Raw genomic sequence first — 122,781 nt, forward strand, 5'->3', positions numbered from 1 at the left:
CTCGCGGTCCGTGAGTTCGAGCCCCGCGTCAGGCTCTGGGCTGATGGCTCGGAACCTGGAGCCTGTTTCCGCTTCTGTGCCTCCCTCTCTCTCTGCCCCTCCCCCGTTCATGCTCTGTCTCTCTCTGTCCCAAAAATAAATAAAAAACGTTGAAAAAAAATTTAAAAAAAAAAAGAAGTAAACAGTAAAAACTCTCAACAAACTAGGAATAGAAGAGAACATCCACAACCTTATAAAAGGCATCTATGAAAAAACTACAACTAACCTTATACTTAATGGTGAAAGACTGAATGCTTTCTCTCTAACATCAGGAGCAACGCAAGGCTGTTCCCACTTGCCAATTCTATTCAAAATCGTGCTCGAGGTTATAGCCAGTACAAGGAGTCAAGACAACAACTGGAAGGGAAGAATAAAACTGTCTTTATTCGCAAATAACATATTTTTCTCTGTAAAAAATCCTCTGGAATCACAAAAAAAAGTGCTATCATAAGTGAGTTTAGCAAGTTTCAGGGTAGAAGATCAATATACAAAAAAATAATTGCATTTCTGTATTGTAGCAAAGAAACATTGGAAATTAAAATTATAAAAATAACATTTACAGGGGCACACAAATATAAAATAACTCTGAATGAATCTGACAAAGATGTGTGATACTTGTAGACTGAAAACTACAAAAACACTGCTTAAAAAAATTAAAAATGACCTAAAAGGAGAAATATACCATGGTCATGGCTTGAACGACTCAGTATTGTAAAGATGTCAATTCAAAGCAACCCAATTAAAATCCCAGCATTATTATTTGTAAAACTTAACAAGATGATTCTAAAATTTATATTCAAATGCAAAGAACTTACAATACGCAAAACAACTTTCAAAAACAGGAGGAAAGTTGGAGGACCTTTATTACTTGATTTCAGGACTTGTAAAGTTGCAGTTGGTATTGGCATAGAGATTCTTAAATATATCAACTGATCAGAATAGGGAATCCAGAAGTAGACACATACCTAGATGGTCAATAGATTTTTGACGAAGGGCAATACAAGGCACAGAAAGATGTGCCCTTGCTGTATGCAAGGGCAATACAGCACAGAAAGATGAGTTTATTCAACAAATTGTGCTGGAATAGTTGGATATCCTTATGCAAAAAAAAAAAAAAAAAAAAAGCAAACTTCATTCTATACTTCACATCATATACGAAAAATTAGCTAAAAATGTATCAGAGGCACAAATGCAAAACCTATACTCTAAAACTTCTAGAATAACATGAAAGAAAGTATCTGCAAGATTGGGTTAGGCAATTTCATAGACAGGACGCTGAAACCGCGATACATAAAAGAAATGATAAATTGGACTTCAACTGAATTAAGAACTTCTGCTCTTTAAGAAACACTGTTAAGGAAATATGGGGCATCAGGGTGGTGCAGTCAGTTAAGCGTCTGACTCTTGACCTCGGCTCGGGTCATGATCTCACGGTTTGTGAGTTCAAGCCCTGCATCGGGGTCTGTGCCCATGGTGCGGAGCCTGCCTGAGATTCTCTCTCCTCTCTCTCTCTGCCTCTCCCCTGCTTGGGTGCACTCTCTCTCAAAATAAATAAATAACCTTAAAAAAATGTTTTTAATAAAATATAAATGAATAAAAAACACTGTGAAGGGAATTTAAACAGCCACAGACTGGGAGAAAATATCTGCAAATTACATATCCGATAAATAGCATCCAAATGTATAAAGATCTCTCAAATCTCGGGGCGCCTGGGTGGCTCAGTCGGTTAAGCGGCCGACTTCGGCTCAGGTCATAATCTCGCAGTCCGTGAGTTCGAGCCCCGCGTCGGGCTCTGTGCTGACAGCTCAGAGCCTGGAGCCTGTTTCAGATTCTGTGTCTCCCTCTCTCTGACCCTCCCCCATTCATGCTCTATCTCTCTCTGTCTCAAAAATAAATAAACGTTAAAAAAAATTAAAAAAAAAAAGAAGATCTCTCAGATCTCAATAATATGAAAACAACCCCATTTAAAAGTGGGCAAAAAAATTTACTCCTACTACACACCTATTAGAATGTCTAAAATTCACGTGGCTTGCCATACCAAGTTTTGGTGAGAATGTGGACCAAGTGGGATTCTCACACATTGCTGGTAAAAATGTAAAACAGTGCAATCACCTAAGAAAAGTGTTACCGTTTATCAAATAGTTACACATAGCCCAGCCATATGATTCCTTTATTCCTCTTCTGGCTTTTTGCCCAGTGAAAGAAAAATAAAAGCATATATCCCTACAAAGACTTAAATACACATGTTCATAGCAGCTTTGTAATAATCAAACACTGGAAATATCCCAGATGTCCATCAATGAATGAATTTTAAAAATATTGTGACGTGTCATCCAGTGGATTATTAGTTAACAATAAAAAGGAGGTGGGGGGGGTCGGCCGGCTCCGTCAGTGGAGCACGAGACCCTTGATCTTGGGGTTGTGAGTTTGAGCCCCACGTTGGGTGTGGAGATTACTTAAAAGTAAAATCTGCTTAAAAAGCAATAAAAAGAAACAGACTAGTGGTACCTACAGCAACAAAGATGAATCGCAAAATACTTTTTCTGTATTAAAAAAAAAAACCCAAATGGAAATGAGTACATACTGTGTGATTCCACTTATATAAAACTCTGAAATATGCAAACTAATCAAGAGCAACAAAAAACTACACCTGTGGTTGCCTGGGGAAAGCGGATGAAGAGTGCAGGAGAGGATTGCCAAGGGGCGTGAAGAAGCTTTTGGGAGTGAAACGTTCTTTATCTTGATTGGGGTGATGTGTGTACATCTGTCAAAAGTCATCAAATGTATGCACTTCAAATATGCGAAGTTCACCGTATGTTAATTACAGCTCGGTCATACCGTTTAATAATTATTTTTCCTTCTGCAGTACGCTGGCTTGCTGTGTTCTAAAAGTTGGACGTCTACTGTGGCATTTGGTGCTTTGGCGTCAGTACAAAAGATTGAGAAGTACTGAACAGAGCGAGAAACATGGTCAAAGGGCAGCTGCTTTGTGGGTAAAAAGAATGTAAAAATAACTTCAGCCAACTGAGAGGTTAGTACAGAAAGGGGAAGCAATTTTAGAAATAAATGCTAATTGTTTTTCATTTCATAAACTATTTCTAAATATATGTTGTGCGTAACCTGTCTTATTCCTCAAAGTGAAGGTTTTTTTTAAAAACTTAAAATTTAAAAGAAAAACACGCACCCGTTTCAATGAGGAAGGAGATTGCAATCATTGTGACCAGTTATTATCAGATACTGTCGCATGCTTTGTAGTGTAAATTGGGGCTGAGAGAAGGCAATTTTTTTTTAAGGTAATAAAACAAGGATGTTACTTTCCAATAGTCACGTACGTATTAGAGGGGAAAAATGGATTTCTCTCATATGCATTTTGGTTGTCTCTTATAGACAGAGTTTGGGAAGAGTATTAATTTTTGTGAAAGCAGGATGTATTTGATTTTAAATTCTCTACAAGATCAGCCAGAGCCCCTCACTCTTCATGACCCGAGCTTTCTCAGCAGCGACCACCAGAGCCGGAGATTATCTGCCTCCAAGCAGTGGTAATTTAGAAGGAATAGAAAAAGCATATCGAAATTAGAAGTTCCTGAAACTACAGATCTGCAAAGCTCCAGCCTAGACTGATGGGTACTGTGATTTCATTATTTCCGTTGGGGAATTTAGCACGTACTTAATAGGAGACTACAGTAATCCATATTCAAAAATGGGTAGATCATCTACACAAAATCAGTAACGAAGCAGACTACACTACAGATCAAACGGACCTGACAGACATACATAGAACATTCACCCCAACAGCAGCATAATGCACATCCTTCTTAAGCACGCATGGAACTTCTACAGGATGGATCACGTGCTGGGTCACAAAATCGGTCTTAACAAATTTGAGAAGATTGAAGTATTTCCAAGTATTTTTATGACCACAGTGGAATAAAATTAGAAATCACTAACAAAAGGAAAAATGAGAAAACTCACAAATAGATGGAAATTAAACAACACACACTTGACAACTATTGAGGCCAAGAAGAAATCATAAGAGAAATTAGAAAACAGCACAACACATACACAAACACGAACAAAACATATGAAACCTTATGGGATACAACAGGCACTACTGGATGGGAAATTTAGAGCCTACCTTAAAAAAGAAGATCTCGGGGCGCCTGGGTGGCGCAGTCGGTTAAGCGTCCGACTTCAGCCAGGTCACGATCTCGCGGTCTGTGAGTTCGAGCCCCGCGTCAGGCTCTGTGCTGACGGCTCGGAGCCTGGAGCCTGTTTCCGATTCTGTGTCTCCCTCTCTCTCTGCCCCTCCCCCGTTCATGCTCTGTCTCTCTCTGTCCCAAAAATAAATAAAAAAACGTTGAAAAAAAAAAAAAAAAAAAGAAGATCTCAAATAAACCATCTAACTTTCCACCTCAAGGAACTAGAAAAAAAGTAACAAACTAAGCCCAAAGTTAGTATATGGAAGCAAAGAACAAACATCAGAGCAGAAATAAACAAAAAAGAGGCTAGGAAGACAAAAGAAAAAAATCAGTGAAACTAAGAGCTGATTTTTTTAAAAGGTAAACTCAAGTGACAAACCTTTCGCTCGACTAAAGGAGAAAAAAGGCACAAATAAAATCACAAAGGAAAGAGGCGTTTCAAGTGACAACATGGAAATACTAAGGATCGTAAAAAACCGCTATGAACAATTATATGCCAACACATTTGATAATCTAGAAAAATAGGCTAATTTCCTAGAAACAACCTAGCAAGCCTGAATAATAAAGAAATGGAAAATCTGAGTTTACCAATTACTAGTAAAGGGATTGGATCAATAATCAAGAACCTCCAAACAAAACCCTAGGGCCAGATAGCTTCACGGTTGAATTGTACAAAATACATAAAGAAGAAGTAATCCCAATCTTTCTTAAACTCTTCCAAAAAAGAAAAAAGCAGAGGTCACACTTCCAAACTAATTTTATGAGATCAGCATCATCTGGATACCAAAGCTAGACAAAGACACCACAAGAAAGGAAAGTACAGACCAATTTTTCTGAGGAACATGGATGCAAAAATCCTCAACAAAATATTAACAGACTTAATTCCGGAGCATACTTTATGTTTTTTTAATGTTTATATATTTTTGAGAGAGAGAGCGAGCGAGCAAGGGAGGGACAGAGAGAGAGGCAGACACACGATCTGAAGCAGGCTCCAGGCTCTGAGCTGTCAGCACAGAGCCCATCGCGGGGCTCGAACTCACAAACCACGAGATCATGACCTGAGCCGGTCAGATGCTTAACGCTCTGAGCCATCCAGGCGCCCCTAGGAGCTCATTTTAAAATATCATACACCACGACCAAGTGAAATGCAATGATGGTTCAAGATATGCAAATCAATTAATGTGATAAAGGCCATGTATGAAAAGGTCACAGCTAACGTTATACTCAGTGGTGAAAAATGAAAGCTTTTCCTCTAAAATCCGGAACAAGGCAAAGAAGCGAACTTTTACCGCTTCTATTCAACATAGCCCTGAAAGTCCTAGGCAGAACAATTGGGCAAGTAATAGAAATAAACAGCATTCAAATAGGAAAGGAAGAAGTAAAATCGTTTGTTTGCAGATGACATGATCTTATATGTCGAAAACCCTAAAGACTCCACCAGAAAACTTGTTAGAACCAATAAATAAATTCAATAAAGTTGTCAGATACAAAATCAGCCTACAAACATCACTTGCATTTCTGTACACCAACAAAAAACTATGCAAAAAGAAAATTAAGATAGCAGTCTCGGCACAATACCATCAAAGAGAATAACATACTTAGGGTAAACTTAACCAAGAAGGTGGAAGACGTGTACGCTGAAAACTATGAAACTCTGATCAAAGAAGTTAAAGTAGATACACATAAATGGAGAGACATCCGATGTTCTTGGATTGGAATAATTAATTTTGTTAAACTGGCTATACTACCCAAAGGGTTCTACAGGTTTAGGGCAAAATCCCTCTCAAAATCCCGGTGGCATTTTTTTCCAGAGGCGTTTTTAATAGAAATAGAAAAAATAATCCTAAAACTCATACAGAACCACAAAAGACCCCAAAGGGCCAAAGCAATTTCGAGCAAGAAGAACGAAGCTAAAAACGTCGCACTTCGTGGTTTCAAAATACATTACAAAGCTACATTAATCCAAATAGCATCGTGATACAAAAACAGACATATATAGACAATGGAACAGAACAGAGAGAGCCCAGAAATAAACCCACATACATATGGTCAGCTAATCTTTGACGAGGGTCCCAAGAACACACAATGGGGAAAAGATACCCTCTTCAGTAATTAGCAGTGGGAAAACTGGATATCCACCTACAAAAGAAGGAAATTGGACTCTTATGCCATACACAAAAATTCACTCAAGATCAATTGAAGAATGAAACATAGGACCTGAAATCATAAAAGTCCTAGAAGAAAACATAGGGGAAAAACTTCTTGACATTGGTCTTGGCAATGATATGTTGGATGTGACACCAAAAGCTCAAGCAACAAAAACAACAACAGGCAAACGGTACTACATCAAACTAAAAAACTTCTGTACAACAATGAAAACAATCAACAAAAGGAAAAGGTAACCTTTATGTCATAGATAGATGATAGATTGATAGATAGATACACACACAACGGAATATTACTCAGCCATAAAAAAGAATGAAATCTTGCCGTTTGCCATGACATGGATGGATCTGGAGGATATTATGCTATGTGAAATAAGTCACCCAGGGAAAGACAAATGCCATATGATTTCATTCATATGTGGAATTTAAGAAACAAATGAGCAAAGGGAAAAAAAGAGAGAGAGGCACACCAAGAAACAGACTCTTAACTATAGGTTCCAGAGGGAAGGGGGTGGGGGATGGGTGAATTAGGTGATGGAGATGATTAAGGAGGGCACTTGTGATGAACACCAAGTGATGTACAGAAGTGTTGAATCACTATATTGTACACCTGAAATTAATATTTCACTGCATGTTCACTTTCTGGGATTTATTTTTTTTTAATGTTGATGTATTTATTTATTTTGAGAGAGAGAGCACGGGGGAGGGTCAGAGAGAGAAGGAGGGAGAGATTCCCAAGCAAGCTCCACGCTGTCAGCCCAGAGCCCAACGCGGGGCTCAGTCTCAAGATCCATGAGATCATGACCTGAGCTGAGAGATCGAGAGTCAGACGCTTCACCGACTGAGCCAGCTAGGCGCCCCTACTAACTGGAATTTAAATAAAAACTTTTTAAGAAGGTGGGGTGCCTGGCTGTCTCAGTTGGTATAGCATGTGACTCTTGATCCCAGGTTCGTGAGTTCGAGCCCCATGTTAGGTGTGGAGCCTATTTAAAAATAAAAATAATTAAAAAAGAAAATTAAAACATATTTAAAAACTTTTTTTAAAGAAGGCAAAGAGAACTCTACAGAAGATAAGAATAAATACAGAAGCATTACCACCCCTAGACTCAAAATAGAGTACCCAGACTCAAAAAGACTGAAGGCTCGGGGCTGAAATCCAGATCTTGTTGAGAAGTCAGGGTCATGACTCGCTGGATGACAGAGAGGTCATTGTGGTGTCATGCCAGAAGAAGTTCCTGGGAACCCACCAGTAACTTGCTGGGAAAAACCTATCCTCTAGGATTCCTGGGAAGCTTTCATAGGAAGTGTTTTCTAAGAGGCACTCTGCTATAAAACTGCTCGAGATGCGTGCCAGGAGAAGCTTCTGGACAACAGATGCTGCCAGCTTCTGTGCACTGTGGGACCTGTATACCGAAGAAGCTGCCCTGGTGAAGCCCAGCATCTAAAGAGCCCACTGAGGGGCACCTGGGTAGCTCAGTCAGTTAAGCGTCCGACTTTGGTTCAGGTCATGATCTTGCAGTTCGTGAGTTCAAGCCCCACATCAGGCTCTGCCCTGACAGTGCAGAGCCTGCTTGGGATTCTCGGTTTCCATTTTCTCTGCCCCTGTCCCGCGCCCTCTCTCTCAAAATAAATAAATATCTCCTCCACCACCTTTTACTGACAAAGCTTAACAGTGTGCAGCTAGCAAAGGAGGACAATGTCAAGGGTCCTGACCCGTTTACCCATCGCGCGTGAAAAGGGTAAATTTGGACCTGAGAGTCAAGGAATCAAAACTGGCACAGAGGACAGGAAGCAGGATGGAGGCCTGGGAAATGACCCTATAGCATGCCTCCCACCTGCCCACAAGGTTCTGAGGAACACAGGAGCCCCGTGCTGGTCCTCCTCAGCCCTCTGGCCGTAAGGTTTTGGATCACCTATTAGCTGTCTGCGGATAAAAACAGTTCAGTACTTGCTCTGTGTATAAGGTGGTTTACTAGGGGCCGACAAGCGTTGACCCGAAAGTGATGGTGTGAGCAGACCCACAGTGTACCCTTCTCCAGCGGGCAACCCAGAAGAACAGGAAGGGAAATGGAAGCAACGTTCAAGTGTTCTCGACCGCGTAGGCATTCGTGTATCCGCTACGCATATATGCATATATTTGGTACACATCCATTTTACAGACGAGGCATCTGAGAATTAGTGACTTGTCCAAGTGACAGAGCTGTGACTTCAACTCGTACCTTCTGACTCCAGTTCCAGAGTTCGGTTTGCCAATCTATGTGGAACGCTGGCTCCCCGTAGGTATCGCCAAGACGACTTGCTGAGAGGACGGGGCTGAGTTTATTCTGAACTGCAGTAAAAGAGAGCAACCTTCACAGAATCTTGGGGTGGGGGGGGGGGAAGCCAGGATATTTATGAGATGTCCAAGTCTGGCTTAAGGAAATCCTTTCAGTGAGGAGTCTTGGTTAGGATTAGGTCAGGGTGGTGATGTCATTGAGGATTGGTGACCACAAGGGGAAGATTTTTAAGGCAAGGAATTCGAAGAGTCTGGGGGAGTAAAGTGTCTTGTGAGAAGTTCCCAGAATGAGTGCTGAAGTTACTTGCAACTATTATCTTCTTGGGCAAGAGTAATTAAGGTGGCAATGGCAGTGAAGTAATAAAGTCACATGAATGAGTGTAGACGGTAAGCTCTGTCAGTGTGCATGGTTTGGGTTGTCATCCACCAAGGTTTTTCTTTTCTCCTTCCTGCTGGTCAAATTCCAGCACGATGCACGACAAGTTATTCTGTTAATGGAATGATCATTAACCAATTTCAATAGGAAGATCACTCAGCATAATAACTAACTTCTACGTGGTCCGTTCTGTGTTACCAGCTCATTAAATCATGGTAACTCTGTGAGGGAGGTGCTCTTTTCTTATTTATGTATTTATTTATTTACTTGTTTGTTTTTAATTTACGTCCGGGTTAGCACACAGTACAACAATGATTCCGGGAGTAGATTCCAATGATTCATCCCCTGTGTATAACACCCAGTGCTCATCCCAACAAGTGTCTTCCTTAATTAATGTCCCTTACCCGTTTAGCCCATCCCCCCACCCACCACCCCTCCAGCAACCCTCAGTTTGTTCTCTGTATTTAAGAGCCTCTTATATTTTGTCCCACCCCCTCCTTCTTTTTCTATTATTTTTGCTTCCCTTCCCTTATGTTCATCTGTTTTGTATCTTAAATTCCACATACGAGTGAAGTCATAGGATATTTGTCTTTCTCTGACTGGGGAGGTACTATTTTCAGCCACATTTTATAGCTGGTGAAGTGATGCACAGAGAGGTTAAGTAAGTTTCTTCACGTTACAATGCAGTAGGCAATTGAGCTGGGATATGAACCCAGGCAGCCTGACTCCAGAGTCCTTTTTAGGACCCAATTAGTATACTCATTATCCCCTGTTAGGGTTTTACAGCTACTGTTCCTTCAATTCATATGCAATTCATATAACTCAGACCAGAGAGGCGATTCAGATCAATCCATTGCTCAAGGTCACCCAGGAAATAAGTTATGGCCTTCAAACTAAGTTTTCAGACTTCCTCACCTAATTATTTTCCCCACCCCTGCCCCGTTGGTTTTCTAGAACTACCTCTTGATTTCCAAAGAACATTTAATAACTTCATTAAATATTGTCCAACAAAGACAAAATACAAAAAAAAAAAAAATCTAGTCCTGTGTTAAGTTAGGGGTCTCTGCAAGTTAGAGCATGGACTGAATTCTGATGGTTTCTATAAAATAGGATAAGAACAAGACAGAATTTGCATGTCCTCATAGCTTTGGAGTATCATTACTAAATGGCTTTCATTAAAAGAAGTGACTGAAAGTAATAATCTTTGACTTGGAACAAATATTTAACTTTTATGATAGGAATGTAAACGGAACATTGATTTGTGATTTCTCAGTATTCTTTCTTGCTGGAAGGACATTTAACTAGTTTTGACCTGTAATCAGGATAAACAGAGGGCGACAATAAGGACACACAGACAGAAAAGATAAGCCACAACATAAACCTCACTTGGGTGGTGCCCGGGTGGCTCAATAGGTTAAGCATGTGACTTCAGCTCAGGTCACGATCTCACAGTTTCTGGGTTCGATCCCCACATTGGGCTCTGTGCTGACAGCTCGGAGCCTGGAGCCTGCTTTGGATTCTGTGTCTCTCTCTATCTCTCTCTCTGCCCCTCCCCCGCTCGCACTCGTCTTTCTCTTGAAAATAAATAAACATTAACAAAATTAATAAATCTTATTTGGAAAAGAGAAAATAAAGCAGGGCACCATTAAATTTCTAATGCTAAAGCGTTTTTTGTGTTAATTCAGGAAATAAAGCTTTATAGAAGTCACTAGGGTTGACCTTCTTTTATTCTTTAACAGAATAAAACTCTTCTCTCGTTTAGTTGATGTGCCCCTTCTGGACTCCAAAGCTGATGAACTGGGCGAGTTGATATACAGTCACTCTGGGTGCCAGGCAAACAATAGGTGTGCAATTTACACACAATTGCTAATTAAGATATAACCTTTCTTTGTTATGCGTTTCACAAGCAGATTACATAACCTTTCAGGGATAGGTCATCAGCAACAACGTTTGCTTTTTATTTACGTTTTTATTTTGTTTTATTTTATTTTTTATTTTAAGTAGGCTCCACACCCAACTCATGACCCTGAGATCGAGAGCCTGATGCTCTACCGACTGAGCCAGCCAGGCACCTCTTAAGTTTTTATTTTCATTCCGTTTAGTTAACAAAGAAAAATCTGGAACGCTTTACAGATTTGCGTGTCATCTTGCTCAGGGGCCGAGCTAATCCCTCTGTATTGTACTTCAGTCACACAGGCTAACCACACGGGGATACTTGGCTTTTCACTAAGTGTAGTTTGACGTGAGCTTTGCTGCTTGCCTTCTTTCCGCGTGGTGGATAGAGAGGGAGGAAATGGAAGAGAGAGGCAAGGATGATAGGAAAGTTCCAGTAGGCCTGTTTGGAGAAAGGCAGGCATGGGTTCCCTATTCGTGTCCCCAACCCAACACACACACCCAAATTACACAAAGCCCCCCATGCAGACGAAAGGAGCTCTCCATGTTGCCTTGAAAATGACATAGAATTGTGTCTTTCTCTGTTGCCTTTCCCTGGATTTAAATGCCCAAAGCCACACAAAATTTCCACTCCTTATCCCACCCCAGTCCATCTCCAGCCTGTGCCCTCCCGACATCATTTCCTTGTGAATCAGCCACTGTGGAGCTGTCACCTGGTTTCTGATTCTTTTCACCTTTAAACCCAATTAAAAAGAACATTAGACCAGAGAAAAAAACCCACATCATCAGCAAGTGAATATTTGCTAAGAGACTGTGACGGGTCCACACCTTTACCTGATATCAAGTACATCAAACCGGGAAGTGCCCTCCCAACAGGAGTCTCTAACCTTGTTCTTTGCCCACCAGAGGAACTCTCCTGTTTGGGACAGCCACCCCGACCTTGAGGCTTTGCCCATCCCTCTGAAATGCCAACAGATCAGCTTTCGTCTCCACCTTAAAGGGTAAAACTTCTGGAACTAGGAGTCCAAAGACATGCACTTAAGTTCTGGCTTAGTTCCCTCAAAACCCTTACCACTTCTCTAAGTAGATCACTCTTGTTCGTGATTAATCTCTCCCATCTTGGTTCACATTAGCTCCATTTCAGATGGTGATTTTTTTTTTCTGACCTCGTCAAATTCGGAGTTGAATACTACTAATGCCACAAAATTAGAAGGGATGATTACATTTAGGGGGAAAATTATATATTTGTTCACAAAAATGTACACTTAAGACCTTAGAAAAGAACTGATGTTCCTAAATGGTATGATTTTGTTTAATTATAGAGGTAATTTCTCTTATTATCCTCAAATTAACTTTTATTAATTAACTTAATTATTAACTTAATTACTTAATTTTGCATGGGATTTCTACTTCAAGTCAAATTGTATTGTTCACGTCTTTCCTTAAATCTTCAGAGTAGATCGTGTGTGTGTGTGTGTGTGTGTGTGTGTGTGTGACACATATATATACATCAAAAAAGTGTTGCTAACTCACACCATTTGTCAGTGAAGAGTGATGATAAACGTTTCCACAGACGTTCTGGTGAGTGATAGAACTTTCTCAGGAGGTATGCTGAGGGTGGTGTATTCTGGGTATTTTCACCCTAGGGATGTGGTTGTGTTGGTGGATGAAGGGCTCCACGAAAGAGCAAAAGCCCCGATGCAGACATGGGGCCAGCAAATACATTTTACAGCGTAAAACGGGGGAGGGGAAATAAAGGGGTGAAGCACTTGGGAGTCCTCTTGGCTTCCAGGTTCAACGCAGGGATTAAACTAGCCTAACAGGTTTTCCATCAGGCTACGCTAGACTGAGATACTGTCAGCCTGACATTATAAAGTCACATTCATCCTCTCTAGATAAATGACCAGCAACCCAGCCCCTCTGGCTCACGTTGGGACCATCCTTGTGTCGTCCCAGAAGTCATCATTGTCCCGATATCCTATTACCTGGCAAAGGGGAATTGAGGTTGGGGGTTGAATTAAGATTGTGAGGGGCGCCTGGGTGGCTCAGTCAGTTGAGCGTCTGACTTTGGCTCAGGTCATGATCTCGTGGTTCATGGGTTCGAGGCCCGCGTCGGGCTCTGTGCTGACAGCTCGGAGCCTGGAGCCCGCTTCGGATTCTGTGTCTCCTTTTCTCTCTGCCCCTCCCCTGCTTGCGCTCTGCCTCTCTCTCTCTCCCCCTCAAAATAAATAAACATTAAAAAAAAGATTGCTAATCCCTTGGCATTTTGTTAAGGAACTTTTCCTGGATTATTCAGTAGACCCAGTGTAATCGCAAGAGTCATTAAAAATGGAAAACAGAGGGGCGCTTGGGTGGCTCAGTCCGATCCGTGTCTGACTCTTGATTTTGGCTCAGGTCATGATCTCACAGTTTGTGAGGCTCTGCAATGATCGTGGAGCCTGCTTGGGATTCGGTCTCTGCCCCTCCCCTGCTCACTCATGTGTGCTCTCTCGCTCTGTGTGTGTGTGTGTGTGCGTGTGTGTGTGTGTGTGTGTGTGTGTGTCTCAAAATAAATAAACTTTGTTTAAAAATGGAAAAAAGAGTATCAGATTGATGCAATATGAGAATGATTGGACTCACTTTGAAAATGGCCCAAGTCAAGGAACGCAGGCAGCCTCCGGACGCTAGACAGGGCAAGAGAACATTCTCCCCTGGAGCCCCCAGAAGTACAGCCTGGACAGTGCCTTGATTTAAACTCAGTGGGATCCACTTTGTACTTCTGGCCTCAAAACTGTACGGTAGCAAATGTGTGTTGCCTGAAGCCCCTCAGTTTGTGATAATTTGTTACGGCAGCAGTAGGAAACTAAAGCAGGCCCCATATGGCTAGTTGATGGTATTTTTTCATTTAATGTTTTTACTTTATTGGATTTTTTATTTAGAAAAGAGATTTTCTGTCCTTCCTCACCAGTCCTGCCCATCTAAGGTTATAATGTACCATTTATTCTTCCCCGGCTTTTTTAAATGAAAAATTTCACTTTGCAACTTGTCTGTGTCACTTAAAATTCTCTGGACATTTTTTTAGGTAAGTTCAGCCGTAACTCAATATACAAGTTAAATATTTATTCTTTTTATCAGAGCAATATTAATAAGATATACGGAAAAGTATAAAGCTGAAACAAGAAACAAAGAAAAAAATATTAACCCATGACTCTGTGACCTACGTAAAGTCGGCTGGTAATTTTAAAATATCAGTAGTAGATGTAAATGGGTAGAAAATCCATATTGTACAAATTAGTACAAGATATTAAGTAAAAGCTTTCTTCTTTTCCTTCCTCCATAGTCCTCTCTCCAAAGACAGCTACAATTCAGGGTTTCTCGTGTGTTCTTTTAGAACGTATTTGTATGTGCGCACATCCCAGAGACCATTCGTGATTACGTACCTTGCTTTTTTTCCTCTTAATTAATATTATAAATCTTTCCCACTTTGACATACACAACCTCATTTTTAATGGTCGTACAGGATTCCATCTGAAGGCTATTCCCAGTTTATTTGGCCGGTTTCCGATTCATGAATGCATTCGTGATTTCTTTTTTTCCTATACAATAATGTTGCAACGAACATCCTTTTGAACACACTTCGGGGAACTTTGGCAAGTATACATCTAGGGTACATTCTTAGCAGTGGGATTTCTGGACGAAAAGTGCATTTAAATAACTGCTCTCTAGAAATCACTGCATCAACTGATACTCCCTCGCACACAATATGGCAATGCTCATTTCCCCAAACCCTCACCATCACCAGATACCATAATATATTTTTAACATCTGATTAATCATGTGAGTCATACGTAGCATCTTATTATTTTGATTTTCCTTTTTTAAGTTGCATTTATTTTGAGAGAGAGAGGGATAGAGAATGAGCAGGGGAGGGGCAGAGCTAGAGGGAGAGAGAGAATCCCAAGCAGGCTTCACGCTGTTGGCACAGAGCCTGATGCAGGGCTGGAACCCACAAGCTGTGAGATCATGACCTGGACTGAAACCAAGAGTCGGAGGCTTAACCAAAGGAGCCCCCCCAGGTGCCTCTGTTTTGATTTTTGTTTCTTTAATTATGAGCAAGGTTGAGGTAATAATACTTGGAAGCGTGACAAATCTGTTTATGAGAAAACGAGTAACGTTTGTAAATTATCTAAAAATTCATCTGCAGCTGACGAGCTCTGTGACTTTGAACAGATCGCCCTGGGTCTCAGTGTCCTCACTCTCACAGTTAGGTTGGGCTAGAGAAGCTCTAAGAACATATCTAGTTCCAGATCTACCGATCGAGTGGATAAAAGATAAAAGGATCAGGGGCCCCTGGCTGGCTCAGTCAGTAGAGTGTGTGACTCTTGACCTCAGGGTTGTGAGTTTGAGCCCCATTTTGGGCATAGAGATTACTTTACAAATAGTAATAATGATTTTTTTTTAATTTTAAAAAGGATCAAAGCCGCTCACAATTACAAACAGTAAATGTGTTAGTCCATTTGGGCTGCCTGGGCTGCCTTAATGAAACACCATAGATGAGGTAGTTTATAGAAAACGGAAAGTTATTTCTCACAGTTCTGGAGGCTGAGCAGCCCAAGATCAAAGCACCAGGATTCAGTGTCTGATAAGAGCCCGCTTCCGGGTTTATGTGTCCTTTCACTGAAACCTCACATGGTAAGAGGGACGAGGGAGCTCTCCGGGAACTTTTATAAGGGCTCCAGTCCCACTGATGGGGGCTCTGCTCTCATGAGCTAATCACTTCCCAACGCCATCACATTGGGGATTAGGTTTCAATATACGAATCTGGGGGGACAGAAACATTCAGTCTATAGCGGTAAATAAGCCACTAGGTATAGATGTAAAAAGAAAAAAAAACTAAGGAGAATAACACTGCACAGCCCTGGGGGAGAATCTTATTGAAGCCTGCTTTTTAAGAGAATTTTCACACTTTTAGTTATATAAAGTCAAACCAAAATATTTACATGAAGGAGTAAACCCTCGTTTCAAAATTCTTTCTTATTTTGGGGTGACTGGGTGGCTCAGTCAGTTAAGTGTCCGACTCTTCATCTTGGCTCAGGTCACGATCTCATGGTTCGTCTGCCCCTTCCCCACTTGCTCGCTCACTCTCTCTCTCTCAAAATAAATAAATAAATAAATAAATAAATAAATAAACTTAAAAAATTATTTAGCAACAGGATTCTTTCCAATCCTGTGGCTTATACTGTTTTATGAAGAATTTTATAAGGCTGGCACCAACATTGTCCAATTGTATCCATTGTTTATTTGTTTCACTTTATAGTGTTTTAGGTATTTACTTCCACATATTTATATGGTCCTAGCATTTGTCATTTCTAGTGGGAATATTAATGCATTGCCTAAACGTATCACAGTTTACCTAGCAACTGCCACAGGGTGGTTTTGCACATAGTTTCCAATTTTGACTGGAATTCTATTAGCCAAGTATAAAACATAGCTTTCTTTCCCCCAACTCTGTCCACAAAGACCTATTTAAATTGATTTATTTTTACTAATTAAGTATAGCTAAGATGACACCTCACAGTTGCTCTAATTCACAAAATTTGAAATTCTTCTGGAAGCTTAACTTTTGAATAACATTTGATAGGTTTCTTCTTACATAACCATACATTCGTATTCTTTAACCACGCTTCCAGTAGGAAGTAGCTGTTGCCTTTATTAACCCATATCTCTCTTGCATGCATATTTTTGGGCTGAAATTTCTGTTCATACACGTCAGTTACTAGTATCTTTCTCATCCAGTTGTTTTCATTTTAGCACTCACTGTTGTGGGAAAACATTGCCTTTCTTATTATATCTGTACATTGTAAATTATTAAATCTGTAAGTCAGCTTGTGAAATACGTTCCTTATTATATCGCCTTCCCAAACAAGAGCGTGTGTATTTCTTGTGGTCAGGATTCTCATTTCTGCTCTTAAAGGTATCCAATCCTATTTTATAGGTTACAGATGACCCTCGTCAGATGCGTACCTAAACAGTTAACGTTTTTTATTATCCCCTACATTTCTGAAGCATGGATCATGCAGACTTTGTTTTCACCACACCGTCACTTAACATTTTTGCTGTTTACGCAGCACTTTCCTATCCATTATCTCATTTGAGCCTCACACCAACCCCTGTCGGGCAGGTCAAGTTCCAGACTTGTGACTCCAGAGATGAACACATGGAAGAAGTTAGCCCAAGGTCACTGAGCCAATAACTGCTGAAAATAAGTCTCAAGCTTCAATCTAGACCCGTCTCAACTTCGGTTTTGGATCGCCTGAGAAAACAGTGAAATACTAAGTGTTTTCTTTGTTACTATTACTCCTTCCTGAAAGTTCCTTTTGATCAACAAAAACTCATGAAGGCTCACGTGGTACAGGAAAAAGCGCAAAAATCCTGGTACTGTCATTTGTTACGGCTGTAACTGTACCGTTTGTGCTGATAAGCAAGGCTTCAGCTCTTTGAGCTTTGTTTTCTTATCTGTGAAACCAGAACCACCCCCCCTTCACGTCCACTCTGCAAGGTTTTAAAGATAAAATGGCATCATATATATGAAAATCCCAGTGAAAGGTTACCAGGCAAAATCACGAATTTTCTCTGTATCACAATGTTTAATGCAGACAATGAGCGATCTCCAAGATTTCTTCCAACACAAACATTCCATCGTCCCAGGCTGTTCATTCGGGGAGCAATTTACATGTAATTTAAGTTACAGTATTCTTACTTGCCAATTGCACTTTCCATCTTTTACTGAGGGTGGCAGTGCTTGTCTCTGTAGACACCAGAATTTTTGGAGTTACAACGATCGTGTTAGATTTCACAAAACCCTTATTACGTCTGCTACGTGTTGTATTTGGCATGTGTATATTTTTAAGTGGAAACACAGCGAATATGTTAGAATATAGTAATATCCTCTTTTTCTTTTTTTTTTTTTAAGGTGCGTCATGGGGGTGTCACGTGCCCTGAGGTTAGGATTCCTGTCAGGTGATTTCTGCCACTCCAAGCCAATTCTTTACACTTGAATGTTACGACATCTTTGTTGGCTGTCATCACTTCATCCACGTCAGTTCTTTAAGTAGGTTAGAGGCCATTCTGCACATAGACATCCCTTTTTTGTCGCCCATGTGAATGGCAGCGTGAACCTTTAAAAGTAGAGTCTATGGGAAGGGATTAAGGCGCTGATCTACCCAGTGGACACTGAATCTTGTATGCTTTTGTAAGTAGAGTTAGTCTTGGGCAAAAATTGTGAAGGTTTATGTCATTTACCCTCCAGCTCCTATCTTTTCTCCTAGATCCTCTCCTTGACCTTTTGCCCAGATCTCTCCTACCAGGAGGAGCCAGATCTGAGAAGCAAAATTTAGAGGAAAGAGCACAGCTTTGGCATCAAAAAAAAAACCTCTGTCATCATCCTTACTCTGATACTTTGAGTTTGATTGACCCCAGATTACCTGGTTTCCTCACTTATAAACAGGGATGAATGATAACTTATTGAAGGCTGCCAGAAGATAAAACAAATAGGGAAGTATTTCTGTAATTATACGTTTAGGTTGTTAATAGACCAAGATCTCCACATGAGTATTTTATGTATTGCTCCTTACAGCAGTTTGTGAATCACCCCAGGACCTTTGCACATACTGCTGCCTGTGCCAGAATGACTTCTGCCTTTTACCTTGAGGATTCTGATTCTAGAAGGCTGGTTAAAATAACCCTCTTAGAGGTTCCAATAGCACTTATGCTTACTTCCCTTTAGTCTTTACCACACGTTGCAATTCCCATTTACCTGTCTGCATTTCCCTAGACCAACTAGAGTCTTTTGGGAGCAGAGGCTTTGAGGCCATGCATTTTTATAGGTGCAGATAAAATATAAGACATCCAATAGTTAACTAATACACAGGGAAGAGGAGGGAAAGAATGGATTAAACAAGTATAGGGGAAATGATAATACCAGGCAGACTATGAGATGTACTGTGCGAGGTGAAGTAGGAACAGGTCGTATTTGCTTAAGGAATCCACTTCATGGAAGAAGACAAACTGGAGATGGACTTTGAAGGATGAGAATAATTTGATAGGCAAATATAGAAGAGCCAGCCTCCTAGAGGGTGGGAACAGCACAAAGGCACGGAATAGGGGAAAGAGCAGGATGCGTTTGGGGAACAAAAAGCACGCTCATTGGGAAAAAAAAAAAAAGCACACTCATTGGCAAGGGGTGGGGTGCAGATGCGGAAGTTGCGGGGGTGCAGCTGGAAAGGTAAATAGGAGCTTACTCTGAAGTCAGAGATGAGGAAGTTTAACGAGTTCCCACTGCTGCTTGGCCCTCGTCCATTTCTTCCCCTAAGTGCTCAGAGCAAGCTCCTCCTCCATTTCTCCTACCACTTACAGTCAGGCCACAGCCCCCTCTCCGCCATCAGGAGCGAGCTTGCTTCCGGAGCCTCTTCTGGGGCTCTATCAGAGTAAAGCCCTGCCAATGAGTTCCTCTCATTGCCTCTTCCTCCTACCTTCAGTTTTACACCTGCTGGCTCTTTTGACTCGGTCACCCTGATTTAAACAATCAGGATCTACGCTGTGGACATCAGTCTGCCCTGAATTTTATTTTTTGAAATGGTTACGTGATTTTTACATGAACCATACATGAGAAATAAACACCTAAAGTGAAGCATGATGAATTGCCAACGGAGTTCAGACAAGCGGGATGGTTGTGTTGGCTGCAGAAAGTGGTGGGTTCATTAACAACATAAAAGACGTCGGGTGTTGGCCGGGGACCCTCTTGCCCTGTTGGTGGGAATGCAAACTGGTGCAGCCGCTCTGGAAAACGGTATGGAGTTTCCGCAAAAAAAACCACCTAGAAATAGAACTACCCTACGATTCTGCAGTTGCCCTGTTACGTATTTACCCAAAGGATGCAAAAATACAGATTCAAGGGGGTACATGCATCCCAATGTTTATAGCAGCAGCATCAACAAACTATGAAGAGAGCCCAAATGTCCATGACTGGTGAATGGATGAAGAATTTTTATGGAATATGTTTACAATGGAATCTATATACAATGGAATACACACACACACACACACACATTCATCCATCAAAAAGAATAAAATCTTGCCATTTGCAATGACATGGCTGGAACTAGAAAGTATTATGCTAAGTGAATTAAGTCAGTCAGAGAAAGACAAATACCATATGATTTCACCCATATGTGGAGTTTAAGAAACACAACAGGCGAACATGGGAAAGAGGAGAGAAGGAAACGAACCACAAGAGACTCTTAAGGATAAAGAACAAACTGAGGGTTGGTGGAGGGAGGTGGGGGGATGAGCTGGATGGCTGATGGGGCCTGAAAGAGGGCACCTGTGGTGATGAGCACCGAGTGCTGTATGTAAGTGATGAAGCCCTGAATTCTACTCCTGAAACCAACATTGCGCTGTATGTTGGCTAACTAAAATTAAAAAATAAAATAAAATAAAATAAGTAAAAAGGAAGCAGTGGGTTTACAAGACAAAAAAGCAGTGTGAGCCAACAGGATCGATCCATGGTTTTGTTTTGTGTTGTTTTTCTTGACCTGCCCTGAGGACCTTAAGTAACCTTGCCTCTCTGACCCCTGCCAAGCCTGACCAAAGCAGACCTTCTGGGGCCTAAAGTAGTTTTGTCCAATTAGCCTCAGGCCAGTGCTTACTGTCATGCTAACAAACCTTGCCTCTGAGCCCTTCGACATTGGCCAGACCTACGGCTGTGTATCTCTATTGCTTTCTTTGATGTGCATAGCAGCTCGTTCATTCCAGGGAGTACAGCTCCTCCCCGAACAACCTGGCTGGCCCTCGCCACTATAGGGCCATGTCATAGCCTAGAGATTGCCCCTGTGGCACCAGATTGGGTCTTCTGGAATAACAGTTTTGATCCAGAGCAAGCCAATACCCACCATCTCTCTTTAAACTGCCATTTTGACTGCTGACAATCTTAGAGGCCATTCTTAGAGATAAGTTAGCTCCTCTCGCCCTTGGACTCCTCTCTTCCAGCTCTTCACCATCTGGTGGTGGCACGAGAAGGGAACAGTATACTAGGTTTCATTGCTGGCCCCCGTTTCCACCCCTACGGGCAAGCAGACACTTGTCATCGTCTCATCGTGGGTGGAGTGGATTTCCCTGCCGCTTGACTTTGGGCTCGGCCGTGTAATTTGTTTCGGTGAAATGATATCTGGATGGAAGCGCCACTGGGACCATTTTGAGCCTGGGCCTTAATAGGCCTTGCACGTTTCCATTTGTTCTCTTGCACGTATAACATCGCCACAAGATGAACATGCCTAAGAATGGGCCACACGGACCGAGAAAAAGAAGGACACGCACGGAGCCGAACCACCCTATCCAACACAAAACCTGAAGTGAGAGAAAGGGCCACCCTAAGTGCCCCAGTCTGCAGCAGTGACATCCAGCTGAGCCCGGCCTCAATCAGTAGACCTTCAGCCAAACCGCAGACGCGCAAAGTCTTCTTGCCTCCCCTGTCACTTGTCACCACCGCTGATCAGATCTGGGTGACCACTTGAGGGATTGCACGTGGAAACAAATTGTAATCGGTAAGGGTCGGAGTCAGGAAGATTTGGAAACTGAGGTGCCATTTGGAACCCCATATAACTTGATAAAGCGACAGAGAAAGCCGGTCTTGAGAGCGAAGTAGGAAAACGGAACACATGTTCAAAGAGCTTCAGAGAAGAGTCCCAGGAAGAGAAAATAACAGAAGGGTGATTAGAGTGAGCTCCGTTCCCACAGGCTCTCAGCACCCCTGGACTTGAGGCCTGGTTGGGTTGCAGGTCTTGTGTCTGAGGCATTGTCAATTGCGTCATCAAAACCATCTCTTACTTCCCACTCAGCGTGTGCACTTGTGCACACGCCCAAACACGTATGCACACCGAGAGTTTTATTTTTTTAGCTTAAATGGATTTTGCTCCTTGCAAGTAAAGAACTGGTTATGCCCTCCCATGATAGAAAACCGAACTGACTGCCTGTGGGACTGTGTATCGTGTAGCTTTTGCCGTATAAGAAAGAATCTTGAAGTTTCAGAGTGTAAAACACTCTGAAACTTCAAGGGGCACCTGGGTGGCTCAGTCGGTTGAGTGTCTGACTCTTGATTTCAGCTCAGGTCATGATCCCAGGTCATGGGATCGAGCCTCACATTGGACCCCACGCGGAGCACGGAGCCCACTTAAGATTCTCTCTCCCTCTCCCTCTGCCCCTCTTCCCTGCTCACGCCTGCGTGCGTGCGCTCTCTCTCGCTCTCTCTCTCTCTCTAAAAGAGAAAAAAAAGTGTAGAACAGCAATATTTTGCTCTCAATTTTGTGGATTGTGATGGCTGGGATATCTGGGACATCTGTGATGGTACTTCTGGTCTTATCCGGCTGGGCTGAGGCTGGGTGTTCTAGGATGGTCTCACACGTCTAGAAGAAGCCAAAGAGCAGTAACCCAAATGAGGAAGCTCATTTTAAGTCTCTGCTCATGTCATTGTTACTAGTGGCCCTTAGCCAAAGCAAATCACTTGGTAGAGTGTAGACTCAGGGTGATGGAGACTGAGCAAGGGCTTAGACACAGGGAGGAGTGAACACTTCGGAAGTCTTTATTGCAACAACATAGCAAAAGTACAATGGACAGGGATGCAGAAAGGAATACTGCCAAGAACGGCCTGTGTGCGGGGGCCAAAGGCCAGGAGGGTGGTATTTTCAAGGGAATGAGTCTAAGAAAACCTCCAGTTTGCTATAGCTTGACCTGTGTGCCTTTGGAAGAGTACAAGATTTTATTTATTTTTTTAACGTGTATTTTTGAGAGACAACAAGCGAGCATGAGCAGGGGAGGTGCGGTGAGAGAAGGGGACAGAAGAGCTGAAGCAGGCTCGGAGCTGACAGCAGCAAGCCTGACACAGAGGCTTGAACTCGTGACCGTGAGAGCATGACCTGAGCTGAAGTCAGATGCACAACTGACTGAGCCACCCAGGAGCCCCAAGAGTCCAAGATTTTAACTCAGTGACTTGTTATTCTACCGTCACGGAAACACTCGTCTAAAGAGTTAAAATATACAATAAGCATCTGTAGTATTTCACTCTTGCTGGAATGCCTAACCTTCCTTCCCTCCTTGAGAAAAGAAGCATTTCGGTAGAATTAACAGGGGGCAAATATCAGAAGCTTGAAAATAAAGTGTTTGTCCTGAATATAATTTACATAACAAGCTCCCTTGTACTTGACGGCAAAGAAGGCTCCCAAATAATGAACATGTTTATGCGGGGGGGACTCTTCTGTTGCAAACACTTCCCTGGGGGTACCACCGAAAGCACCAAGCCATTACTTGAAATGGAGCGCGTCCCTCTGAGTATCATAACCACATAGCTGCGAATCATAAGTTAAAAGTGATCATTCTATTCCCTATTCCTGAACACATATGCCAGTCTGGGCTTCCATACCTGTGAGGTTGGCAGACCGGGGACCTGCAAAGGTCAAAGCACTATGTGCTGTCGCCTGTGGAATATGCAGCCATCCCAAAGTGTCTAGCCATAGGGACTAGATCACAGCAAGTTCTCTTGAATAGGCAGAGCTGAAGGGGTTGATATACGCCATCAGGAAGAGGGAGTCATCAAAGGAGAGCCAGAGAAATTTACACTTTCCTCATTATGCAAATGCTAATTTACAAATATAAGATCATTCTCCTTTAACCTTGTTCCTCTTGCCGTGTTGCCTAACTGCAAACCAACAATTGTGACATCACCATCATTTCCAGGCAGAAGACGCAAACTACAAAGAGAAAATTTCCATTTGTAGACTTCAGTGTTATTAACCAACGATCAGGGGAAAAGCTACGAAGGGAGGTGGAGAAGTTAAGGCATCCTGTCTTTGAAAATCTAAGTACAGAGTATATGCAAATTTCCTGAAGAGCAGGAATTCGGGGACCAACTGTTTTTATTTTATCTTTTTAAAGATTTTATTTCTGGGGCGCCTGGGTGGCTCAGTCGGTTGAGCGCCGACTTCGGCTCAGGTCACGATCTCGCGGTCCGTGAGTTCAAGCCCCGCATCGGGCCCCTGTGCTGACAGCTCAGAGCCCGGAGCCTGTTTCAATTCTGTGTCTCCCTCTCTCTGACCCTCCCCCATTCATGCTCTGTCTCTCTCTGTCTCAAAAATAAATAAACGTTAAAAAAAAAAAATTAAAAAAAATAAAAAAATAAAAAAAAAAAGAAGGATTTTATTTCTAAGTAATCTGCACACCCGACGCGGGGCTCATACTCACAGCCCCAGGATCACAAGTCACGTGCTCTACCTACTGAGCCAGCCAGGCAGCCCCTTTCTAAGAAGGAAAAAACCTTCTGGTCTCCATAAGTTAGTCATTTCATGTGTGCCGATATTTCACACAATTTTAAAATACCCTTTTAAAAATCTGTAAGCTTATTTAAATTACAAATACAAAGAACTGTAATGAAGTATATGTTATCAGAAGCAAGGAAATAGGCCAACACAAGCAATGTGGTCAAAAGTAAAGAAGGGCAAGATCGAAATGGCGATGGGAGGGAAGCAGGTGATTTCTCAACCAAGGTAAAGAATGCCCAGCAATGTGGAGTCAGCCAAGGGAGAGGAATAGAGGACAGAACCATTCAAACACGCTGAAACTATCTCTCCAGGCTTTAAAAATAGACTTAATTCTTTAGAGCAGTTTTAGGTTCACAGGAAAGCTGAGCAGAAAGAACAGAGATTTCCTGTATCCCCCCCACCCCCGTCGGCCCCCATATCCACAGCCTCCCCCATTATTAACATCCCCACCGGAGTAGTACATTTGTTACAACAGATGAACCTACATTGACACATCATCACCCCGAGGCCATAGTTCACATTAGGGTTCACTCTTAGTGTTTACATTCTATGGGTTGAGGCGAATGCATAATGACATGTATCCACCATTACAGTATCATACAGAGTAGTTTCATTGCACGAAAAGTCCTCTATTCACCTGTTCATCCCTAACACTCCCCCCGCCCCCTGCACACACCCCCAGCAACCCCTGGCAAGGGCTGATCTTCTTGCTGTCTCCAAAGTTTTGCCTTTGCCAAAATGTCCTTTAGTTGGAATCATGCTACATGTAGCCTTTTCAAATTAGCTTCTTTCACTTAGTACTATGCACTTAAGTTTCCTCCAGGTCTTTCCGTGGTTTGATAGCTCATTTCCTTTTAGCACTGAATAATAGTCCATTGTCTGGATGTACTACAGTTTATTTGTCCATTCACCTACTGAAAGACCTCTTGTTTGCTTCCAAGTTTGGCGGTTATGAATACAGCCGCTATAAGCATCTGCTGCAGGTTTTATGTGGACACAAGTTCTCAGCTCCTTTGGATAAATACCAAGGAGCACGACCGCTGGATCATAGGGTAAGAGTGTGTTTAGTTTTGTAGGAAACTTCCACACTGTTGCACGAAGTGCCTGTTGCATTCTGCGTGCCCAGCAACAGTGGATGAGAGCTCCCGTGGCTCCGCATCCTTGCCAGCATTTGGCGTTTCTCTCTAGTTTTTAATTCCTCATTCTCTAACAGACATGGATGATAGAGATAGAGACCTAGGTCTCCACAATTGACATACCACCTCACATCTGTCACAATGGGAAACAACACGCGTTGGCAAGGGTGCAGCGAAAGGGGAACCCTCTTGCCTTGTTGGTGCGAATGCAAACTGGTGCAGCCACTCTGGAAAACAGTATGGAGGTTCCTCGAAGAGTTACAAATAGAATGATCCAGGGGCACCTGGGTGGCTCAGTCGGTTGAGCATCCGACTTCGGCTTGGGTCATGATCTCACAGCTTGTGAGTTCGAGCTCCGCGTCAGGCTCTGTGCTGACAGCCTGCTTCGGATTCGGTGTCTCCGCCTCTCTCTGCCCCTCCCCCCACTTGCACCCTGTCTCTCTGTCTCTCTCTCAAAAATAAGTCAACACTAAAATTTTTTTTAAAAAAGTAGAACGATCCAGCAGTTGCACCGCTAGGTATTTACCCAAACCATATAAAAATACAGATTCGAAGGGATAGATGTCCCCCACTGTTTATAGCCGCATTATCAACAATAGGTAAACTATGGATAGAGCCCAAATGTCTGTCAACTGATGAATGGATAAAGAAGATGTCGTGGATACACAATGGAATATTACTCAGCCATCAAGAAAAATGAAATCTTGCCATTTGCAATGACGGTGAATGAAGCTAAAGTGTATGATGCTAAGCGAAATAAGTCAGTGAGAGAAAGACAACTACCGTATGATTTCGCTCAGATGTGGAATTTAAGAAACAAAACAGATGAACGTATGGGAAGGGGGGAAAAAAGAAAGAGGGAAGCAAACCCTCTCTTAATGATAGAGAACAAACTGAGGGTTGATGGAGGGAGGTAGGTGGGGGGGGAATGGGCTAAATGGGTGATGGGTACTAAGGAGGGCACTTGTTATGATGAGCCCTGGGTGTTATATGTAAGTGATGAATCACTAAATTCTACTCCTGAAACCAATATTACACTATATGTTACCTAACTACAATTTAAAAATTGGGGGGGGGGGGGAATTGAAATTAAAACAAGATCTAGATTTTATGTACAGTGGTGAGAAATGGGGCCTTGGGAGGATAGACTACAAAAAGTACCGTAGAAAACTCTGGAAAAAGGCCACATGGGCACCCGTGTTGGGTGTAGAGCTTACTTTAAAAAATAAAATTAAGAAGACCACAGCTTTTTTTTCCCCAGTGATGGCTTGCTTAATTATTTATATATGTAATGTGTGTATATTTACAATATCTTTGGGAAAAGAGCACCGTTTATTCATTGTTGGTTGGCTTATACTCAGTTCTTTTCTTCATCAATAGCAATACATTCATAAGACACACATGTGCACCTCACCACTTGCTGACCAATTTCATACATTTCATACATGTAAGTGACGTTGGACAAGTAACCCAGATTCTTGCCTTTATTTTCTTCAGCTCTAATAAATGGAGATGAGCTAGGTGATCTGAAAAGTTCTTCTGAGTCCTTTAAGAAATTACATTCATATGTTCCTTCCCAAATAAGAAGTGCCCCCAAGATGTGTGGTATTAATGAAATGTTTGCAAAGGAAGGAGAGTTTCCCCTTTAAAAAGGTAATGAATGGCGGCACCTGGGTGGCTCAGTCAGTTAAGTGTCCACTCTTGATTTCAGCTCAGGTCATGATCTCATGGTTCATGAGTTTGAGCCCCGTGTAGGGCTCTGTGCAGGCAACGCAGAGCCTGCTTGGGATTCTCTCTCTCTCTCCCTCTCTCTCTGGGCCTTCCCTGCTCACTTCACTCTCTCTCTCTGTCTCTCTCAAAGTAAATAAAGTTTAAAAAACACAATGAGGGGCGCCTGGGTGGCGCAGTCGGTTAAGCGTCCGACTTCAGCCAGGTCACGATCTCGCGGTCCGTGAGTTCGAGCCCCGCGTCAGGCTCTGGGCTGATGGCTCGGAGCCTGGAGCCTGTTTCCGGTTCTGTGTCTCCCTCTCTCTCTGCCCCTCCCCCGTTCATGCTATGTCTCTCTCTGTCCCAAAAATAAATAAAAAACGTTGAAAAAAAAAAAATAAAAAATAAAAAACACAATGAATGTACCTGAATTCAGATCATTGTTCCCTTTTACTCACATGCCATTTACTGAATGATGAAAGATATAATGTCTTCCCAAATTTGTCCTAATCAAGTTTCAATATGAAGCCTAAACAGGCAAACTGTAAAGTTACCTTTTCTTTTCAAAAGTGTGCTTTCTAAAAAGGAATCAGCAAATGTATGATTATAATCCATGGAGATCAGTGAATTCCCTTCATTCAACATGCCTTGTGCCTTCTCTGTGGCTTCTCAGGGAAGGCGCTAAATAAATTTTCTTTTTCTTTAATGATGCGACTGTAAATGCAGCCCTTGAGAAGGCAGTGCCCCGTGATGATGAGTGTGACACATAATTTATAATCATGAACATAATTAAACATGATTGTGAACATAATTGGGGGTACTTTGGCTTCATTTTTGTGGGTCCTCAGGGCATTGTGGGTATAATCCCTGCCTCAGAACGTTCTCAGGAACAGCGGGACAAACTGAAACACCTGTCGACTTGCATCCGTGGCAGGTTTTCCAAACATGTTTGGCAAATGAGAACATTTGTGGATATTCATGTGGTGATCGTTCCAAAAGACCCAGTGTCTGGGCTGTAACCACATATGACCAAACATTAAATTCTGTGAGGAATGGAGATCACACCAACACGTACTCGTTGTGTCATTCCCCCTGTTGCTGCACGACAAACGACTCCAAAACCAAGCGTCTCCAAACAATAACCATTTATTATGTGCCACGATTCTGTGTACTATCTGCGCTCGGCTGGGTGGTTTCCCTCCTCCGGGCGATATTGACCAAGGTCATTCATTCACCTGGGTCGCTCATTCAGCGGCTGCAAACAGATGGGAGCTCTCCTGGGACCGAAATAGAAACATCCAAGACGGTTTCATTCACACTTCCGGAAGTTGGCGTTGGTCAGCGAGAGTGCGGAGTTTCTCATCTGCTAGCCGGTTAGACTGGCTTTCTTAAAGCATGGCAGCTGGGTTCCAAGGAGGAAGGGCTCACTTTTGTACATCACCTATCAAGTCTCCGCACCACGTTTGCTGATGGCCATGCAAGTCACACGGCCCAAGCCCAGTCTCCTCCGCCCTTGTGAAGGAATAGAAGTGGCCTGTGCCTGGGTGGATGAGAGTAGCGCAGGTAGAGACGGGAATTGCTACAAGGAGATGGAAATGTGTGTAAGATAACCGGGTGCGTTTTGTCTGCTTATCAAAGGAAATGTCGCCGTTTTATAACAACGGTATTCATATGGGAAGCCTTTGACACAATGCATTCCAAAGAGCGAGTTTATATTTTGAAGTGGTGTTTACAGCTGAGACTTTGTGTGCAGTGCCCTCCTTGTGACAGCTGTATGCCTTTTTGTATCTGGCGGCAAAGCCTGCAGTCAAACTTGAAAACAATAAAAGACATGCGGGAGGGTACAGCCCGGTTGACATTATTACCAGAAGGTATGATTCCGTTGATTGATTAATTCATTCCTTCACTCGCTCGGCAGTTGCTTATAGAACACCCAGCCCCTAGTGCTAAAATAATGATCAGGACAAAACCCGAGGCATCAAAGAGCCTCGCTTGTTGCATTCCGAGGGGGTGGGGAGGGAGAAAGTAGCAGAACCTGCGTCTGGAACAAGTGCCCTAGGCGACAGACTGATAACTGAGAATGTCTGCCTAAAGCCTTTCTCCACCAGTATTCTTTTTTAATGTTTATTTATTTATTTATTTATTTATTTTAAGAGAGAGAGAGAGAGAGAGAGAGAGAGCGGAGGAGGGTCACAGAGAGAGGAAGAGAGAGAATCCCAAGCAGGTTCCACGTTGCCAGCGAGAGCCTGATATGGGGTTTGAAATCATGACCGGAGCCAACATCAAGAGTCGGATGCTCAACCGACTGAGCCACCCAGACGCCCCTACCGGTATGCTAAGTGGATTATTTGTTAACAAAGAACTAATATTTGGGAGAAAAAGTCACTAACACAAGTCAAAAGATTCTCTTACCACAGTTTTGCCAAGTTCTAGAAAAATAGACATTCCAGCGTATTCATGGTCCATTGGCCAGCATCACCTGGGAGGGTGTTAGAAATGCAAATTATCAGGCCTCACCTACTAAACCAGAAACTCTGGGATTGGGGCCCAGCATCCTGGGTTTTAACAAGTCCTGTAGGTGGTTCTGATATAGGTACAGTTTGAGAATCGTTGCCATATCCTAATTCTATTACACTTGCAACACTGCAGAGAGTGATGCATAATTTTTAGGTCGCTACACCTGGATTATTAACATGCACGTGAGTGGATTCTCCAGTTTGCATGGGGGGTGAGGAAGCGTCCTAATTTGGCTTTTTTAAATCAACTGTATTTAAGTTCTTAATCTGTCTTTAACTCCCTCTGCTATCTTGGGCAAATCACTTCTTATATCTGCCTAAGTCATCCCAGTCCCATAAAATAAAGGAATGCCTGACCTATTTACTGTAATCCTTTCCTTCGGTAACTTTCCATGTTATCCTTTCCATGTCCATGTCGGTCCCTATCCCAGTCATCGTTCGAATAGCAAGAAGAGATTAAGGAGATAGCTTTCCAAGTAGACTAGAAAAAATAAGGCAAATATGAGAAGGCCAAGAGACATGACTGGATCCTACTCCCCCCCCCCACAAAAGAGTCTCTACGGCAATGTAGTCTTTCTGCTTACATAAATTCTGTGTAAATTAACAGGTAACACCAGAGGGGGAATAATTGAAACCCCAAGAGTCTCTCCAAATGGGAGTTGACGTTGATTTCTTGCCCTACCGGCCCGAAATCATCACGATGAACTTGAGAAAACTCAAGCTACTTAAATCATTCGCTTGTAGAGTGGTGTCACACATCATGCCATCCAGGTCAATGACATTTTCCCTGTTTGACCGATGAGCAAGAGGAAGCCAGGGGAGAAAATTAGTTATTCCAGGTCAGGAAGATCAAGTGTTGAATGGCAAGGCCAAGATCAGACCAAGGAGCTCCTTAGCTGTCCAATCCAGTGTTTCTCCCACTGCTTTACCTTCAGGTCTGGAATGGGTCACGGGGAGCTCGAGGTGGACCAGCATCCTACCTTCTTCGTTTTTATTTATTTTCCTGGCTGCCCTTCCCTCAGACGGCCACAAAAGGGCAGTGGGCTTGATGTCAGGAGACGGAAATTCTAGTTCCGGTTCTGCCACAGAAGGCGGGCGAGTCTCAGACGCGTCACTTCACGCTCTCCGGACCACACGTGCCCCGTTGTTATTTCCAAGTCTGCCTCGGGGACAGTATGGAAAATGAAAGCAGACTATCTCTTGGTTAGTTTGTACCTTTGAATAAATGTGAGTTTTCAGACTGCAGCCAGGGCTTGAAGGGATGAGAAAGAGCAGAGAAATGGGGGTCATTCCAGTTGGATACGACGAAACAGGACTAGGAGGCTCAGAGTAAATATTTAGGGTGTGGCGATTAGATACACTGAGCTAGAGTCTTCTGTTTAAGACTCTTCCCTTTGACCTTCCCTGAACTCCAAGAGGGAGCTTAGAAGTGTGTGACCCTGTCCTGGGAGAATCTGAGGGTCAAAACTGTGTGAAAGTTAGAACGATGTCCGTCACTTTTTTTTTTTTTTTTAATGTTTATTTCTTTTTGAGAGGGAGAAAGAGAACGTGTGAGCGGGAGAGGGGCAGAGAGAAAAGGGGACAGATGACCCGAAATGGGTTCCGTACTGACAGCAAAGAGCCCGATGTGCGGCTCGGAACTCACGAACCATGGGACCGTGACCTGAGCCAAAGTTGGCCACTTAACCAACTGAGCCACCCAGGTGCCCCGGTCACTTTTTTTTTTTTTTTAATGGATTGATATGGTAGGTTTGGTGGCTTCCTTTTTACTGCCTTCCAGAATCAAGGAGATCCTTATCTATATCATTTAATTAATGCCTTTCATGGTATTCAGAGGCCAGTTAGCCTACTTCCTTTACATTCGCCTGAATGCCTGTCTGTGTCTTCTTCCAGGAAATTCAGAAATACTGATTCATCTGCCCTCCTCTCCTAAGCAGGCCAGTTTATCAGTAGTTATCAAGTCCAGCATTTCTGTACGCAGGCATCACATAGAACACCAGAGTGATGTCTACACAGAGTACAGGACAATTCCCTTCCAGAGCAAACGTGGTTAAACTACACACACAGAGATGGATAAGAGAGTGTGTTGTAGAGTAAGGGCCAGAGGGGGAAAAAATTAGAAATGATGTTCCAGAACACCGAGAGATTAGGGAAAAGGATGGAAAGAAATGAGAGGGTGACAATAGAGTGCCTTTGAAATTGATAGCCTAGCGGTTTGCATAATTACCCTGGTGATTTTCAATCAGCGTCTTTTAAAAAGTGTAGAATTGTATAAAGTTTCTGGACGGAAGAGACTCAGTTTTGAAGCTCCATTTTGCTTTCCAGCTAAGGAACTGTCCAACGGGACAAGAGGTGACAATTCTTTTACAAGCAATTGCTCATAAAATTTCAACAGAGTAAGTGGCATTCGGATTATATGAGGGCAGTAAAGTTAACTACTTTTTTGTAGTTTTGTTTCATCGCACTAATAATCAAAACAATAGTAATCAGAAGCGACTCCACCGGTCAGCACCCGAATAGCTGGGGTTTTTTTTCTCTTCTTTATCTAAATCATGTAATGACCTCTTGCTTCTTTCCTATTAAAGCCTCTTGCTTTCCCCACATAAGCAAGACACTCTTCTCAGTCCTCTGGAATCTGTGTGCCCGAATCGCAATTCTGAGATCACAAACGAAGGCCTTTCTTCTTTTTCAGTTTTGCCTCCTTTTCTCAGTCAACATAAATGGTATCGGAACAGCAGGGGATCTGAAGCGATGTACCATTCTGATTCTGGGACTGCCGTTGGATTCGAACATGGTACCTGCCTAAGCAGGCGGTTCGGGGTTCTGCCGGTGAGTCCTCTCAGTTCTGAACCTCACGATTATCAGAATTTTTTTTCAGTAATCTCTCCACCCAACATGGGGCTCTAACTTGACTGAGCGAGCCACGAATGCCCCAACCTCCCTCTTTTCAGTTGATGCTTAGGCCCAGGTTTTGGGTGTCTGTCTTACCTATGTGGGCTTTTGTCTGTCTGTCTGTCTGTCTGAACTACAGAGTTACTCTCATCTGTCCGGTGCATACTCAGCGGGGCCTTTGGTTTGGAAAATTGCTGCTGGAGAGCAGCCCCTGACTGGAACCCCAGCTGGGTGTCTGTTATAGGTCCATTTTTTGTAAGTTTCTGTCTTGTGGGATCACTGTGACTTGTCATTACAGTGGCCACTCGGGGATCTTTGGAGATTCCAAAATTAGTTTATTTGCGGGCACAACTGGAAAAAGAAAAAACCAAGCAGCTTGAGTAGAAGCATAGTTCCCTTCGTATTTGGAGGCCTCTGACCAATCAAATGATTCTAAACCTGCTTCCTCAGGAATGAAATTACCTAAACTTTCTAAAGCTGACTCTGACCTCTCTCAGCGAGGATCTAAGCTCAAGGAGCTTCTGAGAAACCCTACACCCATTGCTTGTCTTCCACCTTCTCCCTCCTGCTCTCCCCCTGGTGATCCTAGTTGCACAGAACTTCCATTCTCTAATATCAACCCGGAGGTTCCTCTAGACCCTCCAGCGATCTGAACTCCTTCTAAACTTAAACCCAATGAAGGACGCTCTAAGACTTTATCAGTCATTTATACTCCGTGGACCAAGGCACGACCATGAACTACTTACTGCCAAGGACTTTCCCCATGCCCTTGAAGACCCTCTAGGATTTGCTAGGGGATTCGCTGTAGTTATTCAGACCCGTAAACCTGGTAATTCTGACCTTTATCAACTTCTACGCATGCTTGTAAATGAAGGTCACGTAAGGGAATGAATGGGAAAAGCAGGCCGGACAGAGCCTGTTGATTTTGCTAAGTGAAAAGCTGTAGGTAAAACAGAAGCTTTTAAGCTAGCTGAAGATTTACATAAAACTGTCCGTCAGGGTTTCCAAAAGACTATAGATTGGAGAAACAAAGCAACGATGTAATCAGTGGCCAAACGAATCTGGTTTTTAATTATTATGATAGATTAGAGAAAAACTTGTAAACAATACTTTGGTATTGACAAAATTAATCGTGAAAACCCATTTTTTTAACTTTTTTTTTTTTTAATTTAACTCCAACTTTGTTACCTGTGAGACAGCATTGGCTCCAACAGCCTACGAGCACTTTCCCCTCGAAGGGCACAAACAGCAGGGGAACTAATACTCATATGACCGGGCACAAACAGCAGGGGAACTAATACTCATATGACCGAAAAGCGCAGCTCCCAGGACAAAAGGGGATCTTCCCGTTAATTCTACCCAATACTTCAGGGGAAGTAGATGTTACTGGGAATGAGGTGAGATGAGCTCTCTCTCTCTCTCTCTCTCGTTTTTTTTTTTTTTTTAGTACAGCTGACACACAATGTTACATGAGTTTACATGAGTAAACCAGTGATTCAACAGGTTTATACGTTATGCTATGCTCATCACAAGTGTAGCTACCCTGTGTCACGAGACAACACTCTTATAACACCACGGACTGTATTCCCTGTGCTGTGCCTTTTATTCCCATGACTTATTCATTCCATAACTGGAAGCCTGTATCTCCCACTCCCTTTCCCCCTCTAGACGTGGGAACAACACTGTCAGTTTTAAACCCCACCCACCTGCCTCCCCGCCTTCCCCAGAGTACCGAACACTACCAGCTGTGGGAGTATCTAATATCCCATGACAGTTTTAAAATTTTTACCCGTTTCTTTTCAGCTGGGGCCCTTACAGCACTCATCAATTCCTTCTGGTCCCTACAGACCCCATTCACCTGTTAGACCTCAATTTTTTGGGGAGGTATCAGCACACATCTCTTTCCCTCAAAAGAGGGAAATATTTTTGGAAATAGTGGCACAGCACATAGAAAATTTAACTTAGCTTCTGGGTAGTCAAACTTCTTTAAGACTGAAGGAGAGGGGCGCCTGGGTGGCGCAGTCGGTTAAGCGTCCGACTTCAGCCAGGTCACGATCTCGCGGTCCGTGAGTTCGAGCCCCGCGTCGGGCTCTGGGCTGATGGCTCGGAGCCTGGAGCATGTTTCCGGTTCTGTGTCTCCCTCTCTCTCTCTGCCCCTCCCCCGTTCATGCTCTGTCTCTCTCTGTCCCAAAAATAAAATAAACGTTGAAAAAAAAATTAAAAAAAAAAAAAAAAAAGACTGAAGGAGACTGAAAGGGTTCAGAGCAAGTCTCCCCGGAGTGTGCCACTTTGGCATTTTGAGCTGAAGGCCAGTGAGACCCTGTCGCTCAGGAGAAATAGCCACTATCTTCCTGCTTGACTCGTTTTGTCTGCCTTGCTGTGGCATGCAGGTTGTCATTTCTTTCTTTCGGCTATCTTTGGGAGTGACTCTAGATCTTGGGAAGGTAGTATCTTTGCACCCTCTTTGGGGACTCGTCTTACATCCAAAGCATAAAACTCAAAACTGGCAAGAATTTATTTTACAGTGGCTCTGTAGTCCAAAGTTGGCCAGATTGGAAGCTGATATTCAGCACCTGATAAGAATTTTTTTTAAGGCCTCTCCCCTAAGTTAAAATTAGAACTATGTACCCAGAGGGAAAGAAGCAAACTGAGGATGATGTAGTCAGATGGGTGGATCAACCTAGAATGTCATTTAAATTGCAACCCAGTTCCTTGAAGGATTAAAAGCAACTGCCCTTATCTTACAAATCTTTGCAAAACCAGAAATAAAGGCCCAGAAACAACTGAAAATCCTTCAACCTCCCCTTTTCACCAATCCCAAACATCCACTATTTATCTCAAAAGTCTCATAACCGTCTCTGGGAACTCATGTGTAGATCATCCTCTATTCCTAAAACTTGGGGTTGGGGAGAAGTTTTTTAAAGTTACAAATGGCTGTAGAAGCACCCTTGCCCCAAATCTAGCCCACAGCTTCCATAAGGTTACTGGGCAAGGATAAATACCAATGGTAATTGTCTTCCCCACAAATATTAGTGGCGAAAGTTTTAGCTATCTGAGCACATAACCTTAACTAATTCCATCTCCCAGAAAAACAGTTTGCATTCAATTGCTCTTTTCTAAACTAGTGAATTCTGAATTATCCTACTTTCAGCCTCACGGCTAAAAAAATTCTTACTTTTTTAAAAAAGATTTTATTTTCAAGCAATCTCTCCGCTCAGTGTGGGCTCAAACTCTTGACCCCAAGATAAGAGTCGTACGGTCTTCCTACTGGGCCAGCCAGGTGCCCCTCATGGCTAAAAACTTTACAACAATAACTATAAGGTTTCCATTTGTGTCCGTCTTTATGTTCCAATGTGTTATAGATGTGTAATATTTTCTACCTCTGAATGGTATTGCCGAAATTAATTTATAAAAGAGCTCTGTTTAATTGGCTTAAAGAAAATGAGTGCTCGTATAAATTAAATTCTCAGACAATAGAAATGAACCCAAATATATTTCAAGTTCATGTGATCTAAGATTAATCTTTAATATATAAAAGCTCATTGAAGTTGGTTGGCTTAATTAAAACAGGCATGTTTTTAGAGTTGTCAGCAATAAATATAAAACTGTTATTCTCCCTAGGTTTGCTAAAAGTCAAATTAGCTCATGTTATCTCTGTTACAGACTTGGTCAGCAAGAAATGCAACTTAAAGGTGATGGTTAGCTGTTTAGTGTGTTGTGAAATTTTCCTGACTAATCTAAACATATTTATTAAGAACAAGTGAATTAAATTGATGTAAGTAAAATACAAGTTTGTAAATGAACTTTTCAGCAATATTTATGTCTACTTAAATAGTTTCCCCAAATCCTTTTTGGATTTGTTAAATTAAGTTACATAATGGGTAGTGAAATATCCAGATCATTTCCAAATAAGATGAAATCCTGAAACATTAACTACTAAACATAAGCTTATTTACTTTTGACTTCCTATTACAGAGAAACTAAAGATATTTGGGTCTATTGCTAAATATGTTTTGTGCCATACTGAGAAGTTTACTATAAGAAGGCATTTGTTTCTTTTTTTTTAAAAAATTTTTTTTTCAACGTTTTTTATTTATTTCTGGGACAGAGAGAGACAGAGCATGAACGGGGGAGGGGCAGAGAGAGAGGGAGACACAGAATCAGAAACAGGCTCCAGGCTCCGAGCCATCGGCCCAGAGCCCGACGCGGGGCTCGAACTCACGGACCGCGAGATCGTGACCTGGCTGAAGTCGGACGCTTAACCGACTGCGCCACCCAGGCGCCCCAAGAAGGCATTTGTTTCTAAAAATTATGAAATGTGTTCATAAAGTTGCCAGCCTAAAGAATGCTGATATAGGGGCGCCTGGCTGGCTCAGTCAGTGGAGTATGCAACTCTGGATCTTGGGGTTGTGCATCTGAGCCCCATGTTGGGGTTAGAGATTGCTTAAAAATAAAAACAAAATTAAAAAAAAAAGAATGCTAGTATAACAGTTCACAACTGCTTACTTCTTAGTTTTCATTAGAAGTAGGTAAACTGGGGTGCCTGGCTGGATCATTTGGTGGAGTATATGACTTGTGATCTCAGGGTCGTGAGTTTGAGCCCCATGTCGGGTGTAGAGATTACTTAAAAAAAAAAAAAAAAAAAGGTCTCTAAAAGTTAAGAATTTTGCTAAATATAATTTAAGCTACTAGAAATAATAAGAAAACATCTCCACATGCCAGTAAAATAGGATGTCATGTGTTTTGGTAGGAAAGGATATTAGAAATGGAGATGTGGTTTTTTTGAGGGAAAAGGAAGAACTTTTGACCTAAGGCAAGGCCGGTTATTTAAAGAGGGAAATCAGGCAAAATCTGAATGTAGGAATGAACGTCATAGAAAGTTTGTGAAAAAAAGGAATCTTTGAAAAAAAGTCTATGCAGGGTCAGAACTATGATTGGAATGGGTGAGTTTTAATGTCAAAGGTATAATGGTACAAGATTAGAACTGGTTTTGTCTCACTGTTAAAACACCAAAGTTTTCTTAAATTATTGGTCTACTCTTAACATAAAATTATAAACAAAGGTTTTTCTTTGTCTTTAATGTAATCCAGGTAAGAAAAATCAAAGTTTCTGTTTTGTCTTTATCAGGTCTTTAATTACTTAAGGACACTGAATTTTCCCAGTGTTAAAAGAGCTAACTTTCGCTAACGACTCTGTAATCCTCTATATTTGTCTTTAGGATCTCATCGTCGCCTGGGATGACAGGTAAGTATTAAATTTTATAATGATCTGGGATCCTCTTTAGTCATGTGCTTTAAATTTAAAACCTTCTGATATTTTTCACAAACTTCCCCAAACTCAAATTCTAAATGAAGTCTCTTTGACTAATTAGGCTTATTTATCTGGTATATTATATTACCAAAGGAATTGTCAAATTACCAAAGCATTGTCAGGTACTAAGTGAGGATAAACCATCTTACGTTACATTGTATGGGTGAATTGCTATTCATGTAACTGTTCTAGAAATAATATGAAATTCCTAAAGTTTTAATATGTAATGGTACAGTGTTATTGCTTGTAATTCTAATTATTAACGTGTTGTGTGTCACAGAAATAACCAAACTTCCTTTTCAATTGTATCATAATGAGCTCCCGAGATCAGACGAGATCGGGCGCGCTCAGGGTGCTATGGCCGTAGACCATAATGAGCTCCCAACAGATCTTTAACTGTGGCCATTTTGAGTCTTCTTGTCATTTACAGTTATTGTTTTATTCTTGATGGTCTTGCACATGTGTTTCAGCTTCAAGGAGATTCATGGAAAGGACTTTTGACAAATACAGGTTTCTGATAACCTTAAGATCACAAAACTGAACTGGATAAGAATTTCTGCAGCTATTGGGAAATCTGGATTCAAAAAAAAAACAAGAATTAATAACACGGGCCTGAATAAACTGAGGAAGCTGGTTTTCTAATGTTTTCTCTTCCAGATTTAAAGAAATGTTCTCTCTTAGGCTATCTATGACTTACAGAAATTTGGTAAACTATTCCTTTGTAAACAGATCCGAAACATTTATCTTTTTCTCCCTACCTGATCCTTCCAGAATTTAGAAACTCTCAGTGAGTATTCCTGTTTTCATGGCAATTATAGCTATTTGTATAAATTTAATAAGAATCCGTTCTCCTTGTAACAGCACAGCATTGGAAACACTGGTTGTATTACCAACGCTTTGACTGGAATGTCGTATTTCAGAGACATGCATAGACTCAGATATGACCGGACAGCCTGAAGGATCTAAGGCTGACTTTATGGAGCCAATGAAGCCCCTTGGAAAAATCATCCTGACACTTTGCTTACAGGGTTCCCAGCAGCCTTACCAGATAAGGATGGAAGGTCGCTTCCTGGCAGGCACAGGAACCTCAGGCTATTTGGGGGGACTTCAAAAAGGGAGGAATTCACCCAAATCCTTAGCTATTAATTACACAGAAGTCTGATGGCAAGTATTTGGCTTGGTTCCTTAGCTTGGAGAGGCTGTTGAAAGTTCAATCTAAAATGTCTTACGAAAAGTTCCAGCAAAGCAGATTTAAATGAACCTATATAATCAATCACTATTCTTGCTACACTTTTGAAAATAATCAGGCCAACGTGCTGAAATTGGACTTATTTTGCAAATTAGTATTCCTTTGGCCATCTTTGGTGGAAATGATGGTGATTTCAGAGAGTGTTAAAAAATAAAATCCAACTGAAATAATCTGAAGATTTAATGGACTTTATTAAATGCTTCCTGAGTCAGGCAGTATCCCATCTAGCAAGTAGAGGGAAGCTTTGAGAAACTGTACAAAATGGAAAGTGTTTATAGGAAGGAGGGTGGGGCCAGAAAGTTATTAGTAAATGAAAAGGATTGTTCCCGAAAGGTCACTTTCCCTTAGTGGGGGAGAAGAAGAGGGGTCTTATCATGTAGATTATTCATCTTCCTTTGGGGGATAGAGAGGCCCCATAGGACAGACTCAGTGGGCTGATCTGGAAAATTCCTGACTGACCAGTTAAGATTACATTTCTGGGAGAGGTTGAAACTGCAGTTAAATTAGGTATTAAGCCCCAGTTTGGGAACTCGGCCTAAGCAACACCATTTGGGGCCTGTGGTTTTCTTTTTAAAAAGAGAAAAAAATTGTATTCCCATAACACACATGTGTGGATGTTAGATTCTAGTTCTGATCGTCTGACAGTTTGTTGTTTCCCTGCAAAACTGGGCCGTATCCTGAATTCTGGTTTCCTCAAATATCTGGCTGTGACTCTCCAAACCAAGGTTTCCAATTTTCTTTCATTCTTTTGACTTGGAATGGCTGAGAACTAAAACCGCCATTTTTCCCGAAGCTGTGCAAACTGAAGCTAGACAACTTGAGATAAACTTCAGAGGAACTGCCACGACAGCCCACGTTCAGACGGTCTTCGTGCCTGTTGCTTTATATGGGCCTCTCAGAAAGATCACCAGAGATACTCAGACTGCAAACCAGGAAAATCTGTCAGATCGCCACTGCCTGCTCTCACTCCCTCTGAAGATGCTTTGAGCCTGACATCTAGAAATCTTCTCACTGGCCACACTCAGGACGCAGACACTGGGTTTATAATACGCTCCAACCATTAACCTTTGTGTTTCTTTTGTTTCCGTAGAGATGCCTCTTATTAATTACCTGACTGCTTGCACAATATGGGCCTAATTTGGGGAACCCCCTCGAAGACCACTTCCCGAAACGAGACACAAGTGTTTAACTGAAGTGACTTATTTTCTTTTTTTAATAGTTATTTATTTATTTATTTATTTATTTATTTATTTATTGAGAGGGAGCATGAGTGGGGGAGGGGCAGAGACAGAAGGGGAGAGGGAGAGAATCCCAAGAAGGCTCCTCACTGTTAACGCTGAGCCATAGGTGGGGCTCAGACTCACAAACTGTGATATCATGACCTGAGCTGAGATTGAGAGTGGACACTTAACCCACTGAGCCACCCAGGCGCCCCTGAACTGACATTTTCTTTTTTTTTTTTTTAATTTTTTTAATTTTTATTTTTTTTAACGTTTATTTTTGAGATAGAGAGAGACAGAGCATGAACGGGGGAGGGGCAGAGAGAGAGGGAGACACAGAATCGGAAGCAGGCTCCAGGCTCTGAGCCATCAGCCCAGAGCCCAACGCGGGGCTCGAACCCACGGACCACGAGATCGTGACCTGAGCTGAAGTCGGACGCCCAACCGACTGAGCCACCCAGGCGCCCCTGACATTTTCAAGAGTAGGGCTGGTTCATGAGATTTGGAACAGACCTCTTACTTAAGGTCCAGAACAGAACATTTAAACTGGCTACCAGGGAAGAGTATTGATCTGTGACAATTTTCCAAAAAAAAAAAAAAAAAAAAAAAAAAAAAAAATCTTGGATCAAAAGGGAACTGTGGAATTGTGTAAAATTTCTGGCCATAAGGTTCTCCATTTTGCAGCTGCATTTTTCTTCCCAATGAACTCTTGAACTAGGCCAGAAGCAGCAACTGTTTTACAGGCAGTTGATTGTAAAGTTTAAAGAGAGCAACTGACAGATCATATGAGGACAGCAAAGTGAATTAATACATACCAGGGACAGTTTTATTTGATACCAGCAATAAAATAATCAATAAGATAGTAATGAGAAGTGGCTCCACCAGTCAGCACCAAAGTAGGTTTTTTTTCTTTTACTTAAGTCATGTAATCACCCCTTCTTTCTTTCCCGTAAAAACCCCTTGCTTTCCCCACATGAGCAAGACCCTTTTCTGAGTCCTCCAGAACCTGCACCGAAACTGCAATTCTGAGACCCCCTCCCCCCAAAAAAAGGCCTTTGTTCTTTCAGTTTTGCCTCCTTTACTCAATTGATAAAATGATCAGCAATAGAATAAAGCAATACAGAATGCGTAGCACGGAAGGATAAATTGTTTCGGAAACATTTTTCAATAATGTAAATATACAGAAAATATATTTATGTGTATCTATATGTATTACATAGAAAATAAATTTATGCACATGCGCACGCACACACCTGGAGTCGTAAACTATTTCTCACGGTGGGTCTTCATTCAAAGTTTGAAAAGCTCCTGAAACGCGCGGGACTCAAAAGGATCCTGGCAAGGTAAATTCAAGGTCAAATCAAAGAGCCCCTTTGCTCTCCCTTCGCAATGTAGAGCAGTTAATGGAGGGAGAGGAAATGGCGTGAGAGGGAGGGGACACCAGAGTGAGGTCAAGCGAGGAGCAAGGGCGGTTCGGGACAGGGAGTTGCCGGATGCCAGATTGTCAATTGAGGGACCCGAGGTTGATTCTGCGCTCTTGCCTTACATGCTAAACCGAAAGAACTTCCGCGTTCCTTGTCCCTGAAAAGCGAACGAAGATGAGGGATTAGCCGTGCTCCCGGGGGCCACACTACGTGGGGCCAGTTCCCTGCAGGGAATTCTTATCCAGGGCAAGGAGAGGGGAGGTGGGCGGGGCGTGGGAAGCGCGGGAAGGCCCGGCCGGGTCGGCCTGAACAGCGACTCACGCCGCGCTCTGCACAGCCCACCAGGGGAACAAAGCAGTCCTGTCCTCCGGGACCTTTCGCGGGGGGAAGCCCCTAAGCGCGGCGTGGGGGTTGTGCCCTTTCCACGGGCCGGTGGCGCTCCCCGCCAAAGGGCAGCACCGGCCTCCGCCCCCCGCCCTGCGGCAGGCCGGCTCGGCCGCCGGGCCGCAGGAGCCCACGTGATCCGCGGCGCGGGCCACCGCCTCCGCCGCGCCCAGGCCCCGCCTCCCTGACGTCTCACCGCCCTCTGACTGTCGGAACGTTCCGCCTCTTTCCACGTTCGCTAATTGGCTGGCCCGGCGGGCCGCGCCCCCCCCCCCGCCACGCCCCCGGAGTCATGGGGAACGCGGTTGGAGGCGGGGCCTGGGCCCAAGGGGCGGGGTGAGAAGGTTCCGCGCGGGTAAAGGGGCTGCCTGGAGCGCGATCCCAGCGTTCTGCTGTTGCACGCCGCCTCGCCTGCCCGGCCAGCGACCTTCCCCTCCCCCGCCCGCCGCCGTCTCCCGGGAAACGGGCCGCGATAGCCCGCTGACCCGAAGCTGGTTTCATGGCAGCCGCGAAGAAAGCAGTTTTGGGGCCATTGGTGGGGGCAGTGGACCAGGGCACCAGCTCAACGCGCTTTTTGGTGAGCCCAGGGTGACATTTGAGGAGGCGCTGAGCCGGGGCGGGCGCCCGTGGACCTCGGGGCTGGCTGTCGCGTCCCCATCCCGCGCCTCCCCCGACCCCGGGCCCCAGTCGCTAGGCAGGGGGTGGAGGCCGAGGCCCCCGGAGCGGGACCCGCCACGCTGGAGCTGCCCTCCGTGGGCCTGGGGGACCTCGGCCTCTCGCGACCCCCGTGGCCGAGTTGAGCAGCCCCGGCCTCGGTGGTGGAGCCGAATCACCTACTCATAGGGGGACTCCACCCCCAAAGGGAGCTGGGACTCGCCGAGCATCCGTCAGAGCGGCCCGCCTGTAGCCAGGGACAGGTGGCCACATTGACCGCTACTGCGGTCTTCCCCAGGAGCATTTGGCCTGCGGGGCGCAGGACGTCCTTGGATGGGGCAAAAGCTGTGTCACGGCTTGGGTAGCCTAACACGGCGTCCTTTGGAGCAGTAGAACAAATATAGTATTAGCGTGATGATGCGCTGTCATCCTCTCCCACACAAATTGCAGAAGGTGGAAGGCCGGCATGGTGGGGTGGGGGGCGGTGCTGAACACGTTAGGAAAAAGTCACGCTACTGTGTTTTTACCGGCATCTTTATTCGATTCCGAAGACTCGCAAATTTCAGTTCGGATGCTTTGCCCGTCACAAACAGATGATTGTTTTCTCCGTGCTTCACAACTTAAAGTGACAGGAAAATGCTGTTCCTCTTTTTATTTACCGTGTCTGAGAGCAGTTTTATCACAACGGAGTGCTATTTAAGGGACTCTGCTTATTAATGTCGTGTGCAATTAAGAAACTTGCTCTTAAAGTGATCTAGCACCGAGTTTGGTAAGATGATTTAAAAGTAATTGAAATAAACGCTTGTTGGTTAAGAACTTATGCTTTCGGTGGACATTTGGCTCACTTAGCAGGTTGATGTAAATACTGAATGATTATTTAGCTCTTCACTGACTTCAAATCTTTTTTTCGTGCATTATTCTGTATGTATATGTATGTGTGCGTATACTACATGTATTCATTGTATATACAGTAAGTACATGTCTTCCAAGTTCTGTTTAACTGGCCACTTGACTAAAACCTGCATTTGTGCCTGCATTTTGATACTTGTCTCTCTTGTCTGAGCTGAAAAGCTTTCTGTCCACTTGTAGTTTGAATCCTATTTAATGACTTAGCCAGGTTTGAGCTGCCAAGCTCAAACCACCGTCTCTTACATTGCTTATCTTTAGATCACCCCGGGCAGGTTTCACTTTGTCCTATTCTCATATAAATGTCTGTAAAGGAATCCTGAATCATAAGTAAGATAGTCTGCCTAACTGGATTTGATTGATCTATAAAACACACAGTCATCATTGCCATCTTCCCAAATTAAGAAAGGCCATTGAAGACCTGTGTCCTGACTAAGTGTGGGTTGATTTTGGAAATCCTGTTCAAAAATTGCCCACACAAGTGCCTGCAGGAGCCAGCCAGGTAGAAGGTGGAGAGCCGACTCGGGCCAAGGGGACAGCCTAGAGCCAAGCGGTACCACAAGCCCAGTGTTGCCAGATCTTCAAATTCTTTAAGAAATGTTGATCGTCTTGAGTTTGCAGTGAAATCTCATTATTCTTGAACGTTGGCCAACTACTTCTTTAAGCATTGTGGGGGCCACACTGAACGGGGCGACTGTTCTCAAGTTGATACGGCTTCTCCCCGCTGTGAACATGGGTAAAGTATCTGATGTTTCATTTCACTATTATTACTCATGTCCTTGCATTATTCAGTTCGGTATGCCTTCCCTTTTAGGAACCAGCCTTACTGTGCTTCTCTTTTTTTTTTTTTTTTTTTTTTTCAACGTTTTTTTTTTATTTATTTTTGGGACAGAGAGAGACAGAGCATGAACGGGGGAGGGGCAGAGAGAGAGGGAGACACAGAATCGGAAACAAGCTCCAGGCTCCGAGCCATCAGCCCAGAGCCTGACGCGGGGCTCGAACTCACGGACCGCGAGATCGTGACCTGGCTGAAGTCGGACACTTAACCGACTGCGCCACCCAGGCGCCCCAGTGCTTCTCTTTCTTTTGACTCTTCACCGTTGCCGTCCCTGTAGCCCGGCAGGCTTCTTTACCTACTGAGGGCTGTTCCTGGTCCCTCAGAGTCTGTTGCCCAAAGGGCATCTTTCTGCATTGGTGGGGGAAGAATTAATCGACTTCATATTATCGCAATCATTTGTGTGCGTGACATGAATCATTCAGGGTGTGACATGAACGTCACAAGCCTGCTGACCCTGGGTTGTGTTTTCTGAGCTCTGGTGTAGTATGGTCTCATTGAGTAAGCTGAGGTGCAAATTCAGAAGATTCCCATCCTGCTTATAGAGTGATGTGTAAAAGTTGATCGGCCAAGTTTGCCGCTTCTTGAGAAACAACTATGAAAGATGCTTTGCGGGTCGACAAAAGACTTCCAGATCATGCGTGAAGTCGAACAAAACTTAGGAATGGTTTAACAGTCAACTTCTCCTTCAGTTACAAGGAAAGAGGTTGCTAAACCACTCCCTGCAAAATGCAGATAATAGATTTGCTGAATAAGTGCTTCGATCACAGATCACGAGGTAATTCCCAAGGGTTCTAGTCATTTTGTTCCACGTTGTAATTATGACTCACAAATAATTGCTTACCTTCTCAGGGAAGAATACAATAAGAGCTGTCATAAGGAACCTTATCAAGTTAAAGGTATTTGAGTAATTTCCTGATCAGTGTTCATTAGATTTGCATGTCGCATTCAGCTTTCACGAGACCAATAACCTCTCCAAGCTTTCTTCTTCCTTTTTCTGTACTAACCATTGTTAACTTTCTCCCCTAATGGACACAACATTTCGAGCCGCGTGTTCTTTCCTCTGAGGGAATCGTCTCCTCCCCCGTCCCTAGAGCTGCTTCTTGAAATTCAACTCTGCCTCCAAATAGTGCCTCAGATGCCATCTCTTAGCAGGTCTTCCTCAAACCCTTAGACTTTCTACCTCTTCCTATAGTGCTTTTCTTATACATCTATTAATAGCTCTGATCACCTGATTTGTATTATAATTGTATACCTGCTGTACTTCAGAGCCGGGACCTCCTTTTAGGTCCTGTTGGTCTCTGTGTTCCTTAAAACATCTTGGTCCGGGGGTACCCGGGTGGCTCAGTCGGTTAAGTGTCCGACTCTTGACTTTGGCTCAGGTCTCACAGTGAGATCAGCATGGAGCCTGCTTGGGATTCTGACTCCCTCTCTCTCTGCCCCTCCCCTGCTTGCTCTTTATCTCTCTCTCTCTCTCTCTCTCTCTCTCTCTCAAAATAAATAAAAATAAACTTTAAAAAAAATCTTGGTCCATGCAACAAACGAACATGTGTTTGTTTGTTGAACACGTGTTTTGTCTACAGGGAGCACTTTATACATATTGATTCCATAGATTTTTATTTCCCTTTAGTAGGTCAACTGAATTTTGATTATGGTTAGCTCTTTTGCCTTGTCCCAAAAATATCTTAAAACTTCCTGACTTGGGTGTGTTTCATTACTTAATTTCTTATATTTTATTTTATTTATTTATTTATTTATTTATTTATTTTAACATTTATTTATTTTTGAGACAGAGACAGAGCATGAGCAGGGGAGGGGCAGAGAGAGAGGGAGACACAGAATCTGAAACAGGCTCCAGGCTCTGAGCTGTCAGCACAGAGCCCGACGCGGGGCTCGAACTCATGGACCCTGAGATCATGACCTGAGCTGAAGTCAGATGCTTAACTGACTGGGCCACCCAGGCGCCCCAGTTTCTTATATTTTAGTAGACAGTTTGAGAACATGTTCATTTCTTCGTCTAGTTGCCAAAGAGTTCACCCTGGGACCCTATGCATATGCTTTGTACTAAAGGGAAACGTTCATACTTGTCTGATAGGAAAGTGAACTGGGGTTGGCACATGATTACTCAGATTACAGAACAGGAACTTCTTGGAAAGAGAATCAGTGTAACAGGTTTTAAGGAGGGGCCATTTCTTTATAAGACCAAAGTTTCAGCTTAAACAGTCAACTTCCCTCTTTATTTGGTAACTTTGTTTTTCCCCATTAAGTTGAAAGTTACGAAAAGCAAAGACTTGGAACGTGTTATGACTTGAAATGTGTCCGATGCTGCAGGGGAGGATTTTTCCAGCTTTATCTCATTTAACCCACACAGCAACCTCAATGTAGGTGGAATTGGTAAGCTCCTTTCCACAGGTCATCGGACCATGCTGAGGACCGTGCCCAAAGTCACAGTAACTGGTGGAACTAGGATTCAAGGCCGGGTCTGTCGCGTGCGCCCAGAAGCCTGCCCTAAATCGTGCCCTAGGCTCCCCGGCTGCCTGAAGCCCTGTGAAGGGAAGAGGAGAGGCTGGGGAAAGGCCGCTTACCCACTTCTCAGGTGTCAGTTCTGATTATAATCACAGATGAATCTTCACCAAGGAAAACATATGCACACACTGGTTTCGCAATATGTAAAAAAACAAACAGAAAACGTTGCCTTTGAGTGAGTCCCGGTTTTGATCGCCCTGTGACTCAGATCCAGCGGGTCCTGGGCTGGACCCAGGTGTAGTCACCGTGGATGACGGTTTCGCAACCGCCGTGTTCCAATAGCCAGCATCTCCAAAGAATGACTAGAATTGTAGTTCGGTGCTTGTTTTGGCAGGAAGCACTGCCTTGGCCCCAGCGGCCTCATCCTTAGAGATCTCATAAGGCTTAGGGACGGATTTCCGCTTTCTTCCTTTCATGTATTTATTCGACGCCTATTTATTAAGCGCCCATCAGGGGCCAGGGACTAATGCACCGTAAATGTGGTAAAAACTGATGCAGCTCTTAGGCAGAATGAGGCCACCATTGTGATAACTACGGTTGTGTTATTTTTGTGCTTTCTTCTTTTCCACCAAGCTGGCTCATTTTCTTGCCCATCACCTTACACAGATGGCAAGAAGACGGTCCCCTCACGAAGCTGCCGCCCTGTCTTGTCTCTCACAAACATCATGTGTGAAGAGCTCTCCCTCCCCCAAGCCTAACACAGCATCTGGCATGTGTTAGGCGCTCATTACATGACTACGTACCCGAGCCCTTCAGAGGCATTGACTAGAACTTTGTGATCGGAAGACTAGGGAGGTTAATTCGCGGAGTCTTGGAAAAAGTCCTCAGGGGGCACCTATCGCCGTATCAGATATATGTATGTGCTATTTCATGTGGCCTCATTTTTTAAGGAAAATATAATGCCCTTTGCCATGTTTTCCTTCTCTGGCTTGTTGGAACATGCCACTATGCCTTTTGTGGTCAGGTTTGCCATATATTTGTAGCCGGAGCTTTTGTTTTAGGTCACTCAAATCTATATAGTATCACAGAGTTCTAGAGAGGGAGTTCTCATTCCTGAAAACTGTTTTATTCAAGCTGAGTGCGGTGTAAAAGCGCAGGCTGGCGGGGGAAGTCACGTGGGAGGGAAGTGAATGCGCATGTTTCTCGTGGGCTGGCCGAATTACAGGATGAGTGAGCAGAGGTAAGTGAATTCAGCTTAGGATGCTAAGGGACAGTTTCTTAGTGAAGACGGCGTGTGGTCCGTCTCCTGTTCTCCTTCTTCTAAGACAGGGAAGGCATGCACTGTTTTAGAAAGGCCTTACATATTAAAAAACAAAAAAGTCCTTTCCCATGTTTCTTCAGTGTTTAAACTATCCCTCTCCTCCAGAGCGGGAATTGAGTTATGAATTAGGCTTCTCGAGGTCACGACCTGAGCTGAAATTGGACGCTTAACCGACTGAGCCACCCAGGCACCCCTGTCTTTTTTAGGTTTTTTTTTTTTTTTTTTTTTGAGAGAGAAAGCCAGCAGGGAAGAGGGGCAGAGGGAAAGAGGGAAAGAGAGAAAGAATCTTAAGCAGGCTCCACAGTCAGCACAGAGCCCCGCTGCGGGGCTCGATCCCACAACCCTGGGATCATGACCTGAGCTGAAATCAAGAGTCGGACGCTCAACCGACGGAGCCACCCGGGCACCCCACTAATCTCCTACGTTCCCTCCCTTTTTCAGTTTGTAACTGGTCTCCCCGCAAAACAGAATCTGGAACAGATGCATGATTTGGCCTTACAGATGAATATAGCGCTGGGAGCTCTGAATCCTAACTATCACTGGCCAGTTGTGCCGGTGGCTGCCGGTGGTAGTAACGGTAATAAAAATAGAAGTCGTGGCAGGGACAGCAGTGGTCACATGTCTGGGACGCCTACGGTGTGCCTGCCCTGTGTGAAATACTTCCTATAAATTCTTTTATTTAATCCTTTTACAGATGGAAAAGTTGAGGTTCAGAAAAGTTCAAGTCCCGCAGCTGACTTGGGCAGGACTGGAGCTTGACCCCCCCCCACCCCCAGCTCTGTGCTCCCCAGGCCTGTGCTGTTTGACTCCATGATACACGAAGTGTGACCTCCTTATCTGCCTTTCTGGCCAACACAGGATTCTGAGAACAGATCTCTTCCTCTTTTTTTTTTTTTTTTAAAGAGTTTTTTTTTTTTTTTTAAGTTTACTTATTTATTTGTTAGACAGAGAGACACGAGCAGGGGAGGGACAGACACAGAATCTGAAGCAGGCTCCAGGCTCCGAGCTGTCAGCACGGAGCCCGACGCGGGGCTCGAGCCCACGAACGGTGAGATCATGACCTGAGCTGAAGTTGGACGGTCAACTGACTGAGCCCCCCCAGGCACCCCTCTTTTTTTTTTTTTTCACTAAAATATAACTGACATGTAACAGAGTGTAAGGTTAAGATGTACAGGGTGTTGCTTACCCTTGGTAGCATTAATACCTCTTTTACGTCACATAATTATCATCTCTTTTATGTGGTGGGAACAATTAAGATCTAGCCTCTTGGCTGTTTATAGTACAGTATTCTTGGCTAGAATCACTGCTGTGCATTAGATCCCCAGAACTTCTCTATCTACTAGTCCCAAGTTTCTAACCTGAACAGATCTCTTTCTTTAAGCTTCCGACCTCAAGTATCAGCAACGGCCCGCTGGGCATCTTTACGCATGTGCCTCAGTAACACCCCAACAACACATGATTGAAGATGAACTCTGCCATCTCGTTAACCCCCTTCTGTGCCACCACTGCTGTTCCCACCCCATCCTTTGTCTGGTAAACACGGTCTTGGCTGGCCTGTCACCTGTCATCTGTGAGCGTTCCTCCTTTTTCTTTACTCCCCTCCATCCAAGCCCTTGTCGCATCTAATTGCTTATATCCTTATTAGATCTCTCTCAGCAGCGCATTTCATTTCTTTCAGTCCCCACTGCTGCTGGCCCTCTGACTGGAGCCCTCAGTTGTCTCCCCTGGATCCCCTTGGATTCCCCGGGTCCCCACAGACACCTGGCGGCTGCTCTCCTTCAGCCTGGCCTCCCTGCCGCTCACACACTCCCTTCTAGGCAACCTGAAGTCCCAGTCGAGAAGTTCCCTCTTCTGATAGCCCCTCTCAGACCCCCACTAGTCTGAGTTTGATGGCCTTTCTCCTTTTATGTCCTAAAGCTTTGTATTTCCTGCCACTTAATGAAGGATGGAAAAAAAAATCGTAAGTGGTAGTAGCATGATTTTGTATTGGAAAAGCACTGAATCGGCATTTAGAAAACCTAGAGTTCAGCCCTGTTTGTCAGCATTATCCAACTTCTTGGAGCTCCCTTTGTGAATACTAGAGCATTATATTATATATTTCAGTTTGTGTTGTGTTGTCCTGCGTTTTTTGCCTTGGAGCTCCATTGGTAAGCTCTTTTCTGGATAGGTCCAAATCTGGAAGCTGGAGGTGATAAAATGTGCAATCTAAGGTCAGCGTGGCCCAGGGGCTCAGCTGGAGCTCCCTGTGCCTCCTTCCCAGCTTCTAAAGGGCCCCGGAGATGCAAGGAGCACATTTTGGAAAGGCTAGCCCATGGGATCTCGAGGATCTCTTCCAGGAACCAGGGACTCTTTGTGCCTTCAAATACTACTTTTAATTAATTTTCTTAAGGAGAGCCTTCGATTCTGTGCTGTTGTGCACCTGGAGTTTTTTTTTTTAATGTTTATTTTTGAGAGAGAGAACATGAGCAGGGAAAGGGCAGAGAGAGAGAGAGAGAGAGAAGAAGAAGGAGGAGGAGGAGGAGGAGGAGGAGGAGGAGGAGGAGGAGGAGACAGAGAATCCCAAGCAGGCTCCGAGCTGTCAGCGAAGAGCCCAACGTGGGGCTCGAACCTATGAACCGTGAGATCATGACTTGAGCTGAAGACGCTTAACTGACTGAGCCACCCAGGCACCCCTGTGCATCTGAAGTTTTAACTGACTTTTAAATTTGGTGAATTTCAAATTTGAAAGGGGAGAAAAAGAGGTGAGGAGCATCTGTAATGCTGGGGTCTTTCTTCTTTGCCATCTAATGAGTTTTAAACAAATGACCATGCTTGACCTTTTGTAAAACAAACTATATAGCCACTGCCATGTTCAGTTGACCGTGGCTTTTGAAATCTACTGGAAAAGATCAGACGAGCATTCTGGCTACTGGGCCTTGTGATCTCTTACAGTGTTAGTAACCCTCCGGGCAGAAAGTATTGTGGAAACATCATTAGCCTTCTTTGTACATTTGTCCATCTGACAAATGGACAGTCAAATGACTGACAAACGGACAGTCTTAATTAAAACTGGGGGGCACCTGGGTGGCTCAGTCGGTTAAGTGTCAGATTTCAGCTCAGGTCAGGATCTCACGGTCTGTGAGTTCGAGCCCCGCATCGGGCTCTGTGCTGACAGCTAAGAGCCTGGAGCCTGCTTCAGATTCTGTGTCTCCCCCCTCTCTGCCCCTCCCTCTCTCATGCGCGCTCTCTCTCTCTCTCTCTCTCTCTCTCTCTCAAAAATGAATAAACGTTGAAAAATTTTTTTTAAAAACTCTTCACATAAACCTACACGTATGAGAAAAACAGTAGTCCAGAACTTCACTCCCCTGTCCGATAGCCACTAACAACACGTGGCAATTGACCACTTTCAGTCCAAATTGAGATGGACCATAAGCATAAGATATATACCAGATTTCAGAGACTTCTAAAAATAACAGGTCTCCTTAATAGTTTCTGTATTGATCACATGTCAGAATGCTAATTTTTTAGACACAGTGGCTTAAATACAATGTTATTCCAACTAATCTCACTTGCCTCTTTTTACTGTTTTTTTTTTTCAAAGAAATTAAATTTCATGGGGCGCCTGGGTGGCTCAGTCGGTTAAGCGTCCGACTTCGGCTCAGGCCATGATCTCACAGCCCGTGGGTTCGAGCCCCGCGTCGGGCTCCATGCTGACAGTTCAGTGCCTGGAGCCTGCTTCGGACTCCGGGTCTCCCTCTCTCTCTCTGCCTCTCCCCTGCTCATGCTCTTGACATTCTCTCTCCCTCAAAAATAAATAAACATTAAAAAAACTTTTTTTTTAATTTAAATGTCCACAAGTGGTTTGTATCATATTTCGGTTGGACAGTGCAACCCTAAGAAAGTTGAAGAGTCTACAAATATTAAACCTAGAAAGTGTCCCACAGCCGTGGAAGTGTTGCCCAGGGTCAGATTGTAAACATCTAAAGGTAGTATCCATATTCTGCACAGGTTCAGGGCTCTGAAGATGTAGGGAAAGCCAGGCTCCATCCTGCTAGGTCCAAATGCTGTGTGATCACCGGCATCACGGTCTAGTAAGTCAGATGGAATTTACCAAAATTCTCCCCTTTTCTGTGCCTTTTCCAAAGGTCTACAAATCCGTTATTAGTGTGGGGGCCCCGAAGTCAGCCTAGTTAAAACCAGTAGGTGTTGGAACAAGGATCTCACTCCATTCAGAGCCCCATAGGCTCCGTGTCTCTTAACCCCAAATCCCTTGGGGATTTGGAAGTAGACCCTGGGAGCAGTAGTAAGATGCATAAAAATAGTAAAACTGTGGTTTCCTATTAGAGTTTCAACCATTTGTCGTTTGGTTTTAATAATTTGCTCCTAATAAGGACCTGACGGACCAAAACGTTTAAGACATTCAACAAATATTTATTGTGCATCAGCCCTATGGTAGGCACTATTCTAGGCCCTAGAGATATTCCAACAAATAACACCCGACAAATGCATGGAACATCCTCAAAGTATACCCTAAGGCTAAGTTGTAAATCAGAGGGGATATCATTTAGGATTCTGTGACATGCCTTTTATTTAGGACGCGCCGAGTTAACCTTTGACTTAAAAGATATTTTCTCACTTCACAGGACTTGAGAATATATACCTTTTTGCTTTCACTATATTTATCATTTCCTCCCAAAAGGGGAGGTAGTGTGCTGGGGAGAGAGGGCAGCAGCGACTCCTGGTGTGTTTTCTCTTCCTTTCCCTTTCTTAGACTGCTGTGAGCAGGTAATTTTCTCCCACGGGAAACCCAGGCATGGAAACGCTTACGTAATTGGATGTAACTCTACTGCTGTAATTACAGTGATTCCGGAAGTTGAGTTTAATTAAAATAGGAATCCTTACTCTGAAAGACTAAGTACTTTGGTACTCAAGTGGAGGTGCACGCAGGTGAAAATATAGAGGAGAAAGGATTACCAGGGTTTTTTTAAGTATTGTTATAGTAGTATTAAAATTGTGGAGGATCGTATGGCACTTCTTTGGTAGCTTTGGTCCATTGGTCTTCACGGTTTGTACCAAGCGTCATCAGTTTCACGGCAGGTATGTCACAGAGAGCCCTCAGCCGGATGGGTGTGGGGATGCACTTCTCCCCTGTTGATCGATACACAGCTCTGTTGACCTTTATAAGAGCTAGATTCATGGGGGGGCACCTCCCTCCAAAGGAACTGACCCAGTGCCCTTCCCTACCTGGCTCTCTATGACTCTTTGCGTCTCCACATCCAAGATGGAAGAAGCATGGAAGCTTGTACCATCACGATCAGCATTTTGCCAGCTCTCTTTTATTTTTGGTTTTCCCATTCTCTCTCTTTCTTTTTAATTTTATTGTTTATTTTTTAAAATTTGTGTCCAAGTTAGGTAGCATACAGTGCAACAATGATTTCAGGAGTAGATTCCTTCGTGCCCCTGACCCATTTCGCCCATCCCCCCACATATACACATATGTACCACATCTTCTTTATCCATTCATCCATCGATGGACGTTTGGGCTCTTTCCATACTTTGGCTGCTGTCGATAGTGCTGCTATAAACACTGGGGTGCATGTGTCCCTTTGAAACAGCACCCCTGTATCCCTTGGATAAATACCTAGTAGTGCGATTGCCGGGTCATAGGGTAGTTCTAATTTTCGTTTTCTGAGGAACCTCCATACTGTTTTCCAGAGTGGCTGCACCAGCTTGCATTCCCATCCCATTCTCTTTTGAGATCCATACTATTAACTGGTTGATGTGTGAAATTTTTTTAAAGACGAAGGAGTTGCCTCTTTAGCTTCACCTTCACTAGATTTCTCTTTATCTTGATTCTATCTGTAGAGAAGGTAGAACATCTTCTGCGGCCTTTCATCCGATTAGACTTTTCCTGTCAGCGACTAGGAACTTTGGCGGCTGAATAGCTTTAAACATCTTTGCTGTCTACCTGCCTTTTCACCCTAACATTGCGATATGTTTTTCAGGTCTTCAATTCAAAAACAGCTGAACTACTTAGTCATCATCAAGTGGAAATAAAACAAGAGTTTCCAAGAGAAGGGTACGTTTCCTGATTTAATATGTAAAGATACCTCCTGTTTATTACTCTATCTCATCTTACCTGCCCTGTGGCTTTGTAAAGTTAACTTGACCAAGTCCCTCCTGAGAAGACTGGAGGGATAGATTTCAGTCAAGGAAGGAGACAATACCTTGGTGGCTCGGCAAAAACGTGTGGGAGATTGATGGCTTAGGAATCCCGTGACGGAAAAGGAAGGGATAATCAGGTAGTAAGGCAAAGGAGTATTAAATACCAGAAAGTCCATGGGGCGCCTGGGTGGCGCAGTCGGTTAAGCGTCCGACTTCAGCCAGGTCACGATCTCGCGGTCTGTGAGTTCGAGCCCCACGTCAGGCTCTGGGCTGATGGCTCGGAGCCTGGAGCCTGTTTCCGATTCTGTGTCTCCCTCTCTCTCTGCCCCTCCCCCGTTCATGCTCTGTCTCTCTCTGTCCCAAAAATAAATAAAAAACGTTGAAAAAAAATTTATTAAAAAAAAGAAAGTCCACACTGACCTTGAAGTCCTTTAGTTCTCTGTCTCCATCACTGCCAAACCACTGCTTGGCTGATTTGAGTGGAAGGGCTTTTTCCTTAAGTAAAGATAACTGTTGCTTAAAAAAGCATCCACATATCTTATCATGAGAGTCATCCTTCTTGGGAAGAACTTGCACATGTGGTAGTGGTGATTAAATAGAATGTTAAGTATATTATTGAAAAATTGATGATGTTTATGATACAACCAGTGGGAAAAACTGCATGGCAGTTTCTTGTAAAATCAGCCCTGTATCTGTAGCATTGCACTCTTAGGAATCTGTCCAAGAGAATTGAAAGCATATGGCCATAGAAAGACATACGTGAGTGTTTATAGCAGCTTTATTCATAATAGCCTAAACTGGAAACAACCCAAATGTCTGTCATCAGTAGAATGAGTGACAGTGAAATACCATTCAGCAATTTTGAAAAAGTGAACTGATGCATGCAACAACATGGTTGAGTCTTACTAATCTCATGGAAAGCGCAAGAAGCCGGACACCAAGGAGCACATGTACAGGGCTGTGTCTGAAATTTAAGAAGAGGCTAAAGTAATCTAAGATGATAGAAATCAAAAACTGGTTGCCTGTGGAGTTTGTGATTGACTTGAAACAGGCATGAAAGACCTCTCAGGAGTGATAGAAATATTTTATATCTTGACTGGGGTGTTGGTTAGATGGGTACATATATTTGTTAAAACTCAACAGATTGTGCGCTTTCGATCTGTTCATTTTACTTTAAAGTTTACTTTCAATTTAAGAAAGACAAAAACTGATGTCTTACGAAATGTTAGTGGTTTCTTTCCATGAAAAAATGTTCTCCTCCATTTTAGAGAATTTCTTTACCAATAAAAGATATTGATATAGGACCAGCATTAGAATGACTGTCCACAGGCCTAATCCCAGTGTAATTTGGAGAGAGAGCGCCTGGGTCATGGAGGGACAGAAGTTAGAAATGTGTGGAAGGAGCTTAGGTTTTAGAAAAAATTTAGAAACAGAACTCAAAGCTCAGGAAAGCCAGGCAGGCTGCAGGAAGGCAAAGAAGGCTTCCCGATTGTGGGCTAGGATTTTGTAAGCTTGGGCCCTTTCTACTCGTGGTTTTCCTCAACTGCCATTTGTGTTTTCCACATTTCTCTTCCTTGTCATTTATTATGTCCCTTTCATCTTTCTGAGGTCCTCGTACTTTACCATAATGGCACAGGGATTGGGTCTGAAAACTGGAATCAGTCACTTGTCTACATGAAATAATTACTGGAAGAAATTGAAATTTTTTCCCCTAAATTTTAACAAAATATTTTAGGAGAAAATGGCAAAAGACGTTAGTTTACTTATTTGGCTTTTCAGAATTCCTTTTGCTTCATAAATAAATAAGTACATAGACAAATAAATAAGTAAGTAGATAAATCCATCCATCCCTCCCAAGAGTAATATATATATATATATATATGTATGTATATGTATGTATTTCTCAGTCTACTTAGAGATAGCTAGTGACGAGTGAAACATGCAGATAGTTTGTCAAAACTCATCAAAGCCACAGGATATAACAAATTAGGAAACTAATTTCTTACTGGATTTGAAAAAAATATGTAAACAGAGGTAGAATATGTGCCATTTGTGGACTGTGATCACTTGCCTTCTTCCAAATGGTTAATTACTAGACGAAGAATAATAAAAATGTAAGGGAACTAGGCTTTTGTTGAAATCATTTCTTTAGAATATTGGCTGTGCTTTGCTTTGCTCATCTAATTTTTTTTGATTCATGTACCAGCCACACCCTCATAAGTGCACATTTCTAGACAAATAAATTATACTCGTGTTGCTTTGTTGTGGACTAACCAAATACATTCTTTTGTTCAAAGATGGGTGGAACAAGACCCAAAGGAAATTCTGCAGTCTGTCTATGAGTGTATAGAGAAAACATGTGAGAAACTTGGACAGCTCAATATTGACATTTCCAACATAAAAGGTATTTTTAATAGACTATTTTTCTCCATGCATGATTATCTCCATCAAGTTCATTCATTCATTCACTGCATGATCGAGGGCCTGTGCCGTAGCAAGTATTTCTGTGAGAACTGAGGATGGGACCGTAAATGGGAAGACTAGGTCCCCGTTTGCAGGAAGCTTTTATTTCGGCGGGTGTGAGACCAACGGTAAGAACACACCGATACAAGCTGATTTCAGATACTGATCAGTCGGATGCAGAAACTAAAACTGCGTGGTATGGTGGGGTGTGCCTAGACAAGCTTACCTTAGGTTGGATGGCTAGAGAAGGGCTCTCTGAGGAGGTGACGGTTTTGCTGAGGTCTCAAAAGCCAAAAGGGGGCAATCATGCAAATATCTGGGAGAAGAGAGTTTCAGGAAAAGGAAACCGCGTGTGCAAAGGTCCTGGGGTGGGAATAAGTTTGGCATATTCCTGGATCAGGAAAACACCAGCACGTCAAAAGGGGAGGAAAAGAAGGATGAGGGCGGGGGTGGATAAGGGGTTTCAGTGGGAGCCGCAATCAGGGAAGTGGCTAGGGCATTGTCAGCCATAGGAGTTTGGGTGTTAGTATCACAGGGAGCCAGCTGCAGGAAGGTTTTAAGCAAGGCGACGGGATTATGACAGGATCTGACTTGAAGTTTAAAGACAACTTCCTGACTGCGGTGTGGAGCTGTGTGTGGGGTGGGCGGTAAAGGTATGAGTGTAGACACAGGGAGACCAATGCTGCAGTGGAAGTCTTGAGACAGAGGATGGTGACTGGACAGTGGCAGCAGTGGAGGCGAAGTGAAGGGGCAGAACTTGCTGATAGATTGGATGTCAGGGTAGTAGGGACAGTGGCGCTGTCCGGGGAAGTGATGGGCCAGAGACGATGCTTGGGTTTTTTGCTGGAGCTCCTAGATCTGTCGGGGAACAGCTTGGGGGAGCGGTATTGGAAGTCAAAACATTTCACTTCCAGAATCTCCCTGAGATCAGTGACAGAGATAGATTATTACAGATCTCTATTAATTCCAGGCAGCGTTCATAGACCATCTATCTCCGTTTGCCTTTGCGTCATTCATTCCAGGAGAAAACAATCACCCGCTTGTCAACGATTTGATGATGCTAGCCTGAAGGGTGGAAACATCACGTGGTGATGGTCGTCTCTTTATAGTTTAAAAATTTCAGGTTCATCCTTCAAGGGCCATGTTTTTCTTTTTTAGGTAATTTGCCTCTAGATAAGGGTAACCATCAGTTGATAGTGGTGGTTTCTTGATTCACATCATGTCGACTCTGAGATTTACCAACACCCAATCAATCAATTTACTTATTGCTTTAGGTAGAGATACTGGGGAGAAAGTTGCATTTTTTTTTCCCCAACCTTTCCTCCATGTGTATCCATAAAACTTACCCTAACGAGACTAAACCTAGGGATGCCTGCGTGGCTCAGTCGGTTGAACGTCTGACTCTTGATTTCTGCTCGGGTCATGATCTCACGGTTGGTCATGAGATCGAGCCCCTAGTTGGGCTCTGCGCTGGGTGTAGAGCCTGCTTCAGATTCTCTCTCTGTCCCTCTGCCCCTCACCCACTCACGCATCTGGGTTCTGTCTCTATCTTAAAAAAAAAAAAAAAAGAGGGGGGGACGAGAGACAACATAATCAAAACCATTCGTTGAGCAGACTCACGTGCGAGGAATGCCAGGGCAACAGTGGAGTACAAATAGGGTCGTGCGGCTAACAGCCAAGTGAGGGAAACAGGTGTCAATGCCATCGCACCTTAGTGGAGTATCGTACCCTCATTTCGTCCCTGCGTCTCTGTGGACGTGCCTCGGACTTCTTTTTTTCTTTTTTAGTGGTTATTTTTATTTTCGAGAGAGAGAATGAGTGACAGCGCGAGCAGAGAGGGAGACAGTATCGCTGTCAGCACAGAGCCCGACGCGGGGCTCGAACCCATGAACCGTGGGATCATGACCTGAGCCCAAGTCGGATGCTTAACCGACTGAGCCACCCGGGCGCCCCTCAAACTTCTTTTAGAGCTGCATTCACCAGGTTTTAGATGAGTTGTGTATCAAAGTGACAGCCGGTTGTCTCCTTGAACTGTCCTCGCAGCTTTTGCAGTGTGAACAACCTACACGTGTAAGAGGCATTCGGTGGTGCACCCGTTACTAAGATATCCATTACCGAAGATGCGAAAGGTCTAGGTGGCTTGTGAAGCCATGTTCAGGATGTGGATTCCAGGGTGGTCAGCCTTGGTTTTGACCTCATGCTATCTCCCTTATCGGTCAGGTAGGCTGCAGTGTGTCGGCCTTCTGGACCGTGAGGCTCGGAGAGCGTTCCTTTCCCTCTGGCTTTTGTGATATCTGTGAAAGTCCCACACAACTCCAGTCGAAGTGACTTGTCTTCCCCTGGCGCTGATGCAGCTCTCTGTTCTACACTCCTCCGTGGCTCACCACCGGCAAACCCATACCTGAGCCAAAGTGACCCAGCACTTCCTTCTCAACAAACACCGGCGGGTGAGCTAGGTAGATTATGTTCCACAACCGCCTCCATACCAGGCCACTTGTGCGAATGTTTTTCCCCAGGTAGTTGGTTGAACTATGTACAACTCTAGATCTCAGAACGCTTGTGCTCCAAAGGATTTTCCGTCACCTAAAGCTAGCTGCAAGTGAGGGGAAAGGACTTACTGGAAGTCCCGTAGCTACATAGCAGCAGATCACATTAAAATAAAGCACAGCTCCCCTGTCTTCTGGGCCAGTGCTCTTTCTCGTGAGCCACGCTGATAACCTCACACACCGCTTCACCGTTTGGTTCCGGTGTGGCCAATAAATCAGTTTTTGCAGCTGCAGGGCGAGTAGTCGTTAAGGCTGGTTGTATTTCTTTTGCAAACTCCAGTTTGATCGGTGTTGTCTGTCAGCTGCCAGAAAGTTCATTGATTTCAGGTCCGTATGAGCAATGTCTCCAAGATGAACCTTCACTCTGTAGCTGGACAGCACGCGTGGCCCCACACAGGTACATAGGCTGCTTCTTTCCTTCTTAGGGAGTCTTAGCCCTGTTTGCCTGTTACTGGACTGAAGGAGCGAGGAAGCATAAAAACTGGAATTACTGGTTATGCTCATCCTCCTGTGATCGAAGCAAAGCATGACATACGCCACTTTCAAATTTGAGAGCATAAAATTTTCAGCATTTAAATTCTCTTGTATCAAAAGTAATTGCCACACTGTTAGGGAAAGGGACCCCCCCGCCCCCAATACCCACTGCCTCACCCTGCCAAACATATCTACACACATTTCTGTCTTCTGTCAGACTCCTATTCTCAGGGGTCTCTGGGGGGGGGTGCTCAGCAAGGCACCTCGTTGTCCCAAATAGATACCCAGCTGCGGCTGCCCCTCATTTCCAGTTGTTACAACATCCCTGAAGCACACATCTTCCAGAGACTGTTTTTCTTTGAAGCTTTGTCCCTCCTCCCACCTGGCAAATTTAGTAGCCTTCCTCCGGGACTCTTATTTTTCGCCACGTGTAGTGTCAGGGTTTGTTGTTTTTTTTTTTTTTCCTGAACATGTTCCAATTATAAATTATGATTTTATTTTTATTAATTTTTATAACCGGGCTCTAGGCCAGCGGGGCTTGAACTCACGACCCCAAGACTAAGAGTCGCAGACTCTACCGACCGAGCCAGTCATGCACCCCTGACTTTATTTTTATTTTTTTTCAACGTTTTTTTTTTTTTTTTTTTTTTTTGGGGCAGAGAGAGACAGAGCATGAACGGGGGAGGGGCAGAGAGAGAGGGAGACACAGAATCGGAAACAGGCTCCAGGCTCCGAGCCATCAGCCCAGAGCCTGACGCGGGGCTCGAACTCACGGACCGCGAGATCGTGACCTGGCTGAAGTCGGATGCTTAACCGAAACCGACTGCGCCACCCAGGCGCCCCCTGACTTTATTTTTAAATAAGGATGCCTGCCATCCATAATTCCACCAACAACAATTACAACATCCGGTAGTATTTCCAAAGGCTTTTTCTCAGTATATTTTCCTAACAGCGATTATAACTTTCCACAGGCAGTGTTAAGCAAAATTGAACCAGAGATTTTGAAGTTAGCAGTTAACTCGTTCATTTTCCTAGCAGTACTCACTATTGAGAAAAATCCCTCCTGAGAAGGAACATACAGGTGAAGCAGGAACCTGCTAGATACAATGTACTACATTGGGCTGCATATATGCTGCTGCTGATAATATCTGTAACTAAATGACTGAGGGGCCAGGAAATTATATATACTTCATGCCTGTAACTTTCATATGCTCCTAAATGGGTGATAAACCAGGGTGGACGATTACAGAACCTGAATGTGTTATTCTGAGGAAGAGGGAATTAAGATTAAGAGAGGCACAGGTGCTGGGATTAGCAGTCAGAAAAGTTTGCTTTAAAAACAACACAGGGGCACCTGGCTGCCTCAGTCAATAGATCATATGACTCTTTTAAAAAAAATGTTTATTATTTTTGAGAGAGAGAGAGAGAACGAGGAGCAGAGGAGGGTGGGGACAGAGGGTCTGAAGCAGGCTCCTTGCCGACAGCCGAGAGCCCCATGCGGGGCTTGAACTCACGAACCGTGAGAGGATGACCTGAGCCGAAGTCGGACACTTAACTGACTTAGCCATCCATGTGCCCCGGATCATGTGACTCTTGATCTCAGGGTCATCAGTTTAAACCTGGCATTGGGGGTAGAGATTACATTGAAAAAAAAAAAAACTTAAAAAAACCCCAGGAATTTAGGGTAAACAGGACAAGAAGCCGGAACGCTGAGAAAGTTCAGAGGTGCTGCCCAAGACCTATGTGTCCTGGGGCAGTAATGGAGATGTTTTTATGGCTACAAGAGAATCCTGAGAACCTATTTCACCAGACTTGGGTTTTCTGCAAGAAAAGCAATTTTACTTGGCACAAAGGAATCAAACTAAGATAGAAAGGAAAGAAGGAGTGGTGAGGGAGGAACCTGTAACCCGTGAATCAGATAGAGATAGCTCTAGATTTCATCCTGAGCACAAGTTAGAATGAGCCAATAAAGAGAGATAGCCTGAAGGGCATAGGACAGTGACTCAGAGACTCAGTCGGTTAAGCGGCCCACTTGGGCTCAGGTCATGATCTCGCAGTTCATGAGTTTGAGCCCTGCGTCGGGCTCTGTGCTGACAGCTCAGAGCCTGGAGCCTACTTCAGATTCTGTGTCTCCCTCTCTCACTGCTCTGTGCATGGTCTGTTTCTCTCTCTCTCTCTCTCTCTCTCTCTCTCTCTCTCTCTCAAAAATAAATAGACATTAAAAAAAAGTTAAAAAAAGAATCAGGACCATGTGTCATTGTTTCCCAGCACCCCTGTCTGCCACATTGTCCTTTGCCTTCCATCTTGATTCCTGCAAACATTAGTGTCTTCTATTAAAAAAAAAAAACAACAAACCAAATCTCTTCCTTTTACCCTATGCCTCCAAGTTTCTTAGAAGTAGACTGTTAGTCATCTTTGTACCCTTAGAAAAGGTGTTTTAGTAAGTAAATTTGCATTGGATAAAGATTATTTCGATAAACATTTAATAGGCTCTCCAAGGAAAAAAGAAAGGGCTCAAATAAACGAAAGTGGACGTTAAAACAGATAGCAAAGAAATACAAAGGATCCTAAGAGAGTGCCACTAACAATGATAGCTCAACAAATTGGACAACAGTAGAAAAAATTGATACATTCCTGGAAACATAGAGTCTAGACAGAACCATCAAGAAATAGAAAATCTGAATAGACCAACCATTAGCAAGGAATTTGAATCAGTAGTAATAAAAGTAAAAATAAACAAGCGGGACTGCATCAAACTAAAAAGCCTCTGCCCAGCAAAGGAAACCATCAACAAAATAGGCAACCTACTAAATGGGAAAATGTATTTGCAAATCATGTATCTGATACGGAGTTAATGTCCAAAATTACAAAGAACTCCTACAATTCAATAGCAAACAGTCTAAGTAAAAAAAAAAATGAACAGAGGGCCTGAATCTTGTTTTCCAAAGAAGACCTCCAGATGGCCAACAGGCACATGAAAAGATGCTCAACATCGTTCATCATCAGGGAAATGCCAGTCAAAACCACAATGACATATCGCATCACACCTATCAGAATGGCTGCTTTCAAAACAGCTGTTGGTGAGGATGTCGAGGAAAGGGACCCCTTGTGCACAGTTGGTGGGAATGTAACTGGGTGGGACCACTGTGGAAAACCATAGAGAGGTGGCTCAAAAAACCAAAAATAGAACTAACGTGTGACCCAGCAAGTCCGCTCTGGTCTTTATCCAAAGAAAGTGAAAACACAAATTCAAAAAGATACATGCACCCCTATGTACATAGCAGTTCTTAACAATAGCCAAGACATGGAAACAACCCAAGTGTTCGTTGACGAATGAATGGAAAAAGGGTATATACAGACAATGGGATGTTATTCAGCCACAAAAAAGGAAACCTTGCCACTTGTGACAACGTGGATGGACCTTGAGGGTCTGCCAAAGTCAGACAGAGGAAGACAGACGCTGTATGATTTTATTTGTATGTGGAACTCAAAAAGCAACCCAAATGAAACAAAACTCGTAAGTGCAGAGAATAGACTGGTGGTTCCTGGTTGGAGGGGGGACAAAACTGGAGTTGAGGTACAAACTCCAGTCATAAAACAGGTAAGGCATAGGGCTATAATGTCCAGCCTCGTGACTACGGTCAACAATGTTGCGTTGCGTATTGTGTAACTTTGTATGGTGCCAGGATGATACTGGATTTACTATGGTGATCACTTTGTAGCCTATACAATGTATCCAATCATTAGGCGATATTCCTGAAACCAGTATAATATTGTCAGTTACACCTCAGTAAAAAATACATGTATTCATTTTCCCTGGGCCAGTTTTCATTGCTCTCTATTACACATAAAATCTCCTTACAGTAAAATCTAAGTAATTGCTTTTTTAAATTTAGATTTTAGTGTATTGTTTTAAAAAGAAACTGTTGTTTTGAGCTTTAAAAAAAAGATTACTTAGAACAAAGGAACTGCTGGGCCCCCTCCGCTCTGTGCCGGTCAGAGCATTCCTGGAGCGTTTTATTCTGGGCGTGCAGCTTGAACAGAAAGTTGCGTGTTGCTTGGAGAGTTGGTGAAGGCACTTTAAATTGTGCCATGTGGAAAGGTGCCTGGATGGCTCACTTGGTAGAGCAGCTGGCTCTTGATGTTGGGGGGTGTGAGTTCAAGCCCCGTGCTGGGCAAAGGGAGTACTTAAAGCTACAAGGAAAAGGATTTTTTTTTTTTTTTTATTTAAAAAAAATTTTTTTTTCAACGTTTTTTTTATTTATTTTTGGGACAGAGAGAGACAAAGCATGAACGGGGCAGGGGCAGAGAGAGAGGGAGACACAGAATCGGAAACAGGCTCCAGGCTCCGAGCCATCAGCCCAGAGCCTGACGCGGGGCTCGAACTCACGGACCGCGAGATCGTGACCTGGCTGAAGTCGGACACTTAACCGACTGCGCCACCCAGGCGCCCCAAGATTTTTTTTTTTTTTAAACACCGAAGTTGTGAATAGAGATTGATGTGTTTTGAGAGAGGTAGAGAGTATATTGTCATTGGAAGTGCTAGCTGAATGGTCACGTGACAAGTGGTTCTCAGGAAGATTTAAGCAAAAGATGTGTTGTTGATTATACAGCCTTTAAAGTTGGTCCTCACCGTACATTCCGGAAGAGCTCGATCCTTTAGGTCAGTGTGTTCACCCTAGGCTGCATAGTAGAAATCGCTTGGCGGGGGGAGTTTAAGGAAAAACACTAACGTTCAGGTCCTGTCCCAGTCTGTGAAATTGGAATGTTTGGACCATGAAGTGGACATTGATATTTTTTCAGAAGCTCTCCAGTTGATGCTAATGTGCAGCCGAGTCTGAGAACCTCTGATTTGGCTGAATAAGCTGAATTGAATAAAATGGTATGCATTAGTATTTTACTTATAATAACTGTAACTTTAGCATTTGAGTTCCGTAGAGGTCAGTATACTGTAAATACCATCACGGATTGTATTTATGCCCTATTTAAATTTGTATGTCTTACATTATTAAAATACAGGACCGAAACAATTTGTAAAGAACCACAATATGAGGTTGCCTGGCAGGAAGAATTTTATCTGTAGCTATTTTCTCAAAACACAGGCACGCGCACGTGCACACACACAGAGAAATTGTTCATGGCAGTTAGTAAACAAATGAGTGAGGTGATTGCGGGTCGCTATAGAATAATGAATTGGCTATTATAAAGTTCGAATTATTGTATTCCCTTTTTATAAGGTAACCTGGGAGCCTTTCATTTGGATATTGATCTGAGTCTGGGTCCATGTTGTCATGTGCCGGTAGCGAAGTGGGAAGCAGCCTGTGGAAATAAAAAGAAGCACTTGTTGACCTTGGCTGTTCACTTTTCCTGGAGCCGCTCAAAGACAGTGCATTCAACACCACTACAAAAGTGCCAAATGTTTTTTCAAACTGTTAAGTTTAGTTACGCATGTAAAAAAACCTTTTTTTTTTTTTTAAAAAAGAACTGTTCTCCTGAAGTCGTTTTTTACTTGTTTAATTTTCTACTCCCTTCTGTGTAACTTTCTCTTTAAAGCTATTGGTGTCAGTAACCAGAGGGAAACCACTGTAGTCTGGGACAAGCTAACTGGAGAGCCTCTCTACAACGCTGTGGGTAAGCTGCTGTTCACTGATGTCATATGCCTTTCTCCACTGGCAAACATTGTCACACTGAAGTGTCTGGCTAAAAGAGCATGCAGTCATGTTTCTTCTACTCTGATGGGATGGGCAGAAGAGTCCTCCAAGAGATTAGTTGCTATGTATTTACAGATATTTATTCACATCTTGAATTATCTGTTTACCTTGCTTTCCCCTTTTCCCGATTATTTGTATTATACAAGTGGTTCATTGTAGCCAGAACTGTTTCATAGTCCCTGAAATCTCACCTCCTCCCCTTCAAGACTCCAAATTATACATTATACGTGTTCGCAGTCATCTCGTTCTTCCCGTTTGTAATTTTAATGGACTCATCTGAGGTCAGGACAATAAAATCTCCAAACGTGAGCTCCTTCTGCTACGCATTTGGCTCGTTCAGCAGGGGTTCAAACCCTCAAAATCTCAAATACACCAACGTTAGGTATCCCCTCTTATTCAAATGTAAATGACCGTGAGTATATTTTAGCATTCTTAGCACATGACATTTGCGCTAAATGACACTGTCACTTGCCGAAAGTAAAATTTTGTTGTAAATATGGTCACTAAAAGGCATCGTTGTATTTACAAATAGCGAAACACAAGTTTTTGTCCATAAAATACCACGTTTGTGGGGTGGCGTTGGAGGCAGAAATTGTCAGAGATGGGATGATCGATAGAGTGAGCTATTTTTCCTTTAGAGTTACTTTAGTGGTATAGTTCCTTTAGTATTGATTGGAAGAAAGTGATATTCAAGCAGAAAATATACTAAAAATGTGCCTTGTAGGAGTAGCATGAATCCTTTGCAAATAATCTTTATAAAACGTTAAGGTATTTAATGTTATCGTGTTATCAGGAAGCATTTAGGATGTCGTGTGTACTTGTGATAAAAAATTAAAGACTTCAAAAAATGTCAACGAATTGCAACCACAGGTCCTTTTTCACAAAAGTGCATGTTTTAAATCTTTATTTTGTTCTCATTCTCCTGAGCAAGTAATTTCGAGTATCCGTAAAGCAGGATATTACGGTGTTCGTGATTGATACTAGGGAGTATTCTTTCCTGCATCACTGTTAGCCAACTTCTTGAGCTAGTTAGGGTTTTATTTTATTTTTCCCCTAGGGAAGTGGAGGGACCATCTAAAAGGAACCAGAAAGTTCCCGTTAAACTCTAAACTTTGAATTGTAAAAATGCAACTTTGGACTTTGAGTTGTCATTTTAAAATAATGCAACTACGTTACTTGAAGTTATAGTTAAAGACTTAAGTAAATATCTTACCGGAAATAGTTTCTTTTTCTGATGTGCTGATCTACTCATTTTCTTTTCTTCTACCTGTGTCCTTCTGTGCCCCATTCTTTGGGCTTTTCAATATTAATTTATACAGCACCTATGAGGTATGAAGAACTTTTGTCAATCCCTGAAGCACGCACATGTTTGAGAACCTCCTGGTTTGGTGCTACCCCGGATGTGTTATAGAGGATAGGAATTACTGGCCGGTTTTGTAAGCACTTTGTAATCTAGTTTTAGGAAGACACTAACACAGAATTAGGGAATAGTTGATGAACCATGATGCTAAATTGAATGGGAATTAGAGCAAGTGTACGTTAGTATGGATGTTGAATTCAGGGCATACCTTTTGAGGACGTTGAACTCCATTTTAGGTCTTGAAGAAGGTACTGGATTACTTTAGGAAAAGGGAACATTGAAGGCTAGTGTGAACGAGCTCTGAATGTGAAAATGTGTACACGTATTTCACCCAGAGTAAAGACACTGATGAGTTTCGAGGATAGGAGGATTTATTTATGAGTTATTATGAATAAAACTAATAGTGATGATAATGCTCACTCAGTAAGTGCTAACCTTACTATGTACTAGGGATTGTGCCGAGCTATTTACCTGTATTATTTAATCTCAGTGACCCTAAAGCAGGTTTTGCTTGCCTTATTTTACAAGTGAATTCTGGAAAAGCTCGATATTTTGTCCAACGCTACCTAGCTAAAAGTAGAGGTAAAGCCACAGTTTGGACGTTTATAAACCCCTCCAACCCCAAAGCCTGTGTTCTCGTTTGGATAAAGAGGGCTTGGTGAGGATATAGAGGGCTCTGAAAGCCATTCACTGGGTGACATGGGATGACAAAATGAATAATAAAGGAGAGTTTAGCTTCCCATATGGTGGAATGGGTTGTTTCACATGTCTACCGAGCACAGCTCAAGAAGTTGTACAAAACAAAGCAAAACTCTGTCTGAGGGACTGGAAGCCTATCAAGGCAGCGAGGAATTGTGGGGCCACGTTACAGGAGAGAAGGAAAGCCCAGAGAGTTAAGCCTGGCGTTTGGTGTTGCTTATTCTGTAGAGACACCTGTAGCTTCTAAAAGAAGTAGCTGAGGGGCGCCTGGGTGGCTCAGTCGGCGAAGCGTCTGACTTCAGCTCAGGTCACGATCTCGCGGTCCGTGAGTTCGAGCCCCGCGTTCAGGCTCTGTGCTGACAGCTCAGAGCCTGGAGCCTGTTTCAGATTCTGTGTCTCCCTCTCTCTGACCCTCCCCCGTTCATGCTCTGTCTCTCTCTGTCTCAAAAATAAATAAACGTTAAAAAAAAATTAAATAAATAAATAAAAGAAGGAGCTGAAGTTAAGCAGCATTTTCACAGGTCGATGGACATAGGGAGGTCAAAGGTAGTCAGGCTGCCAGGGCTGGAGATGAATGTTGGTCAAATCCTAGACTTGTGATTGCAAGTGCAAAGGGCCGACCCTGGAAGTGAGGAAAACTGGAAATACACGAACCCTCACAGGAACTACAGCCTGGATTGAAGTCATTTAAAGCACTGGGTGGATTCTGGTGATCAAACATTGCTAATGCTTCTAGCCTAACTACCTTTCAGAAACAAAAATGAACCCTTTCTGGGGAAAAATTCTCTCTAGAGGCTTTCATGTACGATTTCTAGTTTTCTATAAAAAGAATCAAGCATACAGAACAAGATATGACTAAAGACCAACAGAAACAAATGACCTTAGAAATAAACCCATAGGAAATCCTGATATTAGAATTTTCAAACTTCATTTTTTTTCCCAAGTTTATTTACTTTGAGAAGGAGTGGGGGGAGAGAATCAGAAACAAGCTCCACAATGTCAGTGCAGAGCCCTATGCAGAGCTCGATCCCACGACCCTGAGATCATGACCTGAGCCATAATCCAGAGTCAGACGCTTAACCAACTGAGCCACCCAGGCAGCCCAAGAGTTATCAGACTTTCAAGTGATCATGATTAACATGTTCAAGGAATTCCTTGACAAGAATGATCACCTTAGTAAAGAGTTGGAAGTTTCAAAATAGAAATTCTAGAACTGTACTAAAAACTCAGCTGATGAGTTTTATATCAGATTAGACACAGCTGAAGATGAATTAGTGAACTGGAAGAGAGTGAAGCACAGAGAGACAAAGGTTTGGAAAATATAGAAAAGACTCCAGGAGAAAGATGGAGTAAGGTGAGGAGGTCTAACATATTTGTAACTGGAGTCCCAGGAGAAAAAAGAAATGATAAGGTTTTTCAGATTCAGGAAGCACTGTGATTCCCAGGCATGATAAATACACAGAAAGCCATATGTAAACATATGCAGAGACCTGAAGATAAAAAGTAAAAAAATTTTTTTTTAATTTTTTTTAATGTTTTATTTATTTTTGAGACAGAGAGAGACAGAGCATGAACGGGGGAGGGTCAGAGAGAGAGGGAGACACAGAATCTGAAACAGGCCCCAGGCTCTGAGCTGTCAGCACAGAGCCCGACGCGGGGCTCGAACCCACAGACTGTGAGATCATGACCCGAGCTGAAGTTGGACGTTCAACCGACTGAGCCACCCAGGCACTCCAAAAAGTAAAAATTTTTAAGTAGCCGAAAGCTTTGACCTTCAAGAGGGCCACCCTGACTTGCAGGGGCTTCTGGCTGGCTCGGTCAGTGGAGCATGCGACCCTTGATCTTGGGGTCGTGAGTTTGAGCCCCACGTAGGGCATAGAGATTACTTAAAATAAATCTTTAACAAAGACAGAGTGTCACATTGACTTTCAGTTAATTTCTCGATGGAAAAAAAGTAAGTCAGAACACAATAGAATGAAATCTCTAAAGTGCTCAAATAAAACCGGAACTTCCGCCTATGATTCTATACCCAGTGAAAATAGTCTTAAGCAATTAAAGTGAAACATAACAGCAAAGACAAGCAAACACTGATAGAAATCATTACAAGCAAACCCCCACTGAAAGAAAAAGTGAGCGCTGTTTTTCACATAGAAGGAAAATGTTCTCACGCGGAAAGTTGGCAATGCAAAGTCCTAGAAAGAGTAAATATGTAGGTCAGTCTGAATGAATTTTGACTGCATAAAACAATAACATTATGATGTTCAAAATGTATTAAGAATTAAAATACATGGCAACAGTTGTACATGAAAGGAATTGGGGGTAGATGAGTTTCAACTGTTTTGAGGTCCTTGTATTGTCAAGGATACATGTTTTAATAATCTCTAGGGTAAGCAATGAGAGTAAAATGATGTATAATTAACCAGCTTATAAAGGGGGAAAATTAAATGCTTTTTTTTAAAAAAAGGCAAGAAAGGAAAGAAAAAGGAATGTGAAATGGCAAGGAAGGACAAATAGAAACCGTTTAAATCCAAATATGTAAGTAAGTATATTCCAAAGAACAAGATTCAGGGCACCTGGATGGCTCGGTCAGTTGAGTGTCTTTTTGACTTCGGCCCAGGTCATGATCTCACGGTTCGTGAGTTCAAGCCCCCCATCGGGGTCTGTGTTGACAGTGCGGAGCCCGCTTGAGATTCTCTCTCTCTCTCTCTCTCTCCCTCTCTCTCTGCCCCTCCTCCGCTCGTGTGGTCTCTGTCTCAAAATAAATAAATAAACTTAAAAAAATGTATTAGAAAGGACAAGATTTCGTTTCTCCACAGTAAAATCTAGCAAAGGGGTTGAGACGGCTCATCAGTTAATGGGAATAGTGGAGAGAGGGCAAACCCGAGAGACCTTTTCGAGGGAAGACACAACCTGTAGGTTTGTAAATCAGATAGAGCATAAAGATGAGGCGGGGTGGTGGGGGGGTGCGGGACAGGGCTACAAGATTTTTAGCCTGAGAGAACAGAAGGAAACTAGTATCTAAGGGGTGCGAGCCTGGGAGAAAAATGGCTCGCTTCTTTGAGCAACGTGAGTCCCGGACTTGGAATCAAAGCTCATCCCTCGGCAAGTAGGTCTGTGGCTCTTTTATAAAGAGACCGTCCAGATGTTAGATGGAGATTAAAAGTTGGTACCAGAAAGGTGCTTGTCTCAGTTTATTATGGATGACTTCACTAGAGGAATGAATGTACATCCTTCAACAAGAGTTTAAGTGCCTTTCTGTGTATAGGTTCCGTGGTGACCCCTACGCAGACAGTGCCAAGCCAGGCAGGAGGCAGACACCATGCTTGCCTTTGTGAGTCAGGAGCCTAGGGATCGATACCCGGAAGTGAGAAGAAGGAAGGGGAGTAGAGACAGAGGAGAGAGAAGGAGTCATGAGCTGGGAAGAGAAGCCACTCGGTCATGACAAGGATAGAGGTTCTGCCTCCAGTTTTACGTCACCCAGGAAAACGCCAAGGTGTCCTGTCTCCATGCAACTCTGAGCTGAGAATATTTACATGGTGTTAAGCCTTCGGCAGCTTTCTCCGAAAACAACACCAGGTGGGATTGATGGAAACAGAATCAGATTTTCACAGATCTTTGTCCTTGAGCTTCGTCTTTGTGGATATCACAGTCTGTGGGTTTTAGTCTCTCTCACCCTCTCTTTGTCCCTTTCTTGTAAATCTGTCGCTCTAGGCCTGTCTTTCTCTTCATCTGTCGCTTTACTTACATAACTCGGTTATGTAACTGATGAGCAATATTTGTTATAGACTAGCAAATGGGAGAAGCAGTCTGCACTTCTCTTTTTTAAAAATTGCTTTTTATGTGGCCTCCTGTTTGACGGTTCGAGGTCTCCTGATATGCAGTCAGCTCAGTCGCCCCCGGAACGGCGACCGGTAGGAGGATTTCAGGGTCAATCAGTGGACCCGAAGCACATTCGATGAAGAAACTTAACACTGAGCAAGGCTTTTTTTAAACGTGTCTTTGTTTACTGACATATTTTGTAACAGATACAAGCACGGAAAGAAAGTTTAAATCAGTCCGTTGAGGCACAGGTGGCCTGTTTCAGAAGTTGCAAATAGTGTGAGAGTTGATGCGTTAATTGTGTGATGAGCGAGGTAAACGTTGCACTTGATGTGTCCCTGACCCCGGGCGGTGCTTTTCCTCTTCATCAGTATTCTTCTCCGAAGACTTCCCTTCACCCCAAGCCTCGCCCTTTTTCTAAACCTTTCCCTTCCCAAACCAGCTTTTACTAGGGGTCCACACACCTTGGTGTCTCCCGAGTATTACTGACGGGAAAGGTTGGGGGTTACAAACACACCATGGATGAAGCCCAGCACAACTGCAACTACGCACCCAAACCCCACAGCACCGAAGCGGTGTGCGTGTCACGTGGGGAAAGGCTTGAATCCGGGGTGTTTCATATCTTCGTGTGCACATTTCACGATCGCTACCTGCTGCGATACCACCCGGGCTCCAGTAGCTTTCTGTGGAGCACGGTTCATGGTTTAATATCAAAATATGATTCATATTGAAGACGAATATCCAGGGAGGCAAGAGTCATTGATTTAAGATCTTTATATGTTAGAGAAAACCACCGACAAACATTATTGGTCTCCGATCCATTTTGTCCTTATTTAAATGTTATTGCAAACATCTTTTTCTAAGTTGTTGCATTTAAAATTCCCAATGGGGCACCTGGCTGGCTCAGTCGGTGGAGCGTGTGACTCTGGATCTCGGGGTTGTGAGTTCGAGGGGTGCTTGAGCCCCATGTTGACTATAGAGATTACTTCAAGTAAGATCTTTTAAAAAAAGTTCCCTGTGACGTATAAACTCTTTTCTGCAGAGAGTTGCACTTTTAAACACTGGTCATCCTCTTTGCCTTTTTTAATGTTTATGTACTGGTTAACCCTGGGCCAATGATTAAACTTGTGTAATTATCTGTTGAGATCTGAAGGAACCTTGAGCTTGTTTTTTTTTTTTTTTTTTTTTTTTTTTTAACCTCATCTGGACCTGGATTCGGTTTCAGAGTATCAGCATGAAAGAAAACCATAAGTGGCCAACTATCTAAAACGTGGAAGCATACTTTTTTCGTTTCGTTTCATTTTTATTGTTTTGCTTTGGAAGGGAGAAGATTTTCTTTACTTTTGTCAAATCTAGAATATTCGGCTTTATCAAGATCTACTTCCATTTCTCCTTATGTCCAGTCCTTTATTACAGGGTTTTTTGAATGCCTTCCATTTCCTCCATTTGGGGTAAAAAAAAAAAAAAAAAAAAATACTGCTGTTTTTGTAATTATTCAAGTCTTCAACTCCAGGCCAGTTTAAAAAGAAACTGAATTTGATTTCAACTTTGAGGTTTCTGATCTTTACTGTTTATATTCCACTGATGACTTTAAATTCATCCTGGCTTACCTGTGTCATAGGGGTTTCATGCTGCATTCAGACTCTGGGTTCTGATCCTGGCTTTTCCACTTCTCTCCATTCTGTGTCTTTCCCTTGACAGTTAGACTGGAGAAATTCACAGTGTGGACTTCCTAGGCACGAGGCAAAGATCAATGAGCTAATACACGTAGAGTGCTTACAATAGTGCCTGGCAGAGTAGAAGGCTTCAGTGTTAGCCACGGCCACTGTTCGGAATTGACTGATAGTCTTTTTCACCCAGGAATGCCAGATGGAATGATTGATTTATACATGCCAGGTGTTCTTAGGGGACATGCAGAGCCTACGTGGATCACACACGCTTGTGTCAGTCCTTGGCGTCCCGGCATTTATACACCTAAGACCCGAAATAGGTTCAGCCCCCCACATTGTGGCATATACACGTTTTAAATCACCGCCTCCCCCCCCCCCCAACTCTGCCTTTTTCTTTTGGCCCCAGTGACTTCTGAAAATGTGATCAGGGGAAGGACAGTCATCGATTACGGTCTCTTCTCCTTTGCAAGTGACCTCTTGCCCCGCTTAGTGAATAACTTTTGGCGAGCGGTAACACATAGCAGTTCCATCTGGTTTACTGTTATTATATTTCTTGTTGGGGAGACAGCCCCGTAACACTTTGCGGAACTGCCAGAAGCCCTTGCTCGGGGTGCGCTCCGTAACCCGGAGCCCCGGCTTCATCTCCCTCCTCGGCCCGCCTGCAGCTCCTCGCGTGCTCGTAGCAAACCCGCTCAGAGACGTGTTGTGTGCCTCGGCTTCTGATCAACTGAAAATAATTAAGATTGTTTCTAGTTAATTTTGAAATTTTTTCTTAGGTCCTTTTCCCTTCTATCATTATGACAAACCCAAACCGATGCACCTTTCTAAATATTCTAAATGTCGTCTCTTCCTCTGGACTGTTACTGCATCACCTAACTAACCCCGGTCCGTGGGCAGTGAGGCAACCGCATCTCTCTTCACTGTGCAAACTATGTTGTTCAGACCTGACGAAGTCTAACAGACAGCTAGTGGATGCGACTCTATTTAGTACAAGTGAAAGTTTATCACGTCATCCAAATTGGATTTTTTTTACTTGTTTATTTGATGGTTTGAATCATCTGAATCAGATTTCCTTGGTCTAAATAAGGGACATACCTTATAGAAGCAGGCTATCTAGTGTTCGGGACTCCCGAGCGTCCGTTTTCCTTCTTATTTTTTTCCAAATCACTTTGGAACTTAGCCATTCCCTGTGCCCTCCAGACACGCTTCTCCCGTTTGTGGTGGTGGGCTTCCCCTCCTGCCAGCCTCCCGGGGAGGTGCTTTCTTGGGGCCATGACTTCCCAAAGCAGCCTTTTCATGTCTTCCCGTGGATCGCCTCAACAGTGATTGTGGCTCACTCCTTGGCCTTCCTTTGTAAGGGATGCTCGCTCACTACATCTGTAGCACAGCCTTTCGATTTACTGGTTGCGCGAACAGTCAGTAACCAGCCTGGGCCACTTTTCTAACGAGGACGCAGATAGGTGGCCAGGTGGGGAAGAGTCATCCTGAACAAGAAGCACCTATTTACCTGGTCTTTGTCCACACGGACGGGGTCCACCGAACCAGAGACTCTGACCAGACTGCCTTTGTTTCCCTTCTACTCCATGTCTCTTCCTTTTCCTTTTCTACGCTCAAATGTGTAGAAAGTGTTCGTTCTCATGAACTTGCCCAAGTGATCTACCGTTTCCTAAGCGGTCAGCAAGGGAACACAGACCTTGAATCTGGCCACCTCTAGCGTGAACTGCCGTTATTTCTCCTAATGCTCCAGCCGCTCCAGTTTCTCCTGGCCCTTCCGATCCGGTTGCCGTTGTCCCCTCTGGCTCTTCAGTTCCAGCTGCTGGCGCGTCCTCAGGTATTGCTCTTCTGGCTCCCGCTCCCTTCCCAGCCTTCCGACTCAGACGCGACGGGGAAAATTGACCACTGAAATTGACCACCGCTGCTGGATATGGATCTGGCACCTTTGATTGTTCTCAGAAATGACCTCCACAAGGGGCTTAGTCCTCCAGCTTGGGGCCTTCTCTTTGGCTTTTGGTCTCTTATTCTGCCAATCTAATTCTGCCATCTTAGCTTCCTTAATGAGTTTTCTAATTTTTTTTTGTTCTTAACTCCATTAATTTTCAGCATTTGTGAATTGTTGGGTAGTGTATCAACCACTGACATTTTTCTCTTTGGCAGTTGTACTAATTCATTCCATGTATTCTAATTACCTTAAACTCTTGGGCTATAAAAACAAAGTGAACCTGCCAGCCTTCTGTGATCATGGAATAATGGCAGCAGAGAGACTGCAGAGCCCATCTAGTCTGACTGCCTCGTTTTAGACTCAGGAAATCAAGGCCACAAAGGGTAAAATGACTTGCTTGAGTCACGTAGCTTATTGGTGGCAAAGTCAGAAGACAAACAACTTTGGTCTCCTGATTTGACATCCAGGGTTTTGACTCTTTTTGGTGAGAGTTTGATTCTGTGCATTCCATTCTGGATACTCTCAAGGTCTCAAGTGAGGAGTAAAGTGCCCCAGTTACTTAAGTGGTCGTTGTCAAGGAGCAATAGAGTCACAGAGCCACTGGGACTCAGAGAAGACAACTGGGCATGAGTTTACCTGTCGTTGTGTTTTTGTTTCTTTAATTTTTTTTTTACATTTATTTATTTTTAAGAGACAGAGACAGCACAAGTAGGGGAGGAGCAGAGAGAGAATGAGACACAGAATCTGAAGCAGGATCCAGGCTCTGAGCTGTCAGCACAGAGCCCAATGCGGGGCTCGAACTCACAAACCACGAAACCATGACCTGAGCCGAAGTCGGACGCTTAACCGACTGAGCCACCCAGGCGCCCCTCTGTCATTTTGTTTTTAAAGAAATAATTGGAACAAGTTCCATATCCTAAAGACCAGGCCCTAGAAAAGAGGCTCTCAAGTTCTAGTATAATACTGAATAACTTGGGATGTTTATAACAAAAGTACAAAGAGTCAGGCCTTCCTTGCATACACCTGCAACCAGAATCCTGCAAGGTAGGGCTTGGAATGTGTAATTTCAGATTTTTCCAGGTAGTTCTCATGTGCTTTCTGGGTAAGAACCGCTGCTGTGGAGTCTAGCAGTGTTTCTTAAAGGAGCGGGGGTTGGAAGGGGACACCTATGTAAAAGGCACATTTCTGGGATCCCTCCCTGGATCTACTATCCTAGAATTTCTGGGAATGGGGTCCATCTTTAACTTCCCTAATGATTATTTGCATTAAAACACAGAAAAGCACTCATCTAGGAGGCTCTGAGTCATTCCACAACAGCCTAGAACAATGACTTTCATGTCCTTTGCTCATGTCCCTTGATAAGAAATACATTTTACACCGTGACTCATCAAACTCCCATAACTAAAACAGAAGTTTCACAATACTTACCTTACTGAGTTGCGTGAACTCTGTTAGTTTCCATTCTAATCCATCCTGTTTCATTTTTTAAAAGTAGGTAGTTGAAACACACTCAACTGATTGAAAACCCCCGGCCCACTGGAGCTTGAAACACTGAAAATTGAGATGTGTTTGTTAATTCACAGGCTCAAAACCTCTCTCTTGCATTCCTCTCCTTTTCCCCGTTACTCCTGTTAATACCTCCTGGGGTTGCTTGCCTATGAGGAAGGTCCGCTTTTGTCAGAGCCCTGCAATACTGCCCCTCTGAAAAGTGGACTGCCTTCATTCCCTGGGCATGGCAGTTCTCGCCAAGTCCACGCGGCTGCTGCTAATGGCTTACATCAATCACAGTGCAAGTAACGGAGGACTCAACCTGAACTCAATCAAGTTTAAAAAAAAAAAACAAAACCCAAGAATGTTCATGGAACCAGCAGCGCAAGAGTCGCTTAGTTCAGGTGCTGTTTGATTCTAGACTCGGACGTTATGACCTGGATGCCCCACGAGTCTGTCTTTTCTTGGGATGGCTCCAGATGCGGCCGACGCGGCTCTCTCTTCTTGGGGGCCGCAGGCCCGGCCACACTGCCGAGGAGAGCTGCGGAGAAGCGAGTCTGGCAGACTGAGCACGAATCTCCGTTGGGCGGATGAGTCCACACGCGCTCCGCTGAGCCAGTCCCTGGGATGCAGACGCGATGCTGGAGCTGGGAGTAGGGTCGCATCGCAGGCCGACCGCTCGGCTCAGGATGAGGGAGGGACGAGTTGCTTCGCAGAGTTTGAGATCCCGCACTCGGGAGCGAGAGGGATGCGTGGTGGGCAGAGGTGCAACATGTGCCCTCTAGGCCTCGGAACCCCCGGTCTTCCTCTCTGCCTCCTGTTTCCTCGGTGGTGACCAGCCTGTGCCTGCTGCTTTTCACACCCGTAGAAACCAGTCTGCTGTCCCGAGGTAGCCACCGGTCAAAATCAAGCGCAGATGGCCCTCCATGAGGGAAGTGACAATTTAAGGGATCAGAAAGAACGCATTAAAATTCACTACAGAAAAGAACGGGTTTTTTTATTTTTTTAGTTTTATTTTTTATGAAAAAACGACAACAGCTGGTTTTTTTTTTTTTAATTTTTTTTTCAACGTTTTTTATTTATTTTTGGGACAGAGAGAGACAGAGCATGAACGGGGGAGGGGCAGAGAGAGAGGGAGACACAGAGTCGGAAACAGGCTCCAGGCTCCGAGCCATCAGCCCAGAGCCTGACGCGGGGCTCGAACTCACGGACCGCGAGATCGTGACCTGGCCGAAGTCGGACGCTTAACCGACTGCGCCACCCAGGCGCCCCACAGCTGGTTTTTAAACAGAGAGAGAGGAATCGGCTAGTTCAGGGTGCACCAGACTGTGCGCTGAGTGGCCAACATTCACGTGTGTGGTGGGCACGCCTGTGTGCCCTTTAAATAAACCACAGGCCTGAGCCTTTTCAGGAGGCACCTGAGCATAGTCAGTGCCTAAAAATACCAAGTGACCACTAACAGATTAAAAGTGCGAGAAGGTTAAGTACAAAACTTAAATCTGACAAACAAAACTCTGCGGTCCTGTTGGTTCCCCTTCATCGTGGCTTTATGCACTACCCGATACCTTCTCTTTCTCAGGCCTTCTGTCGTGAAGCAGCACAGAAATATCTTCTCCTAGACGGTCAGAAAGGGGACGATAGTTGCTTACTATAAATGATGTTGCGCTCTTAAAATAGATTTTTTTTACAGTCTAGCACGGAGCAAGAATGGTGACCTTTAAACAGTTCTTGTAATGATTCTGGCCTGTAGCCTACTTTTGAAATGGAAGAGTTTGATGTAAATAAGCAATTCATACGTGAGAGACTGAATCTTACTTCTTCCTCCAATAAGTGGTACCGGGTGCTCTGCTCTGTCACAGATTGCTCCCAGGTTTTCTAAGATACCCATTTTGTACACAGCACGGTGATCCTGAGCTGTGAATTCTGCCCCGGCAACTAGCCTGACGAGCATTTAGATTTTCTCCGTACTCCTGCATTCTTGGAAAATGCCTATCCAAAACATTTTTTCATTGTGGTTTTTTTTTTTTTTTTCCTATAAAAAGGATACAAAATAAGGGCCCTAAGGTTTGTATTTTTCTAACTTGGTCTGTAATTTTGCATAAAACCTTTCAGTTCTTCCTCATAAATTTATTCTTTTTTTCTAACAATATGCCCATTCATTTCTAATTTTCTAATTTCTTTTGAAAGCTCTAGCATTTTAATTGCTTATGGAAACTAATCGATCTCCTATCCTTGACAGTGATTTCATTAAGATCTGATTTTTTAAATGAAGTTTTTCATATATATTATTATATTTTGGTCTATAGTGTGGCTTGATCTAAGAACCCAGTCTACCGTTGAGAATCTTAGTAAAAGAATTCCAGGAAATAATAACTTTGTCAAGGTAAGAGATGTCTTCAAAAGTATACTATAAGAATGCTTGTTTAAAAAAAGGGTTTAGAGATTTCACCTGAAAGACTATTCGGGCCCTATATCCTATCGCACAGTAATTATTGGATACATTTTATAGACTATCCGCAGATAATTGAGGGTAACTCAAGTATTTACCTTTCTGTCTTCTTGCCCTGTGGTGGATTTGAGGATTCATATTCCAAGGTCCATAGGCTGAAGGGGATTATAAAGTGTCCCAGTGGCTTAAGCCATGCTTCCCAGGGCGTGCTTCCTATAATTCAACCATGCTTCCAAAATCTGTCCTTCTTGGTTTCTACTATCTGTCAAAGAAAGTTCCGGATGCTTTGGAGTTTTTAGGCATCTGGATTCAGAGGGACAAAGTAAAAGTCACTCCAACTCCTCCCGAACTCCTCTTCCACTTCATTCATATGAAGGAAGCTTATAAAAATTGCCTATATTTCAGTCCATATGTAGAGCTCTCTTCAGATAAATGAAGGGAGAGAGAATTTTTTTTGAAACTGGCAAGGTATTTTTCTTAGCAAGGTCAAGGCCAACTTCTCCTAGCATCCAAAGGAAGTTCTGGGGTGTTTGTTTGTTTATCCCCTTGGTATTTATTTGTCAGCAGGACCCTTAGGGCAGTGGTTCTTGGTTGTGAAACTAGCGTTCAGATCCCATTAACTGTAGCAATTGAACAGACCATTCCCTACCCTCACCCGCCCGAATAACTTCAGGCTGGTCCTGAATATACCCTCACCCACTTCCTATTCTGTTCCTCTTTGTCACCCTGCCCAACCGTCATCCCCACCTCTAGTTCCTTTGCTTCAAGGGATGCATGTTTTTCTCTTCGGTGCCATTGTAGGCCGCTTTTACACTCTCTACCCAAGTCATAACAGTGAAATATTACGGACTACCTCACTGTTGGCTCTGTGGGATGATCCTTGGTCCTTCGAAGAGAAATGATCCCATAAATTATTTCCTTTCATTATTTTTGAGCATTGATTTATTTTTTTCTAGGAAAGCTAGACAACCATGAGTTGAGAGTCTTAACTTACAGGGTGCATTAAAGTATTAAATGGTTTGGTTTGAATTTTCTGTAGTTAGGTGATCAATGAGGAGACCAAAGATTAGGGGAGGGGAAAGACAGTTGCACTATTTTGATGTATGTACCTTCTTCACCACTTTCATTAGCCCTTATAAATAAATCTAGTATTTAATATACTAACAAAAATAGGAGTTGGACTGATCCATTCTAAAGGAATACTGACCCTTTACCCTTTAGTCAGTCCACCGTCTCTTTGCTCCATGTCCTTGCTGAGTTGAGGCAACTCTTTTCTTCTATAGAACAACTCAATGTTGCTTTCCTCTGGCATGTCCTTGAGCTCGACTTTATTCTCCACTTACTTTATGTTATGGTATTTGAATATGTGTGTGTGTAAATATATATACTTGTTTATGACATAGTTTTTACACACATAAGTCTATTGCTGTTAAGTCGTCCATGTTTTGAAACAAAATTCTCTGGTGTGGTCGTTAGTCTATGATTTGATGTACTCCCTGATTTTTAATAGTTTAAACTATCACTTTTAGGAAATACAAAATGAAAAGCAGAGTTTTGGACTAGGTTCTGCATGTACTAGTCATCACAAAAGCTAACATCTACGTGTTCACGCTCTAGATCCCAGGGTACTGTGTCATTTAATTTTCTCTTTACCTTGCAACGTGGATGCTCTTTGAACTGCAAACACATCACACTGATCTTTGTTCGTGAACACGCCTTCCTGTGCCACAAGATAGGAAAAGTATTTTTATCCATAATACCAGGGGGCTTGGCTTTAGCGCCATCGAATGTTTTGGGATTTGTTGCGTTTGGGGGGTTTGGTGCTTTATTTTAAACTGTTAGGAATTCACTTTGCTGGCTGAACTTCATAACTGTTTTTAGTCCAAGACAGGCCTTCCACTTAGCACTTACTTCAGTGCCGTGAAACTTCGTTGGCTCCTTGACAATGTGAGAAAAGTTCAAAAGGCTGTTGAAGAGGATAGAGCTCTTTTTGGGACCATTGATTCATGGCTTATTTGGGTATGTTTAAATATAACGTATGCATGGGGAAAGCTTTTCAGAAATTTTTTAGACCATCTGTTTTCTGTTAAGAGTTCAAACATGTTAGTTGGCAAAATTAACATTTCAGCCTCCATTTAAGAGGCATTTTTCCTTACTTCCTCCTTAGTTTTTCTTGCTTTATTTCCGTAAAAATGGAGGATGATCGCCAAAACCATGTGTCATGTCTATTCTCTTACGAATAAGTAATTTAGGTAATTAGTAATTAGCAATTAAGGTAGTCTTTTTCTCTTGCCTATCATATATTCTTTTCCACTGGTCATTTCTTTTTTTTATTTTAGGGAGAGAGAGAGGGTGTACACGTTTGCACTCACATGAGTGAGGGAGGGACAGAGGGAGAGAGAGGGAGAATCTCAAGCAGGCCTCATGCTCGGCACGGAGCCCGACACAGGGCTCGATGCCCCAACCGTGAGATCACGACCTGAGCAGACATCGAGAGTCAGATGCTCAACCCACTGAGCCACCCAGGTGCCCCTCCACCGGTCATTCTTAAATGCAACAACTATTTAACATGATAAACATCTATGTGGCTTTTATCATATGCTTTCAGTATTACACAGCTGTCTCTTATTTAAGCCAGAATATAAAAAATCATGGTGGAAATTTCACTGTCTAATCTTTTGGCCTAAGCCGAACACGGATGAGTAGAAACTAACATTTTAGACATTTCCCAGATTTATCTTAAAAGTACATGTTCTCTCTCCCTTTCTCTCTTTCGTTCTTTGTCATTTTTATCGTGGGCGTTTTCAAATATACCCCAGGTTGAGGGAAATAGCGTGATGAACCTCTACATCAGTGGGCCAGCTACAGCAGTCAACTCTGGCCAATCTTGTTTCAACTATACTCACATACTCTAGCTCCCCACGGATCATTTTAAATTTTTTTTTTTAACGTTTATTTTTGAGACAGAGAGAGACAGAGCATGAACGGGGGAGGGTCAGAGAGAGAGGGAGACACAGAATCTGAAACAGGCTCCAGGCTCTGAGCTGTCAGCACGGAGCCCGACGCGGGGCTCGAACTCACGGACCGCGAGATCATGACCTGAGCCAAAGTCGGCCGCCCAACCGACTGAGCCACCCAGGCGCCCCACCCACGGATCATTTTAAAGCAAATCCCCCACACATACTTTCATCTGTAATTACTTCAGTAAGTGTATGGTTATCTTTTTCAACGTTCAAGAGAGCGTCGTGAGAATATTGTCCCTGTTCTCATTTACCGCACCCACTGAGCAGATGTTCCAGAACCAGTACCAGGAAGCGGCGCCTTCTCTGCTTGGCCAGGGCCGGCCGTGGGTGGCGCTCTCATGGCCCACCGTTTTCACACCTGTCACAGTTGACATAGTTCTGCCGATCAGTTGCCTGGAACCAGAGTGAGGCAGGCTGTGGCAACTGTGAGCTGCAGGAGACAAGGGAGCGCGTCTTGCTGTGGGTCGAGGGGGACCTGCTCACGGGATGCCGAGATGCCTTTTCTCCGCTTCGGTTCCCGCCTCCCCTCTTAACCGCTCGCACACGAAAGAAAGCGGCAATCCTTTCAGCTCAGCTCTGAGGATATTAACACTAGAGAATTTAAACCTCTGCTTTTGGGATATATGCTTGGGTCGGCGCAGCCCAATGAGAATTGTTATTCTCAAAAAACAAAAACAAAGAAAGAGCAACACAGAGTTCTGGAAGATCCTGAAGAGGCAGACGTGTCAATATAGTTCTCTTTGCCAAATCTGAGAAGACTGCATTTTGCAAAGATAACAGATGAAAACAAAACTGATTTTTGTGTGTAACCACCAATGGACTAGAAGCTGTACTAACATGGTGGCCACTTGGCCACTGACAACTTCAGATGTGGCAGGTCTGAATCGACATGTGCTGTGAGTGTAACATATATACTGTGTTTAAGTAGGTAAAATGTTGGGGCACCTGGCTGGCTCAGTCACTAGAGTGTGTGACTCTTGATCTGGGGCTTGCAAGTGTAAGCCCCACATTGGGCATAGAGACTACTTAAAAATAAAATAATTTATTAATCAATAGGTAAAATGTCTCCGAAAGAATTTTTTTATATTAAAAGGGTATTTTGGAGATATTGGGTTAAATAAAATATATGCTATCATTAAAATTAATTTCACTTGCTTCTCTATACTTTTTTTTAAATTTTTAAAAATACAATTTATTGTCAAATTGGCTTCCGTACAGCACCCAGTGCTCATTACTTCGCTCTACTTTTTAAATGTAGCTAGTAGACAATGTAGAATTACGTATGTAGCTCGCGTTATATTTCTGTGAGACACTGCCAGAAACCTGAACATTCAACGACTGGCACGTTCCATTCTCCTGCTTTCTGCACTCTGCTCCTGATTACAGCCCTTGACGACATGTAATTTAGGTTGCAAATTAGTGCAAATTTAACATGTCCTGTCCTCTTTATTCTGTCTAGAGTTTGACGGGAGGGGCCAACGGAGGTGTCCATTGCACGGATGTAACCAATGCAAGTAGGACGATGCTTTTCAACATTCATTCTCTGGAGTGGGATAAAGAGCTCTGCGAGTGAGTTGGGTTTTGCCCTAAAAAGCAATTGCCAGATACGTTACCTATTTATAACCTAAATCTTACTCTTCCGATGTCGGCAGAGCACCAAACTTTAATTGTTGGTATTTTAACTACAGTGTATATACTGTGTATTCAAACAAGAGACTGTTGTTGCGTATATAACAGGCCAAATTAAGTGTCTTGATTAGGAAGGTTAGGTTTATTTAGAAAAGTACTTTGTGTGTTGTGTGCTTTTTGTTTTTTATCGATTTGTGTCAAATTAGAATGTTAAGTATCCATACCCACAACCATGGTCTGCTGGCTTATTATTTAACTCTACACTCCAATACATTCATTTTCTAATAGTTATTTACATTTTCGCTTCTAAATACATATAAATGCGTCCAAATATTTATTTAAAATGGTGTTAAATACACAGTTTTTAATTGTTTTTCAGATTTTTTGAAATTCCAATGAAAGTTCTTCCAAATGTTCGGAGTTCTTCTGAGATCTATGGCTTAATGGTAAAAAAAAAAAAAAAGTGCTTAAATTTCATTTTTAAAAAAGCTTTACTATTCAAAACTCCAAAGGCAGTTGTGTTAGCTTTCCTAGTTTGATAGTTGTGACTTTTCTGTAAGTGTTGGTAGTATGTAAGACGAGAATTTAGTGCTGTTTATATAGTTTGATAACTTAACAATTTTAGAATCCTCCTTACCAGTTGATTTTACATTTTATAAACTTTAATTGGCTTTTCTTTGAATATTCTGCTTTTAAAGTATTACTGCAATAATCTAACTACAGAGGGTGGCATGCGAATGTTTGAGCTGGTTTATTATTTTAATTGAAAAAACTTTAGTAGTTGTGGTGTCGGCTTCTATTTTATGGGAGAGTGTCTTCACATTTTAGTGTTCTTTTTCCTGTTGAATTTCTTTTAATAGCCAAACCATATTTTTTATATTAGATTCTTTGTCAGCCCAAAAAAAACCTTTAGCAAAGAAACTGAAAGCAAACAGTCTGTTTCTGATTTGTGATTGCTAATTAAACAGGTTTCCATAATGCACGTTTTTCTGTCGATTTCACTGAAACCGAGAGAAAAAGTCACTTTAGCAAAAAGCGTGCTTATTATCACTGAGTATCTCTGAGTACGCATCAGGGATGAAAAACCTCCAGGAGGATTTGAACTGGTATTTGGACACAAAAATCTAGAATTTACGATAAAAGTTAAAAATATGTCTAAGATAAATTGTAAAAAAAAAAAAAAATACTGTTTAGACATTTCATGACAAATATTAGAAACTCTCCTTACAGAGTTAATAAAAATTGAGTTAAATACTGATCGCTCTGGCTAAAGCTTGAGCAGACTTCTTAAATATTTCACTTATAATAAAGCTTTCTCAGGTACCGTGAAATTTTTTTAAGGGGAAGCACTGCTCATCTGTACTAAAAGTGCTTCGATGACTTCATAGCTGTCTATACACTGACTTGGGTCAGAAAAAAGAACTTATTCTTGAGAAACAGTTTTAGAGAACGGTTGAAAAAGCATTTACTGGCCTAGTTTTTTCTCTTGCATTTAAAATATTATGCTTCTGTCCCCCTTTTTCCCCCTTGCTGACTATAGAAAATCTCTCATAGTCTGGTGAGTAGGTTGCCCACCAATTATGCTACCCATTCATTTGGAAAAGATACAGTGCATTTCCATTTAGTTTTAGACAAACAGAAGTCCATTTACTAAACAGATTCTTCTAGAATCTCGTGACCCTCCAAATTACTGTAAGCTCTAGGCAAGCTTTAGGTTTTCTTTAAAGTCATTCGTTTCTGTTTGTTTTTAAGTTTGCCCTAAGACTGAAAGTGGTGTTTCAAAATAAAAGACTAAGGTAATTTTCCAGAGTGAGAAATTCTGATGTTCCCCGTGACAAAGTACAGTTGTGATGTGCTTTGGACTTTAGCAGAACAGGGAAATGAGATGTAGTTTTTAAATGTCCTAAATGCCTGTCTTAAAGGAAACTTGACCAGCCTTTCAGACTAGTTAGTTGGAAATGCACTGTCCCTTTTTCTGCATGCTTCACCAGAGGACATTCCCAGGAATCCTCCGGAGATCCCTCCCTAAGAAGAAAAAAAGAGCGCTTTATGTGCCTGAATGCACATTAGCAGATCCTGCTGGCAGTCTGATAATAACTTCCAATAGTATAAGCAATGGCTTCTTTTAGTTTCTTAGTATGTTAAGATATATAGCCTCTAGGTTTCCTACAGATTCACTTTGTGTTCTTTGCGAAATTTAGCCTTCACTTATTATCCAGGTCCAGATTTTCTAAGAATGTATACAGTACATAAAAATGGCAGGTCTTGAATTAAGCAGAAAGCATGAAAGAAATAAAATAATATCCACCATCTAGAAGATGTTTTCTATTTTGTGAAGCATAAAAATATACGCTGTTGTTTCCTTATCACTCTAGCCCTGTGAGGTGGCTTCCGTTCTTACCCTCATTCGAGCAGATAGGGAACCTTACGCTCCCGGAGGCTGGGGCACTGGCTCCCAAAGGGCAGACTAAGGGGTCAGTCAGTCCAAAGCTTTTGTTTGGCGCTCTTCCTAGTTGAGTATGTTGTTTTTTTTTTTTAAATAAGTTCTGTAACATACACAGCCACTTATATCTCATTTTTGTTCTAGAATGCCGGCCATATTTGATCAAAATAAAAACCTCTCTTCGTGACCTAAATTGAACTCTTGCTTAGCTAAACTTGAAGAATGATGTTGGCTCTATAAACAAATAATACCCAATACCCAGACGCGCTTGGGTTTCTTATCTCGAGTAGTTTGGGTAGGAAGGTTGGTCGGTAAAATCCAGCCTTCCAAAATGAGAATGTTCCGTGCTGGTTTGATAGCTATGTGTATGTTCATTTTAAAGGATGCATCCGTTTTCCTTATTAACGGCAATAATAGAAAGAACTATCGGACCCAGGCTTTCTTGTTACCTAGATTCCGTTTTGTAGATCAAGAAATTGAGGCAAGGAGAAGTTTCAGCGGCCTGCTCAGTGGCTTAACGCTGACTAACCAAGAGTAGACCCCACGTCTCCTGAGTCCGAGTCCAGTGTTTGACATCCATTCTCCAATGCCGTGTCTCTTCTTGTCATTCTAGAAATGTCTAGTGTCTGTCTCTGAACCACATATGTAGTTGAATCACTTGCTTTGTCTTGTCTGCCCACATGCTCTGGCATGTTGCTATTCGTGTTCATTCCTGTTGCAGTTTTGTTAGAGACAATAGTTTGTGATTATTCATAATCCTTTTTTTCAAATTTTATTAGAAAGCTGGGGCCTTGGAAGGTGTGCCAATATCGGGGGTAAGTTTCATCTTCCTGCTACCTCCCCAACCTTAGTCCCCTTCCATGTCATGGGTTTCTTCCTATACCTGAATCAGTCTCCCCCATCCTAAGCTATGGAAAACAAATAAAAGCCGCAAAATTGGCTGATTCTTGTTCTTATGTGACACAGTATGGGCCACTGAGAATCTTTTGATTAAATTCTAGCTCTTCCTTCCCATACCTACTATCTTATAGGGGCTTTAAGAAATGGGAAAATGGGGGCTCCTGGGTGGCTCAGTCGGTTAAGTGTCCGACTTCGGCTCACGTCATGATCTCGCAGTTTGTGGGTTTGAGCCCTGCGTTGGGCTCTGTGCTGACAACACGGAGCCTGGAGCCTGCTTCAAATCCTGTGTCTCCCTCTCTTTCTGCCCCTCCCCCGCTCTCCCTCTGTCTCAAAAAAATAAATAAATAAATAAACATTTAAAAAATTTAAAAAAAAAAAGAAATGGAAAAAAGACCAAACAGAAGCAATGTAAAAATGAAGACAATTAATTCCTTGATAATTAAAAAAAAGGAAAAATAAATCCTATGGCTGTTCTAAAAGGAAAATTAATAATATTATCTTAGTGTTCTTTATTGTCATTTATACTTTCAGTGTTTGGGGGACCAGTCTGCTGCATTGGTGGGACAAATGTGCTTCCAGGATGGACAAGCCAAAAATACGTGAGTTTAAGAAATAAATTAAAAAACCAATGGTGTTTTGTTTGTTTGTTTCTCCCTTTGGTGCTTTGAGGAAAATCTGTTGAAGTTCATCCAGGCTGAAAATCAATAGCTTAAGAGTTCCATTAAGATTTTGCCATTTGGTTTTCTTTATCTCCTTCAAATAAAATACATTATGCTGTATGTATACACACTGCTAAGGCTTGTAAAGACCTTAATTTATAAAACTCGATACATATTCCATCCAGAAACTAAGTTTTGGTTTAAAGTATTCATGGTGGGGAGTGGAGGAGGGCAGGGCAGAGGGGAGGCAGAGCCGTGATTTAAGCTACATTTCTCCGGGGCACCTGGCCGTCTCCGTTGGTGGAGCATGTGACTCTTGATCTCGGGGTCATGAATTCAAGCCCCACGTTGGGTATAGAGATCACTTCCAATTTTTTTTAATTACAAAAATTAAGTAAATTTAATTAAATAGACTCTATTTTTCAACCTACTGTCCCTATCTTAGACTTTCTCACTATAGCTATAAAGTTATATTTCTGTGGGATCTTCAGTTGCTGTTTTCCTGGCATTGTGTTCCCCCCCCCCCTTCCCTACTTGGGAGTTTCTCCTTCGACAAGAAACAGAAGCAATGATGGAAGTAGAGATTGGGTGCGTGTTTTTCCTTACTACTCATACGTGGGGAGCCTGCAACCAGCGCCATATCTCAGAGCGATAAGGTTTCTCACATTTTCAGATGAAAAAACAGATGCTCAGGAGTGGTTAAGCTACTAAGTGAAAGACACCACCTCTGACCCCAGGTGGATCGGATTCGGATTCGCGACTTAGCCGGGGGCTCTTAACCTCTCTGTGTCACTGTACCCCATGCAGAGAAGATTCCCGTAGACCCAGCAGGAGACTGTCTACAGTGAATTCTTCTTTTGTAGGGAATTTCCTAATTCTCTCATCAATGTTAACCGCAGTGGTTATGTTCTTCTTTTGGGAATAATGGAATGTCTCACATTTGTAATTAAGTATTTTGTAGCCTAGCAGGGTCAGCAGTCCCCATGTGAGAGTGTGACATTATTTGTGTGAGTTTTTCTTGGAGGAGAGAGAAGAGATATGAAAAATCTTTGCAGGTCATGGTGTCCTGTGGGTGTGATCAAGAGAGCCTGACTGAGCATGGGTCTGGAAACACGCTCTGCATTCGGGGTTCCAGGCAGCTGCATCGGGAACCAAGAGAAACGATAGACAACTAGGCTGTCTTTTCTCCCCCACCTTCTCCCCCACCTTCCCCGCTCTGCCAGGCACACTAACGCTGGTAAATACTTGACTCTATTTGTCAAGTACCTAACCGAGTGTAGAGCACGTGGGAGGTGCCCGAGAAAATCGTCTGCTTTTCCTCCTCTCTACTCCCTTCCCGTGTAAGCCTTAACCAGCCAAGTCCTAAAATGATGAATTTAAGCGCGGGAGGGCTTAGCGAGTACCTCTCCAGCCACTGCCGGTTGGAGACTGGAAATAGCAAGTGGTAAGATCTCTGGGCTCGCATTTCTCTCCCTGAGGGGGAAAGAACAGAAGTACACAGTTCATCGTGTTACAGATCAGAACTTCTGCGCCATTAAGAAACCTTGAAAGCCTGTTTTTGGGTTCCAAAGGCAGGGGAGGAAAATCACGGAAGATTATGTTAATAATGAGATGTTTTGAAGAATGAGCTATATTGGCAAGTGCACAGAACACTGAACTAGTAGCAAAGAGGGAAATGGAAGACTGTGTTTAGAGGACGTAGTGAACATTCGGGTAGGGCAGTGGTAGAAAATAAGGCTAGGATCATGTCGTGACGCCCTTAATTTCAGACTGAGGCGTTTTTTCCTGATTAGGCAGTGGGACACCTCTGAAGGTTTATGAACTGGTTTTCAGAGTGACTAGAGTCATTCATTGATAACACTGAAGTCCTTGCCCAAAGCGAGGAGAAACTGAACGCAAAGAGGCCACGTAGGCATCCCGATAACGAAGATAAGGACGAAAAAGAGTGGGGACGGAGCAGGAGGCTGTAGGTGGATATCCGTGGCACTGGAGAAGGACGAGAGACAGGAAATAGGTATTGAGTCTAATCACCTGGGCCCAGTGGGTAGGCTGAGCCAAAGTAAGAAACAGGTCTGAATAGTATGCATTCTGTTTGGGACCTGTCTGTGGTCCTGGTAGGCTGTGCATTGCACACACCCGTGAATATGGAATGAGTTCAGTATCAAAATAGAGCTTTTAAACTTCCCTTATTTAGAGGTGGTTTTTAAAGCAGTGGAAATAGATATACCAAGAAAAAGTATACAGGTACAGGAGATACTTAGGGCAAGTAACAGACCCAGGGATGGGCCATTCACTCATTCACGTGGAAACCCAGGGTAGAGATATTTAAGAGGGAGGCTCGGTCAGCAGTACAAAATACTACAAAAAGGTCACAGAGGCCGAGGATGAGAAGCAAGCATCCTACGTAGAAGGTAGGTCCTCAGTGGTGACTTCTAGGCACGAAGCTTCAGTAGAATGCTCAGGACGAAAGCCAGGTGGCACAGGGCCAAAAGAGACGTGGGCAGGTGGAAAACAGAGACAGCCAGACTGAATGTACTTTGCAAAAATGACCATCCAGAAGTGGTGGGCGAAGTAGGCGGTCTGTTACTTAACAAGATCATGGCAAGTTTGGGGCGTTTGTGTTTTTAAGTTCGAGCAAGACCAGAGAATGCTTCTTTGGAGTCTCAGTAGAGGGCAGTTGGGACTTGAAAATGAATGAGAGATAAGTGATGGGCAGAGTGAAGTCCTGAGAGGTTGGAGATAGTGGGATCAAGTGAGCCCGTCTCTTCAAACCTCAGCAGGGAGCAAAGGACCGCCATCTCCGAATTCAGTGGAAAGCCCATCTCTGTTTTGATGTGGAGGAACTGATTATGGGCGATAGTCATTTTTCTTTCAGCTTTTCCAAATTTTCTACTTTTTCTTGAATGAACAGGGATTATTTGAACTTTAAATTTTGCTCTTCAGGACGAGAACCTAAGATAGATGCCCTCTCTCCCCAGAGGCATTAAGTAGTGTAAAGGAGGCCTTTCACCTCCTTTACAGCTTCCGCCAGGGCCCCTCTCCTCCTCCTGGGCGCCATCTTTGAGAGGGCGCCCTCCTCTGTGAGGGACGGCAGGCAGCCTTTACCATCACAGAGGTTAGAAAAGCCAGACATCTTTCTGGGATGCTCAAACGCAGCACAATCTTGAGAAAGGATAGGTATACCATATAAATGCTGAGAGCTCCATATATGTTTAATGACTGGGAAGAAGAAATAATAACATTTAAGAGAAAAATAATTGCCTGTGTCCTGTTTTGAAAGCTGTGGCCTTGGGGCGCCTGGGTGGCGCAGTCGGTTAAGCGTCCGACTTCAGCCAGGTCACGATCTCGCGGTCCGTGAGTTCGAGCCCCGCGTCAGGCTCTGGGCCGATGGCTCGGAGCCTGGAGCCTGTTTCCGATTCTGTGTCTCCCTCTCTCTCTGCCCCTCCCCCGTTCATGCTCTGTCTCTCTCTGTCCCAAAAATAAATAAAAAACGTTGAAAAAAAAAATTTAAAAAAAAAAAAAAAGAAAGAAAGCTGTGGCCTCTATGTAGCAAGAGTCTCTCCATACACTGATAAGGTTCGTTAATTATTTACTAAGCATACTAACTGAAGAATTCACTTTTATTAAATGCCTCGAGCCTTTGCATCATTTTGGTACTTTAAGATTTGTACACTACTGTTTGGTATACAGAGTGTGTATATGGGGGCCAAATTGGTACAGATTTCTCCTTTAAAAAGCATGAAACCGGTCATTAACTTCCATTTTTAAGAGTAATTATTAAAGGAGATTCATTTAAAATATATAGCCTTTTCAGCATTGTGGTAGTAAAAGGGTGTGGTGATTTATATGTTTTAATTCGTAAGTTTATTATGGCCTGTACCTAGTTATTTGACGGGTGTCTTTAAAAATGTAGATATTCGCGGGTGGCTCAGTCGGTTAAGCGGCCGACTTCGGCTCAGGTCATGATCTCTCGGTCCCTGAGTTCGAGCCCCGCGTCGGGCTCTGTGCTGACAGCTCAGAGCCTGGAGCCTGTTTCAGATTCTGTGTCTCCCTCTCTCTGACCCCCTCCCCCCGTTCATGCTCTGTCTCTCCCTGTTTCAAAAATAAATAAAACGTTAAAAACAAAATTTTAAAAAAATGTAGATATTTGCTGGGGCGCCTGGCTGCCTCACTTGGTAGAGCATGTGACTCTTGATCTTGGGGTTGTGAGTTCGAGCTCCATGTTGAATGTAGAGATTACTTAACAGTAAAATCTTTTTGAAAATTTTACTTTAAAAAATTGTTTGAATGTTTATTCATTTTTGAGAGAGAGACAGAGTGTGGGTGGGGGAGGAGCAGAGAGCGGGAGACACAGAATCCAAATCAGGCTCCAGGCTCCGAGCTGTCGGCACAGAGCCCGACGCGGGGCTCGAACGTAGGAACCGTGAGATCATGACCTGAGCCAAAGTCAGATGCTTAACTGACTGAGCCACCCAGGAGCCCCTAAAATTTTTTTTTTATTTTAGAAAGAGAGAATGCACGGGTGGGGTAGAGGGACAGAGGGAGAGAGAGAGAGAGAGAGAGAGAGAGAGAGAGAGAGAGAGAGAGAGAGAGAGAGAGAGAGAGAGAGAATCGTAAGCAGGCTCCACATTCAGTGTGGATCCCAATCCCGGGCTCGATTCCACAACCCTGGGATCCTGACCTGAGCTGAAATCAAGAGTCAGATGCTCAAATGCCTGAGCCGCCCCAGGTGCTCCAATAAAATCTTTTGGAAAAATGTAGACAATTCATTTATCACATGCTCTTTGAATGTGTTAACTGTTCACGTACAGTCAGAGAATATATTCGAGTGAGAAGGGATAGAAGGTCTTGGGTTCATTCTTCTTCACGACAGCGGTGCGTGGAAAAATGTTTTTTGGAAACAGTTGCCCTCGGTTTCTATTTTCTCCGCACGACAAACGCAGCCGATAAGGTCTGCTGACCTAGTGCTCACTGGTAGTGGCTTCCGCTGGGATCCCTCTGGCCGCCCCGGGACCGCATGCTCCCCCTTGTCCCACCTGCTGGAATGTCAGAGAACACAGCAGCAGGGCCCTGCTGCCCGTGGGGAGGGAATCCCAAGCTTGGGCAGGCCTGTTCGTAGAGAGCCAGGGTTGATGGTCGCAGCCAACTGCTTCCCCGTGACCCCTGCTGGTATCAGTGTGGATAATTTCTCTCCCTGGCCCAAGTCATAACCACTCACTCACGTCCAATGCCACACTTGTCGCCGAGTCCAAGGCTTATGCTAATAAGGCTGCCATAAAATAAATGCACTTTTTCACGTCAGCGGTTGTCCCATTCTGGCTCCGTCTCTGCCACCTGTTTAGAATGCCCTATCCTGCAGAGAGGATATATGTGCCTCCATGCCACTCGTCACCGAGGCCCAGCTGCACTTCCCTGCACTCTGGACCCAGCCTCCCCTCCATGCCCGAAGATAGCACTGTGTCTCATTTCCCGACTGTGCTAATGATGGAGCTAAGCAGCCCGCTTAGGGGAATGCTTCATTCCATGTGGGTTAGTAGCAATGTAACTGTGACTGGACATAGAATTTGTTGGGATTGGCTGATATTTTAGAAACACAGTCCTGGGCTATGACTAAGTACTAAATACCGTGCTTGCATTTTTCCATTAGGATCTCACTAAGTACGTTTTCTTCCAGACTTATCTTTAAAACGTTATTCCAAAAGGAGTATGTAATGCTTCTTAACTTTGGGAACTTTTCTAAAACTTGGAGATGATGACTTTTATCGTGCTGAGTTAAACGTCGTCTTGAATGATTTGTATCATCCTTTCATGATGTATTTTTAATAAAATTGTCACGCTGTTCATTCTTCTCCTAACTACAGGTATGGAACAGGCTGCTTCTTACTGTGTAACACAGGCCGTAAGGTTGGTTTTTTCCGATTAAAAGATTGCTGAAAGTCTTCTTTAACTTCATATCAATAGTGCTTGAGCATAATTTGCTATTAAGTTACTTAGGCTTCTGCAGATTTTCTTTAATCTTTGCTTTTTAAAAAAATGTATGTACCGTTTAATTTACATCCAAGTTAGCACACGGCGCCACAATGACTTCAGGAGTAGATTCCTTCGTGCCCCTTCTCCATTTGGCCCATTCCCCCCCACCCCACACCCCCTCCAGGAACCCTCTCTTTGTTCTCCATATTGAGGAGTCTCTTATGTTTTGTCCCCCTCCCTGTTTTTATATTATTTTTGCTTCCCTGCCCTTGTGTTCATCTGGTTTGTCTCTTAACTCCCCATATGAGTGAAGTCATATGATACTTGTCTTTCTCTGAATGACTGACTTCGCTTAGCGTCATACCCTCTAGTTCATCCACGTAGTTGCAAATGGCAAGATGGCATTCTTTTTGATTGCCGAGTGATACTCCATTGTGTGTGTGTGTGTGTGTGTGTGTGTGTGTGTGTGTATACATATACATTTATCCATTCATCCATCGATGGACGTTTGGGCTCTTTCCATACTTTGGCTATTGCCAATAGTGCTGCTATAAACATTGGGGTGCGTGTGCCCCTTCGAAACAGCACGCCTGTATCCCTTAGATAAATACCTAGTAGTGCAATTGCTGGGTTATTAACTCTTCATTAGGGTTTAATTTAGAGCTCAATAAAATTGATGACAATCACTAAATTTCAGAGGCTCTAGTAAGAATCATTTTAGGTTCTTTGAATTTTATATGTGTGTCTTTAATTGTGGTGGGATAGCTACTCTCGGACCTTGTCAGACTCTTAATGCAAATCTAATCTAGAGCAAGGGATAAGCTTTTTATACTGTTTTAAGTGTACTGTCCTTAATACTAGTAATTTTAACTGTTTAGATTTATTTTTTTTTAATTGTTACATATTTATTGAATTGTTTTCTACCTGGTTCCTCTTAGCTTTTCCAAATAGTCTTCTGCCAACCTGTTAATTTCTTGGCGGCTGAAGTATTTTTCTGTGTCCCGCAGTGTGTGTTTTCTGAACACGGCCTTCTGACCACAGTGGCTTACAAGCTCGGCAGAGACAAGCCGGTGTATTATGCGTTGGAAGTAAGTACCTCTCAATCAATGTGGATAATATGACGAACAGTCACAGCGAGGGAGAGTCACAGTGCTTCCTAACACCTTTTCTGGTAAATTTTCATAGATGATAAGACTGGAAAAAAAAAAAACAACCTCATTTTTTTTTTCTTGGCATTTGGTTAAGTGGAAGGAACCTGGCAGTGAGCTGGGGTCAGCACTCCCAGGAGATCTGGAGGACGTCGGCTCCTGGATCTTTGGCCGGTCACTTGAGGCACCTTGCAGCCGCTTGGCACGGTGTAAGATTTTCTGTCCGAGAGGTTTAGTGCAGGTGTTGACTTGCTCGCCAGTATTCCCGTCAGCTGGAAAATGCTGTGTTTTTTGTAACTGCAGCGCCCCGGTGTCCCAAAGAGCACCACCGGGGGCAAACGCAGATGAATCCCCTCCATGTGGCTCCCCATAAAAATAAATTTTGTCTCACATTTTGACGTGGGAAAGAAAGTGAGGAGACTGATGCCAGTTTTCAGTGGAAGCGTTTCTTTCGAATACATTTGTCAATTCTAGTAGGAATATATCAGCCTAAGCCTGTAGGGCATGGTGAATTTGTATTAGGAACATTAGTAACTTTGCTAGATAAGGTCGAAGAAGCAGTACTCTTTTTATAAAATCAGGTACGTTCCTTTTTTTCTAAAGATTTTATTTATTTATTTATTTATTTATTTAGGGGAGAGTGTGAGCAGGGGAGAGGTAGAGAGAGGGGGACAGAGGATCTGAAGCGGGCTCTGCGGTGACAGGCTGACCGCAGTCAACCCGACACGGGGCTCGGGCTCACGAACTGTGAGATCGTGACCTGAGCCGAATCCGGACGCTTAACCGACTGAGCCACCCAGGCGCCCCTACAGTTCATTTTAAATGGTTCCCTTGTAATGTATAAATACACAATTGATCTGAAGATTTACTGAGGCTTCTTTCCTAAAGGATCTGATAATAATTTGGCCACAAGTGTTAGACTTCTGTTTAGAGTTCAAACATTGTATTAGTTGCTATGCCTAGAGCACAAAGAATTTTTGGGTTTTGCCTTGCCCCCTCCCTGCACAAGCACTGTGCTCTCTCCCCCAACCCCTTTTCTATGGATAATAGAAACATTTAGGAATAATAACGGTATCCTATCATTTCTCAGAAGTTAAATTTCTACAAGCCCTGTTCTGCTCTGTTTCCTGCTGTGCGAAGTGCTTATTAGTACAGCGCTGGGCACATCAGATATGTACTATCTGATAAATGTCACCCTATAGCAATTAAGTAAGCCGAACAGCTTAAAAGAGTCTTTTCCCCTTATACTGGAGACAGTCGTTTAGAATTATAGATGCCTTAGACCTGGAAAGGGACTCTGCGATAGGGCTTACCTGGTTTCAACTTCCCTCCCGTATGAAGAATCTTACCTTCTTTCCCTCACCGATAGCCTTCCAACTTCTGTTTGAAGATGGCACCCAAAAAGGCTCCTGAGACGTAGATCAGCTGTCAAAAGCATTCAAATACTAACAGGCACCTGTCGGTTTTTCTGGGTCTTCTTGCTCTAGGATAAACTCCTCCAGTGCCCTGATGTCATACAGTTTCTGGATCCTTTATAGTTTTGGACTCCCTTCATTAGACGCATTCCAATTTGTCAGCATCTTCCAGAATGGAATAGAATATTCCGCATGTAGTCTGACCTGTACTCACTAGTGTGATTTGTTCCTCTCTGACCATAGACACTGCTTCTGCTACTCTAACCTGGGAGTTCACTAATTTAGTCTAATAACCCCACCATATCATCGCCTCCGGGAGCAGATGTTAAAATATCTGGCGCTTTCTCAAATGACTCCTTATCAAGCCAAGTCCTCTCCCTTCCGTATTTGGGCAGATCTTGCTTTTTTCCTTAAGTCATCGAGGCTTGAACTCAGACCCTGAGATCAAGAGTCACATGCTCTCATGACTGAGCCAGCCGGGCGTCCCTGCAGATCTTTTGTTAATCTGAGTTCAGGTCTTTGCTTCTTCCTGTTAAATTTCATGACAGTGATCGCAGCCTATTGTGACACTGTGGGTTCCTTTTCACCCTTTGTTCTTTTTCCAGTTTTGCCTCATCTGGAGACTTAACAGGCACATGCTTTATGATTTTGTTTCAATCCGTGTCATTTTTTAAAAGATTCAGAGAATTTGAAAGCTGACACGGCCAGTAGTAGATCAGATGACAACAGGCCTCTCTACCCCCTCACAAGGAATTTGAGAGTCGGAAGTGAAATTGGAGTCACTTGGCCAGAGTAACTTTTGAAAGCTAGTAAGTAGCGGATCCAGGATGCAAATTCAGGTTATTAGACATCAAAATCTAGACCCCCTGGGCCACCCACTGTGCCATCACCGTTCTCCTGAGTCCGGTGTTCTTTTCACTGCATCTCAGGTCACTTCTTTCGTCTCCTAACCTAGCAGCCTGAGCCACAACATGTACACTTACACACACACACACACACACACACACACACACACACACGTTCACAGTAGTAGATAGGATTTTGTTTCTGTGTCTTCTTTCTTTTCACTTAACAGACATGTAAAAACATTGAAGCAGACCAAATGAGAGGGCAAAGGAGAAAGCTACCTTGGGAAAACTTTTTCTCAGTACATTCCTGCTAATTCCACTGGGTCACACCACTTCCATGTTTCGTAAGTGCTTACAGAGTATATAGTTGATGATCATTGCTTTAATTTGACAGATTGTTGTTAGGCTTGGCGACCTGAGGTCTTAAAATTTCACTTTGCGGGGCACCTGGATGGCTCAGTCAGTTAAGTGTCCGACTTCGGCTCAGGTCACGATCTCGTGGTTCGTGAGTTGGAGCCCTGCGCCGGGCTCTGGGCTGACGGCTCGGAGCCTGGAGCCTGCTTCGGATTCTGGGTCTCCCTCTCTCTCTGCCCCTCCCCTGCTCGACTCTGTCTCTCTCTCCTTCAAGATAAATAAACATTAAAAAAATTATTTGAAAAATCTATAAAAAAAATTTCACTTTGCATTTTTTAAAAACTGAAATGATAGCTGTGTACCTCACATCTTTTAGTCTTCCACTGTCCCTCTGCTGATTTGGAAGGAACATAATGCATTTCTCTGTGCTTTTGTTGTTTTGGGTTTCATTTCTTTTGTGGGCACCTTTAAACTTTTTAAAAAAAATTTTTAGTGTTTATTTTTTTAGAGAGAGGCAGAGCACGAGCAGGGGAGGGACAGAGAGAGAGAGAGAGAGAGAGAGAGGATCTGAAGTTCGAACTTGACCTGAGCCGAAGTCAGACACTCAACTGACTGAGCCATCCAGGCGCCCCAGCACCTTTTCATTTTTAAGATGTTACTTAACTATATATTTTCCTAACCGTGTTTATAGTTGTTTAGTATTTATTTTTAACGTCCCACCCATGGTGATGACCTCGAATGCTTTTCCTCTGTCACCTCCAACAGCAATCATGTCATTGAGCTTAGTAAAGTTTTCATTTCCCCTTTTTCTTAAACATGCAGGAATAAGTTCTGTTTTCTTTCTAGTCCATTGTATATCATACTTATTGGCTTACTTTATCATTTTCTGTGTCCACTGTCATTTCTTTGGGGTGAAACTTTTCATGGCCCTGCCCCCATTTTTTCCTTGCAGAGGGCCATCCTTTTGTAGTTCTCTTACTCAGAATCTGAGGTAGCAAGTCTAGTCCTTTTAGGTTTGTCTGTATTTTTTTTTTAACGTTTATTTATTTTGAGCGAGAGAGAAAAAGTGTGAGTGGGGGACGGGCGGAGAGAGAGAATCTGAAGCAGGCTCCATGCTCCGCACCGGAGCCCGACCTGGGGCTCAATCTTCGGACTGTGAGATGGACCTGAGCTGAAATCAAGAGTTGGACGCTTGGGGCGCCTGGGTGGCTCAGTCAGTTAAGTGTCCCACTGCAGCTCAGGTCATGATCTCACGTTTCGTGGGTTCGAGCCCCTCCTCGGGTTCTGTGCTGACAGCTCGGGGCCTGGAGCCTGCTTTGGATTCTGCGTCTCCCTCTTTCTCTCCCTCTTCCCCATTCCCACTGTCACTCTCGCTCCCTCGAAAATAAAAAAAACGTTAAAAAATTAAAAAAAAAAAAAAAAAAGAGTTGGATGCTTAACCGACTGAGCCCCCCAAGCGCCCCAAGTTTATCTTTATTTTGCCCTCTCTCTGGGGTGGGTACCGAATCTTAGACGAAACACTTGTTTCTCCAACATCTTTCTAACATCATTGAACACCGTTGAACATTTAACATCATTGAAGTGCTCCAGTTTTCCTATGATGTGCCTGGGTTTGGATTTGATTTTACTCATCCTGTTAGATAAACTGGATGCAAGTCTGTCTCGAGGTCTGAGAAATCTTCAGCAGTTGTCTCTTTTAAACACTGCTACTCTGCCATTGCCACTGCCCTCTTCTGTGACTGCTAGCGTATGGGTGTTGGAACCCTTCAACCCAGCCTCGATGTCTCTGGACTGCTCTTTTACGTATGTTTCACCCCTTGGCTTCTCTGCGCTGCCTCTCCAGGGAGCTACTCACTACCTACCTTACATTCCAAATCCTCTCTTTAGAACAAAACAAAAACTTTCTATTGTGAAATATGAAACACGTACAGAATGATGCATAACAGACCAAAGTACGGCTTGACAAATGATTATAAGGAGAAGGGCCCAGGTCAGGAAACAGAACAGCGCCCCCAGCCAGGAACCCCTGTGCGCCCCTCCCACCCCCAGCCTCTCCGTGTCCCCTAGGGGAACCAGTGTCCTGGCTTTTACTACAGTCACTTCCTTACTTTTCTTTAGAGTTCCGACACTTACTATGCGCAACGTTGAACACCGAAGTTGCGTTTTGCGTGTTTTCGACACTTTATGTATTAAAAGATATAAAAGAGAAAGTGAGAGAGATCAAGGCATACAGTATGTATCCTTTGATGTGGCTTCTTACGCTCAGTATCACATCTGTGAGGTTGGTCCGCGTTGTTAGACAGAGCTGTGACAGCACTCCTTTTTGTTACCAAACGAAAATGCCACGGTTTAGTATTTATCCAACTGTCGACGACCTTTCAGTTGTTTTCTGCTTTCAGTTGTTTACTGCTTTCGTCTATGATGAAAAATGCTACTGTGAACAACGTTGTATACATCTCCTGTGTACGCATTTCTGTAGGAGTAGAATTTGTAGGCAGTAGATTACGAGTATCTTCCCTCTGAGTAGATAAACGCAAACCAGTTTTCACACCAAAGGCATCAAGTTACACTGTCATGGGCAGTGTATGGGAACACTGCCTCCTCTCTTCCGTCTATTCTAGAGTTGATCCCACCTATTACATTCTTTTTTTTTTTTTAATACTTATTTTTGAGAGAGACAGAGACTGAGAGAGAGAGAGAGAGAGAGAGAGACTGGGGGAGGGGTAGAGAGAGCAGGAGACACAGAATCCGAAGCAGACTCCAGCCTCCGAGCTGTCAGCACAGAGCCCTACTCCGGGCTCGAACCCACAAACTGTGAGATCACAGCCTGAGCCAAAACCAAGAGCCAGATGCTTAACCACCCGAGCCACCCAGGTGCTCTGCCAGGTTGTTTTTTGTTTTTTTTTTTTAATGTTTATTCTTGAGACAGAGAGACAGAGCGTGAGTGGGCAAGGGGCATAGAGAGAGAGAGATGGAGACACAGAATCCAAAGCAAGCTTCAGGCTCTGAGCTGTCAGCACAGAGCCTGTCGTGGGGCCCGAACCCACAAACCGTGAGATCATAACCTGAGCCGAAGTCGGACGCTTAAACAACTGAGCCACCCAGGCACCCCAATCCCCTCCAGGATTTTTAACTGGTTATTTGTTCATATCCACCTGATTTTATTTTGCTTCTCTTTTCTTTTGATTCATAATTTAATGGCTGTTTTTTAACATAGAAATCGTGCCTTAATTTATCTCTTTGAATACTTTCAGCACTTACTCTAAAGTCTTTGTCAGAGTGGAGTGAATTATTTTTAATTTTTTTTCATTTTTTTAATGTTTATTTATTTTTGAGAGAGACAGAGACAGAATGCAAGGGGGTTAGGCGCAGAGAGAGAGGGAGACACAGAATCCGAAGCAGCCTCCGTGCTCCGAGCTGTCAGCACAGAGCCCGATGCGGGGCTCGAACTCCCGAGCTGTGAGATCATGGCCTGAGCCGAAGTCGGACACTCAACCGACTGAGCCACCCAGGCGCCCGAGAATGGGGTGAATTCTTTTCCAGCTGTTAAGTTTAGTTTGCTGGTTTCCTGATAATAGATTTCTTCGTGTGTCTTGAAACTTTCACTTCTAGTCTCATGTATTAAAGCCACAGCCTTTGTCAGCCCGTAGTTCTCCCCACACAAGCGGGACAGCGCCACCTAGCCCTTGGCGTCAGGCACTGAAGCCGATGCTATTCCTTGTGTCACACAAGACATTTGGGACCCTTTTCCTCTGGAGGAGCCGGGTCCCGGCCACCACTCCTGCCTCCTGACACATACAGAAAACCTAAGCAGAACCTTGCGGTCTCAAGCCCTGTGCAGTTGGTGCATTTCTCTTTCTGTCCACGTCCACCGCCGCTCTGCATTTGAGTCAGCACATGCTGTTTTGGTGTTCCCTTTTTACATTTTGCCCTGTTATCCTCTGTGTCTAGAACAGAGAGAGGGGATTTTTAAAGTGCAAACTCACCATTTCTGATGTGGACATCACCAAGAGAATTCTTTTTCTTTCTCCCTGCTCCCTGGCATGTGATGCCTCCAGGCCCGACGTGTTACCATCTCTAAGCTCCGATTTTCATTATTGGTGCAAAGGAATTGGGGCACGTGATCCTTGGGTTGTTCTAAAACTTTCATCTCCTACTAAACCGCTTTAATTTGTCCCACTCTTCCACTAGAAAATTTCCCTTTGCTTTAAAGATTTTTTATTTTTAAGCAATCTCTACACCCGATGTGGGGCTCAAACTCTACAGCCCCGAGGTCAAGAGTCCCGCGCTGCACCCACTGAGCCAGCCAGGCGCCCCCACTAGAACATTTTTCTTGGTGGCGGGAGAGGTTGAAGCAAACCGGAGAAGTTACGTGGTTCCGCCCTTTCTCTGCTACCTGCTAATAGGACACCACCTGCCTTAAGCCATGCTTCTCCCTTTCCTTGTTTATCTTCTTCCAAGTATTATTTCACACACACAAAAAAATCCTTTTGGGGGCCTTTAGTATTTCTGAGGTTGATCTCACTTAGGATCTGAGACCTCCCTGTTCTGTACTCTGTCACCGGGATGCCAGTTCCCCGAGGCCGCGATGCCTGTCTGGTTCCCCATCTCTTGGAGTGGACTGCCACGTAGGAGATACTTAATCAATATTGTCGACATACCAAATCTTAGGCCATTTTTTCTCCATTTAAATATGAGCTTCGGGGGCACCGGGGTGGCTTAGTCAGTTGTGTGTTCGGCTCTCGATTTTGGCTCAGGTCATGACGTCACGGTCGTGGGATCAAGCTCCATATCGGGCACCGTGCTGAGCATGGAAACTTTAGACATGGAGAATCTCCAAAATAAATAAATAAATCTTAAAATAAGTATGAGCTTCGAAAAGGGCTTCCCTGTACGCCCCCTTGGTTTCTTTAAATGTCCCCTGTCCCATCTCTTTCGTATGATTTATGATGATAGTGTGGAGACTTCTGTTTTAGAGTCTTCCAGCCTTCTTAACGCCAGATAATCATTTGTGTTATAAGCCTGTGTTCTTCTCTATTGCTGTATAACAATTTAATCACAAATAGAAGCGGCTTGCAACCATACCCGTTTGTCTCACAAGGCTATAGTCAAGGTGTCGGCTGAGGCTATGGTCTCGTCCAACCCTCTCTCTCCTTCCAGGCCCGCTCACTCGGATTACCAGCCGATTTCGGGTCTTCGTGGTTGTAGGGCTGAGGGCTTCCGTTTCTTGGTAGTTGGGAGCCAAAGGCTGCCCTTGGCTCTTAGAGGCCGCCTGCAGTTTCTTCTCATGTGAAGACCCACCAGAGGACCCCTGATAATCTTATTTGGCTTCATCCCGTACACTTCCCTCACATGCATCCAATCGCCTCTGACGTGCGTTACTGGTTGGAAGCATGTCCTAAGTCCCACCGTGCTCAGGGAGAGAGGATCGCACGCCAGCACGAGCACCAGGAGGGGGGGACGGTGGAGGAGGCCGCCTTCATTAAGAATCTGCCTGCCACGGCCTGGAAACGTTGTTTCCGGACTTGAGTAACGTACTTTCTTGGGAAGTATACTTTCTGAACCGTAAACGCTGTTTATCTTAACTCCCTAACTTGTTACTGAAGTATTAATAGTATCGATTACATTTTAAAAATAATGTTGTTCCCCCCCTTTACCTCTAGGTTCCCGTTCTCTCTTCTACGCAATTAAAAATGCTGTGGACTTAGATTTTGCATTTGTGATCTTACACAAATTAGTACATTATAAAGTACGTACGTAGCGATACGTGTTACTGTCGCATACAGAAAGCTTTGTTTCCTGTGCCTAATGGATGATTTTAAGCGATTCATGGATAATCTTAATTTCACGTAATTTTTTCTTCATACCCTCTGATTTTAGCCATAACTGCCTCACATCCTGAAATGTGTCCTTTACACAGATACTATTCGTGGCTATGGTATGCATGGCGAGGAGCTCTTGAGAAGTATATTTGTCTGCTGTGACACTATATTAGATCTGCCTCATTACTTTTTTTAAAGTTTAATTCTTTATTTTAGAGAGAGTGAGAGCACATGTGAGCTGGGGAGAGGGGCAAAGGGAGGGGGAGAGAGAGAGAGAGAGAGAGAGAGAGAGAGAGAGAGAGAATGAATCTAAAGCAGGCCCCACCCTCCGTACAGAGCCTGATGTGGGTCTTGATCCCATGACCCTGGGATCATGACCTGAGCCAAAAATCAGGAGTCAGACGCTCAACTGACTGAGCCACCCAGGCGCCCCTACTTCATTGTTCTTAATTCACTCTTCCCCTAGCCTGTTTCTTAAGCTTCCACTTTCCAGGCTATCTATCTAGTTTTTAAGCGATTTATTCCTCTTGTCCTGTTCATCATTTCATTTATTTTTCTTTCTACCTTCTCATCTCTGTTAATGTCCTTCCTAGGGTACGACTGGCTTGCGTGCACCTTTCCCATAGGTCTTATCTTAGAGTGCATTCCTATCTGTAGATGATGCTCTGAAGTACTGAATCTTTATATTTAGGGCATGACTGAGCGTAACTGAATTGATAGCAAGCAGACAGTGACCTTCTATCTGTCGTGTTAGCTTTCTGTTCCTGTGCTCCTCTTCCCGCCCATCTCGAAAGCATTACGGCACCTTCCGCTTTATCCCCTGCCTCTGAATGCGAAAGACCATGTCTTTGCTCACCGTGGAGGTTTCTCTCATTTTTAATTAATTTTTTAGAAGGCTAGCGAATACCATGTATTCTATCCTGGCACCAAAACGATATTCTTCTTTCAGATAAGTGTTTTCAACCTACCTCTTATTTTCTTATATTACATTTATTTTTCACTTACAACTAAACAGCCCTGTACATTCCTGATGACCAGATTTAAAATAATGTTCTTCTGGAGCTTTGATAGTAACTTTGTATTTTTTTTTTTCCTTTGGTTTCAATCTAAGCAATGCCCTCTGGTCCACAACCAGTTCTTTTTGTTAAAACCTTGACAGTCCTTTTCCTAAAACCGTATTGCTTCCTCTCAAAAAAAACCCAAAAAATATTCAAGCCTATAACATCCTGCCTTTTCCATGGAAATGAGGTACATCGGCATTTGGATTCCCAACGTATGAACCTCCGCTAGCTAACGGCCCCAAAACCACTCCGCTAGACTTCTAAGCACAGTAGTTGTTTAAAGTTCATAGTTTACTCCCTGAAACTATTGAAAATGTGTGCATTTCCTGGTCAGATATGATGTGCAGCCAGTGTCTTTTGAGAGTATAAGGAGGACACCTGTTTTTCCAATCAGATGTACAATAGTGTGGTCCAGTATGGCGGGAACTACCGGGAACGGGTGGCTATTGAGCCCTTGAAACGTGGCTCGGCCACATTGAGATGTGGTGTAAGTGTAAAATACATACCTGATTTCCAAGACTTCGTGAACAAATATATTCGCTTAAATGTATTAGAATTAATTTAACCTGTTTCATTTTACTTTTTCAATATGGTAACTGCAAACTTAAATTACATATGTGGCTCACATGGTATTTCTTCCGAACCTCGTTGGTCTGGAAAATCTTACACATTTACTTGTCTTCAGCAACTACTATCTCTGAATTTTTTGCTTCTGAAGGAAATTCGAGAATCAATTCTGAAGTCTCTGTGAGCAAAAAAAATCACTTAGTTTTCCTTGATGGTTCCACTAAGGACCTAAATATGTAACATATCAAAGTTAGGAAGTGTATCGAAAACTTTGCCAGAGGGAGACCAGTGGGTTAGAGTCTTACATACCTCACCTACCTTGGTATGTGTTGAATTTTTTCCCCATCTTCAAAACCTGATTAGGGGCGCCTGGGTGGCTCAGTCAGTTAAGCGTCCGACTTCGGCTCAGGTCACGATCTCACAGTCCGTGAGTTCGAGCCCCGCGTCGGGCTCTGTGCTGATGGCTCAGAGCCTGGAGCCTGTTTCAGATTCTGTGTCTCCCTCTCTCTCTGCCCCTCCCCCGTTCATGCTCTGTCTCTCTCTGTCTCAAAAATAAATAAACATTAAAAAAAAAATTTAAAAAAAATCCTGATTAAATTTGCACATCAACGTCAACTCTCTTCCTCAGCAATTTTTTATAGCTAAAAAGCCAGTGTATAAAGAGGACAGTAGCAGTGTTCTGCAGTTTTGCAGTAACATATAGTGACTTACTCTCATAGAAGCTCTGAATGACAGAATGAATCAACGTATTCTACATCTAGTTTGTTTACAGCCTGGAAATTGACAGCAAGAGGGGGTGACCATTTGTAATTCACTTAACTAAACTGGAGGCAGGGACGTAGGCAACAGAGAAAAACATTCTGCTTCCTGCACTTAATATCACCTGATATTTGGGTTTGGGGTAACTGTGGAAAAAATTTACATTAATAGCCTGTATGAAATGAAAAGTCAGAACCAAAGAACTTTTTTTGGAATTCCTAACGGTTTGTGCTGGTCATTTATTCGCCCCTCAAGATCTTTTTACAATAGCTTTATTGAGATATAATTCGCCTATCACACGAGTCATCTTTTTAAAGTAGACAGTTTGTTGGTTTTCAGTATATTCAGTCACGCACCCGTCACCACAATCCAACATTAAAACATTCTCATCACCCCAAAGAATAACCCCACCACCCCAACCCTCAGCAACCCCTCATCTACTCTTCGTCTCTGTGGATTTGCTTATTCTGGACATTTCACATCAATGGAATCATACGCTTTATGGTCTCTTGTGACCGTCTCCTTTCACGTAGCGTGATAGTTTCAAGCTTAATGTTGTAGTAGAACCTCATTCCTTCTTGTATGAGCAAATAATATTCCATTGTATGGATATACTATATTTGTCCATTCATCAATCAGTGGAATTTGGATTATACTTTTTCAACACAGAAACAAATGATGAAGGTAATATTTACATTCGGTACTAACCTTCCCCTGCATTCTCCTATCGAGCCTCATCGTAGTTTAAGCAGGTGTTAGTATAGTCACCATGATTTTCTAGGTGACGGAAAGGAGGCTCACTAAGCCTAATTTGCCTAAGATCGCACAGCAGTTAAGAGCTCGAACTTGGACCCAAAGCCTGTTCGTCCTGCTCCAAAGCACATGTTTTCTTCCTTGTTGCCACAGCCCCCTCTCCCTCCCCCGGCTGGCTCCGTCCCTTAGTGGTTTTGTTGAGTTATTACTTTGTAGTTTCTTGGCTAACTTTGCTGTTGTTGCTTGATTTAATATACTGTTAGATACAGCAAATGGGCTTGAAAAGCCCTTTTAATGTGGCCTCTCCTGATAACTCAGTGGATAAGGCGGGAATGTTTTCCGGATGATAATATACCTCATAGTTTAGCAACAGTACATAGAACAACAGATCGTAGAGGCCCGAGGGTGTACTGGGGAGCTCACTTCTTTTCCCTAGCTCATGAAAAATGTCGGTAATGACCTGTATGAAACCATGTTTGCATTAATAGACCTAGTTTCTGATATTTGTAAAAGCCCCAACGTCGAAACTTTTAAATTGTATCCATCTTGTCGTACATAGAGAAATGCTTAATAAAATCTTTTTATAGTGAAAATATAAATTCTCTCTCGGATTCCTTTTCTTTCATAGGGTTCCGTAGCTATAGCTGGTGCTGTTATTCGCTGGCTAAGGGATAATCTTGGAATTATAAAGAGCTCAGAGGAAATTGGTGAGTATGTTCCAACAAAGGATTGGGATCTAAATAATGGAGATTTTTACCTTTGCTTTGTGTGAATACTTGTGATTTGAGCCATACGTGACATTAAATGAAATGAATTCCTATTATGAGTTCGATTTATACACAAAAGACTATTTTGTGAAGATTTATAAAACAACAAATTGACATAAATAGTGATGGTTATTCATAAACTGGCAAGGTAGGGCGTAAAAACTACCCAAGTGTAAAATCCAACAGCAAAGATTGCCAGAATCTGCAGGTAAAGTGGTCCATTTAAATTTATCTGATGAGAAGGAGCTTTACCTCTGAGATTAGAGTGAGCGTTAAAACCCCAGTGCCTATCATTTAAGTAGTAATATGGCAATTTCCCATCTACGGATAATTATGTGATCTCATTACCCTCTCTTTCATCTACTTGTTTACTTCAGCCCAAAAGGGGGGCAGGGGGGGACAGTCAGAAACACATTGTGGACTGGGGACGCCCTGGAGGCCGCTTTTTTATCTCCTAGTCAACAACCTTAAAAATCGTGGAAATGAGTTACGACACCTTAATGAAAGCAATCCAGCTCCTTTACTTCTCGGTGCGGGCAAATTGGTTCTCGCCCCTCCTCGCTTAGTGCCAGAAGTAGGAACATTGTGCCGCACTAGTGAATAAGAAATCAAAAGCCGTATCCTCATTTTTTATACAGCTGTGTTTATTGACTAAAACAATAGAATATATTGGAGTAATTTTTGTTTTTCTCCCTTTTTTTTTTTTTAATGTTAGAAAAACTTGCTAAAGAAGTAGGTACTTCTTACGGCTGCTATTTCGTCCCTGCGTTTTCAGGGCTGTATGCGCCTTACTGGGAGCCCAGTGCCAGAGGGTAAGAACTGCATGCGAGGTATGCTTTTGTGGGTCTTGATTTATTTTACTAAAGTCACTAATGACTTAGTTCCTAGTTTCCTATCTATTTTCAAATGATTTTAAAGTGTCGAGGAAACCTCTTCTGTTTGGAGCACATAACTTCAGAACCTTTAAATTCCAAGAGGTTACAAATCATCTGACAATAAGGCCCTGCCTGCCACGTCCATGTTCGTGTCAGTGTTGTGATCATTTATCTTCAAGGCATCTGCAAGCTACGCACAAGGGACATCGTCCAAATGAATTCTGATTTGGTGTTATGTTATTGTCATCTGTTCATCTGGATCCTGGACTTTTTCCTATGTGGATGCAGGATTGCGGACTATATGACTTTTCCAAGCTGCTTCGTGTTTATGTCCGTTTTTTTTTATGTGTTTTTTTTTCCCCCTGAACGTCTGTATCTACCGAGGTCAACCTTTCCATATTCAGGACATTTCAGATTGGTGACTCGTTTACTCCACTCTAATCTTACAAGTCTTTTTTTTTAATCTTACAACTCTTTGTGTGTGTTTTTAGGATCATCTGTGGACTCACTCAGTTCACCAATAAATGCCATATTGCTTTTGCTGCATTAGAAGCTGTTTGTTTCCAAACCCGGGAGGTAATAATATGGGCTTTTTTCTTGTGCTTAATGTGCTTTTGTCACTCTTAAACAAATTATATATTGATGCTGAACGTTTATTAAATAACGTAAATATATTAAATTATCAGAGGTGCCTGGGTGGCTCATTCGGTTAAGCATCTGACTCTTGATTTCTGCCCAGGTCATGATCTCACTGTTTGGTGAGTTTGAGCCCCACGTCAGTCTCTGCACTGACCCTGAAGAGCCTGCTTGAGATTCTGTCTCTCTCTCCGCTCCTCCCCTGCTCGCAAATTTTTTCCTCTTTTTCTTAGCTGTCATTACCTTTTTTAAAGCGTTTATTATTTTTAAGAGAGAGAGAGAGAGAGTGCGTGCAAGCAGGGGAGAGGCAGAGAGAGAGAGAGACAGACGATCCAAAGCAGGCTCTCCAATGACAGCAGACACCCTGATGCAGTGCTTGAACGACTGAGCCACCCAGGCACCCTGCTGTCATAACCTTTGGAATTCCTATTATCCGCCAGGTGCTGGGTGTTTTACCCTTGCGGGGGGTGGGGGGCGGATGCTGAGTGGTACATGTTAGGCAAAGGAAATGAATAGCTCAAACGTAGGCATCGAGGCAGGAGACCAGGGTGCAAAATTGAGGTGTTTGGCATGGCTGGCTCTAAGGGTGAGGGCAGAGGTGTAGTGAGGGAAAAGATCGGTGTGTCTAGATCAAGGAAGGCTTGGAAGACCAAAATAAGAAATCTACATTTTTTTAATATGTATGATTTATTGTCAAGTTGGCTAACATACAGCGTATATACAGTGTGCTCTTGGTTTGGGGGTAGATTCCCCTGGTTCATCGCTTACATACAACACCCAGTGCTCATCCCAGCAAATACCCTCCTCAATGCCCATCACCCGTTTCCCCCTCTCCCCCACCCCTCCATCGTCCCTCAGTTTGTTCTCCGTTTTTAAGAGTCTCTTACGGTTTGTCTCCCTCCGTCTCTGAAACTATTTGTTTCCCCTTCCCTTCCCCCATGGGCTTCCGTTTTGTTTCTCAAGTTCCGCATACGAGTGGAAACTTACGATATCTGTCTTGCTCTGGCAGGAAATCTAACTTTTATTCTGTAGACTTTGGGAAGCTCTTGATCAGAAGACTGCCATTTTCAGAGATGTTACTACGAAGTAGCAGTTTAATTATGCTCATTACGTTCCTTGCACTGGTTTATTTAAGATTTTGGACGCCATGAACCGCGACTGTGGAATACCACTCAGTCATCTGCAGGTAGACGGAGGGATGACCAACAACAAAATCCTTATGCAGCTACAAGCAGACATTCTGTACATCCCAGTAGGTCAGTAAGTGTTGCGTCCTTTACATGCCAAAAGTAGTATTTCTTTTGCAAGAACGGGTTTTTTAGGCGTAGGGAGCTGCGAAGACGCTGATGAAAGCTGTTGCTGTTGCCCTCTTCCCTCAGTGAAGCCCTCGATGCCCGAAACAACCGCCCTGGGAGCCGCCATGGCAGCGGGGGCTGCGGAAGGAGTTGGTGTTTGGAGCCTCGAGCCCGAGGATTTGTCAGCGGTTACGATGGAGCGGTTTGAACCCCAGATCAATGCTGAGGGTATGTGTCAAAAATGGAAATTTAGGGGTCTTGATCTTGCAGTCGTGAGTTCGAGCTCCCACGTTGGGCGTAGAGATTACTTAAAAATCAATTGTTTTTAAAAATGAAAATGTAATGGTATCCTGTGGAGGGGACCTTAGTGAGAGAGAGTTTGCCTTTGTGTTTGTTGTGGGTTAAGACACTAAGTAAAATAGCAAACACCACTGTGTTAGATTGGCTACGCTGGGTATGGCTGAGAGAAAAAGCTCCTTATGGTTTTAAAATCTTGATTTATCTATTTTGAAATAGAGACCGGGGTGGGGGAAAGAGAATCCCAAGCAGGTTCCATGCTCAGTGCGGGGCCCGTCACAGGGCTCGATCCCACAAACCGAGATCATGACCTGAGCCCAAATCAAGAGTCGGACGTTCAACCGACTGAGCCACCCCAGCACCCCAGAAGTTCCTTATATTAAAAAAACCTTCCAGAATCCCTTCTTTTGCCATTCACTTCTATTCACAGTATTTTCATGCAGAAGGATAACACAGCCAAACTGTCAGTTCTAACTTGTTAACAGCCTTTTTTAAAAGTAAGAAGGGAGATAACTGACCATCTTTTGGTGCCAGGGGCCTAGTTTTAGGACATGATTAGCTAGGCTAAGGGACATTCTGGTAACTTTTAAGCACAGCAGGCCTAGCCCGACAAAAGTAGCAACAATGTCAGTAAGTGAGCCTTAAATACCTAAATACCTGACTCACTCTTATAACAAACTGAGCTCTGACCGACACCTTTATTAAAATATAGTGGTGCATCTCTCAGGTTGAAATAAACGTGAGTATAAAGATAAGGTTTTATATATATTGTGGCAGGATCCCCTCCCTAAGGAAAGAAAGAAAACAAAAAAGCCTCAAAGCAACCTGGTTATATGCGTACATGACAACATCCCTCGCGACCTTGTAACACGAAACCATTTCATCAGACTGCATGTTTGTGTGTTACCATATATGGGAGACAAAGAAGTGAATACATAAAAAACTATGCCACGTGGCGTTCGGGGCTCAGTTCTTTGTGTACGAACCCAACTGAGCGGTGCCGGCACGAGTCAAGTTGCTTCCTGGGAAGAAAAGCCTCGATGTCACGACTCTGCGCGAGAATCCTGCTGCACTATTGAATTTGGTTTTATAACTTTTTTTAAAAACTTAGTGTAATATAGCATCCAAGTGGCTTTTACACTACTGGGAAATAAGCTTCCAAATGTACGTGTGTTTAATTTTCTGGAAGCCGAAGCCAGCGCTGCTTAATTTTATTCCTTTCCACAGATGAGAAAATGGATTGTAACACTAGTAATTTTATAGTCAGACGGTATACCATATAACTCAGTGTAGAAACGTGTTTCGAAATCTGATGTTCTATATGTAGGTAATTTTTAACTTTTCACATTGCATGGAATGTGGAGTTCAAAACATTTTTCTACTTCTGAAAAAAATCATTTTTTTAGTAAACAATCGTCAGAGTGAGTATATGGCCTCGAGATGCTAATCCCACTCCTTAACAAGGAAGTTTTGACCAGAGAGTCTCTTGTTTTCTGAGGAGAGCCTTCTTTGCTATTTTTTATGGCCTTGGCCCAGAGTGGGTCAGTTAGGTCAGCTGTCCTTCCCTTCGCCAGCCCTACTCCTCTCCCCACAGCAAACAACGCACGTGCGCGCGCGCGCGCACACACACACACACACACACACACACACACACGTGCGTGCTGGGCATCTACGTATAAACAGTTCATTCTCCAGGAAACTTTTTTTTTAGAGCTGAGTACAGGCCAGAAATTGCGACATGGGGATATAGAGCTGAACAAGAGCAAGTCTTCGCCCTTCAGGAGACTCCTGGATCTTGGGAGAGGCAGACAAAGCCATGACAGTTGACTGTGGTCAGCTGACAGCCTGAAGTGTGAAGTGTGAACAGCATTTGAGATAGAAGACAGAGGGAAGACAGAGGAAGGGCATAGTGGGGCCCTGGAAAGCTTTCTAAAGCAAGTGATATTTGAGCAGTGTCGCCCAGGTGTCACAGGCTTCAGGTGCTACAGAAAGGCTGGGAGGCCTCACAGGGACGCACCGGTGGCCATTTTTGTTTAGTTCTCTTATCGTGGATTTCCTTCTTACAGAAATCCTGCCTCACAGGAATGTAATTTGAATCTTGTGAGAAATCCATACTTGTTCAGTCCTTCGGCTAGACCAAAAGTAATTCTCCTTCTAGTCTTAACATATTACAGTATACCCTGTATCCCACATGCCCCCTCCACCGTACCCGCTGAAAAAAGATAGAAGACGTCAAATGGGATTTCCCTTTCTAATTCGTCACTACTTGTTTGTGAGTGGCCTGGTCCTCCCAGGTAGCCTGTGTCCCAGCCTCCCTCCACCCGTACACCATGCTGAATTTGAATTGCCCCTTCACCTTCCAAGCGTGTGTCTCTCCCAGTCCCTGGCCGTCGCCAGGACCCGTACTCTCCTGAGTCTGAGTTCTGGTAGAGGCCCCCATGCGAGGGACTTGACTTTATTTTTTTTTTTTTTTTAATTTTTTTTTCAACGTTTTTTATTTATTTTTGGGACAGAGAGAGACAGAGCATGAACGGGGGAGGGGCAGAGAGAGAGGGAGACACAGAATCGGAAACAGGCTCCAGGCTCCGAGCCATCAGCCCAGAGCCTGACGCGGGGCTTGAACTCACGGACTGCGAGATCGTGACCTGGCTGAAGTCGGACGCTTAACCGACTGCGCCACCCAGGCGCCCCGGGACTTGACTTTAATACGTGTCACAATTTGTTCAAAATGCTGAGTGAACATGAGTGTGGTGTGTAGAATATCTCAGTAAACTACTTTCAGACTTATGTGTTTCCCACCTTCTATTTCTAGAAAGTGAAATTCGGTACTCTACATGGAAGAAAGCTGTGATGAAGTCAGTGGGTTGGGTTACAACTCAGTCTTCAGAAAGTGGTAAAAATGTTTTTATTATTCTTGCCGCTTTGTCTTAGTGCATTAAATAACTTATTTAAGTGTCTAACCATTTACACTTTGCAAGGCTGCTATGAAGAAAATCAGTGGCTTCTGTCCAGAGTTTCTAACATTTTCAGAACACTTTAGAGATGTAGGTTATCAGGTTGATATATACATACTTAATTGTGTCCTGCCTGTTTTTTCCTTATTAAGTTTATTCCTGGGACTTCAGTGGATAACTTAGTTTTCTAAAAGTAAAATGATTTCTTTCTCCTCAATGAAAAAGAAAATCAAGTAGATTCTTCTTTTTATTTCTTTTCTTCACTTAGTGTCTTCTTTTATCTTTTTGGGGGGCTGTCTTCATGACCTGAACCAACCAAAACTTAATGTCAATTGCTCAATCTATGTCACTGCTTCCTAGGCTGATTCCAAGTTCTTAGCGAATGTACATTGGGTCAGAGAGGAGGAAATATACCAAACTGTAAATTAGAAGTGTCATAACAGATTGGGAAATGCTCTTGGCAGAAAATACAGGACCATTTTTTTCAGTCCCTTAAGCAGGCAGGTATTGGGCTTAAGTAAACCATTTAGTTGTCAACAGGCTTAAGCTGCTCTTACTATGTGCTTGATCATTTAACAGGCTTGAACACATCTTTAACGTGCTGTAATATTTTAATTCTTCGCTAAATGCGAGATTTAGAACATCACGAATAGAATGATGTCCAATAATATATTGAAGCATATACTTTAAGAGAGAAGAGTTTATAAATGAAATATTGCCTGCCTTCTAACCCAAAAAGTGAGCGTAGATTCACTTTCAATGTATCTGGCTTTTAGGAAATGCTTCCTGAAACCATGTGTTACCACAGATCACTGGTCTAGATTTTCAGTCCTGGGCGTTCCTACCTGAAGCTTTTTTTTTTTTTTTTTCTCCTAAATAAGCTTAATATCCTTTTTCTTTAAGTCTTTTGTCCTCAGACACACTTCGTTTTATAAGGTGGTGGCAAAGCTTTTCTTACTATACCTTTTGCAATTTTGAGACCCTTTGTAATTAAACCTCTCAATCATAAGTATTTTCCTAGCACAGTGTTAGTTGCTGTGCAAGATATAACATACGTGCACTCTGATTTCTTTTATTTTCTAGTTGTCCTCAATCAATGGCTAATGAGAAGTTGAGTCATGTGATTTCTCTGACTCATATTTTATTTTATTTCATTTTTTAATGTTTATTTATTTTTGAGAGAGAGAGAGACAGAGACAGGGTGTGAGCAGAGGAGAGGCAGAGAGAGAGGAAGACACAGAATCCGAAGCAGGCTCCAGGCTCCGAGCTGTCAGCACGGAGTTCGACACGGGGCTCACACCCATAAACCACGAGATCATGACCTGAGCTGAAGTCAGACACTTAATTGACTGAGCCGCCCAGGTGCCCCTGGATTTTTTTTTAAATAGCACAATCATCCCCGTGTCCCTCCCTGCACCACAGTGTCACACACACACACATACACACACACACACACTCACTTCTTAGTAGCAGTTGAAGATAAAATTTTAATTGCAAAATTCCCACAAGACCAGTTGATCCTTTCACTTTGTTTGCATACCTTACTGTCAATAAACTTCAAATGAAAGAAAAAGTTGATGAGAGAAAATTACATGATTTCTTTAGTTCTGCTGTCAGCATTGATGATAAAAGTAATTTGATTTTTTTGAGAGTTGTAGATTTTTTACGTCGTTTTTTTGTTACAATTAGACCGCAGTGCATTGAAGCCAGTTTGTAAATGTTGTGAAGTCGATTTATGAAAATCACTCTAATGTATATAATATGTTGAGTCTCTAAGCTGTACATTAAATCAGAATAATCATATTCAGCCAATGACATGCTAATTGTATTTCTTTAAGCAGTGTAAGCCATATAACCATATATCAATAAGCTGTTATTCTGGAAAAAATAGTATGTTCTCTTAATTTCTGATGCAGTTTGCCACTTTCGAAGAAGTCATATTTCTTATTTCTAACTATATTTGAATATACCGTAAACAATTTTTAATAGACATTTGTGTGTCTTTAAAATGTAGAAGTGATTGGAGATTTGATACTTTTTGGAGAGAGCTTATCATAAATGATGAGCTTGGCTTTGCACTCCGCATTTGCACCCCAGACACACCAAAACAACATTTTGGAAACAGTTCACATTGGTTTAAATGTGTTTAAATGCACACAGCTATTAAATAACCAGCGTGTGTGTGGAGATACCAGTCAGTCACCAAAAAGGATATATTTCCATTAAATCCATGCCACCTAAATTAGTACGGACTTGTGAATGCAGGCCCTGCTCACGATCTTCTTCGCAAACTAGAACTCACTGTAGCCATGTCAGGAAAGCAGTTCTCAGAACTTAGCGTAACTAAAACAACAACAAACAAACGAACAAGAAAAACCACCTAGCATAACTGATGGCTTGCTCTAAAAGAGCTAGAATATATGTTCCCTTTCCTAAAATCAGGTTAAAATGTGGCCTCCACAAATGTGGAAACAAAAAGAAACCTTGTTTTTATCTGGAAAATAACATAAGCAATGGTAAAATGAAGACAAATGGTTTATATCCCTCTTTAATCTACCTTCTAAGGAGAGAGAAATACAAGGCAAGGGGAAAAAATCCTCTCCCAAAAAGGCAAAGAAATGACAATCCAGTGGTTGTATATCCTTAACATTTGGAGGTTAATTTTGAACAGGCTTCTTTTATGAAGAGCATTAAATATTACAGAAACATAATTTTTAAATTCAAGAGAAGCATATGTGTATAAAGAATATTCTTTAACGGAAGGGATTTTGACAGAATTCAGGTTAGGAAATATCAAAACAACCATATTCTCAAGCAATTTTTTTATTATTTTTTTAAGTTTATTTATTTGAGAGAGCATGCATGAATGTAGGGGAAGGGCAGAGGGAGGGAGAGACAGAGACAGAGATAGAGACAGAGACAGAGGGAGGGAGGGAGAATCCCAAGCAGTCTCTGTGCTGTCAGTGCAAAGCTAGACACAGCTGGATCCCATGAACCAGGAGACCGTGACCTGATCCAAAATCAAGAGTCAGATGCTTAACCTACTGAGCCACCCAGGCATCCACAGGGAGTTTTCTTAATTTATTTATTTTTTATATATACTTTTTAATTTTTCAATTTTATTCATTTATTTATTTTGAGAGACACAGAAACAGCGTGAGTAGGGGAGGGGCAGAAAGAGGGAGGGAGGGGCGCCTGAGTGGCTCAGTCGGGTTAAGTGTCCGACTTCGGCTCAGGTCACGACCTCACGGTTCCTGCGTTCGAGCCCCGCGTCGGGCTCTCTGCTGACAACTCAGAGCCTGGAGCCTGTTTCGGATTCTGTGTCTCATTGTCTCTCTGCCCCTTCCCCACTCGTCCTCTATCTCTGTCTCTCAAAAATAAATAAACGTCAAAAAAAATTTTTTAATTAAAAAAAAAAAAAAAAAGAGTGGGAGGGAGAGAGAGAATCCCAAGCAGGCTCCGCACCAGCAGCACACAGCCCGGTGTGGGGCTCCAACTCACGAAACTGCAAGATCATGACTGGAACCAAAACCCAGAGCTGGACGCTTAACCGACTGAGCCCCCCAGGCGCCCCGGCAGTTTTTTTTTTTAAATGTAAAATCACAGGGCACCCAGCTGGCTCAGCCGGTTGAGCTTGTGACTCTTGGTCTTGGGATCATGAGTTTGTGCCCCACGTTGGGTGTAGAGTTTTTACTATGAATAAACAGACAGATTGAGCCCCGTGTTGGGTGTCGAGTTTATTATAAAAAGCTAGATCAATACATTGATTGATTAGCTCATACAATTTAGTGTATAATTACAGTAATATTGTCGGGTATATTTCCTTACACACAGAAAGTTCCATGTATAAAAGAAAACAAAACCACTAAGTCCTACTCCTGAAATCATTACTACACCGTATGTTACCTAACTTGGATTTAAATGAAAAATAAATTAAATTAAGAGAAAGAAGAAAACAAAACGAATATTTTAGCATAAAGTTGGGTTTGAAGTTCATTTTCAGCAGAGCAGTATAACTCGTTTCTGATAGCTAAAGGATCTGTAATTGGAACCTTGGGGGAATTGGATTGCGCATTTAGTATCTCCGGGGGAAGAGTCGAGAAAGCTAAAATGACCAGCCTCCCAAAAAGCTCTCTCTCCATCACCTCTCTTTTGCTTTGCCAGTAGAAGGCTTACGCGGGTCTAGATGTATTATGTTCTTGGCTGCTTGCGGCATGCTATCTGTATTGTTTGTTAACTATCATAAGCCTTCGATATTGATTATATTTTTTGATTTAAAGTAATAACTCTTTGCTAGCTTTTACGAATATACTATTTTTATAACTTATTTTGTTTTGCTGTCATGTGATTCTTAACACAAATATTGTAATTATGTGTCTCTCTTTTGGTTTGCTTGACTGGAATCCCCTTCTACTTGGATGACCACAGGTGACCCTAGTATCTTCTGTAGTCTACCCTTGGGCTTTTTTATAGTGAGTAGCATGGTAATGTTAATCGGAGCAAGGTACATCTCAGGTCAGTTACTCTTTAAATTAGACAATTTTATTAGTTAGCGCTAATGTACTTGTGTATAACTCAGCAGAAAATGTTCAGTGTTTTTCATTCTCCCTATGCTTAGGAACCTGGAAAATCCATGAAAGGTCTAATTAGTTAGACCACTTAATCCTTGAGGCAGTCACAATTGAGGTCTGCGACTCTGCTTCATTCTTTTATTTGCAGTAAACGGCGATTTCTTTGGGGGGGTACTTTCTGCTGGCAGCTGCAGCAGTAAAGCCAACGTGACTTTCCAGAGTGACAGATGACCGTTTAAGTATACTTCTGACGTGCCATTACATTCATTGGCTTTCAAACGTCCAGAAGTTGGTCACGCTTCAAAAAGTTTGCTCTGCGAGTCTTAATATTTCAGTTCTGGTAAGAGTTTCGACCAGAGTATGTCTGAGCAGAGTCTCCGGAAAACTCTAGAACTGGGGAAACCTGATAGTGACTTTTATTTTAGTTGCAAGACTGTATTTTGTGAACCGCAGTTTTAAAAATTATTGCTAAAAGAAATTGGAGTTGAAATTAAAACTGAATTATTTTTTGCACATTAACTTCTGAATATTCTTAGAAATGTACAGTTGCTCAGCATGTTGTAAAATACATTGCATAACCTGTGTTAAGTTGAATTTAATAATCCTTTTTGGAAGGGCTTAGATGGCAATGACTTCTTCCATATGTTACCAAGAAAGTGAAATGTTTCTTAAAGTTTCATAATTAGGGAAAGACTTGAATGATTTCTCCGAATTAGATGGTGGCCTGGGTTTCACGTACAAAATGTAAAGTTAACTGATATGGAGGGAATATCCAGATTGTAGAAATCAGACAAGCCTTAACTCCACTGGGCATCCTCAGTTTAGAGCTGTATATAAATATGGGATGAAAATTACTGACATCAGCAGAACATGAGGTTACCTGTTAATGATAAAAATACGGGTTACTTGCACGAGAACTTAAAACTAGATTACCTTTTTTCCATATTTTTCCCACTCAGGATAAATTTGTTCAAATCTTTTGCTTTCATAAAAACAATGCCTCATACTGGTATTACAAAGGGCTTCTGTATACTTAAGCCTATACGGAATTAGCAGGTGTCCATTTTTCTTTCTGCTTCTTGTGAATGTTTGGTGGAAAAGTCTACATATTCCCTGGAACTATAATTTAGATTTATAAAGAAACTGAGATGCTATTTTAGGAAAGGCTCTATTATTTTTTCATTATCCTCAGTTTTTCTGGATGGTTTGGAAAAGGGAGAAAAATATTGCAACCGAATGTTTTCACTGATTTTTTTTTTTGTTTCTCCTGTTTGCCTCTTGGTACCGTGACGGGACAAAAATGCCTGCTCTCCCTGAAAATTGAGACATATAGCCTATCTCTAAGTTAGGGGGTACGTTACTTGTGGAATTCTTAGGCTTCCAAAGAGATAAGGTTACCACCTTTAGGTTCTTTCTTGGTAACATATGCTGAGATTTGAGAACACTGGGGATTGTTTGCCTTGGTAAACAGTTAGCAATAGTGTTAATATTTGCTGATTTTGGAATTGGCCTGGTTATATTTGTTACCTTTTAACTCTGAAGCAGTAGTTAGAAATCATGTGGAATTGGTAGCTCCAGAAATGATTAAATAGTCTTCATTGCCTTAATTCTTGAACTGCATGTATGTTGTTATTGATATATGTGGTTTTTGTCCCCCATTTTAGGTATCCCATAAATAATACCAACTCATGGAGTCCAAAGATGCGAGCTCTTTGCCTAATGAGAGAATCCAACAATTGTCTCTTAATGTGATGACACTATTCATAGACTCTGATTTTATTTATAAGCCACTTGCTGCATGACCCTCCAAGTAGACCTGTGGCTTGAAATAAAGAAAATGCAGCAGAAAGAATGCTATAGAAACATTTGGTGTGTTTTTTAACTTCAAGAGTTAAGATCGGACCAGCCACCTTTGGGGTGGATTGGGGATTGCCATCACGTCCTGCCCCATTCCCTCTGGGATCTAGGAAGAATTCAGACCCTTCATTGGAATCTTTCATCAAACATATTCAAACGCTGATGGTCTGGGATTTGATTCTCTGCACTACACACACTTGATTAAGAGGCGATAACTAACCAGCTACAAATGAGTGGCTTTTTGTTTGTTTCTGTTTGACAGACCCTCAAAGGCCTCTTTTCTGCACATTAAGGAGACCACAGCATCTTCACTGAATGTTTAACTGGAAACCTCTGCTAAATTCTTGAAATGGAAACTTAGTGCTCTCATAGCTTAGATATTTTTCGGAAAGGTATTGGCCAACACTGAAACTCTTCAGACATTTTACGTGGTCTTGCTAATTCACTGAATTGCTGTCTGGATCTTACAGGGAAGGACCCTTTTTCTTTCTTTTTTCATCTCTCCTTTTTATATTTCTTACTTTATATGTATAACATACATGCCTGTCTATTTTATATACTGAGAGTAGCCCATTTATAAATTAAGAGTACATTTTACACGGTCTCACTAATTACACTGAATTTCTGTCTGGATCTTATAGGGAAGAACAATTTTTTTTCTTTCCATCTCCTTTTTATATTTCTTACTTTGTATGTATAACATACATGCCTTTATATTTTATATACAGAGGGTAGCCCATTTATAAATTAAGAGCACATTGTATCCAATACGGTATAATGGGACTGGTCTTAAGTGGACCACTATATGTATAAATATTTTGGGGAAAACACTGTGTACATTTTCGGGCAACAGTTATGCATATTTACCGGGAGAAACTTTTTCTTAAAGAGCCAGCATTTAAAGTTTAAGTATATGTTCTATGTCAATAAAAGAAAATGTACTTTATTATGACTTCACCCATATTTCTTCTACCTTACCTTTTTATTTCATTGTTTTGGCTGGATATGTTCCTTAAAAAGGAAAAAAGAGAAAAGCTATGGAATGCTATGGTAAACCTTGTTTTCCAACACAAGCTCTAGTCCATATAAAGTTACTTTCCTTTGACATAGTTTTAGACATATTTGGGATTCTTTTGAGGGGATATGAAAAAAGGCTAAACACGTAAGTAGAAAAAAACTTCAGGAATAAAGCCAAGGATCTCTTTCTATCCAAATATGTTATTCATTGCTGGTAAGCAATCATAATTTCTATTTGCGATCCCAGGGAGATATCTCCACTTCCTGTCCTATTACAACTGAAGTAAGGTTTGCAATTAGAAACGGCTGCCAATGAAACCAAGAACTTCTTAAAATATGTAGTATTACGTGTTATAAAAACCAACATAATCTAGCCTCTTGATGTCAGTTTTTAAATCGTAAAAGTAATTTCTGCTTACCACCAATAAGAAAATGACTGCCTCCTAATTATTTTCCTCACCCAGTGCTGAAAATGGGCAAATATGTATATATTAGCATAGCAGGTGTTGTTTGGAAGGAATGGTCGCTTGCATTTGCGGTCCTGATTGCGCCGTTGCTAAATTAGGGAGTCTACTTGGATTCCATTAATGGAGCCGCCGCTTTCGTGACAAAGTGTTATGGAAAGGTACTGTGAAATCATTACTGGGTGGCGAGGGCACTTTTACACATAATTCTGTTTCTAGAAAAGTAGGTTGAGTTAATTGTAAATAATTGTTAAATCGCTGTTCAAATAATTTTAAGATGACGTTAATTTTCTAGAAATGGCAATATTTATAAATGTTTGAAGGTGTGCACATTGATATTGAATGATAAATTGACTTAAAATAAATTGACCCCTCATTCTTACTTGCATCTCTCGTTTATAGACTAGAACTTAGATCAGAGTTAAATCGAGAAAGATGTTTCAGGAAACCCGCAACTCCACTCTTAGCCCTTGAAAAGGCACACTCTGCAGAATGAACCAAGAGCCTACAAAGTAGTTTCTGGAATGAAGGGCACCTTAATCATCGTATGGGAAAAGACCTCCCTGTTCCACGTCGGCATCCAGAAAATACCCGGTGAGGTCAGCAGTCATCAGTAGGGTCTCGCGGCTCACCATGCCTTTCTGTCAGCTTCATTCATTCTGTTCTCTCTACCTGGGTTGGCCGGGAGCGTCCAGTATGTCATCGTTCTCTCAGCCTGACAGCCAGTGCCCCAGTCTTCCGTTCTCTGGTTAATCAGGAGGACAAGTAATACACCTGTGCTTCTATAACGCCATCTTAGAAGTCTTAGTGTCTCTTTTGCGGTGCCCAAGCTCGGTTCTTGGGTTTCTGAGTGTTTTCTCTCGCGTGGGAATGAGGAGTGGTAGCTACTCGTGACAAACCGACAAGCCAAAGGTGTCACAGCACAGAAACCAGCGGCATTGACAGTGGGGTAGGTAGTATTTAACTCACGGTGTCTACCCAATAGTAAATGGAAGTGCAAAAAATCTGTTGCCGGCTCTAATGAGGTGTAACTGACACACAGAAAACCGCACATCTCTAATGTATACAGCTGGACGGGTTTGGATGCGTGCAAACACCCCCGATACCATCACCACAATCGTGGGAATAAACATATCCACCTCTTTCAGAAGTTTCCTTGTTTCCCTCTGCTTTGTGTGTGTGTGGTAAGAATGTTTAACAGGAGATCTACCCTCTTAACAACGTATTAAGTGCACAGTACTGTGTTGTTAACTGTATAGACGTTATACAGCAGATCCCTTGAACTTGCTCTTCCTGCCAAAAAACAAAAAAATTTTTAAGTTTATCTATTTATTTATTTTGAGAGAGAGCACGAGCGGGGGAGGGAGAGAGAGGGAATCCCACGCAGGCTCCACACTATCAGCGCGGAGCCCGATGTGGGGCTTGAACTCACGAACCATAAGATCGTGACCTGAGCTGAAACCAAGAATCGGACGCTTAACCAACAGAGCCACCCAGGCGCCCCCGAGCTTACTCTTCTTGTGTAACTGTAACTTCTTACCTACTGAACAGCAGCTCCCCCTTTCCTCATCCCCTGGTAACCACCAGCTCCTTCTCTGTTACTATGAGTTCGATGTTTTTCT

The 122,781-nt window shown here is 42.9% G+C and overlaps 1 protein-coding gene and 1 long non-coding RNA gene across 7 annotated transcripts; one reads left to right on the forward strand and one right to left on the reverse strand.

The window, feature by feature from the left end:
* Window positions 1–28,266: 28,266 nt before the first annotated feature.
* LOC131502238 (uncharacterized) lies at window positions 28,267–42,263 on the reverse strand. Of its 2 annotated transcripts, XR_009256982.1 has the most exons (5): window positions 41,577–42,263; window positions 30,237–30,811; window positions 30,010–30,133; window positions 29,549–29,615; window positions 28,267–28,948 (listed from the first exon to the last, which is right to left on the reverse strand). It is a non-coding gene; the product is annotated as an uncharacterized LOC131502238 (long non-coding RNA). The 2 variants fall into 2 exon arrangements; XR_009256981.1 differs by lacking the exon at window positions 30,237–30,811 and having other exon boundaries at window positions 41,577–42,262.
* Window positions 42,264–42,484: 221 nt separating this feature from the next.
* On the forward strand, window positions 42,485–121,541 carry GK (glycerol kinase). 5 transcript variants are annotated; one of them, XM_058713905.1, is made up of 22 exons: window positions 42,485–42,708; window positions 54,298–54,371; window positions 56,755–56,861; window positions 65,494–65,571; window positions 74,947–75,030; window positions 78,933–79,009; window positions 80,957–81,094; window positions 83,558–83,667; window positions 84,107–84,173; window positions 85,268–85,285; window positions 86,950–86,985; window positions 87,602–87,669; window positions 93,591–93,633; window positions 94,707–94,787; window positions 107,055–107,133; window positions 107,909–108,005; window positions 108,560–108,644; window positions 109,840–109,960; window positions 110,084–110,227; window positions 113,109–113,189; window positions 117,679–117,765; window positions 119,486–121,541. In XM_058713905.1, exons 1-22 carry the CDS (start codon window positions 42,631–42,633, stop codon window positions 119,494–119,496), a joined length of 1,764 nt encoding a protein of 587 aa, XP_058569888.1. In that variant the 5' UTR covers window positions 42,485–42,630; the 3' UTR covers window positions 119,497–121,541. The 5 variants fall into 5 exon arrangements, with proteins under 5 accessions (XP_058569888.1, XP_058569891.1, XP_058569889.1 ...); XM_058713908.1 differs by lacking the exon at window positions 117,679–117,765 and having other exon boundaries at window positions 42,487–42,708; XM_058713906.1 differs by lacking the exon at window positions 85,268–85,285 and having other exon boundaries at window positions 42,487–42,708.
* The last annotated feature ends 1,240 nt before the right edge of the window (window positions 121,542–122,781 follow it).

This window comes from Neofelis nebulosa, chromosome X (assembly GCF_028018385.1).
Source record: "Neofelis nebulosa isolate mNeoNeb1 chromosome X, mNeoNeb1.pri, whole genome shotgun sequence".
NCBI classification, from domain to species: domain Eukaryota; kingdom Metazoa; phylum Chordata; class Mammalia; order Carnivora; family Felidae; genus Neofelis; species Neofelis nebulosa.

Coding starts and splice junctions, on each gene's coding strand:
- GK (XM_058713905.1), top strand. CDS start 42,631: ATGGCAGCCGCGAAGAAAGCAGTTTTGGGGCCATTGGTGGGGGCAGTG. Junction 56,862..65,493: donor TGACATTTCCAACATAAAAG/GTATTTTTAATA, acceptor TTCTCTTTAAAG/CTATTGGTGTCAGTAACCAG. Junction 108,006..108,559: donor TGGGAGCCCAGTGCCAGAGG/GTAAGAACTGCA, acceptor GTGTGTTTTTAG/GATCATCTGTGGACTCACTC.